The 144179-nt window shown below is 43.0% G+C and overlaps 1 protein-coding gene and 1 pseudogene across 2 annotated transcripts, besides 1 other annotated feature; both read left to right on the forward strand.

Annotated features, from left to right (window-relative positions):
- The first annotated feature begins 27354 nt into the window (after positions 1-27354).
- On the forward strand, positions 27355-107375 carry Cemip2 (cell migration inducing hyaluronidase 2). Of its 2 annotated transcripts, NM_031997.4 has the most exons (25): positions 27355-27801; positions 29186-29267; positions 41653-41995; positions 46342-46482; positions 46882-47443; positions 50877-51046; positions 56374-56562; positions 58284-58453; positions 60782-60991; positions 61226-61431; positions 61566-61635; positions 64446-64574; positions 66938-67026; positions 72803-72934; positions 74105-74140; positions 75055-75210; positions 78815-78992; positions 81042-81257; positions 84433-84641; positions 91056-91238; positions 93635-93854; positions 96952-97050; positions 101240-101394; positions 104674-104777; positions 105170-107375. In NM_031997.4, exons 3-25 carry the CDS (start codon positions 41665-41667, stop codon positions 105364-105366), a joined length of 4152 nt encoding a protein of 1383 aa, NP_114386.3. In that variant the 5' UTR covers positions 27355-27801; positions 29186-29267; positions 41653-41664; the 3' UTR covers positions 105367-107375. The 2 variants fall into 2 exon arrangements, with proteins under 2 accessions (NP_114386.3, NP_001028931.1); NM_001033759.2 differs by lacking the exon at positions 29186-29267.
- Positions 32801-35157: an enhancer, noted in NCBI's record as "VISTA enhancer mm1610". NCBI's record gives its function as "enhancer in: hindbrain (rhombencephalon)[4/5] | midbrain (mesencephalon)[4/5] | forebrain[3/5]" and the evidence as "EXISTENCE:transgenic organism evidence [ECO:0001131][PMID:17130149]".
- Positions 86586-87726, forward strand: Gm18951 (predicted gene, 18951; annotated as a pseudogene).
- Positions 107376-144179: the final 36804 nt, after the last annotated feature.

The raw sequence follows: 144179 nt of genomic DNA on the forward strand, positions 1-144179 counted from the left end.
AATCAACAAACCTGACCACCAATTCTTCATAATTGTGTCTCATAGTAACATGTTTTTATATTTCTTTACATTTCTACTGATGGCCATATGATACTGGTTGCTATTTAAAATCAGTGATGTAAAAATGGCCTTTGATACTGAACCAAGACAATTCCTAATTGATATCACTCTACTTCAGGTGTCACCAGAGCTTAGAGAAGGCCGTGTCATCTTAATGATTCAGACAAGATTTCCCTTTCTCACCTTCAGGCGCCTCACTTAAGGGCAGATGGCCAAGGTTTCTAACAAAGTAGTGATGCTCCTGTCTGTGTCCCTTCCACGAACCACTCTCTTTTTCAATAGGCGCCTCAAAAAACTGATGAGGGTAGCACAAGCCAAGGATCAGGAGCTCATGGTACCAAAAAAAAAAAAAAACCCAAGTTATTTCCTACTGAAAAACAGTAGCTTTAGGGATGATTTCTCTGTAGCCATACTATTGGTTCATGTCAAATGTTTTCACATATTTAAAAGCTGAGCCTTATAGTGGTCTTTTATATGTCATGATGTGATGGTTAGTGCTAATTGGTTACTTGAAAGAATTTACAATCACCTGGGAGATGGCCTTTTAGCATGCCTTTGGGGGATTATCTAGAGAGCACTAATTGAGATGGGAAGACCCCACCTATTGTGGGCAGCAACATTCCCAGGCTAGGATACTGGACTAGGTGTGTTGGTGGCTGAGCAGCAACACGCATCCATTGTTCTGTTTTGATTGTGGACATGATGTGATGACCAGCTGCTTCAAGCTCCTGCCACTGTGACTTCACCAGCACAGAGAGACTGTACCTTAGACCTGTGAGCCAGAATAAGCCCTTTCTCCCTTAAGCTGCTTCTGACAGAGTATTTCATCCCAGGAACAGAAGAGAAGCTGAGACGTATAGCAACCTACATGTGTAATCGTGATGCTAGAACTATGCAACTCCCACTGCTTTTCAGAAAGAAGACTCACCTGGTATGTGCTGGGATCGGGATCTTTAACTGTCCATTTTTTGCCGTTTGGAAATGGATCTGGGAGCGGCCATCTCCATAGCACCAGCTTTTGAACGTACTGTTGTTTACAGAGTAAAGTTAGGTGATGCCATGAGCTGAGTTTTCATGTAAAGCTTTGTGGTTGGCCCTGTATTAAGATTCAACTTTCTGTTTAAAAATCAGACTCTCTGTTCTTCTCCACCAGTATGTCTTCCTAGACCTTTTCTTTTTTTTTTTTAACTGATGTGAACGTATTGGCACAACTACCAAAGTTGACGTTTAATAGCCACTTATTAACTGGTTTTGTAGAGGTGACCTATGGTTAGTTACAAATAAAGAATATTATAAAAAAATGGGGCCTCCATCTTATATTTTTCTTTCATAGTGTCATTATCAAGAAAGACATGAAATAATCCTGTCAGCAGTGGCTGAGGACCACAGTGTTTGGGGACATGAAAAAGTGGGTCCATACTTTTAATAGAGTCACAGCACACAATGAATTGTGTATTTTCTTTGAGGCATCTTATCTTACTTTCATTTCTAAAATATATTATAACTCGGTTTAAAAATGCTCTTTTTATGTGTGTAAAATAATCTAGACCAAAAGCCTGAGCCTCACACACAGTAAAAGGCCTAGAATTCAGGTTACATTTCAAGCACTTGAAACTGGGGCACAGGTTCCTTCTTACTCTTCTTTGTACCCCTGCCAACTTCTTTAAAACATTATATTGAATTTCCTTGGAGCAAGGGAAAACAAAAGGCTTTTATAGTGCCCTGTACTTTTAAATCAATAGCTTCTTTTGCACAGCTCTATTTATTGCGTAATTAAAAAGAAGCACTATTCATGTTGAGGAAAAATTTTATTTTAAAACGCTGAAAAACCTGTGAAGTGCAAAAATTATGACTTTTTTTTAAAAACTTTTCCACAGAGAAGAATAACTGTCAAGTGATTAAGACTTGGTATAAGCAATAATGATTTTAGAGCAAACGTTCTATGCAGAAATCTATGTTTTAGGTTTCCATGAAATGAAAAATATTCTGTAGAGATGGAAATATATCACCATACTTGAAAATTTATTCATGCTCTTTACAAAAGAATCCGACACTGTTGATCATGGATCAGATAGAACTCAGGAGCATATGTTCAAAAAGAGATCTTCCAGGCAATTATGATGATCCGATATACTGATAGCTTGCTCTGCAGTTACCAAGGGATTCAAGCCAATTATGTACCATGTGCATCAAGATAAATATTCCAAGACAAAAAAAGAGCTAAAATATTAGCTAGACTTGCTATATATCAGTTCAAGGTTCAATTGAAACAACCTGCCTTAATGAGTTAGATAGAGAGAAACCAAAGAAAACTCTTCATATCTACGTCAGGTCTCTAAATGCATGACACATACATGCATCTGTGTCCACATACATGTGAACATGCATGTAAACACATCTACGCTACACTTACATACATATGTCGCACAAACATGGAACATGAAGAAATAGTTCATTTAAGAAATTGACAATGACACTTGTAATTTCCTATTTTACTTGTAACTAAACACATGTAATTAACCACATGTGAAAAAATGAATAAAAATCAAAATCAAGGGGTGGGAAAAAAAAAAGCCGGGCGTGGTGCTCATGCCTTTAATCCCAGCACTTGGGAGGCAGAGGCAGGCAAATTTCTGAGTTCAAGGCCAGTCTGGTCTACAGAGTGAGTTCCAGGACAGCTGAGGCTACACAGAGAAACTCTCGTCTAGAAAACAAAACAAATAAATAAATAAATAAATAAATAAATAAATAAATAAAATTTAAAAATCAAGGAGCTGGAAGATGACTCAGTCACTAAGAGCTTCTTGCTTTGGCAGAGGACCTGGATTCAGTTCTAAGCACCCACTTTGTAGCTCACAATCATTTGCAACTCTAGCACCGGGTATTGGTGCCCTCTTTTGGCCTCAGCTGGTACCAGTCATTCATGCACTGGACCATATATGCACGCAAGACACTCAGACACATGAAATAAAAATAAACAAATATATAAATAATAAATAAATAAAAACCTCCAAGTACTAAAATTAAACTGAGGCCCATTTGTAATAATTTCAATAGTTTAAAACACTAGAAAATATTTGTTCACTGTTTCCCATACTTGCTGGCAGCATCCTTCAGAGCTAAGTCTCTGCATCTTACATGTTTATTGCTGTGAATCATTTTACTGAATGGTTGCCAAGTATTTATTAAAGCTTGGTTTAGAAGATCTGAGGGGACCTGTACCTGTTGTGGTGCTAGGAACCAAATCCCGGATACTGTGCATGCTAGACAAGTGTTGAACTGTTACTTCCCAATTTCCAAACACTCTTTTAAACAAACAAACAAACAAACAAACAAACAAACACACACAGACAAATAAGCAAATAAATAGACAAGCGGTCTAAGAGTCATTTAAACATCAAGTGAGCTAATTCTAAAGTTGTTTGTTTTGTTTTGATTGTTTTAAGGCTTGCACATTTTTATTGGTTATTTCATTTATTTACATTCCAATTTCTATCTGTCCTCCTTCTCAGGTTCCCCTCCTAAATCTCCCCATCCCATCCTCCCTCCCCCCTACTTCTATAAGGGTGCTCCCCGACCTACCCACCCATTTCCTCCTCACCGCCCTAGCATTCCCTTATGTTGGGGCACCTAGTCAGCATAGGACCAAGGGCCTCCCCTCCCATTGATGCCAGATAAGGCAATCCTTTGCTATATAAGCAGCTGGAGCCATGGATCCCTCCATGTGTACTCTTCAGTTGATTTTTTTAGTTCCTGAGATTCCACCTCACACCAGTCAGAATGGCTAAGATCAAAAACTCAGATGACAGCAGATGCTGGTGAGGATGTGGAGACAGAGGAACACTCCTCCATTGCTGGTAAGATTGCAAGCTGGTACAACCACTCTGGAACTCAGTCTGGTGGTTCTTCAGAAAATTGGACATAGTACTACCTGAGGACCCAGTTATATCACTCCTGGACATATACCTAAAAGATACTCCAACATATAACAAGGACACTCAGCACATGTTTTAGAAGATTATTTATTTATTTATTTATTTATTTATTTATTATGCATTTGGCCTGTGTGTATGCCTGCATGCCAGTAGAGGGCATTAGATCTTATTACAGATGGTTGTGAGCCACCATGTGGGTGCTGAGAGTTGAATTTAATACCTCTGGAAGAGCATCTCTTAACTGCTGAGCCATAATCTCCAGCCCTAATTCTGAAGTTTTAATATCATCGCAAGTAAAATGTTTTTCCCTGAGAAAAAAGTGAAAGGAAAGGTGTCTCAGTTTCTTTTCATACCGCTGTAGTAAAACACCATAATAAAAGCAAACGAAGAGAGAAGGGCTCATTTTGGCTCACAGTTCTCGGCTGCAGTCTGTGATGACGTGGACGTCGACTGAAGCAGCTGGTCACTTTGCGTTTGCAATCAGAAGGAGGGAGCAATGAAGGCATACGTGCTAGTGCTCAGCTTGCTTCCTGCATTCATGCACTGCCAGTCCTGCCCACAGTTGAGATGAATCTTCCACGTCGATTAATGGAATCAAGGTATTCCTCTGGGGACATTCCCAGAGGCTCTTCTCCAAGCTGGCTGTAGATTGTAGTAAGTTGACAATTAAAAGTAGCCATTACGGGCTGGAGAGATGGCTCAGCGGTTAAGAGCACTGACTGTTCTTCCAAAGGTCCCGAGTTCAAATCCCAGCAACCACATGGTGGCTCAGAACCATCTGTAACGAGATCTGACACCCTCTTCTGGAGTGTCTGAAGACAGCTAGAGTGTACTTATATATAATAAATAAATAAATCTAAAAAATAAAAAGTAGCCATCACAACTCCACCCCTTTGTCAACCTGACACTCAAATACATCACTTTATACCATTATCCCTTTGTCCTGATATCTTACCTGATGCCTTCTCAGGACAAAGAAACCCTTAGGGTTTTGTTGCTGTGAAGAGATAACATGACCAAGGAAACTCTTATAAGGACAGCATTTAACTGGGGCTGACTTACAGTTTCAGAGGCTCAGTCCATTATCATCACGGTGGGAAGCATGGCAATGTGCAGGCAGACATGGTGCTGGAGATGCTGAGAGTTCTACATCTTGATTCATAGGTAGCAGAAAGAGACTGTTCCACACTGGGAAGAACTTGAGCAGAGGAGACCTCAAAGCCTGTCCCCACAGTGACACACTTCCTCTAACAAGGTCACACCTACTTCAACAAGGCCACAAACTACTCCTATAGTGCCACTCCCCATGTGCCAAACATTTGAAAACAGGAGCTTATGAGAGTCAAACCTTTTCATACCACGATAGACACATTTTAGTATAAAAATATAATCAGTCCAATGTTAAGTTATCATAGTTTAATTATAAAGGTTTCCACAGTTGTTAACAGTTCTAACACTGTAACAGTCGAAGGTCTCTTAACTGTGTCAATTAAAAAAAAAAAAAAAAAAAAAGCAACCAAACTTCCAAAGTGCAATGGCACAGAGTAATGATTCCCAGTCTAAATGGAAGAATTTTTGCATAGTGAGAAATGATCAAAGCAAGACAAAACCAAAATTCATCAGGCTAAACAATACAACCGTAGCTCCATGCCTAACATCTGGGGCTTACACTGTAATCAGGGGGGCTTTAAATGCTTGAGCAAGTCTTCCTATTCTGCCCCTTAGCACACACAGACTCTCTTGATCACTACTGCATGCCTGCAGTTCCCCTTGTTGTCTGACCCATGGCCAGGGCATCCTATGGTCTCCAAAGCAACTTGAGCTTCCCTCTCACAGCTCTATTAAATGACTTCTTAGGGTCTCTTTGCAGGGACTCTGACCTTGTCACACATCACCTGGCCTCAGCAGGTCTTCATGATCCCTTATAGGGCTTTTGTCTTGTCACATCCAGTACATCCTTCAGTACTACACTGATGACACTGTCAAGTTCTGCTGCAAGATGGATTTATAACCCGTTTGGCCCCTTTGGACCACAGGTAGATCAGCTCCAAGAAGCTAGGTTTAAAAGAGATTATGTTGTATGTAGCAGTTTTCCAGAATTCTTATTAACTGTGCACATTACATTGGTGGATTGTTGATGAGTATTAAGTACCTTATAATTTAATTGTTAAACCTTTTTTCTCTTTGTTTTTAGAAATTTCTTATATATATGATGAAATATGACCATATTTAACCTCAATTTCTCATTCCCAACTTCCACTATGTGCTCTCTAACATGCCCCCATCCCATTTTTGTGTCTTAAAAAAAATCCACTAAGTGCAATTAGTGCTGCCCTTATGTGCATGGGTATGGACCATGCACTACATCATGAGAAACCTACCAGCAGTGCCATCCTCAAAAAGAAGGAGACTTCTTTCCCCTAGCAACTATCCACTGTTAACAGTGCCTGAGTACGGGTGGGGACTGGGTGAATCTATGCCATCTATGTTATAATTTGAGCTGGCTTGATCTTGTATAGGTCTTGAGCAGGTCACTCCAGCTGCTATGAATTCATTTAGTCATGTTACATCCAGAAGACAGCACTTCACAGTACTCCTCCCACCCTCTGGCTTTTACATTCTTTCTGTCTGTCTCTAATCCAGCTCTTAATGAATTCATTCTTAGACATAGAAAGCAATACTCCCCCTCCAAGGGTTGTGTGTTACTTCAATCCAATGCCTTCACTTAGCATGAAGTATCATTATCAAGTATGAACTGTCATGTATCATACATAAAATGTCTCCATATATTGAAATCATTATATTATGAAATATACATGTACCATGTATGAAATGTTACCATATATTGAAGTGTTCATGAAACATTGTTGTTTCACAGTGTTTTAAAGAGAACTTGACATACCCCAGAACACAGAGTTCGTCTGTGGTGGAGCAAGCTTTGAACACCAAATATTTGTAACTCTCAATTTCAAGTGCCTTTTTCAACTTGTAGTAAAATATTCTAAATCCTTCAAGCAAACTCTTACTGCTATCATAAGTTTCTAACTCTTACCAAACATTTCATTTGTTTGTTTGGTTTGGTTTTTTTTTTGGGGGGGGGGGCACAGTTTCTCTGTGTAGTGCTGCCTGTCCTAGCCCTTGCTCTGTAGACCAGGCTGGCCTTGAATTCCACCTGCCTCTGCCTCCTGAGTGCTGGGATTAAAGGCCAGCACTCACTGGCTTCACCAACCGTCATTACTTGGTCTACACAGTGGCCTTCCTCAGTCATTAGGAAATATTGGGAAGACAGAGACCCATATGTAAATTCCTTATATCAGGAAATACAGAACGATAGAAAACAGTCTAAACTAGGTCCTAGATTAGTGGTTCTCAGTCTTCCTAATGCTGTGACCTTTTAATATAGTACCCCATGCTGTGGTGACCACCCCCAATCATAAAATTATCTTCGATTGCTACTTCATAACTGTAATTCTGCTACTACTATGGGTCATAATGTAAATATCAGATATGCAGGATATCTGATATGCAACACATATGAAAGGTGTCTCTACCTATAGGTTGAGAACCAACATCCTAGATATATAATAAATTCCTCCCTGGGTCATAAGGAAATATAAAGACATAGTCTGGTTCAAGCTCTTGATACTCACCAGTTTCTTCAGAGATATACTGTCCCAGTTTTGCCTGAAGGGAATAAACTTTGGCAGAGTTAGGGCCATCTGTTACCCCATTCCTTCCCATTATCCTATCACTACAGCAACCCACATGCCAACTAGGCAAACTTTTATCAGGAAACTTTCCAAGAAAGTACCGGTAAATTACAGCCTCCATTCCTAGCTCCAAAGTTCTCAGCTGATATTCAGCTTTCCTGTTTCCTGGCATCTTGTTCCATTCCAGAGAGAGAGAGAGACCCCTGTGCTCTCAACATTAATCACCTGGGTTTTCCATGACTTTCCCATTACCCAATCCTCACAGATAAGAACAATGTCAACATTGAATTAATAGTTTTTCTCATTTTTTCTCAGAAGGGAAAGACAGGATTTATGTTTTGTTTTATTTTATTTTATGTGTGTGGTTTATTTATTTATTTATTTTTATTTTTGTACACAGGTTCGAGCATACCATGAATGCCTGGTGCCTGTAGAGGTCAGAAGACGTTGTTTTTGGATCCCCTGGAACTGGAGTTAAGCAGTTTTAAACTACGTTGTAGGGCTCGGGAACTGACCTCAGATGCTGTGCAAGAGCAGCAAACACTCTTAGCCTCTGAGCTCTTGATGTCTATTCTTCAAAGATAGCAGAGTGTTTTCAAAATAAATTGTTCATTACCTCTGAATGGCATTTATGATAGTAGTAATGAAAACACTGATTATCTTATATCTGTGTATGGAGTGAGTCAATCACTGTATTATTTAAGCTTCCAAGAAAGAAATTTTAAGCTTTGATGGGTTACACCACTATATTTTCACAGTACTGGTCAAAGTGGAAACAGACTATCACACAAATCAACTAACAAAAGTACTGTGGTGGTTTGAATAGGTTTTGTCCCCAGAGACTCATGAGTTTGAATGCTTGGCCCACGGGGAGTGGCACTATGAAGAGGTGTTGCCTTGTTGGAGGAAGTATGTCCACTGTGAGGGCAGGTTTGAGGTGTTCTATGCTCAAGCTCTGCCTAGTGTGGAGCACAGTCCCCTTCTGCTGTCTGTGAGTTCAAGATGTAGGAATCTCGGCTTCTTCAGCACCCTGTCTCTCTGCACACTGCCGTGATTCCTACCATGATAGTAATGGACTGAACCTCTGAAACTGTAAGCCAGTCCCAGTTTAATGTCCTTTCTAAGAGTTGCCTTGGTCATGGTGTCTCTTCACAGTGATAAAACCCTGACTGTGACAAGTACAGAACCACAATGTCTTACTTTTTTCTTTTCCTTTTTTTATCCTAATTGTTTTAGAAATGAGCAATGCTGAGAACCCTTGGGACTGGGATATAGCTTAGCAGTATAGTTCTTGACCTGAATGCCTTAAGTAAAACCATAGACCATCCCACAAACAAAGCCTTATTCCTTTTCTTTTCTCTACTCATAGATTTCTTTTTTTTTTTAATTTTTTATTAGGTATTTTCCTCATTTACATTTCCAATGCTATCCCAAAAGTCCCCATACCCACCCCCCACTCCCCTACCCACCCACTCCCCCTTTTTGGAAATGGCATTCCCCTGTACTGGGGCATATAAAGTTTGCAAGTCCAATGGGCCTCTCTTTCCAGTGATGGCCGACTAGGCCATCTTTTGATACATATGCAGCTAGAGACAAGAGCTCCGGGGTACTGGTTAGTTCATATTGTTGTTCCACCTATAGGGTTGCAGTTCCCTTTAGCTCCTTGGGTGCTTTCTCTAGCTCCTCCATTGGGGGCCCTGTGATCCATCCAATAGCTGACTGTGAGCATCCACTTCTGTGTTTGCTAGGCCCCGGCATAGTCTCACAAGAGACAGCTTTATCTGGGTCCTTTCAGCAAAATCTTGCTAGTGTACGCAATGGTGTTACTCATAGATTTCTATGGATAGAAGTAACTATGGGCAGACATAACTATCAGTGAAAGAATCCATTCATAGAAGTATCTGAAAGTGAGCTATGCATCTGTAACCCTAGTACTTGGGAAGACAAGCAGAAGGATTGCTCTGAAGTCAAGGCTAGACAGCGATATATAGGGAGACCCTGTGCTAAGCAAAGAAACAAAACAAACAAACAATAACGATATGGGGAAGCAGCTTAGTAGAATGCTTGCCTACCATCTGAATTAATTTTTCATGGCCATGACACTATAACCAAGGCAACTCATCAAAGCGTTTATTGGGGCTTACAGTTCAAACAGTGAGTCTATAACTACTAGAGACATGTTGGGGACCATGGCAGCAGGCAGACAGGCAGGCATGGTGCTGGAGCAATAGCTGAGAGCTTACATACTTAGCCTCAAGTCGCCAATCACTTTCACAACCACATTTATATAAAATAGATGGCAACTTAAAGCCGTGAGGGTATTTTGGTGATGTGAATGGCTCAGATGTGTAGGGGATTAAGGACAGAAAAGGCATCTGGAGTATGTCCAGGTCTTGTCGCTTGAGGCATGTGATCCTGCAGATGTTATTGTTGGCATTGGTGGTGAGAGGTCCTATGGATTTTGTACTAAGGGAACCATGCTTCAGGGCCCTGGGAATTGGCATGAAGGGCACTTTATCTACAGTAGAGAATCACAACTTGAAAAATGACTTCTTCCACGATACGAGACTTTGACAGAGACAGAACCCTGTCAATGTTTTCCAGACTGTGAAACTTTGTGTTGTGAGCTAATGCATATCAACAAAAATAAAAGGAACACAGCAGTGATTTGCCAAAAATGACATCTGGGTTTGAGCATTAGGAGGGACAGAGGGGACAGGAAATCTGTGTGAGGTGTAGCCCAGCCGCTCAAGGGGACATTGCTTCAGAAATCCTCCCCAACCAGTGAACCCTCTCGGCTGACGAGGGATTCTGCATGACCAGTTGGAACAGGAGAAGAAGCATTGGCTCTGTAAGTGAGGGTGAGCCGGAAACTAATGGTAGTTTGTCTGTGGAGCATTCCGAGGTGGTGAGAGAGGCTGGCCAAGGAAAAGCCTCCCAGGCAGTAGGACTTTCAATTGTGCACCTGGACATCCATTTTGTCTGGAAACACAAGTAGTTTGGGGTTAGAATATATATGAACCCATGGGCAAAATGGCTTGATGAGTTAGCCAGGAGCCTGGAAAGGAAAATGATTTGTGGCTTGGGGTGGAGGCAAGAGGATAGGCTTGAAGAAATATTAAGCTACAGACATGGGAAAGGCATGGAAATCCCACAAGGCAAATTACCTGGATAATTGGCTGGCAGCTAGCCCATGCCATTCCACTGCTGGCATGATGAATGTGTGAATCAAGTAGCCAAGGTAGTTGAAATGAAGGCCACATGGGGAACAAGCTTTATGCATTTGAACTTACTGTGAGTGTCTAGCTGCCAGCAACAGAGAATAGGAGAGGGGGACTGCACAGGACTCCATTTGTCTTGAAGACTACCTGTTTGGTCAGCCATAGACTGATATTCTGAGTATGGATTTTGTTTTCCTTTTCCTGAATTCTGGGCCTATGAAAAGACTCCTCTCTGGGGACTTGGGAAGGGCTCGATTCACTAGCGTGGAACCCATTTGAATCTTTGTACTAGAAAAGGGGAATTGGTTATAGCAAGAGATGTGAGAGTGATGCCTATCATATGCCAGGCCAGCTAGCATCCACAATATCAAAGTGTTGGGATAGTCTATTGAAGGTTCAGCTCGAGGACCAGCTCACAAGCAATACCTGGAAGGGGTAGGACTGCACCCAAGGGTGAGGGCTAACTGCACATGGGCCTTCTGCACCACAGTTGAGAAACTACACGGTGGCCGGGTTGCTCCTGTTACAGATCAGATTTGTTCTGCAGCATTTTTTCCTGCTCTGAGCTCTATTCAAAGCTGGCAGCTTTCGGTGACATAAACGTATGGACCCCAAACATGCTTGTAGGTATGGAGTGTGTAACCTTTGGGACCCAAAGAGGCCCAGGAGGCATTGTACTTCCTTTCACTGGGAGAGATGTAAGATGCAATAATTAATCCTTATTTTGGAACCTTACTCCAGCATATACACCTTACCCTCTGGATTCTTGAAATTTTTTGGATCTAGAAGTTCTGAGTTGAAAGGGTTTCTTCCCCATTCTCTGGAATATATGTCTCTATAGCCTTCAGCATGCTAGTCACCTCACATTCATACAACGTGACCCAATATTATGTTTTATGAGATGTTTAGAAGGTCTGGGTTTCACTGAGCTATGTTACCGCAGAGGGCTATGAGAAACCAGAGCGGTATATCATTATCTATGACATATATAAATTTCAACAAATATTTGGTCTCTGCTTCCTAACTGGGGTACAAAAGGACACATTTACAAAAATCAGTGTTTGCCTATTATGTGCTTGAAACCACATTACTATTCTCTGTCAAAGATACCAGTTTCAGCATAACTGTGTTTAGCCTCCTGAATGGTTAGGTTTGCCTGTCTGCTTCCTGGCACATGACAGCTCCATTGTTCTCTCTCTCTTTTTTAATTGGATTTTTCTTTGGGGCACATATTATAATATAACATCATGTCACACTCCATTTGTTTATTGTTCCATTCCTTCACTTCAGTGAGAAAGCAGGTTCTACAGGGTAGGGCTTTTCCAGTGTTCTTCTTTGTCATGTCTTCAGCTCCTGGAACAAGGCTTGGCATACACTGGGAACTCAATATAGACTTGTTAATAGATGAATGCAGTTTTTATCGTTTGTTTGTTTGTAAGGAATCATGAACTCTTGTCTTTAATTCACCACTTGGAACTATGGTGAATTATTTATGATTGAATGGCTTTGTTATAACTCAAAATACCAATCAGAAAAATATCTTGACTTCCAACTTCTTTCTTCTAATTTTTTTGTTTAACTCTTTGAGACAGGCTCTCAGTATGTAACTAAAGCTGGCCTAGAACTTCAAATCCTCAGCCTTAGCCTCCCAATTGCTGAGATTACAGGTGTGCACCAAACTGTTTTCAATGCCTAGCTACTTTAGTTTTAATTTAGTTTAGTTTTATTTTGCCAGAACACCTTCTGCCAAGAGAATACAAAAATATGATCTTCAAAATTTCTCTGGCCAGTTCTGTCTCTTGGTACCAGCACCAGTCATTTCTTGCTACAGTTTAACCCAGTTTTTTTTTTATTCTTCTCCCACACACTACATTACAGCTGCAGCCCCCCCCCTTCCTCCCATCCCCTCCCCCAGTGCCTCCTGCCACCTCCCCTCTTCCCCAGATCCACTCCTCCATTTCCCTTCAGAAGAGAGCAGGCCTCGCAGGGACATCAAGGAAACATGGCATAACAAGTTATAATAAGACGAGGCACGAGTCCTTACATCAAGGCTGGATGACGCAAGGGAAAGAGTCCCAAAGAGCAGGCAAAAAAAGTCAGAGATAGCCCCCACTTCCACTGTTTGGACTCCCATAGGAACACTAAGCTACACATCTATTATATATAGGCAGAGGACTTAGCTCAGACCATACAGGTTCCATGATTGTTGCTTCAGTCTCTGTGAGCCTCCGTGAACCCTGCTTGACAGATTCTGTGTAATCCAGAATTTCTTAATCCGGAGCTGGTAAGACCCAGTGCCACCTATGGGTAGGTTTGGAAAGTTCTTTTGGAATTAGGCCAGAATAATGTGCTTCTTACTCATTTTGTTTTGAAGAGCTAGATCATAGATTTCTGTAGATTTTTTTTTTAAGAGAGACCTTCTAAAGATAGCACAAATTCCTTAAATGGCCAGGCATGGTGGCTCAAGCCTTTAATTCCAGCACATGGGAGGGAGGAAGAGGTGGAACTCTGTGAGTTCAAGGTCAGCTTGGTCTAATATAGAGTTCAAAACCAGATAGAGTTAAGTAATCAGACCCTGTCTTTAAAAAAAAAAAAAATTCTTAGCCAGATGGTGGAGGTGTATGCCTTTAATTCCAGCACCCAAGAGGCAGCAACAGGTGGATTTCTGAACATGAGGCCAGACTAGTCTACAGAGCAAGTTTTAGGGCAGCCAGGTCCACACAGAAATACCTTGGACCTAGTTTTAATCCCAGTAAAACACATACACACACACACACACACACACACACACACACACACCCCACAACACACATACCACACACCACACATACACACACACACAAACCACCCCCTAGCCCCCCACACCCCACACACAAAAATACCACACACACTCAACTCCCCACACAAAAATGCCACACACACACACACACACATCAGTGTAAATCAATTCTAGTCTTGCCTAGAGGTAATACTGGTGACATTTGCTGTATTTATTTCTCAACTCTACTCCACACCCCCACGGAACCATCTGCACTTGCTTTTCTAAAAATGAGATTCGATTGTGCTTGCTATTTTAGAACCTGGCTTCCCACTTCACATCTCTTGAGTGTCTCACTAAGTATGCATTTACACCGTGTGTCAATGATAACAGAGAACCTGTATGGAGGTTGGGAGGTTGTCCCAACTCTTACAAATAGTGCTGAGTGAGTTGCCTTGTGTAAATGTTCATGAGGACTGCTCTTGTCTAGATACGAGTTTTGTTTTTTGAAATAAACCAAACAATCAACAAACAAACAAACAAACAAACAAAAAACACAAACAGTTGAATGAGATAATTCCTAAGTTTCTCTCTAAGAATCTAGTTATGGCAGAGATCCCGAAATTATCCCTAAATTATAATAAATAGGGGTTTCTCGCTTTTGCATAAATTTATCTTGCATAGATTAGATGAAATACTCATATCTTCAAAAATAACTGAAATGAACAGAAGTAAGCCTCAAACCTTTAGAAATCCCTAAAGATCCACTTGATAGCATGAATTAATACTGAGTCATTTCAGCTGTTATCTTTTGCCTCCCTTCAAGCTGATTCTGTCAGAGAAATTTATTCAATTAATTTTCCTCATTAGCAAAGCTCATCTGAGCTCTCTAGAGGGTGATACTCCTTATACTTCGCAGGTTTCACAGTTCATTTTGTCTTAAAAAAAAAAACAATTAGAGCTTTTCTTACAAAAGAGAAAGGTTGAATTGACAGCAGTCTTGATAATAGACAATCACTTGCTTTTCTGCCTACACTAAGGAACATTATTTAAGACAATGCCTGTGCCCTACACCATTCATGCCATAGAAGACAAAGAAGTTCTGACAAGCTGGTCTACACTAAAGGGAATCAAGGGGCATGATAAAGGTGACACACAAGTCTTGGTTGGATCCTGACTTCTGGACTGGGGACATTGCTGAGGCCATGGATGAAGTCTGAGTGTGGACAGTGTGCTGAATTTGGTAATGTGCTGTATCGTCCCCCTTCCCAGGAAATGCAGGCTGAAGTATTTAGGTACTGAAGGAAATGGCATCTGCCATTTATTTTCCAGGGGTGCAGAGAAAACATATCTAAATGTGCAGAAAAGAGAAAAAGGGAAACGTACAAAGATGTGGCAAAGTGCTGACAACTGATGCATCTGGGTGAGGAATCTCTCACTCCATCCTTAGAAGTCCTGTAGGCTTGAAATGATGTCAAATGAAAAAGAAAACCTGTGCCCACTGGCACAGGCCTGGCAATGCCCTCTGCTCTTAGAAGTTCAAGGTCAAGACCTTTCTGGGCAACTTAGTGAGACTGTCTCACAAAGTGACCATGACTAAATAATGAGGGCTAGGGGCATAATTCAGACATGTCTCTGTGATCTCAGTCAGAGAGCACTTGTCTTGGGTGCACTCCAATAGTGCAAAAATGACAGACAGGGGAGGGGGAGGGGGAGGGGGAGGGGGAGGGGAAGGGGAAGGGGGAGGGGGAGAGGGATGGGGAGAGACCTCAGTATTTTTCCCTAGTGCTACATGATGGGATTGTATCAAAGATATGCCTCTAAAGTATCAATCAAATATGAGATCAGACTTAGTCTTCAAATTATGTCTCATGTATGCCAGATTTTTTATTGAGTAAAAGAGAGTGAAGCAAGAGGTAAAAACACAAAATGAAACAGACAAGGGTGTTCAAGAAAAATACAAAGCGACTTGTAACCGTTTTAAATATGCAGAATTTAACATGTAGAAAACAGTAATATCAACACATATCCATTCACAACCGGGAGGTAGCAACTGTCAGCAAATTGCTACAGATGTTTCATGTACTGTTTTGTGCTGATGTTTTAAAACTAAGGGAATCGGGACATTTGTAACTATGGCACCATGGTCAGTGGATAGATTAACAGTGATCCCTCAATGGTGCCTAATTCTTGGTCCATATTCAAATATTCTCACTTGGCCCCAAATGTCATTCACTGACTGGTTGAAGTCAGGAAGCAATTTACACATTGTCTCTTCCCAGTATTCCTGCAGCCCCTCCCACTCTCTTCCCTCCTTCCTGTCCTTGACAGAGGATAACCTGGAGTGTGTTGAGGCAGTTATCAAGGAAAGAGTCTTTGCCAGATAGGCTAGTTATACTTAACACACTTAATTTAAAACTAAGGATTTTTTTTTTTCCTTAAGAACACAATAAATGGAGTTTCGAATGGTGTTAGCTATCCTCTGGGTCCTCACTGCTCACGTGGGATGATATTGATGACAGTCCTTCCATGCATTCCAGAACGTATATGGCATGTGTGGGCTTATTTTTTTTTTAACTAACACACACACATGCAAATTGGCACAATTATTTTTTTTCTTCGGCAGAACGTCTTAACCAGCAAGAGTCTTGTTGAAAATACTCACCCTTTTCTTCCTGCTTTCCCCTTAAGTCCAAATACCAAATTTGAAGCTGGTGCTAAAACTTTAACAACTTGATCTGTAGCTATGCACTGGGGGAGGTGGGGAAAGGGAGATGGTTCAGCCATTAAAGGCTAGGCTGACAACCAAAATGACCAAGATATGCAATGGGAGTCCATCCTCTTCTGTGGCACACAGACTGCTCAACACGGCTTGACTCCGGAATGAAACAGGCCCTAAGCAGCAACCTGCTGGCTCAAAGAACCAACACCCCCCCCCCCCCCCCCCGCTTGCCCCTCTGCACGTCAGCATCCCTGTTGTGCTCATAGTGTGTAACTCTGTCGATGACAGTGTTATTTCCTGTGTAAATGAAAGTGTGTCAGGGTCCCATGTCACATGGTCACCCCAAGGGTCCCAGTTCATGGCTCTGTCTGAGCAGCATGGTCCAGACAAAATGTCCCACCCCATCCGGCAGGATTCCCCTCCTTGGCCTAAGGCCAAGTCCAGCTTACTCTTGTGCACAGTCTGTCTAGCTTGAATCCCCCAGCCGTTCACACCTTACTTTGACCTCTATGCTTCCTGGAAGGGAAATTGAAGTCAAGGACACCAACATCTGCCTCACGACAGTCAAATGGCCTTCACACTGGAGATCATGTGCGGGGGTTTTTGGTGGGGAGGAGGTGAAGGGCAGGGGTTGTTTTTTCCCCTCTTGTGGTAAAGGAAGTGTAACAGGCCAGACTCCCTAGGTTCACATTGTTGGTGCTAACTACACACTCTGCCAGAGGTAAACCAGATGTTCTATCTTAGGCCTTTCAGTTGTGTACACAGACACACACACACAGACACACACACAGAGACACACACACACAGACACACAAACACACAGACACACACACACACACACAGAGAGAGAGAGAGAGAGAGAGAGAGAGAGAGAGAGAGAGAGAACGAGAACAGCCTGGCTCATTGGCTCATCTTGACAGTATATGCGCCACTATTTATTTATTTGCAGGTTTTATTCTTTATACTTAGTGGGAGTATGAGGCCCCAGTGCAGAAAAAACAAGCAATCACTTCTTAAGGTGAAGATCCTCTAGGCCCTGAAGTTAGGCATTTAATCGTTGTTCAACTCCAAGTTGTGGCTTTTGGTATTGTGTGATTTGGGGGTAGGAGCAGGGTATAGTACCAGGACTATGCTGGGTTCCTTGGTAGATTAATTAAATAGGTTTATTTATTTATTTATTTATTTATTTATTTATTTATTTATTAGTATGTTGTAACCTTGGGGAGCGATTTGCTCTCATTTTGTTGATTTACACAGGGCAACACTGAAGCGTGAAGGAATTGATAACTGTCTAAACCAAAAGAATGGGTTAACGGATGAGTCAGGATTTGAACTCGACTGTCTTAGCCCTCATACATTTGTTCAACAGACAATCAGAGATGGGATTTGTGTTGTCAGTGCTGCGGGAGATATTTAGAAAGCATAGCAAGTGAAGTGAGCTGGATCCAAGCTCTGCATCCCTTGAGCTCTGTGTTGGCGTCACTTCTGCCATCAGCCGCAGAGATCAAGGTTAATTTCTGGTCCTCACAGTGGCTCTTCATACAGTTGAAGGTCCTTTTCCAACTTGTTCTCCTGGGTTTCCTCACAAAGATGGCTGTTTCTCTAACACTGCAGACAACCTAAAGTTGATGAGGAAAGTGAACCATACTTTCTCTGAGTTTCAGTCTATCTGTGAAATGAGGACAGAAGATTAAAAATTTAGTTATTGCCGTATTTGTTAGAGAGAGAGAGTAACCATGTACATGTATTAGTGTGCATAAACGTATTAGCTAATTGCAACTGGTCACTCCTCTTTTCATGATGACTGCCCATTTACTGCTCTGTGAGCTGAGAATCAGTATTCTCATTCGCCAGATAATTAAGTGGTGTACTGGCTAGTTTTGTGTCAACTTGACACAGGCTGGAGTTATCACAGAGAAAGGAGCTTCAGATGGGGAAAATGCCTCCATAAGATCCAGTTGTAAGGCATTTTCTCAATTAGAGATCAAGGGGGAAAGGCCCCTTGAGGATGGGACCATCTCTAGGTTGGTAGTCTTGGGTTCTATAAGAGAGCAAGCTGAGCAAGCCAGGAGAAGCAAGCCAGTAAAGAACATCCCCCCATGGCCTCTGCATCAGCTGCTGCTTTCTGACCTCCTTGAGTTCCAGTCCTGACTGCCTTCGTGATGAACAGCAGTATGGAAGTATAAGCCGAATAAACCCTTTCCTCCCCAACTTGCTTCTTGGTCATGATGTTTGTGCAGGAATAGAAACCCTGACTAAGACAAGTGGAGACATGGGGAGGTTAAGTAGCTCCTACAGAGTCACACAGCTAGTCCTCAGGAGAGCCAAGCCTGGATCTGAGCCACGGGACGATGGGTATTTTGATATTAAGCAGGGCTGAAAAAGAGAGGAGATACCCGTGGGTCAGAAAGAAGAGGTAACCAGGAGTATAAACTTGAGTATGACTTTTGCCAAGTCTCACTACTCTTTTAACGAGTTACTTGCATTTTGAAATCCATTTTCTCAGCTCCTCAGCCTGCCTGGCCTCAGAGGGGGCTTCCTTAAGGCCTCTTTGTGGTATGCAGTCCATCAGCGCCTACTCACTCGAGCTGGTTCTTTGTACCTCACTGTGCAGTTTTGGCAGCAAACATTAGCATTTTTCCCCCAACACATCCATTTGTTGGTTTTCACTGGTTCAAGTTACAACAGGCAAACATCTTTTTTCACTTATGTGTACTTCTCTTGGTATGGTTTAGTTTCTAGCTATTTACCACTTTAAGTCAGTTTGCTAAACAGGCAGAGCATAGTTTCAACTAAAGTCATAAACAAAGGGACACTTCTAAAGCGTTTGTGAATCAACAGGAAGGGTGGGCGATAGAACTGAGACCGTGCTTGCCTGCGTTTAATCCTCAGCACTGCATAGAGAAGAAAACCACAGAGAAAGAGAGCAATGGACAGACAGCAAGCATGAGAGCACGAGGGAACTACAACTGTCTCACTCTACCACTCAGCCACACTCAACCACACAGAACTTCACTCCTAAAGAGCTATGTCTTGAGATCATGGTATCAGTTGTTTCTACTGAAATATAAGCGTATGCTATATACTTACTAATATACGTCGGTGTGTCCATTGAAGGGATAGAACATAGGATTTTTATCTAATGCCTTTGGTAAAATATATTGGCATGACCTCTGTGTAGGATTGTGTGTCAATGACCTTTTCAAAAATTATACTAAATCACTTTGTTTAGGCCAGACTTTCCTAACATAGGTATCCTTGAGAGTCTGGGCCAGTCTTTGCCTCATGGTTTGGGGGAATGTTTAGGACCTTGCCTGGACTATATTCACTAAATGCCAGTAGCAATTTACCCCCAAACCCTTTGAGAGAAAAAAATATATCAAAAGTGCCTCCACATGGTGCCAAATACCTTCTGGGAGACAAGCTCACCTCTAGTTACGATGTACTGGTTGATTTGGGACTAGAACCTTTGCTGGAGATTACATATCTCAGCATGTGGGAGGCTGAGGCAAGGGGATGGAGAGGTTGTGATCAGCCTAGACTACAGAGTGTTAGTTTGTTAATATTATTCAAGCAATTTTTAGCTAGATTTATTGGGGCACAATTTATAAATAAAAATAGTCTATACTGAAAGCATACATGTGATGGTTTGATACACATGGCCTCTGGGCAAGGGCTACCACCATCAGATCCATCAATGCGCCCTTCTTTATACGTAGTAGGTTAGTGATCTTGACTGTCTTTCAAAATAGTCTCATCCTTATTTCTTTTTCAGAGAGAAATATGGAAAAGTAATTTAAAAATTGTGGAATTTAGCTGGAATGGTAATTTTAAACATTTGTTAACTATGATTTTTCAAGTCCAGGTGAGCTTCCAATTCCTAGAGAATTCTTTTTCCACCCAAAGGGCCATGTAACGTTGAGGGGAATCCATTACAACTTTTGCATTTAAATTGGTTTTCAGTAATAACTTTGGGAAACATGGAGAGCGTTTGTATAATATATTTTGAAGTAATTTCAATAGTGACACATTACTGGAAATTATATTTTCCCCTTCTAATTCTCCTGCTTGAAGAGAACACAGGATCTTAACCTTTCTAGGCAGAGTAGATTTACACTTTTTTTTTTCTGGGTGCCTGGAAGGGAGGAAGGAAGGAAGGAAAAAAAAATCCAGGCGATAATATGTGATTTAGGATATTAGTTTTATTTCCAAGTTGAAATTTATGTGCTGGGTCACTCCATTTTTGGTTGCTATGACAAAACACCTGGGCGGCTTATGAAGAAAGAGGCTAGAGTTTTGGAAGCTGATGACAGGCTTGGTGGAGGAGGTATCAGAAGGCAGGAGCTCTTGCTGGAGACCACATGCAAGACAGGAAACCACAGATTTGGAGGTGCTAGTCTTACTTTCTAAAATTTATAATAACCCACTCTTCTTAGGAGCTAACTTCAGAGTCTTGAGAGGAGAGAAGAACTATATGAATCCCCCAACCTAATCTAGATCCTCCCCTTGGCCTCAGCTCTTGTAGGTTCCTTCAAATCTCCCATCACCACCTTGGACAGTGAGCTTTGCACACATGAGCTGTATGTGTGTGTGTGTGTGTGTGTGTGTGTGTGTGTGTGTGTGTGTACACATATGCATCTATACATGTATATATAACTCCCTATTCTTATTCAAATTCATTATTTTATTAGAAATCTCTCAGTATACCGCATATGTACGAGCATACTGAAGAGAGGCCACAGTGCTTATGTCTTTTACTCTTTACAGATACCATAAAATGCATAGCAAAGAGGAATAATGAAGCTGTACGTATCTTAGACACATCTGATAGGAAAATCTTAATCCAAATTAAGCTACAGAAGCAACTTCATTTAGGTCAAACGACCTGAAAGAACTCATAACGATTCTCAAGGGCAGTCCTCAACTGCGGCGGAATGAGAATCAGTGAGAGAGACCCCTTTTCAAATTCTTAGGTCTGGGTGCCAGCTGCGAAGAATAACACATATATAAAAGTGACTGTGTAAGTCATGAATGGGGAAAAAAAAAACCTAGAAGAAAGAAAAGAAACCTAGGAAAATCTGTCATTTACAAAGGTTTTATAGGGGATGGAGAGATGGTTCATCATACAGTAACATGCTTGCTGCACAGCCTGAGGACCCGGCTTTAGATCCTCAGCCTTCATAGGAGGCAGATGTGGTTGTGTGACTGAAACATCAGTGTCAGGAGGGGGAGGTGTGCTGGGACCTGGGGGCTTGCTGGACAGCTAGACTAGTCAATCAGTAACAGGTCCTGTGTTGTAGTAAGTATTAATCTCAATTCAGAGTTTCCACCCCACCTTTCATTACTCAGTGCCCAGATTAAAGACTCACAACTTTTATATTTATAATAAGCCTTTAATGCACTAGAGCTGGGCAGATATCTACCCTCCAATCTATTAGTATCTACTTCCCTTTCAATATAACCCTGAGTTATAACTTGCCATATTCCAACTGGGCTGCTCTTAACTCCAATTGGCCAACCATCATGGCCATGGTTTCATGATTCATCTACCCCCATGGTGTCTTCTCCTCTTTCCACCATCTTCTCTCTTCCTACTTGTGGTCTCTTCTCAGACCCCCAAGTCCAGGAAACAAAACCCAACCTACTTCTCTTCCATCCAGTTGTCACATCTTTTATTCAACCAATGGTTTTAAATTAAGGAGCAAGGTTACATAGCATCGTGAAGATTTCCTTGTCCCTGGGAACAACCAGTATTTAGTACTATAATACATAGCAACAGACCAAACCTCAACAATCCTATTTAAAAAATAAAATGAAGGGTGACAGAGGAAAACCTTCAATATCCTCTTCCAGACTCCAAGTGTGCACATGTGTATACCCCCAGATACACTGATACAGCATGCACGCACGCACACACACACACACACACACACACACACACTACCATTACCATAACAAAATATTTTGTGTGATTTTTTTTTCAGATGTTGCATGAGGTTACCTTTTCCTCAGAGTAGAAAATCCCATTTGTTCATTTGTTTTTAATGATAAAAGAGATTTAATTTAATTTCTATCAATCAAATAGAATTTAGAAATTTGAAATAGAATACATACATGTTTTGTAAAAAGATTGTGTCAGAGTTTTAATTACACCAGGAATTGCTTACATCATAAGTTAAGGCCAATGGCCCACAAGCTCAGCAGGAAGCAAGCAGCCTTCATTAGGAACCAACAAAGTATGAGAGTGTAGTCGGCTGGACACAAGGAAATAAATAAAGAAAAGATGGTCTGTAGACAAGCAGTTACGCCATGGTGGTGAAAGGTCACAGTAACATTCGGTAATGTTATTGCACTCAGTGGATGGGAGAGGGGGTGCTTCTAAGACTGTTAATTAAGGTGTGGTGGGAAATGGCCTCTCAACACCTTTCTCATGAGTCATTTCCACACCCAGGCACTGGCGCTAGCAGGAACAAGTACGACCAGGATGACACAACTCCAAAAAAACGATCACTCTGACCTTCACAGGATGAAAGTTGTGTTCCAAGGAACTAAGTTCTGACAGGCTGGAGGAAAGGGGCAAGAGGCAGAGTGGATGAAAGTCAAGTGGTGGTCTGTCTTTAAGAGGTTTAAAGCTGGACATTGCAAAATGGGAGATAGTGACAGGTCTTGCTGAACAGAACATAGGTGCCCAAATGCTCCCTGTCTCAGCATGAGCTCCCCCCTCCCTTCTTCCCAAGGGCAATTCCAGTTTCCTCTACCTGGCAGGCAGCATCGGCCATCAAGGCCTGTAATCTGAGGTTGTAGAAATGAATAGAGGCTAATCATGACTCCTGGAGTCTTTAGGAGTCCAGTCCACCAACTGTGAGCGCTGGGCAGGATGGGACCAGCTGAGGTGAGACTTACGGGACACCAGAGCCTTTAGATAAGGGGCATAGCACGCATGTGGATGGGTCACTGGCACTGAGGGGAAGCCATAGTTGTCCCTGGGATGGTTCACCAAGAAGGTGACATTTGCTAGTCATCTGGAGAAGAAACAGCAAATAGTCAGGGCTATTAAGTTATGGAAGACAAGGACTGGTGTTTCAGAGACCAGAGAAGCGCTTCTCTCTCTCTCTCTCTCTCTCTCTCTCTCTCTCTCTCTCTCTCTCTCTCTCACACACACACACACACACACACACACACACACACGCACACACAGATGCTAGAAGCTTGAAAAAAATGAAGCATGTTTAGAGGTAAGTGCCACTCTTTAACATTAGACCGTTCTAACTTCGTGTGGGTGGTGTTGGGTAGTGTTTGTTAAAATTTATCTGTGATCTTCACATATGGCCTGGGTTCCAAGAACAGCCAGTTTCTGTGCTTGACTCATAAGAAAAAAAATCACTGTGAAAGTTACCTGACTTAATATTTCAGTTTAGCAAATCATAGGTACCAGTAGCAGAAATGGATGGGAACTTATGAGTGCCACCGTTAAGCTGCTTATAGCGTCACTGTATCTAATTCTCACAATGACTCTGCCAGCTAGGTACTATTCCTATTCCTCTTTAAAAATGCAAAAATGCCACCCAGAGAGGTTGGGTATCTTGTCGAGAGTTATAGTAGTGAGCTGTGGACCTTGGCTCTCATCTAAGCAAGCTGACTCTAAGTCTTAACTCTCAGACAATGGGCTATCCTGCCTGAAGACAATGAAGACAGGGGTGGAGGACATGCTCTGAGCATTGCCTCCATCCCTGATGCTTTGAACATAGTAGTGAGGACATCACATACCATGTAAGTGGGTGGTATTCCCGGAATGGACCAGGTCCAATGGCTGCTACAGAAGAGTGTCCAAACACCTAGCCCTTTAGACCCATTTTGCGGGGCCATGCTAGCCAGAATGCCTCCAGTAGGGTTGGTCGTGGGCATCGGGAACATGCACACTGGTGCTTAGCTTTTCCTTTCCACCTGCTTCTGGACCCCTCCATATACAGGTACCACTTGATTGACAGGCCTAACCAACATCCCACTGCTACTCTGTCTCAGAGCCTGCATCCCTGGGAACCACTATTGGTTCCACTGATGAGGTGTGTGTGTTCCCACACTGTCTCCTTTGCAGCTTTCTTATCAGTTTCTTTTGAATTTTTTCATGTTTGAGATGAACATCCAAAGCAAAGTTTATGAAAATTCTCAAAAGTATTCTATGAAAATATGTGTCCAAACTCCTTGTTTACAGACTTCAGTTTTTAACTGTAGTTTTTAGTTTGTCCTGAAAATGAGTAGAAGAGTTTTGTCTCCCTAATCTTCCCAACTCTCAGCATCCATTTTCCATGGTTTGGTAAGGAATACAGATGGTGGAAGAACTCTTTACAATCAAAATCTCTTTTAAAATACTTTACATGAATCTGTGAGGACTATTTATAGCTACGGAGTAGTTGGCCGCCTCAATTCTAATGTGCTCTTGCAGGAGCTATTTAAACATTCCTGGTTCAGTGTCACATTGGCATAATCACTCCCAGGAGGATTAACATAATATGACTGAACTTCAACCAAAATGCCTGGTGCTTAAAGATACAGAAGAGCCATTTTGTATAAATTTGGCACAAGTCAAAGCGCAGGTTGCCTCAAAGCGCATTGCCACAATCAATAAGCCAAAACAACAAATGGATTCCTGTGTTTCTAGAGGTCTGACATTTGAACTCAGTTACACTAGTGTAGTCAGCTTCTAGGGAGGTTTCTCCCTGGACCCTTCCAACTTCTGGCGGCTGCTTGTCTCCTCGATTTCTGGTTGGTTCATCACTCCAGCCACTGCTTCCCTGGTCATGAACCTTCTACACCTTTGTGTTTTAAATTTCTCTCTGCCTTCTCGTAAGTGTGATTGCAGTTAGGGTTCACCCAGGCAACTCAGAAAAATCTCTCAGTCAAGACTCTTACTCCAATCACATCTCCATACCCAGTAGTTTCCAGGATTAGAAACACCCACACCCACACACCCACATACCCACACACACACACAAACACACATGTTAGGGTGGCCTGCCTCTCTTCTCTTTTAAAAATTATTTTTAGTATTTTATGTGTATAAGTATTTTGCATGCATGTATGTCTGTGTACCTACCATTGAGGTCGGAAGAGGGCATTGGATCCCCTGGAGCTGGAATTAGAGACAGTCATGAGCTGCCCTGTAGGTTTCTGGGAATCAAATCTGGATCCTCTGGAAGAGGAGCCCAAGCCATATCTCCAGCCCCCATCCTCCCTTCTTGAGTTCTAAACATGTCCCATTGAGGCCACCTTAAGAGTCCTTCCTCCTTTGCAGTTTGTCATAGAGAATCATCTGCTCTATTATGTTAAGTCCTCCCCTTTTCTCTTCTAAAGAGGGACTGGGGCTGGAGATGGCAGATGGGTAAGGATTTTGTGACGGCTCAGATGTCTCTGGAGCTTCTCCTTCTGCATCTTTCCAAGGTTTTAGTTAACTGTGGGTTCGGTCCAGAAGCATTGCCAAAATTTACATTTGCAGACTCCTCTGACTCAGTCCATAGAGCTTTGTTGAGGCATTTCCAAGTTTTTTAGGATCTCAGGGGATTCTTATTAGCCCCAGTCTGGAAACATTGGTTCAGTTCTACCAAGTCCTAAACCAAACCTTGGAAATAGGGTATTCCTTTTTCTGTCTGCTGGTGTATCATAGCTACACGGTTGAATTTTTACTGGAAGGGGGAGAAAACAAACAAATAAACAAACAGACAGACAAACAACAGTGAGCCTGAAAAATGAACAATCCTGCCTGTACAGTATTCAATGAAACAGTTCCCCAGAGGCGACACGTCCAACTCCGAATTAAATAGAGGATGATGACTGTCCGGATTTGGCAATCTGGCAGCTGTCATTAGCTCCTGACCTCGTGGTCTGACGGACCAAGCCAGGTCGCGCCCTTTGCTGCAGGAAAGGCTTTTCCTCTGCCAGAGCAACTTCCTCCAGGGGACCGGGTGGTGGCAGGGCTACTCATGCCACCCGGCCAGTATATTCTGCAGTAGGGTGGGCTGAGGATTGGTTTTCAGTGTTGCATCTCCGCCTCCTGCAAGCTTCAGCCACTCTAGAGTAGCGTGGCCAGAAGGCGTGACCAGGCCTAGGTATATTTATTCTGGCCTTAGTGTGAGATGCTGGGGCTGCTCCAAGCTCCTAACCAGAACTGGACAACGGTCTGAAGTCAAGAACACACTGACTCTGCTGAGAGGGCTACGAATCCAGCTTCCTTGTTGGCCAGGTGGGGGCAGTCGAGGCGCCAGGACCCGAGGCTCAGAAAGTTTTGAGTGAGGTGGGGGGCTTGCGGGATATTATTGGGGGAATATACTGCTATGCCGAGTCAGCTTCATTCCGGAGCGATAAAAGATGTCGAACTCAGCTATTGGATGATAAAGGAAGAGAAAAGAGTTCAACCCTGTGTGTGTGTGTCTCAGGGGTGGTGGTGGTGGTGGTGGTGGTGGTGGTGTGTGTGTGTGTGTGGGTGGTGGTGGTGGTGGTGGTGGTGGTGGTGGTGGTGTGTGTGTGTGTGTGTGGGGTGGTGGTGGTGGTGGTAATAGGGGTTCAGCAGCCTGGCTAGACCCGAGAAGATGCAGGTTCAGTTTCGAGTGATGAGGGGTGCAGGCTCAGGTCGACTTTGTCAAGAGGTGACAAAAAAAGCAGTATCAGACTCAGCTGGGATGATGAGGTACACAGACTCAGGTTCAGGCCCGCTGCTTTTCCTGAACTCCCAGGTAGTCATCTGTAGCCGAAGGTCAAGGAGCCGCTGGGAAACCCTGGCCGCCGACGGTGTTGGCGGGCGTCCTTCCTGCTGAAGGCAGCTGGAGGCGCTGAGCCTTCGTCTGCAGCTTGTGGTGGGCGGAGCCTCCGCAGGTCTCGTCCCTCTGACAACAGGCCCCGCCCACCCCGCCTTTGACCCGCCTCCCTAGCTCGGGGCCGCCTGCCCAATCCGCAGCACTCTCGGCCCAGCCGAGCCGGCGCTTGTGTGGCCGGAGGCTGATTAGAGGGACCCTAGCGAGCCGCGGCGCCCGCCGAACCGGGGACCTGCGCGGCTCGGGAACGCGCCCTGCCTGCCGCTATTGTCTCGGAGCCGCACAGGCTCGCGCCGCCCGGACGGCGATTCCCCTCCTCTTCCTCCGGGAGGGAAGGATCCAAGAGCGCCAAGCCGGGCTGGCTGGAGGAGGTGGCCGCGAAGGCGGAGGGAGGAGCGTTACTCCCCGGCCCCGACTGCTTCTCCTCCGGCGTAGGTTGCCGCTGAATTCAGAGCGGCAGCGGGACGCGGGTTCCTGGCCATGGAGAGGAGATCTGCACGCGGGGACTCCAGGAGCTCTGCTCCCGCTCCTGCTCCTCTGGCCATCGCGTAGACACCTGAGTAGACCGACGCCAGGAGGGGGAGGGGAAGGTAAGGCTCCTCTAGTCCCGGGTGCCCAGCCCCGCCTCCTTGGCGGTCCCAAGGGCCCGGAGGGCGCAGACCCGACTTGCGCACCTTGGCGTCCTGGAGGCCTGGCTGTCCCTGTGCTGGCGTTTTTTTGCCGAGAAGCACAACATCCTGTGGGTTCCAGCGTCCGCCTTTGCCGGCGCCTTCCCGCCGGAGTTCTCCCATACATAGCGCCCCGAGACTCAACCTTCTTCCATGAAAAGGGGTCCTTAGGAATAGAGGTTTGATCCCCTTTTCATCCACTTTGTGTTCCCGGGGAGGTTAACAATGGGTCTTTTAAAGTCGGTGTGAACAGCCCTAAAGTTTCTGGAAAGGCTGCGTGGGGGACGCGGACCGCAGTGAAAGATTGATGGAATGTGCATTGTGGAGCCTTGGCGTCTACAAGAGCACGCTTGTGTAAAGTTTGGGGGGGAGTGTGGATCTTTGTCTCCTACTGTTCCCCTGAGTTGGTGTGACCCTGCTCCGTGTGGTAAGGCGCAGTTTCAGAATCTGGGCATCTTTAAAGCTGGGGACCAGTTTTTAGCACAGGACCTCACTCACCACAGTTCCTTGGCAGAGTTGGGAGGTCCTGGCAAAGAATGGGGTTCTCACTGCGAGTACCCTGAGGTGCTTCACGTAATACTACTTACTGCCCTCTAGCAATAAAACCAAGGTCTCTGCTGGGGGGCTGGTGTTTGTCACCAGACCCCCTGTGGAGCAGAAACACTCCCCTTAAATTCTCCGCCGAAGGTTAGGAGAACAGACTTTTGACACATCTCCTTTCTTCTGCAGTTGGGGTTAAAGGTAGAGTGCCTGTCTTTTAGGAACTTCCATCTGCTCCTGAACCACACAGTGTGTTGGACTGACTCCCTTGTGCTGGTGACTAGTCTGATGCTACACAGTTGCACATGTTGAAGGGCTGCAGAAGTCTTAAGGGCTCTTACCAGTAAAAAGAAAATTTAGAGGAAGAGGAGGCAGGAGAAGAGTTTCATCAAAGCTTAAGGGAAGCCTGAATTCCCATTGCAACCAGGCTTATCTGTTGGAAATGGCCACTAAACCCAAATACAAACAAATTATATATATCCCTAAAGATTAAGAAAACTTGACCCATTAGCACTGGTCTGGTCTCCATATCCTACTCTGGTGTGTCCCTTATTGTCTTTCCCTTTGAGTTTGCATTTCTGGGCAAAGCAAAATGTGCACCAGGCATGCTGTTCATTTAGTTAACATGGGACAGCTCGTGATAGTGTCTTCTGCCTTTAAAATAACATTCTTTATTTATGTGTAGGGTGGTGAGTCGGGGCTGGAAATTTATCTCAGACTTTAAGCTCACTCTATCCCATACTGTGTCTGATTTTTGTCCTCACAGAACGGAAAGTTAAGGTTAGACGAGAACTCTGAGCCGTCACCTGTTCTCTGTCAGCCTGTGGATGAGAGTAAGCTGAGGCGTGGTGAGTGTGCATCTCTCTGTGTGTGTGTTAATGTGTGCGCAAGACATTAGCATCTAAATTCTTCTCTGGTCTCCTAGGAAGTTCTGTGTAGTTGGGATAGCGGGTCCATGGCTAATTGTTTGAGGTAGGTCTCCTCTCTTCGTCTAGCCAATAGCCGGGGGATTTCCTGCAGTGTTATAATCACAGGAAAGTTGAGGTGACAGCACCGCAGTTATGCTGTAGGGGATGTAATTAAGCCTGTTGTTACAGATACCAAGAAAATGGGCATAGAGCAGGCTTGTGGACCATTATGAAATCGGAAGGATACCACTTAGTAGCTATGTGTGCTTCTGAAATTGAGATAAATGAGCCATATTTCAGAAAGAAAATCATAATCACTATTGAACGGATCACATCTGAAAATGGCTATACGCTATAAAGTGCTCTGGAGTATTTATTAGTAATGCACCCATCTCTCTATCTGCCATGGACCCATTAACTGAATTCTTAATAAAACCACTCGTGACATGCCAGACATTCTTGGAAGGACTCTCAGCAGTACTCTGTGGCACTTTCTGTCAGCTGGAGAGGGAAGGGAAGGAGTGGCTGCAGTTGGGGAAGCCAGAGGGCGGGAGATCCCTGTGTGTTTCCATTGACAAAGATGAGTAAGACTGCAGCCAAGGAAACGAGTGTTGCTGGGGACCCAAGCAAACTAACAATACTAAGATCTTATCAGCGTGTGAATGGGAGACCCACTGTACCCGGCTTCTTTATGAGGGCGGAGGGAGGGCTCACTGGAGGGTGGGCTGCAGAATCGATTCTGACATTATTTGCTAAATCAGGCAAAATAGAGACTGGAAATTGGCGTAAGAAGTATCATGTTTATTTTTCTTTATTTTATTTTATTTTATTTTATTTTATTTTTTTGAGACAGGGTCTCACTGTGTAGCCAAGGCTGCTCCCACACTGCTAAGCCAGCATGGCTCTCCCTGTTACTGGCCTGCCATTCCACCCAGCAAAACTGAAGGCGGGAAGCCAGGCATGGATTTGAAAGAAGTTGGCTTTGGCTGTTGAAAACAGTCTGCTGCTGGGCTAATTGCTAAGTTTTTTCATCCGTGAGATAAGGTTTAAAATGCTTGATGAATATACTGGAGTCAACTACGTTTCCAACTGATAGGCAAATTACTGAATTAACACTGCCAACCCAAAGGTATTTTATACTGTAGTTTGAAACAAGCTGTAACTAGATATAAATTATAGCTTAGTCAAGCTGGCTTCCGCCATAGATTTCCATTTATTGGCTCTTGTCAGAATGGAAGCAGGTGTGTGGGCCTGTAGACTGCCTGCTGCTCTGTGATACACGGTCCTTGTCAAGGCATCTGCCCCTCCCCCTCAAAGGGAATCTTTTCACTGGCTTTGGCTTGTGACTAGAGGGATGAGCTGTCTGGTACAGGGCATCACTCAAGATGGCCTTGTCTGAGATTCTCTCTCAAGCCAGCTTCCCTTTTACTCTGCTGTCCCAACAAGGTCAACCTAGGAATCGGGTGGGGGTGGGGCATCCGCATCTCTGAGACTATGAAAAGTCGCTCTTACTGTCTCCATTTGTAGAGAGGTATAATTTTCAAATGAGACTGTTGAATGCTCCCTCTCCTAACAGCAGCTGTTGTGGGGTGAAACCTGAAACTGTAAGCGGCCCTCGCTTTAGCTCCCCCACTAGAAATGCACATAAGGTCAGGTGATGTTTTATAAATCTCTGTTGATGGGAATCTAGACTCAGCTATTTAAAGCTATAAAGCTAAACGTGGCTTTGGTGGGTAAGGTGAATGTGAGCCAGGGTGTTGGACACTGCTGTCCATGCTGAGTCCTGCCCTTTAGTTCCGAGGGGTCCTAAAAATACTGATAAAGTGAGGAAGTGGGGACCCTGAGGGGCTCACTAATTAGGTAAGGCCATGTAGTAAATTAATGGCTGAGCAGGGACAAGAACCCCTTTGTCCTTATTTCCAGACGGCGATTTCCCGCTCCTTCCCTATTTACGCGTTTATTCCACTTTGCTTTCCTTGGCAGTTGTTTAGTTTTCACTTGAGCTGAGAAACCCATTGTCCTTAAGTTTAAAAGGCAGACAGACCCATGTCTTTTCATCTCCCATATTTATTGTCCATGATATGGAGCACGTAGTAGGGTGATATTTCTGGGAGATTTCTGTCAAATAAGGAACTCTGGGGGGGAAATGTTAGCCCTACTTGCATTTTCTGGAAACAGGATGCAAACTTGCAATATTGTAGAAGTGCAATTTTTTTTCCCCTAAGAAGCGAGTTCCTGGAAACATGCAGACTTCTTTTTCCCCCTTTCTTTGTGAATCATTGGGATAAAATCATGGAGATACTTTGTGTGTTCTTTGTTTTCTCTTTGCTCCTTTTGAGAAACCTTTAATGCTGGTCGTCGAGAACTATGCTCAGCAAGTATTTTATTGCACTTCTAGACCAGACCAGGCAAGGCACTCGGAGTCAGTTAGATAGATGAGGCATGGAGTCTTTAGTAAAATGCCTCTAGAAAAAAGTAAAACAGACCCAGAAAATGTACTTACTGTCTCCTTACAAATGAGATCTTTGTCCTATGTGACAAATCTGTTTTGACATTATTAGTAGGTTCCCTCTGTAGACAGATTTGTAATAAGACATTCTTTTCACAAGGTGGAAAAATGGACCTTTTTGTATGAGGCAAACCAGGACTGCTATTTACTTAGTGTACACAGTAGGTAAAAGTTAAGTTGTATTTAATAAGAATTCTTGTTGCTGTTTGCTGTTGTTCCCTTGGTTGATGTGGTGTCCCATGGAGCTCAGGCTGGCCTTGAACTTGTAATATAGCCAGGGATGACCTTGAACTCCAGCCCTGCCTCCTTCCTTCTGGCTATGGGAGTTTTATGATAAATAGATGGCTGCTGAGGAGATAGTGTAGTCTTAACCTTACTGTGTTAAACGGTTTTAGCACTGTGTAGAAATGCTGTTGGGATATTATTGCTGCAAAGACTTGCAATTTGAGACAATCTAGATTGAGCCACCAAGAAAGGAGTTGTCCCTGTTGCCTCTGAGTTGGATGAAGGATCTTAAGACACACAACCTACCTCATCACAAATCAGGAGTCTTCTTGGTGGGGTCTGGAGACTGAGCCCCTTGAGTGAACCAGTTATTGATCTAGAAGCTTTTATCTAATTACAGGCTTTCGTTTTGGAGACTGCAAACTTTTACATTATGATGGTTTCAGCTATGGATTCTCTATTGCTACTCTTTCCCGAGGAATAAATAAATAGTTTTGCAAGTTTGATAAGTAGAAAAAAACAAAACAAAACAAAACAAAACAAAACAAAACAAAAAAACCCCACCACCACTACCAAAACCTGCATTCCATTTCAGAAGAAATGAGAAAAAAAAAATCATTGTGATTTGTATGTGTGTGTTATTGTTGATTTTTTTGTTTTTGTTTTGAATGAAAAAGCCAATGCTTTTTTGTTGTTGTTGTTGTTTGTTGTACTATGTACTGCAGTTCCTGGTTGACTCACATTATCTCCCTGCTGCCCTTAGCACTGAACTTAGAGCTTCTTGACTGGAGGGTCATCTGTGTATGGGTGTGCCCTGTGCATGTGTGTGTGTTTGTGTGTATTTTTACTACCATGTCAATATTGACTACGATGTCAATATTGACTGCCATGTCTCAATTCTGAGGCAGAACCCTTGTGTTAAGAGGTGGTGTTGTACACCTTTAATCCCAGGAAAGAGACAGGTGGAATTCGAGGTCACCTGGTCTCCATAGTTAAATTCTAAGCTAGCCAAACTATATAAAAAAGACCCCGTGTCAAAGAACAAACACAAACAAACTGGACTTTGTTCTTGTGTTCTCAGATTAGAAAGTTTCTTGTTGAGGGGAAAGGTGGTAGTATACGTGGGTCCTGGCCCTGTGATTGAATAGCCTAAATCATTTCATCTTGTTCGTCTTTGCTAATCTTTCTTAGTTTGAAAAGTGTCCAGAACATAGTCTTTATTCTGTGAGTCATGGCATTTCAATGTTAGTATATCACTAGATTATGACCTTGTGATATATCTGTGCCTGGTAGTCAAACACTCCTGTTTCAGCCTTTCCCCCAACCTTTGACTTCTCCCCACATAGCTTCCTGGTGCTTTCTCCTTGAGCAACATTTTAAAAGGGTTGTCCCTGGCAGTGTGCAGAGAAGGCAGCCAACCAGTGCAGGCTGCTGGCAGCCCTGCCCTTTCCTGGGTTAATTAAATCAGCCTCCTTCAGGTCAGAGCCCGGCTTTGGGTCTTTCTTTGGAAGGTCAGCTGCAAGGGTATGACAGGCAGGAGCCTCCATTGTGTGCCTCTGCACTGCCATCTGTCACTGTCAGCAGGTTGGAAGCCTCTCTTGTGTCTTTCTAGCCAATGGGGAAAAAGGGTTTGGGGTGGGGGATGGCCTGGAGTCTTGGAAGGGGTTGGGGAGGAGCTTTCTAAGAGACTGCATGAGGGGAGAGGGGTGGGATTGAGGAAGAATTTTGGGGTAAAAAACAGCAGCGGAGGGCCGAGATGCAAATGGCCCTTCCCTCTCTTTGTCTGCTTCTTCAAATTGAGGAGCCTTTCAGGTCTCTCAGGATTCCTGAATGGGGGCAGCTCTCACTCTGCAGAAAGGCACTAGCAGGCCAGTGGGCTTTGTTAGGTAGGAACACGAAACGGAACAGAAATGGGACAGTCCATAAAAGCTGACTGGTTAGCCACCTGCCTGAGGCAGGTGACTCTTTTCTGTGTGCGGCGGCAGCAGAAGGCCCTTCCTTATTCTAAGGGCTCCGATAGACTGCCATCCCCTGTATTTAGGGGATATTTTTTTGTTTTGAGATCTTTTTCTTTGTTTTATTTACAGTTTGGTTATGTGGCAGTGAGCACCAGGGACTGAATCCAGTTTGGTCTGGTCTGGTCTCTTGGTCTGATTCATTCTAGAAGCTCACTCTAGAAGAAAGCCATTCGTAATTGACAGTTCCACAGTCCCCGCCCCCACCCCCCCACCCCCCCAGGCCTGTGGCCACTGCTTCCTTTTGCTTTTATTTCTGCTTGGGCCAGAGAGGTGTTAGCTAGAGTCTTTGCTGCCTCAGCCCCTCAGGCTATATAGCTAGGCAGTGTTTTTCCTAACTCTGATGGATTCCTTTCAGCTCTGATGGGTTTCTTTCAGCTATTGAGGACTTTAGCGTCTGCCACCCACTGCTTCTTGTGGACTTGGTTAGCAGAGTTGAAAGGGAAGCACTCTTCAGAATATTTACTGCCAGCCATATGCCTCCTACAATGTGAAAAGCAGGAAGGAACATAACAATTAATTCAATAATAATTACATACAATAGTAGAAATATTCACTTGACTGGCTTTTGGTCTCAGACATTTGTAAATATCCCAATTTTGGTTTTTGAGAGACAGGGTTTCTCTGTGTAGCCCTGGCTGTCCTGAAACTCACTCTGTAGACCAGGCTGGCCTCGAACTCAGGTCTGCCTGCCTCTGCCTTCCCAGAGCTGGGAGTTAAAGGCCTGTGACACCTCTGCCTGGCTAATCATTCATTTCTTAATCCCTGTCCTTTCCTATGTCGGAGGAAGCTTGCGCTTAGGGCTTCTCTGTTCTTGCCCCCGGGAACATCGGCTTGGGTACATGGTGCTGCGTCATGAAAGTGAAACGGATTCAATGTAGATAAAGTGGTGGCAGTGAAATGTGACAAAGCCAGCCGGTTGCAGGGGATGTGACATCCCCTGATGATGAGACCGAAAGGAAAAAGAGGCTTGGTGTCCTGATGGAGGGTGTGCCCTGTAGCAACAGGGCACATGGACTGGTGTGCTTATTCAAATCTCAGCTCTGAGTGAAAGGGCCTGGTGCTCTCAACCTGCTGTCTGCTCCTGTAGCCATTATATGTACAGACATCGGATTCATGCTGAATTCTGCACAGTGGTTATTTTAGGAAAACACATGTTATATTATAGGAATACAGTGTGTAGTATTCTATTTTTCCCTGAAACACACACACACACACACACACACACACACACACACACACACACACACAAAACTTCCCAACCTCTCTTTGTCCCACAGAAATCTATATATGTTTAAGTACACAATTTACTTGACACTGATCATATTTAAATATATACTTGGAAGTTTGAGGTCTTTAAGGGCCTCAGGTGCTAAGGTTGTTTCTCATTGAGCAGTTTTGTGTGTTCCAGCCCCTACCCATTCTTTAGCAGCAGATACAATCTTATGTAAAGAAGACCTGTGAGACACCTAACATTATCTCTTTAAGCCAAACCAAACTACCAACCTGGAAGTCACTTTTCTATTATTCTCTCTTGGGTCTCTCTAGAGTCTTAATCGACAATTCAAAGCAGCTAGGAGCTAATGGTTTGATTGGGTCAGAAATTCAGATTTATTATATTTTGTATTCTGTGTTTTCATAGCTTGTGTACCCCCTTTTTTTCTGGAATAGTTTACTTTTTATTGCATGTTTTTACTTTTTTAGATATAATAATGATCACATTGTAAAGATTTTCTAAGATCATAACAGGACAGAATGTTAGCTTAGCCAAATTTTAACCAGTTGGACAGAAATTCTTAGAAGCAAACATTGTTGACTATTCCGTTGATTCTTTCAAAAATTATCACCTTGCTAAGAAGCCTTTGATTGGATTATGCTGGTATCTTGGCTGTTTCTACTAGCCTGAATTTGTCATTTAAAAATAGATCCTCATATGAAAGTGTATAAGCAAAACACTCTTACTGAGTGTTCCGTATGATTGGGAGCTGTGTGTGTCTGATGCAGCACAGTGGGGGCTCTGCAGTGGGTGGCGGGGCTGGCTCATTTGGAGAACTGATGCTTCAGAAGAGGACCGAGTGTCCTCCATCACTCTCTGAGTAATAAGCACCTGCGGTGTGCATCTGGCGGCTCCATATGCAGGGGACTCTCCCTCTCATCCGGCCCATCATTTTCTGTCAGAAGTATAGAGGGAAAAGTTTCCCATTATACTGTGTGGTTGAAACCATTATAGCACACTGTGAAAGGGTAAGGTACAGCCAGTTTGCCACCCTCTCTGTAGGATTCCTGCTTACAGATGTGACTCAGCCTCTTTGTCAGAATGCAGGCTAGAACTGTATTGTGTAATAGGATGAGAGTTCAATTCCCAGCACCCACATCTGCCTGAACCTCCAGTTCCAGGGGACCTGATGGCCTCACACAGATGTACAGACAGGCAAAACACCAATGAACATCAAATAAAAATAAAATTGAAAGCTATTGCAGGCATACATGGGAAATTCCTGTGGGAGTGGGTAGGGAGAAAGGGCGTGGAGAAGAGCAGCTTGGCTCGAGAGAGGAGCGATGAGGAGAGAAACCCAGAAATCTGTAGCTTAACAGATTCTTCAGGACTATAACACAAAATTAGACAGATTTTCACCCATTCTGTTTTCCTTCCACTATGTGTGTGTGCATGTGTATATATATAAATACATGTCCTATTATACTTTGAGCACACACACACACACACACACACACACACACACACACACCCCACCTCTCCTAGCATTTATGATGAACTCTTTTGCAGGAATTTGTAGACTACAACAACCACTTATTGAGCACCTACTGTCTATGAGGTCCTGTGAAAACACCAAGGGGAAAGAGATGGATAATTACATAAATTAATCAAAGGATAAGGGTCAAAGCAAGACTCTAAACAGTATAGGAAGAGCAAACACAATGGGAGCTTAGAGGCTCTTGAGTTGGCCTCTTAGACAAGGCAGTTTTCAATTCTTTAAAACCCCAAACCAGTCCTTTTCTAAGCCCCAGCCCTTCTTAAAGGTTAAGACTCACAACTCCCTTTAACATTATCATCATTAGAAGAAAATAATTGCTTTCTGCGATAGCTGGCTGCACATATACCACACACATTAATCTGTGGCTCTTCAGCTGTCTGTATTCCCCAGCCTTGCTGTTATTTGGGGCATGCACATGGCTGTTTCCCAAGAAAAATATTTTATTTAAATTATAGTGAGGTTTTAGGGTTGTATTTTTGGGGGAGGGGGGATGGGTGAGGAGGGACTGAAAATTGAAAAAAAAATTACACATTGCATACTTCTTTGAATGCTTATTTTTCCTAACGTTTATCAGCATTTGTAAGTCAGGCTTTTATAGTCTTAGAAATTGCTTTAGTTATCTGCCTTAAATATTTACTTATATTGCTCATGTAAGTATTCCTAATTATTTGCTTGTTGGTTTATAACCAAGTCTGTTGAGCTAATATTTTTATGTCATCAGGTATATATTCATAAGATAATTGTTTCAGGAGGCTGGGCAAGACGGCTCAGTGTTTTAAGAGCACTGACTACTCTTCCAGGGGACCCAGGTTCAATTCCCAGCACCCATATGGTAGCTCACAACTGTCTGTAACTCCAGGATGTGACATCTTCTCATAGCCATACATGCAGACAAAATACCAGTTGGACATAAAAATAAGTAAATTAAAAAAAAAAAGATAATTGTTTCAAGGGTTTCTGAAATAGTATCAAAGACCCAAAACTGCTTTAAAAACTGTGGAATGCTTTTCTGGTCTCTACACGAACAACTTGGACATTCCCATTGTGGCTGGCTTATGTTTATTCCAAGGGGCAGTGCCATGCCATATCAGTCATTAAAGTATATATAAAATATGGATGAGTCCATTCTTTGTAATCTGATTTTCACTACAAGAGTGACCTTTAAGTACTGACTGGTGATGCCAGCTCACACCATTACAGTGAAACATGAACCCCCGGTAAAACCCAGACGGTGCCTGCTGCTTACACTGAAGCTGGGACACCGGAGGAGACACCAGTGCCCTTCCCTGCTACTGGAGTTCCGGGCTTAAGCAGCTATTGTTGAGAGCTCAGGAGGGAGGCTGAACAACACATTGGCGGTATTTCCTGGGTGAAGGTTATCTTTTCCTCCAAACAAAGGATTTAAAGTGAGTTCGGAAGCCAGATGTCTTGAGGATGCCACCTCTCTTTTGTCTGACCCTCATGGTTTCTGCCACAGCCCTCTAATGACCCACTCTAATGGCGTGAGCGCTGCAGCTTTCTGAATTTGTGACACATCTTTTTTTCATGAATAATTTAAATCTCTAAGTGGCAATTGATTTTTTTTTTTAAAGTAATGTATTCGTAGTGCGGTCTCTAAAGTCAATGTTAAATGTTACATGAAATCTGAAGGAGGCATGTGTCTGTTTTACAATTTTAACGGTTTTCATGCACTGAAAATAAGTTGTTTTTTGTATTGCTTATCCTAAAATATGGTGGAAGTACTATTTTACTTTCAAGGACAGGAACAGTGGCTTGCAGAGTGTGTAGTTTTCAGCCAGGAGTCTAATGGATTCAGGAGGACTCATTTATGGCAGATGCCTTCTAAATTTTCATGTTAAGTTGCCATTTTGTGACATCGAGGACACGTTTGTTATTTCCAATGGATTGGTGACTCCCTGGAGCCTCTCTGCGTCTCAGTTTTCTGTGTGTGGCTACATCTGGTGTGATACATTATCCCCTTCAGTCTGATGAATAATACCAGCCCTTCTCACCCTGAGACAATGAAGCAGACAGATTGCAGCTCAAGGGGCATTCCCCAACCCCCTTCCACAGCTGATCATGACAGTTGTGTCCCCCTCCCAGCGAGGCTGGCCCCAGGAACATCCCCTCTACCCCTTTCTCTGCCAATGGACAGCTTTCCTTTGTCGCACTGCTTGGCTGTGCCCATTGTTTGGGCCTGCTGCTTGGTACACGGGGCAGCTTTCCTCAATAGCACCTTGGATGGTGGTGTTTTTTTCTTTGTCTGAAGTGTAAGCTTCATTTAAATTACGACCTCAAGTTTCATCTAAACAACGGCTTTTATTAACATCAAGCCTCATGGATCTAGTCATTTTGACAGACACACTAACTCAAGACAATGGTCTTTGCCTCATGTAAACTCATGACCAATTCCTGCTTAGACTTTCTCTTCCGTCCCCATTCATTTCCTTGTCATTTGGGTCCTGGAAGTACTTATTTGTGGGCCAGTTTATGTTTAATGGGTTTGCTGATTGTTTAGAGCAATTTGGAAGCTCACTGGACCACTAGATTCTTGTTCTTTATTTTGTAGCAGATGGGGAATTTACTGGGGGGCTATTAGTTAAAGTCAGGTGACCTGGGGTGCTCTGGTTGTTAAGGGAGGGATATAATGGGTGTCACTTTTTTCTGAAACTGTTGAGTGCATCGTAGTTATCAATAGTCACTGTAGTAAGGCATTATGGTGGAGCTAGCCGCCGCCTCCCTCCCTGCCTTCTTTATTCTTTCCCTATTCTCTCTCTACTAAATCAACAGCTTCATTCAAAACTTGTTCTTCCTAGGGCTGGCTATGATGAGCACCAAGAGGAGGAGGGCCTTCATGTGTATCAGTTTTTCTTAGCTCAAAATGAATCACGCATCGGTAGTCCAGTGAACTTATTTATGGGAAATTCCAGAAGTTAACATACTGTCTGAGGCCAGTCGGGTTCTGTTATGCCCTTGCAAACTGTTAAGAGCTCGAATGTTAGTGTAAAAGAATCATTGGAACTTTGACTATTTTAGGATTTAAGAAAAGAAAAAAAATCTTTAGATTCTTTTTTACCTTCATGTTTGGTTGATGTTGATGATGGATGGGAAGACATGGCCTAGTGTAGTTCGTGTTGACTTTGAACTTGCTATGTGGCTGTGGTTAGCACTGGAGTCCTGATCCTCTGGCCTCCACCTTCCAAATGCTGGATTATAGGCACATGTTGAAAGAACCTAGTGGGGAAACCCCCACTCAGCTCCCGATTCGGCGTGCACCCAAGAATCACGAATAGAACACAACACCTTGATGTAACAACACGAGGTATTTTAATGGCGGAGCTCCGGGTCGAAACGTATCTCACACAGGAGACAGTGGATTCGACCACGAGGCTTGGAAGCTAGGGGTTTTTATAGAAAAGGAGTGGGGCTGGGGAGGAATTGGCGCGGTTTCACATGATTGGTCCATTTAAACATCAGCAGCCTGTAACATTTAACTTAGGTCAGAGGGGTGGGAGATAGGGAGGCGATGGGCCTGCCCGGGCATGTCCTGGTCTGTTCTGCTATGTTCTCAGCCCCAGGTTTCAAAGCTCACAAACAAGTCTTTGGGCTATTTGACATACATTACATGAATCACAGGTCTCAAGTTTTATTTCCTTTCAATGTCACCACACCAGGCTAAACATTCATACTGAGTGCATTCAGAGTCTGTATGTAAGTAAGGTTATGGGAAGAAATGGTTAAACTGCTTAACCACGAGATAGCCCCATCCGGGGAATTGAACATCCAGACTTGAATGCCTGTCTGTTGGAACTTCCTAGGGCATCTGTTGGGTTCTCATGGGATACACGGACTTGTAATTTCAGTTTAAAGAGTTTAGGGTTGTGAGGCTCCAAGTGTGGTCACCAGAGTGTGTTTTATAGACACACATTTTTCTTTTCTTTTTGAGATTATAATGTAATACGCCATTTGCCTCTTCCTTTCAAAGTGTGTGTTTTAAATATGTAAATCCAGAGTCCTCTTTGCAGTAGTTGGGCCTGAATCACATAAAAAAGAGTCCAGGGATCTCCATTTCTCTCAGGTTTGTTTTTTTTTTTTTTTAATGCTTATTTTCCATTCTGAAAACCCTGAACAGTTGGCATGAGCAGGTGGCTCCAGGTGCTCTTTAGAGTCCCTTGGGAATGTTAATTTTCCAGCAGCTTTGACCCAGCCTCACCACCCTAACTGAATTGTTCTAGAGCGCAGCCAGGGAGCCCTGGGAGGCTGTAGGATGCGATTATGTGCTCTGCAGTGGAGTGGAGTGGAGAGGCAGTGTCCTTAGAACTAGACAACCTAACACTGAAGGTGGCGGCACCCAGTTAACTGAATCGGGGATGTAATTGACTTGGTATTTTCTGTCAGTGTCAGGCTGAGGTGGGAGTGGAGAAGTGTGCTAATGGTGTGGAGCTGCTGCTCAGGGCACTGAAGAATTCCTGAAAAAGGATGGTGCTGATGGTCATACAACTTTACGAATATAATTAATGTCACTGGATAAAAAAAAAAAAAAAAAGAGATTTATGCTTGTCTTAGCACATTACGTGTTTGAGAGCTGGGGTGTGGCCTAAGGGTAGAGTGTGTGCCTCGAGTATACCAGGTACTTGATCCCCAGCACTGAAAATGTTTTTCAGGGATCATGCCTCTAATCTCAGTATTTGGGAGGCTGAGGCAGGAGCATTGTCATGCTTTTGAGGCTAGACCCTGTCTCAAAACAAAGTCTTAATGCTATTACATTGTACACGTTCAAAACCTTCTTTCCCTTTTCACAGTGACAGGGTATCATGTATGCCGCTGGTTCCAGGGGCCACTCCCCTGCTTTCCTGCAACCTCAAAACGGAAACGGCCACCGCTCACCTGGTTATGTTCCCGGGAAGGTGGTTCCCTTACGTCCCGCGCCTCCTCCAAAGAACCACGCCTCCGCCAAACTGACCTCCAGGAGCCAAGACGCCCCAGCGACCTTTGCTTTCTCCCCCGAGGAGCAGCGGACTCCGAGCGAGAGCCGAAAGCGGAAGAGGCACAAGAACACCTTCATCTGCTTCGCCATAACCAGCTTCTCGTTCTTTGTGGCGCTTGCGGTCATTTTGGGAATATCCTCAAAATACGCTCCAGATGGTATGTGCTCCTGCGTGTGAATGGGAATGAAGTATGTGTGCTGTGCGCACATATGTAGAGAAAGCATAGTCCAAAAGAAGAGCTAGGGGGAGAATGTAGAAAGCACACTTTAAAGAAAAAGGCCTTGGTTGCTGAGCCTGGCTGTAGCTACCTAATGCACAGGTAGGATGAGGTGTGACTGCTTACAAATGACAGCAGTTGTTTGAGGAGTCTGTGGGAAATTGTAAATGAGAAGGCTTGTCTTTCTGTTTTTTTTTTTTTTTTTTTCTTTTTCCCTCCTCCACTGTGTCTCAGGGCTCAAGTCTTTCTTGGAGCATCTCTGTAAATGTTCTTTACAAATCCCCATGGGAGTGCAGGATGGTGCTTGTTGGGAGCTGGGAGTCTTGGATCACAAAAACTTTACTTAGTTATCCATATAGCGATAAAATGGATGCGACTAAAGATCTTGTTTAGTGCTTTGAAACAGGCGTGATAAACAGTACAAAAAAAGTTGTTAATACTTTTGAGCTATGGAATGCATCCTTAAACTTGCCCCCAGGTGTGTGAGTTGATACATTTGTCCAGTCTAACCATTCTGTTCATTGATGAAGACCACGGAGGGACCTTTAATTCCTTAAATGATATTTGCTTATCAAGAAACCAGGCCAGAAACTTAATGATCAATGCTGAGGAGACAATTCAGTTGGTGAGGATCCGAGTTTAGTTCCCACAACCTGTGTGGGGTACATCACGGCCACCAGGAACTCTAGGGGCTCCAACACCCTCTTCTGCTTCCCTTAGACACACCTGCCATGCATTTACAAACAGATCTGAGTAAAAATTTAAAGAAAAGATCTTTAAAAAGAAGACAAAACCCAAACTGCGTGTGGTGGCGTATGCTTTGTAATCCCAGGGCTGGACAGGTGGCACCAGGAGGACTCCTGAGTCTGACTGGGGGCTGACTGACTCTGGGTTGCTGGCTTGTCTCCACACGCATGGGTCCCTCACTCTCCACTCCTCAAACACACACACACACACACACACACACACACACATACATATGCACACACACACACAGAGAGAGACAGACAGAGAGTGAGGGAAGAAGGGAGGAGGGAGGAAGAGAGTAAATATATGTGTGTGTGTGTGTGTGTGTGTGTGTGTGTGTGTGTGTGTGCGCGCGCGTTTATTTTGGAGAAACTTGTTGCCTGTCAGATTCAATATGTTTTCAGCCAACAGTGGCTTCATAGAAGTGCCTATGGAACATTCTAAAACTCACAGTCCCTGGGGCTATGAGGTAGAGGACCGTCTGGTCCATTATTACAAGAGAGTTGAGCACCTCTTTGTCTTTGTCTTTTTTTCACAAAGTCTATGACAGATTTCTGAGTAGACACCTCCGTAACTGGATATAACAGTGAAGCAATTGAGGCCCCTTTGGCCTTTTATAAAACTTTCAAGTACTATTTTATTTTGGTTTTCAGGGTACTTTTAAGGATTTTGTAAATTTTAAAGTCCCGGAGGAAGTAGTTACTGACATTTCTAAGAGTATACACAGGAGAAAGAGAGATGAGCCTTCCCACTTCTTTGTTGACTGAGCCAGTTGGCCACACCATGAATTTATTTGATTTCCCTTACATGGAGGGCTGAATTTCTACTCCCAGTTCCAAACATAATAACCAAGTTCTGATTCACATTTTCCAAATAATCTTCAGGAGAGGGAAGCCAGGCTAATGGGAAACCAGAACTGAAGTCTGCGGCTTTCCTTGGAATTTTCTTAGTCCATCTGAACCACTGGGCTGCAGAGGTGGTTCCTTGAGTTGGTGTTCTTCAGTTTCACTTGTTGGCCATACAAGGGCAAATGATTGCTGGAAGCCTCTCGCGTGCTGAAAGGTTTTATGGTCAGCCTCATGTGGTTTTTGCTGTTATAAATGTGCTTACTCCACAATTGGGCTAGCCTGGAAGATGGGGTTGGCTGAGTTGATTTTTTTTTAAATCAACATCATACATTTTCTGCTCATCATACAGTTTCTCATATAAGTATATTTTATTGGAATTCCTTCCAATAAAAAAATTATATTTATATTTGGGGATGATGGTTCTAATGAAGTATGCTCTCTAGGAATTGATTTCAAGCAATTAAGAGAATACACATAACCATTACAGTGGACTTTGTGTCTCCACAGACTGGAATTCCTTCTCAGTAGCTTGTGACATGGTGGGACACACACTATCTAACGTTATGGAGAATTCCCGCTGTATGTTTATGAAAGAACTGGGAGCTGGAAGAAAAGTTGTTTTATTTTTTTTTGGTAGTACTAGCGAGCAATCCTGGGCTTTATGTTAAGCGAGATTCTGCCAGTGAGGAGCACCATCAGCCCCGAGGATACTGCCTTTAGTATAATAATGATCACTGAATAATGTGAAGAGTTAAAGATTCTTTATGAATCTGGTATGAGAAGAACAATCACATTAAACAGATGCCAAGGCCTTAGTGATACTGATTTAATTCTAGTTGCTCCCACTTCAGAGTGATAACATTAGTGATAATATAAGGTGCTTAAAAACAGGAAGGTGACAACATTGGGGGAACCGGTTCAGAATGCACGTTTAGAATGCTCTTCTATTTACCAGTGTTCTCCTTTCACACAGGCGCCTAAACACTTCTTCTCATTGGCCTAAGCATATGTCACTCATCCCTTAATTTAAATACAGGAGCCTAATTTAAACATAGGCGAAGTGAGTAACAATTGGACCAGGATAGGGGAGATACATATATTTCTTCTATTCTTTTAAAAATAGGTGCTTTTATTATTTTTATGAATATGTGTGTTCGTGTATCTGTGTGAGTGCATGTCACCTGTGTGATCACAGAGACCAGTAGAGGATATTGGATCCTTTGGAACTGTCGTTACAGGCACTTGAGAGCTAGAAGTGGGGTTGGGAACCACACTCAGGTCCTTTGTAAGAGCTCTTATTACTCTTAAGCATTGTTCATTGTTCTGTCTCCAGCCCCATCATTTCTTGTATTCTTATCTCCTCTTCATGCTTCTCTGATTTACATATTGTCATCCTTTGGGCTCTGAGTCTGTGACACTGCCTCAGGAACTCCAGCTTTCTCTTCCTTTGTCCGAGGATACTTGCACCTAAATTAAGGGCCACATAATTTATCACTTAGTTATTTCATACATGATGGCTTCCCCCCCCAAGCTAATTTATAGACTTGAAGGAATATGTCCCATCCACCCCCCTGACCTCCCCTTGTCCCCTGTCCCGTCTATACTTTACAAAAATTCATAGTATCTTTTACAGAGTGTAGAAATGACCTTTGACAAATTTGAGTTATTAGTAGATCAAAAGTGAAGCTGTGATTTTTTTTCCTTTCCCCTATAAGTATTTCCTACCCAAACAGCTGTCATTTTATTCTCTACTATTTGAGAGGCAAGTTACAATTCTGTTAAAGGAAGATTACAAGTAACGGACCTCATTTCTTCATGTGGCACTTCCATGACACTCAGCTTGCTAAGTAACGTTTGTGGTGGCTTCTCTACTCTTCATTTCCTCATCTCTGAAAGACGAGAAGTCATGGCTTGGGCCGCCTCTGCAGTTGTGTTGGGAAAGTGTGCATGTGGTAAAAGAGGTGCTGTGGCCGCCTCCTTCCTGACTCAGTGCATTTAGGAAGGAACTTGTGAATATATAAAGTGCATGTTAGAAATTTCTACAATTTCCATTAGTCAAAATGTTGAGAGAGAGAGAGACAGAGACAGAGACAAAGGGAGAGAGAAAGAGAGACCGGCAGACAGACAGAGATGAGAGACAGAAGGGGTAGGGATGGGAATCAAACCCAGGACCTCAGGCATGACAAAGCTAGTACTATACCAGTGAGCTACATTGCCAGCCTATTATTTTCTTCTTTAAAAATTCTTTATAGTGTGGTTCCAAGAGAAACTGATAATTACTGTTGTGTATTTCCAAAGTGGGTAGTCAGGGGAACTTCATTTTTATCTTGTGAAGTTTGACCTGAACTAGGTGCTGGTGATTTAATTTTTTTTTGCTAATATTTATTTTCAATTTTAGAATATTTAAAAAATATTTTAATATTTAAAATATTTAACGTCTGATATAATTAATATTTAATATAAATATTAAATATATTCAGTATGTTTATTTTAAAGAATGTTGAAGTAAAAAATTGATACCTCTTGTGTTTGGGAAGGGGCGCCATTCCCGGTGCAGGAAGTCCCTGTCTGTGCGCCTTCCATGCAGATCTATGTTCTGGGACAGGGCTTCTTGGACGTGGCTGGTCTCCTGGTTCTCTTGCACTTCGTTCATTGGCTTGTGTTCTATATCTGGGCTGTGCTGTTTTGTAGAGAATTGTCCAGATCAAAACCCTCGTCTCAGGAACTGGGATCCAGGACAAGATTCTGCGAAGCACATTGTTATCAAGGAGGGGGATTTGTTCCGCCTGACCTCAGATGCAACAGTGGACTCTATAGTCATTCAGGATGGAGGTAGGTAGCAGTCCCTGTCTGTGGGTGCCACATGGATGCTCTGTAATGTGGGGGGCATTGCTGTTCCCCATGTAGAGTATCTGTAGTATGCTTAAGAAAGACATAGACAAAGAAAGGGGTGTCTATTCTTTTCTCATTGCTGGGATTCAGTGCTTTACTGAAAGGAGCACTTTATTTTGATCAGAGTTCCAGAGGGATCAGTCCACAATGGCAGAGGAAGCATGGAGACTGGTGTGTCTTCCTCTGAGGGGCTTGCAGCTGGGCACATCATGGGGACAGCCAGGAAGCAGCTGGGATTGGAACCAGGGGGCCTGTCACCCTGATGGACCATCCCCAGGGACCCACATCTGCTAGCTAGAACACAGTTCCAAAGGTTTAAGGAGTTGTTGTTCCTTGCAGGACTGCTTGTGTTTGGGGATGATAAAGATGGATCCAAGAATATAACTTTGAGGACTCGATACATCCTGATCCAGGATGGTGGGGCGCTTCATATTGGAGCAGAAAAATGCCGCTATAGATCCAAAGCGACAATTACCTTGTATGGCAAGTCAGATGAACGTGAAAGTATGCCAATATTTGGCAAGAAGTTTATTGGCGTGGAGGCTGGCGGGACACTGGAGTTACACGGGGCACAGAGGACATCATGGACGATGCTGGCGAGGACTCTGCATTCTTCAGGCTTGCCCTTTGGGTCTTATGCCTTCGAGAAGGACTTTTCCCGGGGCCTTAATGTGAGGGTCATTGATCAAGACACAGCCAGAGTTTTAGAAAACGAGAAGTTCGATACCCACGAGTACCACAATGAGAGCAGGAGGCTGCAGGAGTTTTTGAGAGCTCAGGAGCCCGGCCGGATTGTGGCTATTGCTGTTGGAGACTCAGCAGTCAAGAGCCTGTTACAGGGAACAATCCAGATGATCCAGGATCGGTTGGGGAGTAAACTGATCCAAGGTCTGGGCTACAGGTAGGTAGACCTTGTTCTTCACCTCCCAGCTCTGTGTTAGAGCCTGTATCCTGTGACTGCAGAGGTGGTGAACCAAGAACCACAGGCAGCCGATGCTGTTTTAGCCAGCTTCATGACCACCCCACTAAAGGTCTTTTACATTGGTGCATCAGATAGCCTCTTGTCTGAACCCTGGGTCTAACTACTAGATGTACACAGAACATCTTGGCTTGGGTTGATGAAGCCCGTTGTGAATTGTCTCTAAAGCTAGGGGAAAGCACAGAGATGCCGTTCTGCAAAAGAATGGGCAGAGTGAAGATAACTTTCGTCTGAAGAGCCTTCCTCTCACCATTATCTTCTGAGCATAATGAACTAGAACATTACTGAAGGCTAGGCTAATGGAGCCCGCTGAGGAGCTGAAAGGTTAGGGCAGTGTGCCATGGAAAGCCTGTCATAAAAGCCCTGAGGGGTAGGCTTGCATGGGTTTCCTTTTTCCTTTTGGAATCTCTAGCGTGCTAATTCCATTGGAATCCTTTACATGGTAGTTTGATTCCACTTGCTTTATTGGCTCAGGTCTGTTGAATTCTGGCACAGGAGAGGCAGCCAAAAGTTGGAGAGCTAAGCTAATTGTTCTTACAGAAGTCACTTCTGCTTCTAGTTTCTCTGCTAATCAGCCTTGATTTCCTAATGCTGTCTGCAGGCTGAGGGACGTTCCTGGCTCACCATTTAATTAAAACAAACAAACAAACAAAGAAATGAAAGTTCCTGCCTCACCATTTAATTAAAACAAACAAAATAAAACAGAAGAAAGGAAGACGAAAATAGAAACCCAACATTGTAATTCTGGCGAATATTCCCAGAATCACTGAGAAATGTCTGTCATAACAGAACAAAACTTTACTGCACACTGAAATGACACACTAAGATTTTCCTTTGGGGCACAATATTATATATAAACATTCCTGAAGATAATGTTAGTGAAGAAAAGAAGTATATTATGATCTTGGATTGCCATTTATTTTTATGTCAAAATTCAAGAAGAGAAAGCAACAGCCAAAAACCGACATGGGGAAATAAGAGGCAGGCATCCCCGAGACAAGAGGCCTACAGGGACTTGAGGACTGTGCTGTATCGGTAGCAAAGATACACACAGGATGCCACGAGTGAGCGAGGGTGCCCACAGAGGCCAGAAGAGGGTGTCAGATCCCATGGAACTAGGTACTGAGCCACCTCACTTAGGTGCAGGGGCCTGAAAACGTGTCCTCTGGAAGAGCAGCCAGTGCTATTAACCTCTCAGCCCTTAACTGGCTGCCCCAACCCATCTCTCCTTACCAACTCTTACAGGTTCTAGTGCTGTTCAGTACACCGTAGGCTGGGAAGCAAGCCTTCGATGCGTGGGCCTTTGTGGGGACATTGTGAGCATCTCCTTGGTTTCTAAATTCTCTTCAAAATATCACCACCCAGTTACTGGAGACGTTAGAGGAGTGTTCACTGGCCCCTCACATTATCTCCAGTGCTCATACACAGTCACCCTTTGAGGACTGTTCGGGTGCATTGAAATTTCTTGCAAGTGGAGGCTGGAAGTGGGAGTGTTCTTGACATGTTAATAGAACAGGACATTGTTTCATAGTTGCTGAGGCAGCTGTGGTCAGTAAAGGGGCCTCTGACCGTCTTCCTGTCCTCTCTACTGGGAGATAATGGTTGAGGCACTCTGTTTGATCCTTTCTGCTGCATCAAGGGATATAAACAGCCCTGACTGGTTCTCAGCCTCTAATCCTCACAGGGGCAGCTGCGAGACTTGGAAGGCTGTATGGAGGCTTGCTTTAGTGAACTTTTATCTCTGAGCATCAAGCCATCTGTCTGGCAGAGATTATGTTTAGTGTTTTTCCACCCCCCAGAGTAGGAAGTTCACATTTTTCTTTTCATGTTTTGAACCAAGAGGCTTAAGGCAAATTTCCTGGCTTTTTGTTGCTATATTTTTTTCTTTGACTAACTTTGGATACAAGCTTGGACAAGTCCATTGGGTATTTGTTATTGTAGAAGTCAGATGATATTTTAAAACACATTGCTTTCTGCAGGTAAGTGTTTGTAAAATTGAAAATCTGTTGGAATGTAATTCTGTGGCTTTAAGGATATTTAGAAACTTGTAAGTGAGTGATTTTTTTTCAACCTTGCCAAGTACACAGACATTAAAAACTGCTAATGTCTGTGGTCTTAGATTGGGTTTTCAAAGGGTAGAACCCCAGTCAGAAGCATGGTAATTACTACTGCAAATTGTGATTTCTAAATTAGAGGTGTGTGTGTCTATGTAGTATGTGTGTCTGTGTTATGTGTATGTGTGTGCTTGTTTGTGTGTGTATGTATGTGTGTGCGCTTGTGTGTTTGTGTGTGTGTGTGTGTGTGTGTGTGTGTGTGTGTGTAGGCCCTTAGAAAACCTTTAGTGTCTCCCTCAATTGTTCTCCATCTCATCTTTTTTTGGGACAGCATCTTCCATTGAACCTGGAGCTCATAGATTTGCCTAAGCTACCTAGCCAGTAAGCTCTAGTGATCTGCCCATTGTCTGCTGCTCGACACCAGCATCACAGTTGTGTGCCGCTGGACTGTGCCTTTATGCTGGGAATCTGTCCTCAGGTCTTTATAATTGTCCAAATCTCGCCCTCCCCCTAAACCTTAAGGGTTCTCATAGTATGCTTAGTAGCATCATTTAGCATCACTGGAGAATGTGCTAGACATGCAGAAGTTTGATCCTCCGATTCCCAAGCTGTGGTGGCAAGGGAGTGGGGAAGAGGTCTGGTTTAACAGTTCTTCCCTCCAGTCTTTCTGGTGCTAAGGTTTGAGAGCCACCGTTCAGCTCAGTGCTGAGTTATCTACCTGCACATTCAGGTATAGAATGAGTTCTTCTAGTTTTCAGGCTGTGAGTTCTATCCCTAGTAATACAATGAAAGCAACCAAACAAATGGAGAACCTAGGTGTGATGACAGTCCCAGCAGCGTGGCTCCAGAGGCAAGAGGGTCAGGAATGTAAGGTCATACTCTCAACGACGTAATGCGTTCAGGGCTAGCCTGGGTTGCCCAAGATCCCCTCTCAACCACAACCACCAGACCCTATACCAGACCCTACAAGAGAGCACATGACAGCCATTGTAAGGGACACAAGGATTTATAACTAGATTGGCCTATGTTCGTGTGTGTGTCTAGGAAGTCCATGACTAACGGAAACCATAGTTGTCACTGTCTCGCCTGTGAGAAAGCTGGAAAATCAAGTTTCTGAAAGCCAGGTGTATTTGCTTCTGTGCGGTCAGCTACTTTAGCAAAAGCTTAGGAGTGCAGCCTCATGGGAAAAGTGAAAGATGAAATACAGATGTTCAACACCAGCCTCCCACCATATTCGCGTCTGGGGTTTGGGTCATTTCTATGACAAATGACCAGCTGTGCTTGCTGTTTCTTCCTTATAGGCAAGCTTGGGCCTTAGTTGGTGTCATCGATGGTGGAAGTTCTTCCTGCAATGAATCTGTGAGAAACTATGAAAACCATAGCACTGGGGGGAAGGCCCTGGCTCAAGGAGAATTCTACACCCTGGACGGTCAGAAGTTCTCTGTGACAGCCTACAGTGAATGGAGTCAAGGTAGGCCAAGGTTGTTTAAACCCTGTGAGACACGTGGAAGTACTGTGACAAGTGGTTGTGTGGTTTCACTCTGCCCAAACGTCAGTTTGTCTGTCTCGGTGGATTTGTCAGCTAGTTGAAGTTGAAACTGATTTCCCTACTATACTTAAGTCTTGTAGACTCAAGAAGTCTAGACGAGCTACTGATCTATTTTAGTTGACACAGTGATACTTGGACTGTGTGCTCAACCCTGAGTCGTAATGTTTAATTAAGTAGGATGCTGGGCGGTCTTGGTTACCAGCTTGATACAGTCACCTGTCTTCGGGGCATTCGGGAGGGTGAGGGGTTAGCTCACAAGGTTAACTGAGGTGGGAAGACCTACCCACTGTGGGCGGCACCTTCCCTGTCCAGAATAGAAGGGAAAAGGTAAACTGAGGCCAGGATTCATCCCTCTCTCCTTTCTGCTTGTGGGCACAGTGTGGCCAGCTGTCCCAAGCTCCTGCTGCCTTGTGTTCCCCACCATGATAGACTGTACCCTCAACCTATGATGGGGGGGAAAATCCCTTTCCTTAGGGTATTTTATTATAGCAATAGAAAAGTAATTTACACAAGTAATAGAAATGGTTTCTTTTTTGCCATTGACCAGCAGAGCTGATCTGCATGGTGTGCAGTGGCTTAGCATGATGGTATGCTTAGACTCTCACGGGAGGCGTGACAGCAAATGCTGCCTTCGGCCACATGCAGAGGGAAAATAATCCCCTACCTTGTTACTTCGTTGTGACTCATGTCATCATGCAGCCATGTCCCAATAATCTACCTAACTGTTTCTTATGGACAAATGGGAAATACAAAAACAATATAAAATAAAACTTAATTTTAGCCATATTATTCAGAGATTTCTTTTCAGCTTACAATATTATCGGATTTTAACATTTGACCTTTCTATTTTTTGACCCGGTTTCCTAAGTCAGTTATTTTTAGAAACAAAGCGATTTGTTTCTATTGTGTGTGTATGTGTGTGAATGCTGATGTGTGTATGTGTACCACATGTGTGCCTAGTGCTTGAGAAGGCCAGAGAGGGCATCAGATCCGCTGGGACTAGAGTTACAGGTGGTTGTGAGCCTCCATGAGGGTGCTGGAAACTGAGCCCAGGCTTTATATAAATCAACAAGTGCTTTTAACTGCTGAGCCATCTCTCAAGCTCCTAAAACAGGTATCTTAATTCTTTAATCTCTCCGTCCGTTTGTCTGTCTGTCTGTCTGTCTCTCTGTTTCTCTCTCTTTCATTTAGCATTGTGTCCCTGTATGTGCAGAAGAGTTAGTTTTCCTACCATGTGGGACCCAGGGATCAAACTCAGGTTATCAGCTTTGATGGCGAGTGCCTTTTTCCTTCTAAGCTGTCTTTCTAGCCCCTGAGTCTTTAAATTTTCTTCAGTATAAGTTTTTATTGTAATGCAATCCTAACAAATATTTGTTTTTCTTTAAGTAGACTCTCACTCTGTAGCCCAGGCTTGCCTGTAACTCATTGTGTAGCCCTGGCTGCTCTGATTTATTTGACTAGTGCTTAGCATTGGGTATTCAAGGAGTGTCTGACTCTGGGATTTCTTAATTTACCTATTTGTTGCCAGGGCTTCCCCGCCCCCCCCCATGAGTTGTGGGTCGGCTCCTTCCTATTTATGTTTGTTCAGCAACTGTCTTTTCCAAGCAAGTCTGATACCCACATTAATGTGATCTGAGCAAAATTAAGGGCTTTCCTGCATCTGCAGTTACCCAGGACTGCTCATCAGTGTAGCAAACCAATTGTTTGTTAATTTGGATTGTTGACAGAATGCCTGGGATGCCACCCTGGTTCTTTTACTTCCTCTTTGATCATAGGCTTCGATTCACTTCCTAAACCTCAGTCTTCTCATCTGAAGATTGAGGACAAGAAGAGAAGCGCTACGTAGGGCATGTCACATTGATCAACAATGTATCAAATGTGTCACACCTATCAACAATGTATCAACTGTGTCACATGTATCAACAATGTATCAAATGTGTCACACGTATCAACAATGTATCAAATGTGAGGTTTTCAGTGTAGTCGTGTATGTAGACACTGATGATAGGCTAATGCTGCACAAACATGATTTGGGTTATAAAAAGTCTTGTGTATGGTTGTGATTAAACACAATGTTCTTCTTTAAAACAAATCAGAGAGGGGCTGGAGAGATGGCTCAGTGATGAAAGCACTGGTGCTTTTCCAGAGGACCCTGGCTCAGTTCCCGGCACCCACATGGCAAGGTACAACTGTCCGTAACTCCGGTTCCAGAGGATCTGGTGCTCTCTCTGACCTGTGTGGGCACTGCATGCCTACGTCACATAGTCAGACCTGCAGGCAGAACACCCATACACATGAAATAAAGATAAGTAAAATATCAAAAACCAAAACCCAAGGAAAAGGAATCTCTGAGGTGTGACAGGAAGGTTCCGTGTATCGTTTCTAAGCAGCTTGGGAGGCAAAGGAGAGGAAGCGATGTCTGTGATGGATGGAGAAGCTGGCCAAGCCCTGCTTCCGGCTCCCATAGCCCCGACAGGCACAGGTGCTCAGCCCAGGCCCTCGCTGCAGTTTGGTCCAGAGTGTGTTCAATGGTCCTGTCTCCAGGAAAGTTCCAGGCTGGAGTCGACGACAGCTGGGCTTTGAGTCAGCTTTTCCTGTGTGAGAGAGGACCACTCACACTGGCTGCTCCCTTCTGGAAGAGGGGAACCCCTGCCTTCTGCCATGGGCTTCCTGCTTCCTGGAAGGGGTGGGAATTCTCAGCTGGAAGCAGGAGACTGAACTTCCTCCTTTTCTTACTTGAGTGAAAGGCGTCAGGAGATTATCGAAGTAAGCAGGAATTTCTCCTAAACCTAGAAAAAAAAAAACTGAGAAGTTATTAAACTCTAAAACAGTCCCAAGGCCTTTCTGACTTTTTTTTTTTTTTTTTTTTTTGAGAAATAAATTCTAGTGTCCTTTCAAATCAAAATTTACTTATTTAGTATCATATCTTGGGATAAAAGTGTTAAAATTTAGTGTGAAAAAAATTGAATATCTTCTCATTGCTCCCTTTTACGGAGTGTTATATGTTTATAAAACCTCAGATTTAGGGTAGTGATTTTTTTGGTCTAGGATTTCTGATGACCTTTGTTCTTAAATTGCCTGCTTCTGTTTTTTTGGAAGGAGGTTTACAATTTCACTGTAAACAATCAAAATATGTTTTAAACAAAAAATCTATTCTAGTTACTGGAGTTATTTATGGTAGTAAGTATGACTCCAAGAAACATACTGAGACTATACATAAAGCTTACTTTTATGTGTGGATGTGTTTGCATATGTGCATACACGTGCATTCTGTGCAGAAAAGACACAGGCAGGACACCCTAGTCTCCAGGAGCAGACTCCATGACTTGGCCAGGTTAGGTTTTACCTGGCAATTGACCAAGTCTGTGAGTCATCCATGTTACTCCTGCTCTTTACCCACCCACATGTTCCGTCTGTTTACCTTCCCAGCCCAAGTAGATGTATTCTTCTCTTCAGTTGAGTCAGCGGCATCTTGGGAAGTAGGATGGTGCTGGAGAAGGATTTATTCCACACAGATCTTTCAAGAGGAGGGCTTCCCATGTCTGCTACTTTTGTAAAGCTGTCTTCTGTTCTCTTCACATTTCCCTGACATCAGCTTTTTTGTTGCTGACTTCTTTTAGCCACAAATACTGTGGGAACAGTATGTATTTCAACCCTGATTCAAATGCAAAAAAAACCCAAAAGTGTAAGCCAGAGAGAAGCTGGATTATTGATCCAGTTCTCATGCTGATTACGAACCAGCCGTGACTGTCACAGGCGATATTTGAGAGACCACCTGCCTTCGTCACTTTTTTACTGTTACGATGATAAAACGCTGTGGCAAGGCAACTTATAAAAGTGAAGCACTTACTCTGGGGTTCCCTGTTTCAGAGGGTTAGATAGAGCCCATGACCATCATGGTGGGCAGGCAGGCAGGCTGGAGCAGGAGCTGAGAGCTCCCATCTTGATATAACCCCAAGGCAGAGAGAGTTAACTGGTCATAGCATAGGCTTTTGAACCCTCAAAGTCTGTGACACATCTCCACACCTAATCCTTCCCAAACAGTTCCACCGACTAGGATAGGAACCGAGTAGTCAGATGTGGGAGCACACAGGGGCCATTCGCCTTCAAACCACTCTACCACCCATCAGCAGTCAGAACTTTTCGTAATTTATAACACATCAGCCCCCAAGGAGCTAAGGTAGACAGATCACAGTCATGCACAGAGCATCAAAATGGTTAATTATCCACTCAGCAGACACCAGTCACCTGCACCGTGAAGAAGAGAAGTGGAATACACAAGGGGTAGGTAGGATGCTGCTGCCTTCGTTGTTAACCCTTGCAAGGGTGAGGAAGGTATAAATCCTTCCAGCCTTTGCGCGGGCCCAGAGCGGAGGTTACTTACTTCCAGCAAGGATGCTGTGGAGGGTCTCTAAAGACTTCTTGTGACCTCGGATTGAGGTGCTGGGGGGAATAAATCCAGGCACTGTCATGTGTTAGGGTGGTGTTCTACCCACTGAGCTTTCCCCCCAACAGTCTCTCATTTTATAAACACATGGTCATTTGTTAACAAGAGCGGAAACGCACCCCAAGTAAAGAGCACAAACGTTTGCCCTTCCACTGTGTGGAACCGAGAGAGAAGAGGGAAGGTGGCATGCACGAGAAGGCCAGCTCGTAGTGAGTTTGCTGGTGCCTCCACCTTGCTCCTTCCAGTCTCCAGAACTCTGAAAAATAGATTTCCATTATTTATAAATTCAAAGAGGAAATGAATAAGGCATGCACAGAGGCACAGGGATGAGGCACTGGACTTTCATTCCTGGTACAGAAATGGTCGGTGCACCAAAGTCCTGTCACTTCTGATGACTCGGGCCAAATAAAGCCACTGGACATTTCTTTCAAACCTGTTCTGTGTCTGGTTACTTCTGTTCAAGTGTGACGTGTTCCTGGCACACGTGAATATGGGGAAGGGCACGGTTTTTGAGTTTTTCGACTGAGAAGAGGATGCCCACACTGCGAATCTTCAGAATTCTAAGGAATAGTTCACTGATGTTACAATTTGTATCGTGAATGGCCTCTCTTTCTTTAGGGGCCAGAATCCCTATTTTATCATTTTTATCATTCAGAGACCACTGACCAGCACGTGGCTGGCGTTAGGAAAAGAATTTCCGAGTGGAATTTATTTTAGCATTTGCTTTGTACATCAGGTAATGTGCACGTATAGTTGATGTACGGAAACCCTCGTGTTCATGCCTGCTCGTTTGTTTGTGCAGGAATCTCCCTCTCAGGCTTCCGGGTGGACATTGCGGATGGAGTGAAGCTTCACCTGTTGGACGACGTCAGCACTTGGGAAGCTGGAGACCGAATTGTGGTGGCCAGCACCGACTATTCCATGTACCAAGCAGAGGAGCTAACTCTTCTCCGCTGCCCCGAGTGCAGCCGTTCTCAGGTCAAAGTCAAAGGTAGAGGACTCCTCACTGACCTTGGGAAACACGCTTTTCTTGGCATCTGTTTCCTGTCGTCTTTTCTCCCATCACCCCGTGTCAGTGTGGATACTACTGACGGTCTTAGTGGTGAGGGCGCCAATCGCTAGATTCCAGGGGTGGCGCAGAGAATGCCACCCTTACACGCAGCGATTGTGCCACTGCTGCGCTGTAGCAGGTAAAGACGAGGACCAGGCAAACTGGTTTCCTAAAATCCATTCTAGATTTTGACTAATTTTTTACTGTCAGATAATAGTAAACTGGCCTAACAACTAATCTTTTAATATTAGTCTTTCATAAGTAAAGTATTTTTTGAGTTCCTACTTGCTTAGCTAAAAAAAAAAAAAAAAAAGGAATCTTTAGTCATATAGAACTTTTTCATTAGGCTTTATCTCCTACTGTAATGGTGAATTATACAGTTTTTGCAAGAGAGCAGTTCACAAAGACATTCTTACTAGGAGCTATGAGGGAATGAGTTCTGCCAGGTTCTCATTTCTACTCCTATACCTGTTACATCGGTCCTGTCCAAAGCCGCCTGGGACAGGTTTGGCTTGTGGGCTTCGGCACACATTATGTGTTTTCTGGCTTCTTCGCACGTATACTGTGCCGCTAAGAATCAAAAACTACCGACAGTCTTCAAAAAGTACTTGCTTGTTTTGAGGAAAGAACCTTGAAGCTTGAAATTTTTGTGTTTTAGTTAAGTGGAATGCTGAGTTTACAGTTGGCATTTGCTTTCCCTCTATGTATTATTCAGTTTTCCAGTTTTCTTTCTTTTGATAATCCCCGGCACCTGCCAAAAAATAAGAGGAAAATCCCGAGTTACAATGATACCATACCATCCATCAGTATTGTCTGTGGAAAGTCCCTCTCTTCTTCCTGAGTTTAAGAGAAAAACATCAGAGGGAGAAAACAAACTTCCTTTAAATTGCTTATAAACTTCCAGGAAAGGTAGATATTTAAAAGACAGTAAGTAGTAACCCGGTGGTGGTGGCCCACACCTTTAATCCCAGCACTGGGGAGGCAGAGGCAGGCGGATCTCTGTGAGTTCACGGTCAGTCTGCTTACAGAGTGAGTTTCAGTGCACCCAGGACTCCACAGAGAAAACCCTGTCTTGAAAAATAAACATACACACACACACACACACACACACACACACACACACACACTTAAACAGACACACACACACGCACGCACACATGCACACAAACAACAACAAAATGACAGTCAGTAGGAAGGAAAAGATGGGCTTTCCATCGATTGGTGTGCAGATGTTGATCACTTAGTGTGGAGTAGAAGCTCAAAGTGACACACCGTAGCAGGAGCTGCAACAGCGATTGTTTCTAAGACCCCTGGCATCTGGCTCTTCCTGCGTCCTTGAGGTGGCTGCAGGATGATGGCAGGAAGTAGGGAAAAAGTGTGAGACCGGTCCCAGATCTTTAGTCCTAACTACTGAGGGATGCTGCAGAGGGCAGAGCAAGGTCTCTGACCCCGCCTGGGGATGAGAGCAGCAGCCTGAGGTTCAGGCTTTGGGTAGGCAGTTGGAATAGACTGTCTTCAAGATCCCTGCTTCTGGGAGGCTGTCATCCTGAGGTGTTAGAGGTGTTAGGTAATGCGTGGAGCTTGCTGAATGAGGAAGAACGCCCTTTGGCATGGGGTTTTCCTTTATTTGTTCTCACATTGTCCTTTATCCGCATCACCAGAGATCCCCCAGTACCTGCACGTCGGTGAGATCATAGACGGGATAGACATGAGAGCTGAGGTTGGACTTCTCACCCGCAACATTGTGATCCAAGGAGAGATGGAGGATTCATGCTATGCAGAAAATCACTGCCAGTTCTTCGATTATGACACCTTTGGGGGACACGTCATGGTGGGTAAAAGGATTTGATGGCTTCTCTGAAACCTCATTGGAAATAGTTAAGGTGCTGAGGAACTTTGGAGTGGTGGAATTAGGCAGGGTGAGATAAAAAAGAAGACGTACATTTAGCTAAACTAAAAGATAGCCAGGTGTAATGGTATATATCTATAATCCAAGCATTTGGGAGGCTGAACCTAGAGAATCAAGGAGTTCAAGGCTAACTTTGACTACTATATTAGGCTGGGCTATGTGAGGCCCTGTCTTTCACACACACACACACACACACACACACACACACACACACACACACACACAAATAAATAAGAAGTAAGTTGTGCCTGGACTGTAGTTCATTCACTTATGAATTATTCTGTGAACAATTATTAACTCACTGTAGTGGAAAGAGCCCAGTCGCACAGAGCACCACGAAGAGCTTGATAGCCATGCCCGCCACTTCTCTGGAGCTCTGGGCTTCTTAAGAACCTGATATTACAGCCGGGCGTGGTGGCACATGCCTTTAATCCCAGCACTCGGGAGGCAGAGGCAGGCGGATTTCTGAGTTCAAGGCCAACCTGGTTTACAAAGTAAGTTCCAGGACAGCCAGGGCTACACAGAGAAACCCTGTCTGGAAAAATCAAACAAAAAAACAAAACAAAATAAAACAACAAAAAAGAACTTGATATTACTAAAGCATAGACAGTACTAATATGCACAGTCCAAATCTGGTCCTGTAAAAATTACTGTGTGCAGAATTCTATTCCTTAAAATGACAAACACTCACCATGCAGTAGGCTGTACTCTGTATCCGGTTATTGGGTCTGGTCTGCAGACTGTCTGAGATCCCTTTCTGTGTTGGGTGATCTTTGCATATTCGCTTCTGAATCGCTGGCTTCAGAAATGCTGAGCCAGCATCCCTGCATTATTTTCAATTATATGATTGAAAAATCCAGTGTTTGAAGTACCGAGAGCGCTTCAACTTTGTATCATAGGGGATTTTTTTTTTCCCCCTGTAGGGGAATTTTTAAAGAGAGTTTCCACAAACTAAACACTGGTAAAGAGTTAGAAGTAAGTAGCTATCTAGCTGTGGTGGAGGATATAAAGATGAAAGAAGACTCTCAATGACCAAAATATAGCCAGCCTCTGCTCTGATTTATTAATTATCCTGGCTTCATGGTGGTTCAAAAGTAGTGTGCATTGAGAAGTCACCTTCTACTAAAGTTAGGATTTTGGTCTTTTTCGCTGTGGATGATGGCCTGTGGTTATGGGCTAAAGTGTATCCTTGGATTCTGATAGTTTCAGTTCAGCAGTGACTTTATAATGCTGTAGCCTTGTTTACATTGTTGAGTCTTGCCCAGTTTCAGCAAAAACATAGCCAGGTGTAGTGGCACATACCTGTCGTCCCAGGACTTGCAATGCTGAGGAAGGTGGGTTCCTGTAAGGACGACCATGAGGCCAGCCTGAGCTACATAGTGACTACCAGGCCAGGCCAGGTTGCACGGCAAGGCTTTCTTGGAGAAACGGAAAGGAAACGAACCCAACTCTACCCCGTAGCTCCTGTCCTCTCCTGTCGTTCCCCCTCCGGGAAATCCAGTTTGTGATTTTCCTGATCTCATTTTTACTTCTGATTAGAAGTTAGTCCCATGGCTCTTTGAAACAAGTACCTATATAAAGAATTATTTCCTGTTATTTTTCCTGTTTTCATAGCTGGGAATCCAACTGGGGGGCCTCACACAAGCCAACCAAACAGCACTGCTGAGTTACATCTCTAGCCCCCAAAGTGCTTCATTGTTAAGTGAGGCTCTGGTAAAAGACAAAGGAGGAGATGTTATTATTTTATTGATACATTTGTGTAGGAGTGTATGATGTTTGTGTGGGGCTGCGGGTACACTTGTGTGTATGTGTGTGTGTGTGTGTGTGTGTGTGTGTTGTGTGTGTGTTTGTGTGTGTGTGTGTGTTGCATATGTGCAGGGGCAGAAGACATCCCTCAGGAGTTGTCCACCTATGTGTCCTATGCTCAAGCTGGGTCTCATTGAGACCTAGGACTCAGAGGTTAGGCTAGACCATGGCCATCAGGCCCCATGAGTCTGCCTGTGTCTGCCTTCTCAGTTCAGGGATCACAGACCCTTACCTCCCTCCCTTATCTCTTTACACAGGGATGGACACAGGGATGAACACAGGGATGGAGATTGGGCTCAGATCCTTATATCTGCACGGCAGACATTTTACCAACTTGACCCCCAAACCGTCATACTTTCTCCATGGATACCTTCTGTTTAAATGCTACATGTGCCCCCTCCTTGCTTCTTTCCTGCCCTGAAAAGGATTCATTTTGTCTTGCAGATAGAGAAGAATTTTACTTCAGTCCATCTTTCTTATGTGGAATTGAAACACATGGGCCAGCAGCATATGGGCCGGTATCCTGTGCATTTTCACCTGTGTGGAGATGTAGATTCTAAAGGAGGGTACAGCCAGCCAGCGTCTGTGGATGGCCTGTCTGTTCATCACAGCTTTTCAAGGTGCATCACCGTGCACGGGACCAGTGGCTTGCTAGTAAGTAGCCTCACCTTGTGTTGACATGCAGCAGTTTTCATTGAAGTGTTTGCTCTCCTTGATGCTCGTGACTGACCACATGCCATTTTGTAGCCTTCTCTTACCAAAGATATCCTTTTCCTTTCTGTAGAAGCCCAGTCTTTTTAAAATCACCTAAATTATCTTATAATCACTTATCCCGGAAACCCCAAGTGGCCTTGTGTCTAGTGACTTTATGCCCCTACATTTCTGCAGATCAAAGACACCATTGGCTTCGACACACTAGGTCATTGCTTCTTTTTGGAAGATGGTGTTGAACAGCGAAATATTTTGTATCATAACTTGGGGCTTCTTACCAAGCCGGGCACTCTCCTCCCAACGGACAGGAACAGCTCCATGTGCACCGTCATGCGTGATGGAGTGTTTGGAAACTACGTCCCTGTGCCTACCACAGACTGCATGTGAGTAATTAGTGGACAGGGTATTGTGTGGTGGTCAAGGCCTTAGGCTATTTGGAAAGTTCTTGCTGGGGAGATTTTAACAGACAGGGGTTTTGTGAAGAATGTTTTAAGTCACCCTCAACAATGTCTTGCAGGGCTGTTTCAACTTTCTGGATTGCCCACCCCAACAACCACCTGATCAATAACGCAGCTGCAGGCTCACAGGTAAATCACACTGTTTTGGTTCTCTTCGCACTTGCGACAGCTCTGGCTTATCCAGGTATGATGTCCTAGATGCTCGCAAACCCAGGCTCGATCCTGTTTTCTGGTTCTGTCTCATTGAGAGCAGGAGGTAATTGAGATGATTCTTGCCTTCCTTCTAAGTCCTGGCTGGTTAGGAGCTATGGATCTAGAGACAGGCAGCAAACGCAGGAACAGAGGTGAGCAGTCTCCAGGATAATGGCATCCCCGAGATGGAGTGGTGGACAGGCAGCACGTCACTTCCACCTTTCCATGGCTTTGTGGAAATCCGTCAGCGTGTAGAATACTGTGTCACTCTGGCCAGGGAACACATCTTTTTGCAGGAATTAGTTACATTTAGGGACATCTTGATAAAGCAGGCTGAAACCTCAGCTGTGATTTGTTTAAGGCAGACAAATAATAGGCTCATACACACGCAGGAGAATGATTTCCAAGAGAACCAAATATTATTTTTAAATGGTAAAGATTGTCCATGGGGTAATTTATCCTTACCGTTAAGTGTAGTTCAAAATTACTGATTTATATAAATGAATTTTTAATGACATCATCTAGATTGTAACTGGGCTGAAAAATTACAGTGCCGGTCTCTGAACATGCAGTAACTTAAAATAGTTACTGTTTGTAACGTATGTACACATCACGGTCATTTGCTCTGTTAATGTGGAACATCATTTCTGAGAAATAAGTAAGAGGCGACCTGCCTTGAGTAAACCAGGAACAGGCATCACGGTGTAGCCGCTGAACCGACACCAGCGATTGTCCTTACACATGAAGGATTCCACGTTTGAAGATTGCCGTTTGACTGGGCAGGCACTGGACAGTGGGTGATTTAGATTTTTCAGTTATTGGCTCCAAGGAGCTTGTGTGGGTTTGTTCTCACCGTTTCTTACTGGAAAGTTAGGCTGTCAGAACACTACTTCCTCCTAGCTTTGCTAGGAGCTAGGACCACAGAGGAGAACAGATGCAAACAGTCCCTAAAAGCCTGGGGCAAAGCTGTGAGAAGTCCTCCGATCTTGAGCAAGAATACTGAATATGTCTCGTGCCTGGTCATTCTTGAAGTTGTCTCTCTAGAAAAACGGCTTCAGTAAAGCCAGCATTTGGCAGGGGTTCTACCAGAGCCGACGAAGCCATTTCGTCACACCTCGACACTGCCTTTCATAAAGCTGCCGTTACCTGTTTAGACAGGACGGAGCCTAACAGCAGACAGCTGCCGTGCGCCTCTACGCCCTCATCCCCCAAGGCCTCGGCATCTTTGGAAGCCTGGCTCTGCCCTCTCTTTGCAGGGATGTGTTCTCAAGCCCTTTCTTCATGTTTCCTTTTGCTGTCTGAATTGCATCCAAAATGTTGAGGTGGCCAATGGTTTTTTCAAAACAGTTTATTTTTATTAAGACCCATTCGTAAACTCTGATCATGGAAAAATGTTGACATTACAGTCATTTGGGTGTGTAGTTATGTATACCTCTCACACTTCATGTCTCCTCTGTGTCCCTAAAGGGCTTTAGTAACAACTAACAGGATACTACATATGTTTTTCTTTAATGATCTTTCCCCCCACTACATTGTGAGATACTTTACAATAGTCTTATTACACATGAGTATATAGTAAATGAAGATATGCTGAATTCATACCAATGTATCTTTTTATACTATATATTTAAGTTTAAAAGCTGCCTTGTCTATGTTCTAGAGTGTGTTGTCCTTCACAGAGCTAATTATTAATTCAGTTACAAATAAAAAATAAGACTGAGTTAAGAACTTTTATTTCTGCTTTCATGTCTCACTTTTTAATGTCAGAAACTTCTAAGCTGTTCTGCTCCTGTTAGGGCCAGTAGTCCTGCAGTGGAGCAGACAGGGTCCACTCTGAGAGACAGCACCCTGATTCATACATGTGGCGTCCCCCGCACCCCGCCTCCCTTTGGCACAAGCTTGCCCGAGAACAGGAAGGGCATTGGAGTTGTTTGAAAGAAGCCAGTGAGCTCTGTCTGCCAGCAGACAGTTGTTTAATAGACATGACTCATCTATTGATCAGGTTCAGAGGTAAACATGAAAAACCACATTGCTTAAGGGCTGTGCCGTCCTGGTCATACAGAAGGCAAGCAGGGCTCTCCTCTGCATAACATTTCAGACTTCATAGTGATGGGAAAGTTCAGCTTGGGTATTTGCCAACTATGTCTTTTGTCCCATCCTGCAGGCAAAATCTTATTTGTTTTGAAACACAACCAGATATAACCGCTCGGGGAGGTTATATAATGTGGGCAACTTTTTGCATTCAGTTCCGAACCTCCAACAATGAAAAACATTTGTTGCAGCTTAGGAGGGTGTTTCACATGGAGGCCTCATAAAAACTGAGGCTTTACATATATGGAAGGTCAATGTTGCATATTTTCTCTCATATTCAGAATCTGGATATAATATAAACATATGTATATATGACATAAAAGTTGCAGGAGGGGACTCCAAGGAGTTGGAAAGAGGGAGTCTATTATGGGAGGAAGGAAGGTGGGACAAGGAATGGAAACGGGGAAGACAAATGTGTGTCTGTGTAGATAATATCCAACCAGAGGAGAACTGTTTATGGGGGAGATGGGGAAGAGGAGGAGCTTGGAGGTGGGCCAGAGGTATCCGATAGAATGGATGTGAGCGAGGCATATATATGTGTGTGTATGTATATATATGTATATACATATAAATGTCATAATGAAGCCCACTTTTTTGTACATAAATTTTTCTTTTTTTAAATAATGTTTTTAATGGCCTTTCCTTTTCATTTGTAGGATGCTGGAATATGGTATTTATTCCACAAGGAACCAACTGGGGAGTCCAGTGGGCTGCAGCTCCTGGAGAAGCCAGAACTCACTCCGCTGGGGATATTTTATAACAACAGGGTTCATTCAAATTTTAAGGTAGGCCTCTGAATTGAAGTGCGTGTTTCCACAGGGTGGATTTCGCTTCCACGATCCCTTCGTCCTCTTGGTGCAGCAGTGACAGAGTAGCAATTTATAATGAGCAGATCTTCACCTGGCTCAGGGTTCTGGTGGCCGGTTCTTCAGATCTTCAGCCCACATCTGTCAAGGGCCGGTATAGTCACAGCATCCCAAGGCAGTGTATGCACTTGCATGTGTGATCTGTTTAAATCTCTCGTAGGCTTGATGGTCAGTCCTCACCTTCTCTCTTGTCCTTGCTGCCCACCCGCCCACCTGCCTGCCTTCCTTTTCTGCCCTCCTTCCCGTCTTCAGTGTCAAGTTTCCAGGATTGTGCCTGTTACAGGACACATATCTGGGACTTAGGGCTTTTCTTCCTTCTTCACTTACCTGCTTCTCTCCACAGTGCTGGCTGAGTGTCCTTTGGCCATTTACTGCTACCACTAAGTATTTCAGTGGTGAAATACTATTTAAGAACATTATACTTAATTTAGGTCACATAAAGGCCCTTCAGAACCTCCAGTTTCTGTGATGTTTGCTACTCCTCCTCCCTTCCATCATGATGAGTATCCATGGTCCATTTCCTGTTCTTAAGTCACTTCAGTCTCTTTATTGTATATGGATCATTAAATCCTTTCCCGTGATCTGACTCAAATCAGACTCCAGCTACCATATCTATGGATGATCGTTAAAGGGCAGAGTGTTGGAGTTAGAGTGATGATTTAGTCGGCAAGGTGCTTGTGCAAGCAGGAGCACCTGAGCAGGCAGCTGTGTGTACTACTGTGGCTGTGTGCACCTGTGGCTGTGTGCACCTGTGGCTGTGTGCACCTGTGGCTGTGTGCACCTGTGGCTGTGCACCTGTTGCTGTGTGTACCTGTGGCTGTGTGCACCTGTGGCTGTGTGCCCCTGTGGTTGTGGGCACCACTGTGGCTGTGTGCCTGTGGCTGTGTGCACCTGTGGCTGTGTGCACCGCTGTGGCTGTGTTCACTTGTAACCATAGAGCAGGTGCAGGCAGAGTCAGGAATGGCCGGTGCTTGCTGGCTACCAGCCTAGTTCCAGGTTCAGGGAGAGACACTGTCTCAAAAGAATATGGTGAGGGTGATAGACAAGATAGCTGGTGCTCTGCTCTGACCTTTGTAATTGTGCGTACAGATTCATTCTCCCCCGCACCCCCCACACAATGTGCATATACAGCATTTGAATCTAAGTGTTACAAGAAACTGAATTCCTTGAACTGAGACAAGAAAAACCTGCTGTTATTGCTGTGAGCTGAGTAATTGACTAAGACTAATATTTAGAAAGTAGCATCTCAAAGGGAAAAAAAATCTTTAATTTTTCAAAATTATATTTGTGATGTGGAAACTATCTCTAATTAATTCTTGGTGTCATGTGCCCTGACAACACACTCACTTATCTCACTAATTGTAAGAGTATTAAATCTGAGGGTATAATTAGGTTTTAATTTGTTAAATTTGGGAACGATTATACGGAATATTTTATAACCAAAGGAAATTGAACCTTTGGAGTCGTAAAAAGAAGCATGCTATGTCGGGATCAATCATCATGCACGTGTGCACTTAGACCAGCCCCTGTGGCTTTGCATGCAAGGCTTGCTGAATCTTCACCTAGCCCAGGTCAGCTACCATGTTGAGATGGCTGTTTACAGGGTTATACCTTAGTGTTTTATGAATGCATTAAAACATTCAAAATGGAAATCCTTGCCTGATTTCTCCATTTCTATTTCAGCGAATTCAACAACTAGTTCATTCCGTGTTTGACCTAATCAAGGCTATCTAAGCTTCTTTTCTTGGCCCCAGAGAGCTCATCAGTTACACTGAGCTGTCACCTCTCTGCTTGGGAGGGACCTGGGTCATTTCATTTTCCTCCTGAATGACGGATGGCGTTTCTCCGTTCCTCCCTGCCTCGAGAATTTTGGCATCATGTAGTCTGACGTCCTCTCCCAGCCCCGAGGAAGCTGCATCTAGGTCTCATTTTGCCAGGGAATGAATATGTGTGTGTCTGTATATATGTATGTATATATATATATGTATGTATATATATATGTGTGTGTGTGTGTGTATATATATATATATATATATATATATATATTTTGGCTAATCACCATGTAAAACATTAAGTGTACACTAAATGGTTGTTGAATGGCCAGATGGATAAGCTAAAAATATCACTTTTCATGGCCCCTTTGCTCCCCTGCCACTGTTTCCCCCCAGCCCCCCATTTCCAGGTCTGGGTGAAATGAGAAGCCGAGATGTATTCTCCCAGCTCCTTATGCATGTGGATGTACCTTCGGATCCATTTTCACTTTAGCCCCTTGTGTATTTCAGGCTGGTTTATTTGTGGACAAAGGTGTCAAAACGACCAACGCCAGTGCATCTGACCCAAGGGAGTACCTCTGCCTGGATAACAGTGCAAGGTAGGGTCTGTTTTCTCCTCATTGTACACCTAGGCTTAACCTTCAGGGGGAGATCATTTGCATTCGAGCACCTGGGGTGCTTTTTGATGGCAGCATATGTAGATGAAGTTTTGTAAGCTCACATAAAGGCATTTATCTTTCTGAAATGCCGAGGAAGTTGATGGCTTCCTTGTTCCTCTTTCACAGTGGAGATGGTTGTGAGAGCGAGTTACAGAGAGAAACAGAAAGAGAAAGGGTAACAACGGTTTCAGATTTGAGAACAAAGACTCACTCCCTGAAAAACAAGTCATTCCCCGAAACCTAAGCGTATAGAATTACAGTGAACGCGCAGATGTGGTAGAGCACTGGGTTTTGTTTCAAGGGAATGATCCCAGATTAAGCTGGCTCTAGTTCTCCTTGGTAGCCTCAGGTTAACCTCCTGGCGGGCTGGGTTACTCTCCCATGTAACCACATAACGTGTTTGGAATGTGGGCCAGTGTTACGGCGCTCTCTCTTTCTCTCTCTCTTTCTCAGCCAAAGTACACAAAGCATCTCAGGTGCATAGAAAGTGTTCTGGTCAATGTTGCAACCTGAAGTCACACTCAGTAGCAACCAGGAACATACTGTTTTTCTGTACTTCACGTTTATTGACTGGATCATGAAGTTGAAAGGAGATACATTGCAAAGGCTTTTGCTAGATGTAGGAAAGACACATGACCGGCCCAGTTGTTAAGGGAATAAAGCAGGAGCCAGACTAAAGGTGGCTGGATCGGATCTAATGTGCAAGGCAGGACTCGCCTTACACTGTTGAGAGATGAGGTTAGGAGAAGCCGGACAAAGCCCACATAGTGAATTGTGCACAGGACCCCGAAGGTCAAGTTAAGCATGAAACCTTCGAGAGCAGTGAGCAGTGATCAGGGAACATTTAAGGCCCCAAGGTGATGAACCTGGGATGCCAAAAAAATGGGCCAAAACTTAAGGAGGACCACTTAGATGAGAATAAAATTATGAAGCAAGAATATTGGATGTCCTACTTTGCTTCCTGTTGCTGTGATGAAAAACGCCATGTAATAAAAAGCAACTTGGGGAGGAGAGGGCCTATTTCAACTCACAGGCTACATCCTAACTGAGGGAGGCAGTGGCAGGGGCTCACAGCAGGATTCTGATGCAGAGACCCTGTGGGGATGCTATTGCTTACTGGATCTCTCCCTTGCTTTCTACCTGCCTAGGGATAGTGCTACCCACAGTAGGCTGGGCCCTCCTGTTTCATTTAGCAATCAAGAACATGCCCCACAGACAAGCCAATGGACTAGTCTGATCTAGAAAATTTCTCAGTTGAGGTTACTTGTTTCTAGTTGACTCTACTTTATATCAAGTATATCAAGTTAGCACTAAATAAAATTAGCATATTGGCCTAATCTCCCCGCCCTCCCCGCCAAAAAAAACAAACAAACAAACAAACAAAAAAAACCCCTACAAAGTTGCTATTGGAAAGTTGCCCGTGTATTTTTTATTATGTTTGTTATGAGACTAGACTCAAGATGGAATTCAGTCTGGTCTAGAACTCACAGGGCCTGCCTGCCTCTGCATCCAAGTGTTGGGATTACTGGAAGGAGCTACCAAATCTGGTCACACCTGCTTTTAAAAAGGTTTTTTATAGTTGGTAGTTTCAATGAGTTCGTGCCAGAAAAACTGTTAAACAGTTGGCTTCTTTTTCTGCCTTGAAAGAACTTATCTAAGCCTGCTGGCTGAGCTGGCTCAGGGCTTGCGTCACAAGTGTGAGATGTCAGTGCAACCTCCCTACAAGGCAGGCGAGGTGCCAGGAGAGGTAAGGGGAGTCCTGGGATTGCTGAACAGAGTCCAGCTGAATCATGCAGCACCGGGTCCACTGAGAGACCCTGTCATGAAACTAATGTGAGTCGTGAGTGAGGAAACCAGCTGACAGGAGCATCCTGCCTCCACACATGTTTGTTCCCTCATGTTTGTATGCATGTATGCAAAGGCCACGCTATGTACTTTATATGTTTGTATATAGTATGTACATGGATGGAGGAATAAGTATATTAAGAGGCTGTGGACATTGTAACTGGACTCCTCATTATGGCTTCAGAAGTTTGTTACTAGATAAACCTGTACGTATTATGAAAATGGTAATTATTCCTTCATACTCTGAGTTCTCTTACCAGTTTTCAAATGCAGACATACTAAGGAACTAGACTCCATTAGTAAGCTGTAACCTCAGAGCTAATTATAGAAGGGGAATGACTAGATAGTTGGCAGCTGTATGTATGTGTGGAGCAGTGTGCAGACTATGTCCACGTGTGTTCATGCAACCCAGACATGAGTAAAAATGACAGGACACAAATGAGTAATAAATAAATCAGGCTGTGAGCTGAACACCGGGCTCCTGGGATCTAGCAGATACACTCATCCCGTTCCTCAGAGAGGAAGCTGACTCACCAATTATCAGAGTCCTCAAGATGGGAAACAGTGGGAATTTGAAGATTGGGAAACTTCATTAGAAGTTGGGGAATTTCATAAAGAAGTTTTTAAAAGGGGTAGGGTGAGGCATGGTAGCCAATCAGTGCATTATAACTAATTAGTACATTCAAATCAGGGGAGGTGATTGTATTAGTTATTTTTGTCATTGCTATGACCAAATATTTTACAGGAAGCAACTGGAGAGGGGGGAGGGTTTTTTTTTTTGTTTATACTTTGAGAAGGGATATCACGGCAGGGAAGGAAGGCTCAGTGAGTGGCCAGGTTGTGAGGCAGCTGAGCACAGAGAATCCACAGTTATCAGTCAGAGGGAGAGGAACACTGGTGTTGGCTGACTCTTTCACAGACTGGTGCCACTTGCATTTAGGGTGGGCCATCCTACCTCAGTTTACCCAGTCTGGAAATTTCCTCACAGACATGCCTAGGGATGTCTCTCTATAGTGATTTAAATCCCACTAAGTTGTCAGCAGTATTAACAACCGAGAGACTGGAGAGATGGCTTAACCATTAGGAGCGCTTGCAGCTCTCGGAGGACAGGAGTTTTGTTCACAGCCTAGGTTGGGTGGCTCACAACCACCTGTACCTCCAGCATCTAGCCTCTATGGGCACTTGTTTTGTGTATATATATACACAGAGACACAGGACCACACATACACTTAAATAAAAATAAAATAAATCTTAAAGAAATTAACCATCATGATGTTTTGTCTATATGTGTGTTAGTGTACCACCTTCATAACCCAAAAGAGGTTATCAGATCCCCTTGAACTGGAGTTATAGATGGTTGTGAGCCATCATGTGGGGGTTGGGAATTGAACCCAGGTCCTCTGGAAGAATAGACAGTGCTTTTAACCACTGAGCCATCTTGCTAGCCCCTAACTGCATTTTCTAAATACCAGTGAAAAAGCTGAAATTGAGGACCCAGCTTTGGTGTAAATGATCAGTCATTGGGCTATATAGAGATGCTCAGAAGAGATGAGGGGGCTGCAGCAGGGGGTCACATGTTGCATTATAATATCTGTGTGTCTTTATTTAGAGTAGTGGTTCTCAGCCTGTGGGTCATGACCCCTTTGGTGAGGTGGGGGTCACATAGCTGATACTCTACATATCAGATATTTACATTAAAATTTATAACAGTAACAAAATTACAGTTGTGAAGTAGCAGTGAAATAATTTTATGGTTGTGGGTCAGCACAACATGAGGAACTGCATTAAAATGCCGCAGCAGAAGGAAGGTTGGGGATCCCGCTAATTTAGAACATTACAGAGCTCCTTCCCGTGGCTCTCCTTGTTTGACTTGCTGTAACAACTTTGTGCAAGGCTTTTTACCTCTTCAGTCTGAGCTAGTTAGGGCACTGGGCTTGGGTAGACATCATCCTCTTCATCCCTGATGCTCCCATTCCAGTCTGTGCCATCAGCATCTATCAGAAACCCACAAGGAGCCTCCCTTCTAGTCCATTCAGCAAATGTCATCCTGGGATATGCTGGGAGGGGTGGGAGGTTGGTGGATAGCGGAGATCGGATCACACGGTTTCCTGCTTTTGCTGACCTCCCATGCTTATTGAGCCAAGGGGCATGTGTGTGCCTTGGACCTGTTCCATTTCCCTCCTTCTCACCTCACTTCTTGTTCTCCAGTGACTTGCTTGGTACAGAGTGTAGTGCTTGATATAGAATGTGCAGCTCACAGGCCTGAGGCCCCCCGGGCTGGGTTCTCATTTTACAAAGATACTTCTCTCATGGCGGCTAGTTTGAGCACTGGGCTCACAGCATCGTACAAAGGATCCTTAATGTGTTATTGAAAAACTCAGTGCAATGAATTGATTTTTGAAACTCTTAGTTATCATTTTTAAAAATTTGGCTCTTTATCTTTTCTCCTGTCTTTGTGGGGTCGAGTTATCATGTGACCAGTTTTTTACTTTTTCACCAAGGTCCTTATAAATGTTAAATGAAGAATGTGAGAAATTCTGTCTTTGTAATAAATAATTTAGTTAGTCTTTTCAGGTTTAGGCATTTCCAAGCTATCTACTGAACTTAGATTCGTCTCTCTAGCTAAAAACATCGAAACAGCATATAATTCAACAACATAATTCGTATAGATTTATGTTGAAATATATGGTTAATTTTCATAGTGAATTTATATTAGGAATATGTAACAAGAATTGGAGAAGATGCATTGAAGTACCTGGTATACATATGGTTATCTTTCTGTGTGCCTGTTTTTACAGAAGCCTTCTGCACTCTTGACTTTTTTCTCCATTAATTAATTAATTAATTTACTTTACATCCTAATCCCAGTCCCCCCTCACCCCCCACAGAGCCTCTTCCCACCTTCCCTTTACCCCTGAGAAGGGGGAGGCCCCCCTGGGTACCAATCCACCCCGGTACCTCAAATTACTGCAGGACTAGGCACAACCTCTCCCACTGAGGCCAGACAAGGCAGCACAGCTAGGGGAACAGGATCCACAGGCAAGGAACAGAGTTAGAGTATGCCCCCACTCCAGTTATGGGTGGACCAACATGAAGACCAAGCTGCATTTCTGCTGCATATGTGTATATATGTGGGTGTGTGTGGGGGGTGCGGGACCCAGCTTGTCCATGTTCTTTGGTTGTTGGTTCAGTCTCTGAGAGCTCTCAAGAGTTCAGGTTAGTTGACTCTATTGGTCTTCCTGTAGAGTCCTTAACCTCTTTGGGTCCCTCGATCCTTTCCCCCAACTCTTTTACAAGACCTCGTGAGCTCCATCTAAAGTTTCACTGTGGGTCTCAGCATCTGTCTTGGTCAGTTGCTGGGTGGAGCCTCTCAGAGGACAGTTATGGTAGGGTCCTGTCTCTGCTGGCTGTGCCTCAGGTAGACCTACTCTATACATTGACTTTTTAAGAATACACAAAAGGATTTTTTTCCTGGAAATTTACATGTAAATAAATGTAATTGTTTTGAGTATGTGAACTATAACTAATTAAATTATATCTTAATTTTTTTGATTTGTTTATGTTGGCCCAACTTGAATCTTTCCTCTTGACCATAGCATGTATATACATAGATAGTTTCTATTTCTTTTGCTAATTTCAGTTCTTTTTTTTTTTTTTTTTTTAAAGATTTATTATATGTAAGTACACTGTAGTTGTCTTCAGATACACCAGAAGAGGGCATCAGATCTCATTTCGGGTGGTTGTGAGCCACCATGTGGTTGCTGGGATTTGAACTTCGGACTTTCGGAAGAGCAGTCAGGTGCCCTTACCCACTGAGCCATCTCACCAGCCCTAGTTTCAGTTCTTAACAGAGTACTTTTGTATCCCACAGGTTTCGGCCCCATCAGGATGCAGACCCTGAGAAGCCACGCGTTGCAGCCATCATCGACAGGCTCATTGCTTTTAAGAACAATGACAACGGAGCCTGGGTCAGAGGAGGAGATATTATTGTTCAGAATTCAGCGTGAGTGTCATCTACAGAGATAATAATCTGCCGACACTGCTGGCTATTTTTAAGTTTTTTATTTTTAGATTTTTGAAGACAGGGCCTGAGGTGTCCCAGGCTGGCCTTGAACTTGATGTGTAACAAGACCTTGAACAGATCTTTATAAGTATTGTCAGCAGTGAGGGCCACCACAACCAGTTGGATTTTTTTTTTTAACTGAGTAGAACGAAGATACAGTTGTAGTCTCTGGAATTACTTTATTAGTATTAACGGACTGGATGGGCTCTGAGGATGAACGTTACTGCAGAGGTTTGGATCTCTCTTATTCTGGAGCTTTTGATGGAAATGAACTTGTCTAGTGACCTGAGAGGCCTTCTGTAGGTCGACCAGAAAGCCAGAATTTAGCCTTTTTCTAACCAAACACTGTTTATGCCAGAGGGCTAAATAGAGACTTTGAAACTGCCTCAGGGTTTTGATTTTTATTGTTGTTCTTTTTGGAAACACTGTAAAGTTTGTCCTGTCTTCTTTCCACTCCTCTCAAAATGAAAGTTGTCTAATTCTGTCTTAATACGCCTGCCGACTTGTGTGTTACTGGAGGCAGGAAGCATCTTGCTTGTTTTTTTTCCACTTGAATGATTTTAAGAGAGAGGCCTGTTGCATTCTGAGTTCAGTTTTACTGTTCAAAGGTCTAGCAAAAAAAGTTTTGATTTTTCTCTGACCATGTTCACCCCCAAATTTAACGTTGTATTAAATCTGTAGGGAAGGCATACCTCTCAGACTGAGAAGTTGTGAAGCAAAGAGTATGATATAATTCTTTCTAAAAATAAAGATTAAAAACACATTTTAGCTAGTACCTTTATATGGTAAGTTCCAGATACTATTCAAATACCTGCAATTGTTTAGTATATTTAATTCTCTCGAGAATCATATAAGAAATGTATCATTATTTCAATCTATGGATGAGAAAACTGAGGTGAAGGGCCTGAGAACCAGGTCACAGTTGGCAATGTCAGTATTTGAACTTGGCACTTTCATGGAGATGGTACTTTGTTGACGGGAGGTTGGACTGCTGTGTGGTTGCAGAGTTGAGCATCAGGAATCCGGGATTTCATGGTCACACACCGAGGGACTTGCCTCTCCCATGTTTCCTGATCACTTAGACAAATTCTCACCTTTTCCCTCTTACAGATTTGCAGATAACGGAAAGGGGCTGACCTTTGCCAGGTTTGTAACGGCTTTAATTTGATTATTTTAAAGCTTTAAGGTAAAACCATCCTTAGTATTTTTGCCTGTGTGTTTTGGAATGGGGGTGGGGAGTTATTAACCCAGAGAGGTTTTATAATTTATTAGCATAAAAAAATTAATAGAAAGACAAAAAAAAAAAAAAAGATCCACACTCTTCTTGGTACCACTAGAGGGCCAAAACACACACATTTTAAAAAACAGACTAATTGCATTTATGCCAAAGTTGTAGATGAATTTAGCTGAAATTCCACAGAAGGGTAGGGTAGTCATTAACTGTGCCTAGAAGAAAACTCTTGAACTTTGGGCTAAAGGTCTTTAAATATAAAGGATGAAAGAAGATAAATGGGTGAAGATCAAAAATTCTAAACTCTGCTCTCAGATTTAACTTACAAAGAAGATAAGCTTTGAGAACTAAACCCCTGTGTGTGTGTGTGTGTGGGGGGGGTGGTCTCTGAGCTTTTTGAGTATTTTCCCACATTGCTGGGGGTCAAATGAGTCCACACTGCCTGTGTACTCTGTGGCTGACCTGCGCCTCTAGACTTTTATGTAACTCGCTTTTTCTGTAGACAATGATTATTCTACTGGCCACATTACACAAGCTTGTCACTTAATTGCTGTATCCTGGGCAAATCCATCGTTGCTTGAGGCTAATCAGCTGTTGCTAATAAATTAAAACTCTAGCATTTATATGTAATTTTCAAATTACTCACTAATTTATAAGAGGACTTTTCATAGCATAAAAGCAATTTCTGAGGGTTTTATAATATATATCAGAAAAAAGATATTAGCTTAAGTTTTTATGGTTTAGCTTTTTAAATTACAGCTTCACTTCTTTTGGGGGGGGGGTTGTTTAAACTTCCCGGACAATGTAACCATTCTTCTCTTTTCTCCAGTGATGGGAGCTTCCCAAGCGATGAAGGGTCCAGTCAGGAGGTGACAGAGTCCCTCTTTGTCGGGGAGAGTAGGAATTACGGCTTTCAAGGTGGCCAAAACAAGTACATGGGCACAGGGGGAATCGATCAGAAGCCTCGGACGCTACCCAGGAACAGGTGAGTTGGACTTGGGCAGTGGGGAATTAAACAGCGAGACAGTCTTTTCTGTAATGAGCCTGGATGCATTGCCTCACTTTGGCTCTTTCCCGTCTGGGTACCAGCACTCACTGTTACCGTTATTATCAGTGTCTTATTATCCTCATGGGATATTAGAACATTAATAATTATCCATGTCATAGGTTTTATTACCAGTTTTGTGAAGGAGTTGTTCTTGTTTCTTATCCCTTACATAAGACCTATTATATAAGTGGATTCTCCCCACCCCCCTTAATGTGTTTTCTTTCCTGAGACATAGAAAGTTGCCAAACCATAAACTATGACATTAGGTCAGTTTCCTGCAATCCATGATGCTGGGTTTTCAGAAATAGCCACTGGAAAAGGGAAATTACCTCTGAAAAGAGCCTTAGAAAATGAGAGTTGGTGGATGCCAAAGCCGCCACAGAGCCCAGCCGAGGCCATGTAATTAGATGTGTCTGAGATGGTGAGGGGGTTGGGGGAAAATGGGCAGGTGTTCTTCATTACAATCAGAATCCTTCTCTCTCTCTCTCTCTCTCTCTCTCTCTCTCTCTCTCTGTGTGTGTGTGTGTTTGTTTGTGAACTGTTTTTTTTTTTGAAAATAGATTCTTCTCCCGTACAGTACATCCCAACCATAGTATCCCCTCCCTCCCCTCCTCCGTGCTCCCCTCTGCTCCTCCATGCTCCCCTTCCCCTCCCCTCTCCCCCAGATCCACTCCATCTCCACTTCCTCTTTAGAAAGGAGCAGGTCTCCAAGAGATGACAGCCAGACAGGACATAACAAGATGCAGTAAGACAGTATGGAAGCCTCCTGTCGAGGCTGGACAAGGCAACCCAAAGGGAGGAGAAGAGTCTAGAGAGCAGGCCAAAGAGTTAGAGGTACACCCGCTCCCACTGTTAGGAAGTCGTTCCTCCTGCTTTTCTGAGGGGTTCCCTGACGTCCCAGGGGAGCGACCCGATGGAGACCTCCACTTTAGACTCTGTATGTCTCTAGCTTTGGGTCTATGCACCCATTTCTAACTGCCAGAGGAAAACTGACGATGACCAGACCAGGTATTGACCTATAAGCATAGCAGAGTACCATTAGGGATCATTTCATTGATCCTTCCCTCCCCTCCGACAGTTGTGTTCAGTTCCACCCTGGGTCCCTGAGCTGAGTCTCTGGTTCCTGGCTAGCCAGGCAGTGTACGGCATGGATTCCCTCTTGAGAAGTAGGTCTCACGTTAACTAAACAACTTTCTCTTCCTATACTTTCTCCCTCCATCCCTCCTGACAACTCCCAACTTCCCATTCCTGTCTCTACCCACCCCCAGCCACCCGAAAAATCTATTCTCTTTCCCCTTCTCAGGAAGACCCATGTGTCCCCTAAAGTCCCCCTCTTTACCTGCCCTTACTGAGTCTGTGGACTGTAGCTAATCTTGATTTACTAGTAAATAGCCATATTTGTCTTTCTGGGTCTGGACCCATTTGCCTGCAAATTTCATGATGTTATTATTATTATTTTTTTAAACCTCTGAGCAGTACTTCATTGTGTAGATGTACCACAATTTCTTTACCCATTCGTCAGTTGTGGGACACCTAGGCTGTTTCTAGTTTTCTGACTTTTATGAATAAAGCTGCTGTGAACATATCTGAGCAAGTGTCCTTGGGATAGGATGGAGTGTCCTTTGGGTATATGCCCAAGAGTGGTCTTAGGTGTATTTATTCTCAGTGTGCTGAGGAACTGCCCTATTGACCATCAGAGTTCTTAAAGTAGCATTTGGATGAGAGCCACCGTTAAAGCTAGTTAACCCAGCACCCATGTCCGAGGTTTGGAGCTATCTTTATTACATGTGTGGGAAAACCAGGTAGAGAATAATCTCAGGGGAATTCTCAGGACCTCAGTTCCAAGGTAACGCCCACTGTGACCCATGGAGAGTCATCTTATTGTGGGAATGCTCCCTCTGGGTGTGCGTCAGGATGAGGCAGGGGAGCAGGACAGACAGACCGTCGGTTTTCCTGGTGTCCTGTGCTGGATCCCTGAAGTAGCGAGCACACCATACTGTGTAGCTTTCGCGTTGAATCACGAGTACTGCTAGAAAACGAACTTCCTGTTGTGTATGCTGTGATGCTGAAGCCTGAGCCCAAACCCGCGGACGGACGTTTGAGGCGCGTGCTCTGTGTGCCTAAATGTATCCCCAGCCATGCTTAAGAATCTCCCGTCACTAACGTTTATCAAATGCTCGCCTAGGCCTGTTCTCCGTAGCTCACCTTCACTTGACCCTCTCAAAATGCAGGCAGGTCCGTCCTGCAAGCTCCTGCTTTATAAATGAGAGTTTGTTAAGTAAGGGAGGTGGGATTTGAACCCACTGAGTTTGGCTTCAGCTCTGCCTGCTTCCTGATTATGCTGTAACTGTGCATTTTACAGAAACGCAGGTTGTCAGCCTTAGGGGCCGTAGTGAGGCTCTGAGCAGCATATTTCTGGGTTTTGTTTTTGTTTTATAAATTTTGACAGCTAGTTTTATTTCAAAAATGCTTTTTGTATCTTCGCTAAGGAAGATTAAAGAAACAACAAAAACTCGCCCCTGAATTCATGAGCTCAGGTTTTATTTGACTGTGTTTATAGTCTCGTCTGGTTTATGTTAGAGTCTTATTGGTTTATGTGCCCAGAGTCTATGTATAAAGTATAGTTTTAATCAGACAGTTCATTTTTCTTGCTAGTCTAAACATTTTTGTTGTCAAACTCTGCCAAGGTGCGGGTCAGCTGCTCTTAGAAATCCTCCGAATTACCCTTAATAAACACTTTAAAAGCTTTAATAGATGAAGAAACCTATTAAATAGGTGAAGAAATCCAAGGAATTTGCAGTATTATATATTATGGCTTAAATAAAGTTGCTTTACTGCAATGAAGCCACAGATTAAAACATTTCTTTTATCCGTTAATTCTGGCTAGTGATTAGGAGGATAAGAAAGGAAGAACGACACACTGAAAATTTTAATTCAGCAGTCTGACAGTCCAGACCCCAGGCTTTCACATCTTCATGAACTTTTAGGTTTTGCCTTTTTACTTTTGTTCTGTGGCTGGACAGGAGAACTTCTCTGCTCATGAATTTATCTTTTAGAACAGAATCACAATGAGTTACCAAATAAAACCTCTTCCTCCCATATCCCCATCTCCTCCTCCTCCTTCCTTCTCTTCCTCTTTGTCCTCAATTTTTTATTTTATTTTTTTGCGGTATCCGGGATCTTGGTCACGTGAGGCAAACACTGAGCTACATCGCCAGCGCTGAACAAAGCATCACTGCTGAGTTGATTCAGGGAAATTCAAGTCAGTTCTTTAGAGAGACCTCTGCAGTGCTCAGATCAGTAGGTCTCTCCTGACCCAGTCTGCTGTAGCTTATTGTTTCTAGAGCACTAATTACCTGCAATTTTTTAAAGTCTCTCCTAAGATCTTGTATTTTCACGACATTAGGGCTCGTCTCTCGCTTACCACTGTGTCTTGAGATTTTATTTGCTGCTTACTGGAGACTCAGCAGTATTCAAAGACCATAAATGTTATGAAAGAGACAGGCCCGCATTTATTAAACATTATCTTGTATTTTTATAGGACATTCCCAATCCGAGGCTTTCAGATTTACGATGGGCCTATTCATCTCACAAAGAGTACTTTCAAAAAGTATGTGCCAACTCCAGACAGGTACAGCAGTGCAATTGGCTTCCTCATGAAGAATTCCTGGCAGACAACACCCAGGAATAACGTTTCCCTTGTGAAGTTTGGTCCACAGGTAAGCATGTTCTCATGGCTCCTCCACAGGGACTGGGGCGAGGGAAGGCAGTCACACCTTCCCAAGGACAAGGTGCCAATAAAGGATGTGCCCTGAGTCTGAATGACAGGAAGAAAAGTGTGGTAGTAGCCATTCTTCACTCTCACACACTGGATCCCACTGGGTCCAGGTGGAAACACAAGTCTGTGACTCGGACTGTTTTGTGACATGAGATGATGTCTTCAACAGGATAATGACTTAGAGTGGAGCTATGGGGAGATTGGCCAGATTCACAGGAATAAGATGGCTCATGAGATTTGGGACAGTGAGTAATAAGCTGGACAGTAAACCCGTCAACACTAAGAGGTTTGGTTTCTTCCAAGTGATACGTGTTTCTGTGGCTTATAAGGACAAAAAGTTGATCTGAGGAGGCATACTGGGGCAATGTGGAAGAAATTGGGTTTGGAAAGAAGACTCTAAAGAAGACTTAGAATTTGTATTTTGTATTTATGTTGCAGTTGCCCCCAGAATAGTTTTCTTAGCCATTTCACTGTTACCCACAATCCATAGGACATTCTTCATTACCCACAATCCACCGGACAGTATTCCAGAACCTCCAACCTTCTCCATCTTGCTGGTTCCCCGATAGCTGTGGCATGAGAGAGTCTGAGCCTCCAGCTCTCTGACTCACACACAGCCAAAACTAGAACAAAACTCACTGTTTTCTCCCCACATCCACACGAAACTCAGAGCGGCTTGGTTTAAAGTAGGGCTTGAGATGGGTTTTTCAAAAGCCATAGCATAAGAGAATCCGTAGCGATCTCATCCGTCCTCGCTATGGTGAGGATGCCGTGGGAACAGTTTGTGAAAGCAAGAGATAAAGCAACGGTGGGACCGGGAACCTAGAGCCACTCAACTCCACGCAATGCTGTTTCCCTTTGAGGGGCTTATCCTTTAGATGTGCTGTTGATGCACAAGCATCCCTGGGCGACGAGTGCAGAGTGTTTACAAGTGCTTTTGTGTGCCTTGAAAAGTGTTAGTGGCTTTCTCCTAACAGGAAATAGAAATAAAAGTAGAAATGAAAAGAAAGTCTAAATAGAAAGCTCCCCTCCCTTTCTTCCCCCTAGCTGGATGCTATATGTTTAGTGAAGGATTTGTTTCAACTTTACCTGCTGTTCTAGGGATTTAGACCAGGGCCTTGCATACTCTGGCCAGAGTTCCACTAACTGAGCTACATCCCCAGCCTCCTAGGAAAGGCTGTGCAGTAAATGCCTGACACAGAAGTTACGGAGCCAGGCATGTTTTATCTTCAGATGAGATGTGACAACACTTGTTTTCCAGCATAGTCAAGTGAGTTCAGCAGAACTTGGCCATCTTAAGCCGCATCAACACTGTGTGTCGGTTTTGGACTGTACTGATTTTTTTTGGCTGGGTACGAGTGATATATAAAGCTAAGTAAATCATCTAGCATGAAGTAAAATGATTACTGGAATAGTTTGAATAGATTTTTATTTAGTTCAGGTTTGATGTGCATACAGGGAAACGCACAGAATCTTACATGTGGGTTTTATTTATTTATTTCATTTTTTTGAGACAGGGTTTTTGTGTATGTAAGCCCTGGCCATCCTGGAATTTGGTTCCTAGACCAGGCTGGCCTAGAACTCACAGAGATTTGCCTGCCTCTGCCTGACAAGTGCTGGGATTAATAGGTGTGTGCGTCCAAGCCCGGCTGCATATGGAGTTAATAATAATAGTTTTCCAAACACTATGGCTGGTTCTGCTTTACTCCTCCCCCAGCTTATCATTTAGTGGAAAGAAAAAAAGAATATAAATATATTAATATAAAAATGAAGTTGTAGTTTAATGCTGCCCAGTTGGGCTTTAGAAATGTTTTTTGCTCAAGGGTGTCGCTTTGTAGCGCTCAGATCAGCTACCATGGTTGACATCATGACGTGTAACTTCCGTGCCTCAGCAGGAAAGCTGTAGTACAACCCTGGGGCTCTGTGGCAGGTGCTATGTGAGCCTGTAGGAGCCTCATTCTGTAATGGTTCTGGTCTTCTCCATTGCCAGGTCTCTCTGAACGTCTTCTTTGGAAAGCCTGGCCCCTGGTTTGAGGATTGTGAGCTGGACGGCGATAAGAACTCCATCTTCCATGACATTGATGGCTCTGTGACAGGATACAAGGACACCTATGTGGGAAGGATGGACAACTACCTGATCCGCCATCCAAACTGTGTCAATGTTACTAAGTGGAATGCAGTGATCTGTAGCGGGACCTACGCCCAGGTAGGCAGGGCAGGTGGTCCAGGCCCTCAGCTCCTGGTGACAGCAGGGTGACTTGGGGGAGGGGAGGGTCCCAAGCACAGTATTTATAGAGGACGGGAGGAAAGCAAGTGGCCATGGAAGAGAAAGGGAGAATGTTTTACTAAAATCTCCCTGAAACCAGTTAAATCAAAGAAGCAAACCAGCAGTGGAACTTAGTGATACAACCAAGACAAGAGAAGTCACATTCCCTTTTTTGAGTCAAGGTTTCCCCATGCAGTCCAGGCTGACTTGGAATTTGTGGCAGTCCTCCTGGCTCTGCCTCCACTTCCTGTGGCCTGCGACAGATAGGTAGGTCTGATGTTTCTTGACCCTTAGGGTTTTCTTACCGCAGTTCAAGTGTGTTCCCTTAAGGGAGTTTTACCCTCTGCTTCCACGGTCCTTATCTCTGTGACATCTGACTTTGAGATAGAATATTAGCAAGTGACCCAGAAAGAATGAGTTTCCAAGGAAGGAACCTGAGGTTTGGAAATAAATAGACAAGAAGGAATCCAGGGAAATCCGAATTATATTATGATAGTAGGAAGGAACCTGAGGTTTGGAAATAAATAGACAAGAAGGAATCCAGGGAAATCCGAATTATATTACGATAGTCTGCGGAGATATGAAAGGGATAGCACAGATAGATGGGGAAATACGTCTTTGAAATCATTAAGCTAGTATGTATTTGAGCAGAGGAGAGGCTCATTTGTAAAGTATGCATAGTTAGGAGCATAGGCTCTGGAGTCAGACTGCCTGGATTCTGTTATGTGCTGAAGTGTGAGGTGGGCAAATTAAAAGGTATTCGGTGGCCTTGCATAATAGGACAGTGAGAGGACAGGATACTCCATGGTACACATTTAGCGTGGGGTCTGGCTGCTGCTGGGGAACCTGCTGCCATTTGAAGAAGCAGGGCTGTAAGTTCCAAAGCTGGTTTTAACAGGGAGAGGATGGAGGAAGATCTTACGGAGCTGAGGCTTCAATTATCCAGAAATTTGGAGGAGGAGGAGGAGGCAGAATCTTTAGCCCCATATTTAGGGCAGTAAAAGTGAGGGGTTTAATAACAGACTGCTAGGCTAGGCGTGGTGGTGCATGGCTGCGATTTCAGCATTCAAGAGGCCAATGCAGATAGAGCCCCACTTCATGGTTAAATTGGGCTACATAGTAAGACAGTAGCTCAAGAAGAAAAATCAGAGGGGAACAAAGAATAAAGGAAGGGGTTGATCTGAGCACCAGGAAGGAAATTGGAGGAAGAACAAGGAATACTCTTAAGTCACACTGGCTTGCAATAGCCGATACCAGATGCCTCTTTTATTGTGCGGTTTCGCCACTGACCTTGCCTTAGCAGCCAAGCGTACGTGTTTGTGGGTTCCTGCCTCGGTGCTTCTCCAAGTACGCCGTGTCTGATGTGGTTTTCCTTCTCTTAGCCTTCTGTAGCTGGCATTCCTTACAACAGAATTCTTCATCATTCTTCTGACTTTGAAATGATTGTAAAAGACATTGTTACTCTTAAATTAAGGGAAAAAAATGTCTCAGCTTGCTCTCTGTAGACAAGAAAAAGCATGAGGAAGGATGGAGACTGGACAGCGTTTCCTGTTTATTTTATTAGTGTCTTTGTTGTGGGAATTCTCATTCCTCTGAACAGATGGGGAAAAGAACAGTCATAGAGGAAGGAGCAGGTCGTGGAAGGGTCAAGACGTGGACGGAGAGTTACCTACAGCATCACAAGAATGGGGCTTTAAAGTGGGATCCCTGTCTTTCATTTTGTTCTTACTCAGAATTGCCCCTGGTCCACATTGAATGTCCCTATCAGTACTTAGACTCTTCAGATGCTGTAAAATTAAAGCCAGAACAAAAATAAGGAACCTCAACTCTTTTTTTAGTAGCTGCTGTTTTTATTATTTTTTTGCTATCTGTGTGTCTGTGTACGTGTGTGTATGTGTGTGTATGTGTGCATATATATGTGTGTGTGTGTGTTTGTATATGTTTGTGTATATGTGTGATTGCATGTGTGTATATGTATGTGTGCGTGCCAGACTATGACTGAAGATTGTGAATGTTCACTAATGAAGATGTTATATGTCTATAAAGTATGTGGTATATGGTTATAATAAGTTCATAATTTTCATAAGTTCTAGTTTTTAACTAAATACTAATATGTTCTCATTTATACCTCCGTCAGCCTTTTGACTCTTTGGGTTGGTAATGCTATTTGAAATAGGAAACTAGTCATGCCCTTTTAGGAAGCAGGGTAATAATTTATATCTGCTTCAAGCTGAGGGAAGGCTTGAGTCATTTATGCTTCCTGGGAGACTCTAGGAGTGTGAGAATCATGGGTCAGGAAATCTTTCCTGAAGATTTGAAGTTTGGGGAGAAGCCCGGACGCATAGCTCTTTGCTTTTCTTTAGGAGTGAATATGGTGTGCACTTGTGGCAGAAGGGGGAAGAAAGAGGAGGCCAAGACAGAATCCTCATGTTTGTTTCCAGCATGAACAAGGCTGTAGCTTTGGCTGGATACTGATCTGTTTTAGGAAATTGTTCAGAGCCTGGGCTGTGGAGGATGCCTTGGTGGAAGGCTTTAGTGTGGCCTGGACCTCGGTTCAAATGCTACTGGAAAAAATTCAGGACTTTCCAGTTTATCTAAATTTAACATGTTTTTCCAGATGCTGTAGAGAGCTTTTTTTTAACTGTTATTTTTGAAGAGGTGAAAAATGACTTCTTGGGCAAATGGCGGTCATGCAGGAGGAATGCCAGCCAGAGTTCTCAGATATGAATTTTCCATCCCGTGGATCAGAGGGAAGTCTTAGATTCGCCTGGAATGTATCAGTTTTCCCCTGTGTTTGCTGATTTGTGAGCTCTTGAGATGGAGGGGTTTCTCTGACAAGCCACAGAAGTGCTCTATTCTGATGAATAAGCTGGTCTGTGGTGGTGGAAGTGATGATGTTGGCTAGCAGAGTGAGGGTCTGGTTTTAGCCATGTCTAGCTTAAGCAGGCTGCGTCGTAAGCATGGCTTACACGACTTGGCCACTGCTAATTTGGTCTGGCACTTAGCACAGAATCTCTCTCTTCAAAATTGAGAGGCCTTCGATGTATACTGGTAAGTTCTTGGAGCAGTTTAATCTTTTACTCACTTCCTTTCAATTCTTCTCTTTGTCTTAAAGGTGTATGTTCAGACCTGGAACACTCCGAATCTTAGCATGATCATCACACGGGATGAATACCCATCCCACCCAATGGTGCTTCGGGGTATCAACCAGAGGGCCATCTCTCCACAGTACCAGCCTGTTGTCATGCTGGAGAAGGGCTACACCATCCACTGGAATGGTCCAGCGCCACGAACCACTTTCTTGTACCTCGTGAACTTCAACAAGTAATGCTTTTTTTTCTTTCTGTCCTTGCAAGCAGTTGAACAGGCATTCACACCAGAGGGGGAAAAATAACATAACGTCAAGCCATTTCATGCCCTTTCCTCTTGTGGAAAAGCTGTCTAGGCTGTGTAGATGGAAGTGTGATTGTGCATATTGATTATGGAAATCAATTTGGCTTTTTAATTGGTTTCCTTTTCTCCATCATCAGGGTGTTGTGTATGGAAAGGCTGTCCCTCAGTGCAGTCTTCTTTGCTTTGTTCTTTGTCTTCTGAGGTAGTTGGGATCCAGGACCTCAAGCATGTTAGCAAGAGTTTTTACTCTTTAAGCCATGTCATCTGCTCAAAAGATAGGTTTTAATACCATCTGCTGAGTGCTGCAGTTTCTAAAGGCTGGCCCCAGTTTTATGTGGTCTTCTGAGTAAGCTTGTGGAAAATTGAATTAAATTAAAAGGCTGGCTTTTTTTCCCCCTCTTTTCTTTCACTGCCTGTCCCCTTGCAATCCCCCCTTCCCTGCCCCCAACACCAGAGGGGAAGAGGAACAACGCAACCTTGCTATATAGTTCACAGTGGCCTTGGAGTTGTGACAGTCCTTGTGCCACAGCTTCACAAGTGCTGGGATTATGGTATGAATCCTAATAGCTGACAAAACTGAAAGAATTTTGACTCCAAGCAGAGACTGGACAGAAGAAGGTGACATGATAGCTTGGTAATGGCTGCTAGGGCAGGGGGAAGGAGTGGTGGGTGTGAATACCAGGTATTTCCTACGCCTGCCTTGAAGCAGACAGTCTGTTCTATTTAAGTATGTCTGTAATAATCTGAGTCCCTAAACTGTGTAGGTGTTACACTAAGGAGAAGAAATCAAAGCACCTTTCCTTCTAGTAGGTTTACCAAGCCCTGATGTGGATTCTCTCGTCCTCTCGTTCCCTGTCTACTGTCAGTAATCTATCCATTGTATGAGTCTGGTCTGCCTCCCTGAATGCTGTCTGTCTGTCTGTCTCTGTGTCTGCATCTGTGTCTGTGTCCTTAACAAAGGGCTTCACTCTTATTGTTGAACGGCATAGAAAGCATCACATGGGGAGGGGATGAAGGACACTTTACAGAAGTGTTCGAGTTTCACAAGGAATGACGCTTTCCTGACTCATTAAGTCCAGCTGTCCCAAATAACAGACTACTGCAAGCATTTATGGTGGACATTTGTTTTATAAGGTTGCTTTCAACCTATTATTTATTTTCAACATTTATTACCATGAACTAAATACATACTCTGGGTCAGAACAAGGGAGAGTACATAATTTAAGGTTACAACTATGTATTAGCTTAGTTTGTCTTGCGAGCGCTGAACTGGCCAGCAGTAACGACGCTGCAACAGGATCCTTCTGCACACGTTTATTGGGAGAGCTTGATTGCAGAGTCGAAGAGACCCTGAGCCCAGAACTGGTGCTGCTTATATAGGCCTAGGAGAGGAGTGTCTCACACCCGGATTGGTTATGCACTAAGCCTCATTTGCATGTTCCTCATCTGATTGGCTACTCTCTCTCTCTCTCTCTCTCTCTCTCTCTCTCTGTACCTCACAGAGCCTCATTATCATACCTCATTTGCATGTCTCACATCTGATTGGTTATACTCTCAAAGCCTCATTATCATGCCTGGGCCAGGCAGTGTCTTTGCAAAAAACTTTACTGCATATGTACACATTGGTTGTTTGTCCAAACTTATGCGTGGTGGCCAGCAGTAGTCAGTGCCACTCTGCAATGGCACATGTGGCTTCCCACAGTTTGTAGAAGCTTGGATAGAAAAATCCAAGGAAGGTTGATTGTGTATTGTCCTCTTAAAGGTAGGTTGATCAGGCAGGCTGAGTACATAGTCCCATAGAAGCCTTCAGCCTTAAGTGACCTCAATTCTTAACTTGGCCGTGAGGTTCAGCCAAAGTTCCAGTCTCACTAAGGATCAAGTCAGGATTCTTGGTCCAGAGAGAATGGCCCTGGTAAGATGGAGCCTGCAGCCTTGAGATCAGGAGTAACTGGAATGAGACTGTGGACAGCTTTGATGACATGAATCTCTCAGAATCCCTCTTATGTGGATTTATGCCTAAGGTTTTGAGAAGCCCTCTGCCATCCAGAGGGAAGCCATTCTTCATTGTGTCAAGGGGGTCTGAGTGGATTTCTGAAGCCCAGTCTAGGGTTGGGAAAACAGCTAATTTGCCATATCATTCTTCAGCAGATTGACCTAGATCCAGGGGCCATTCAGTGCCTTGGTTCTGGCCCTAACTCATGAGTTGGCTCAGCATTAGGAGACTGCATGGGTGCCTCTTGTCTTGCACATTTGGTGGTGGTGGGGGCACCAATGTGCATGCTCAGGTGCAGAAACTGCAGATTGAAGCTCCCCGATATCATCCTGAGTCCCCCTGGCCAGGTGTACAAGCTTAACTGGAGATACCCCCAAGTACAACAAGGTGTTTGTACTGGATGAAGCTGATGAAATGTTAAGCTGTGGGGTCAAGGACCACATCTATGGTATATTCTAAAAGCTCAGCAGTATCAGGTAGTATTGTCGTCCTCTACAATGCCTTCTGATGTCCTCAAGGTCACTGAGAAGTTCAGATTCTTGTCAAGAAGGAAGAAGAATTGACCCTGGAGGGCATCTGCCAATATATATCAATGTGGAGCAGGAGGAATGGAAACTTGTCACACTATGACTTCTATGAAACACTACCACCCAGGCAGTCATCTTTATCAATACCAGAAGGAAGGTGGATTGCTCATTGAGAAGATGCATGCCTGGGAGTTCATGGGTTCTGCCATGGATGGAGATATGGACCAAAAGGCACAAGACGTGACCATGAGAGAGTTCTAGTCTAGTTCATGAAGAGTATTAATTACTACTGACCTACTGACCAGAAGCTATCAATTCTGACTATCTCACTAACAGGGCAAGCTATATCCACAGAATTGTTTCTGGTGGTACGTTTTACCATAAGGGGATGGCTACTAACATGGTGACAACAGAAGACAGGAAGACCCTTGAAGGCATTGAGACCCTCTACTGCACCTCCATTGAAGAGATGCCCCTCAGGGTTGCGGACATCATTTGAGTGGCTGTCCTGCCTGTCCCTAGCTAGGGTTCAGTCCTGGGGGAGCCGAAAACATCTGGAGTGGGGAGGGAAAGGAGCCAAGGGATGAACGCTTGTTTTTCTTTTTCTCTCTATGAATAAATGTCACTTTCTCAGGGAAAAAAAAATTCAGTCTCTTAGAGCATTAGAATGTAAGAGAGATTTTTCATAATAATGTCTCGCCATACTGAACTAACCAGTTGTCTGTCCCCATAATGTCACATTCAATCCAGGGCTGCATGTTTTACTAATTTATTCGTTTACTGTGTGTCAATTGATATAAAGATGAATGAGTGGGGAAAATAGTGAGTAAATAGATTACCTGTCTCCTTTCCTCCCCCTCCTCCTCTCCCTCCTCCTCCTCTTCCTCTTCCCCCTCTTCTTCTTCCCCCTTTTCCTCTTCCCCCTCTTCTTCTTCCTCTTCCTCCTCCCCCTTCCTCTTCCCCCTCTTCCTCCTCCTCTTCCTCCTCCCCCTCTACCTCTTCCTCCTCCTCTTCCTCCTCCTCTTCCTCTTCCCCCTCTTCCTCTTCTTCCTCTTCCTCCTCCTCTTCCTCCTCCTCTTCTTCCTCCTCTTCCTCCTCCTCCTTTTCCTCTTCCTCTTCTTCCTCCTCCTCTTCCTCCTCCTCTTCCTCCTCCTCTTCTTCCTCCTCTTCCTCCTCCTCCTTTTCCTCTTCCTCTTCTTCCTCCTCCTCTTCCTCTTCCCCTCTTCCTCCTCCTCTTCCTTCTCATTTTTCAAGTGGACATTAGATAAAAATACTAATCCCATATTCTGGCTAGGAAAGTAGAGCCAGGACAGAGTGAGGAGTTGTTATCCTCACTCTGTATCAGTCTTGTTCAAAGACCAGAGTGGAGAAAGGGCCTCTTCGGCTCAGAATGGTAGATTTGGTGAATAGGATTTGGGGAACATCAGAGAAAGGGAAAACTTTAGACTAGAAAGGTGTGTGTGTGTGTGTGTGTGTGTGTGTGTGTGTGTGTGTGTGTGTGAGATCTTCCCTCCATGTCTCTGGGGAGCTGGTGTGAGGATACCTTGCAAATATTAAACTCTGTAGACATTCACATCCATGATGTTTGCACGTAATTCACATTTAAACACCTCTGCATTCTTTGATCATCTGATTACTTTCCATGTTAAGGCATTGTAAATAGTTGTTACAAAACGGTGGCAAGGGAAAAGTATATATTTTCAGAACAGTTATACTGTTTTTTTTTTTTTTTTTTTTTTTTTTTTAATCAGAGTTAGTTGGCTCTGATTTTGTGGAAGGCTCAGGGTAAAATAGTCTGGAATTGTGCGGTAGCCAGCTCATGGGATTCCATGCAGTTGTTCAAACCTATACCTGAAAATTGATTGCCTTGTTTATTTTTTTTGGTCATGAAGCTTTGACTTGTTGGGATTTGCTTAGTAAGCAGTTGAAATAAAGAGAGGGCTGGGATTTGCAGTATAGCTCACTTATCACAATGGTGGATGCCCTTCCTGTGGGTGGTCCAAATGAACCATTGGGTGTTTTTTTTGTTTTTTTTTTTTTTCTAACTTTGTTGTTTGCCTGTGTTCAACTGATGTCACCCAGCCCCAAACACCTGGCACTCTCTCCTTATGCTGACCCTTCTCTTTTCATCCCATTGTGGCAAACTCTCATTTCTGGCTCCCTAATGTCATTCGGATATTTCCAGTCCTGCCTTCATAGGTTATGGCTGAATGTGGGCTACCGACATCTTTGCCCAGATCCTCACAGCAGCCCCTCGCTTGGTCTCCCCACCTTCGGTCCTTTGTTCACATAGTGTTTCTGGTAAGATTTCTTCAGGCCTAGCCTGATGTTCCCAGTGAGTCAGAGAAGCCAGTGAGAAAAGAACAATAGGGGTCTGGGGAGAAGTGCAGAAGAGTAGACAGTGTTCCTGGTCCTGTAAGTTATATTGAGTTGAATCAGGGGTTTGAGGTGAGGTATTCCAGTGACATGATGGGCAGGTTCTAGAAAGTACAATGCAAACATTTCATTCAATTCTGAATTTAAAAAAAAAAGGAAAAAAATAAAAGAAAAGGAAAAAGGGTGAGCCCAGAGTTTGAAAAATCAACATGAGCGTGAAATAAAGTCATCTTTTCCTAGCCTAATTAGCTGAAAGTTCATAAAAATTATATGATGGGCAGAGGCAAGAGGAAGAGATGAATAATTTTTCTGAATTTAGTGTAATTATAGAGCGGTCATAGCGCTACTTCTGCAAATAACACTTTAAACCTGTAAATGCTGTACTTATTAAGTAAAGTGAGGAAAATTCAGACAAGAAGAAAATGGAGATAATCCTAACCCCGACTAAAGCAAGGCACACAAGCACCATGGTTGCCATTCCCTTCACCCGCAGGTTTTTCTGAGCTCTGGATAGCCTGTAGCTGTTTAAACAACCACGAACTTTGAGGTTTTCCAACCTCGTCTGCTGTTACTGACAATACTTCGTAAGACACTTTGCTTTGAAAACTTTTTGTCTGCATTCCTCTTTACTCCTTAGTGAGACTATTTGGTAAAATGTATGAACCATTGCTAAATTCTCACTCCATATTAAAGCTCTTTAGAATGATGGAGAAAGGTTGTGACGTGGCCAGTGGTGGTGTGCTGGCTGCACAGCCTTGGGTATATAGTTAGTGCACTGCACTGTCCAAGCCAAAATGCTTAAAATGACTTAGGGCATATTTATATTATCACAATAAGAAAAAGTCATAAAGGAAAAATACTCAAACAAGGAAAATATTTTAATTTTTTTAAAAGAAATAATTCTACATCTAAGGACACTCAAGAAGAATATTATAGTAGTTTGATAGTATGGATAAATGGCATATACCTTCATTTTTCTCATTTGTGCAATTGGAAAATCACTTAACTGCAGTTTTAAAAGACATTTGTGTGCACGTGTGTATGTGCAAGAGTGTGTGTGTGTGTGTGTGTGTGTGTGTGTGTGTGCGCGTGTGTGTATGTTCAAACATTCTCTCAAATGGTTTTCCTAGCTGGCAAATACTCAGGATGTTAATGGTTTCATGTTAGTGTCCCCATATCCAACTTGAACTTTCTCTGTTGAGAGCATATGTTACCTAATTTTAATTCACAAATAAATTCCAACTACTCTTGGAACCAAGTTTTGGTGTTCATATTTTTGTTAGATCATATTTCTCTTGTATACACATTGGTAAAGGATATTTGGAGACTAAAGAAGTGTATTAGGCTCGGGACTCAAAAGGCAGAGAGAAACCATTGTGTATGTTTTGTATGCTGCAGTGTTCAAAAGATAACAGCTCAAGTGTGAATCTTTTTCTCTCTCTTTTAAAGGGATGACTGGATCCGGGTTGGCCTCTGTTACCCAGCCAACACGAGCTTTCAGGTTACCGTTGGCTTTCTGCAGCGGCAGAACGGCTCATTATCTAGAATTGAGGACTATGAGCCTGCGCGGTCGATGGAGGAACTGCAGAAGAAGCCGTCTGAGAGAAAATTCTATTTTGACTCTGGCACAGGGTAATTCATGGAAGCAGTGAATGGGAACCAATGCTCTTCTTCTTTAAGGATGCAATTGCTGGCTCTCTAGCATAGCTTAGAACCCTGGGATGCTGATGTGTTCAGTGGGGCGCTGGTGTGGACATTTCTGCACATCACTATTAGGGGTTAGGAGCAAAGTTCAAATGACCAGTTTTGTAGCTGGCAGTAGGACTCAAGTGAAGATATTTGCTGTTTACTTATTAAGGCAATTTCGGGGAAGAGATTATCACGGTCAAGAGCCATCTCTAGGCCCAACCGAAAGTAAGAATGAATAATTTGTTCTTCCACAACAACTCTGTGATAGTTATTTATATAAGATAGTGATTGTATTTCACTGAAATCCCATTCCCACCTTCTAACCTAAAGTTACTTCTCAAGCTGACCATGAGTTTTTAGACATCACTGTGTAACCATGGCATATTTGCTTCCAACTTTCTCTAGGCTGCGTGCGTCTTCCCACTTTTTAATTCTTATCCTGCTCTCCTGGGGTCCTGGTGGCTTTGTCTGCTTTTGTCCAGTTACAGTCTCTCAGCCTGTGGGCTATGGTAGGCTTGATCTCCTCTTCTCTCCAGCAAGTAGCATGCTCCTTCTGACCCTGTCCTAGGCCAACAGTCTACTATCTAGGTATAAAGACACCAAAGAAGATGGGGTTCATTTCTCGGGTAAATTTACAGTCCCTGAAGCAAGGTATTATTAGACAGCGAAAAGCTTAAATGCTGTAAGTCCGACAGTGGTGTAGTTACTGTGCCTTAGTGGGTAACTAACAGGTTTTTACCTAGAGTAACCAGGGACATCCTGGAAGGAGAGCCACGCTAGCTAATTCTTGGGCAATTGGGGGAAGGTAGAGACAGCTGGGTGCGGAGTCTCAGGCAGAGGAAACTCCACAGTTGCATGGAGGCATGAGCTAACATCGGCATGGCATGCGTGGGAAAGACAAGGTTCGGAGTGGGAAGAAATTCGAGCTAGGTTGCTCGGGGGAAGAAAGCTCGGGGTTCATTTGTTAATTATCTGGTTAACCTCTGTTGGGGAAGCAACTCATTTGCCCTCTGGTACCCTCTTCCCCAACAGCCAGCGTGGTCATCTTCAGAGTTTCCAAGTTTCAATCTCTAATTAAATATAAATAGTCTTAAATGGACCTTAATTTTGTTAGTGACAGAATTTCCACATTCAGTGGAATTTTCACAAAAATTAATGGGACAGCCAAATTTGAAAGGGCGTTCCAGTGGCCACAAAATAGTGATTACGCATATGCAAAGATGGGACATTATTTTCTGGTTTGGGTATTTAAAAAACAATCCAGTTTCTGAAGACCTATTTCTTTTTAATTCTATTCATTTTGACAATTTAAATTATATATTAAAAGGCTCTTGCCTATTTAGCAATTTAACTCTGTTATTCTTTAACTATTTGTGCTAAAATTACTAGATGTTGGGACAGTCACCAATTTTCTTAACTTTTGGAGGTTGGGGGAAAAATAGGATATCATTTTGAACTCTGGCTGGCCTGGAACTTTCTCTGTGTAGACAAGGCTACCTTTGAACTCACAGAGACCTACCTGTCCTGCCTCCTGAGTGCTGGAATTAAAGGCATGCTTTGTTTCTTCTTTGAGAATTTTGTACTGTCCACTTCTATTGTATTCTTGCCTTTTTCAGTTGTAACTTTTCCTTGTCAATTGACCTCATCTTAGAATGTGACCTCTTGGTTTTTGGTAATCAGTCACATTTTATCAAGTCCTTTGAATCTTGCTAGACTTCTCTGGTTTGGAAACACTAGGTTTTCCGATAACACCACAGCATGTCTTAACTTGGGTTTTCTCTTCGTCTCAGTAGGGAGACTATAATTGAGGACTGGTGAAACTGTTCCCTTAGCCTGGTTTTGGTCCTATAGAGAAGGACAGACCACAGGCCCATGTGCTCTTGGCAAGCTTAGCCTTTGTTAAATAAGCTACAGTGGCTGTTATATTATTCCTGTTCCCACAGTGTTTTATGAGCAATAACTACAAAGGGAACAGCCGATATTAATGCCCTATAGTCTAAGCTCAATATAAATACAGTTTTCAAGGAGGTTTTGAGACAAGCTAAATTCCATCCTCTCAGATGATCTCTTGAACTAATTTAAACAAGAAATCAACCCTGATGTCTTTCAGGACAGCTGAATGAAACCATCAGCATACTCCCCAAGGTAGTCATGAATTTGACTTGTTGCACTAGGGGGATGAAGAGGAAAGCGAGACACTTTATTAGCTTTGCAATTTATCTTTCTTTTAAGGAAGAGTTACTTTATTGGCGAAATATCCCCTTGGCCATGAATCAAGTTGAGAAATGTTACGCTTCTGAGAGGAACTAACATCAGTTGGCTTGGTTTCTATTTTACAGGTTATTGTTTCTGTATCTCAGAGCCCACAGCCACAGAGATGGCCACAGTTACTGTTCATCTCAGGGATGTGAAAGAGTCAAGATTCAGGCAGCAACAGACTCCAAAGATATCAGTAACTGCATGGCCAAAGCGTACCCGCAGTATTACAAGAAGCCCTCGGCGGTCAAGCGCATGCCGGCCATGCTCACGGGGCTCTGTCAAGGCTGTGGAACCCACCAGGTAAGCAGAGAAGAGGAGGCGGGTCTTTGGGAAAGTCAGAGATTCTTGTCTTGGTAGCAGGAGCACATGGCTTTGAAACATCTATCCATGCTGACACCTCTTGAATTTGGGTTTGTTATAGAATGTGTTGCTCATAAGAAGCAGAGCAGTCCCCATTTGTAGCAAAAGTATCTTTTCTCTTGATTAATTTACCGTGATGATGAGTTGATTATAGATTATTGCGCTGATTAAAATTATTTATTTAGAATCCTGTTCCTATAGTACTGTTGGGTTTATATGTCTAAAAGTATTCTGAAACCGTTTTGCTTATTCATGTATGTATTGAATGGGTTTTGGAGATATACGGTCTCTTCAAGTGAAGGAAGGCCTTGAACTTACAGTACAGCTTAGGATGACCTGAACTCCTGCTCTTTCTGCCTCTTTCTCACAAGTGCTGAGATTATAGGCACATATGCCTCCATGCCCCATAATTCCTTGTTTTATTAGTAGTGTGAAATTCCAGCTCATGTCAGAACTTGTTTCCTTCTCTTAAGGCATAAGGCCACACTATTTTGAAGCCTATGCTATTATATTTTTTTCTAACTGAAAATGCAGACTGACTTTAGTTAGAAGTAAAAATGCTTCTCTTGATATGCTCTTGCTTAGAAGATACCCTAGTTAGCTTGGGAAAAATGGCAGTTGAAGCAAATTGCTAGAATTGCACACAGATGGGGTCCCAAGGAAAGTCCGACCAGTTCCAAGGGAAAACGAAATGGAGAACTAATAACGACCTGACACACTTAATATAGAAACAAATATAGGTGAAGGAAGACATGGTTCCGACGCTGTGCTTCTGGGCCAGCTTCCCCTGGGAGCCTGTGTGTCACTGGAAATTCCTGCTCTACTGCAACGCTACTGAGTTAGTGCTCCAGCCCGAGCCCAGCAACCTCCACAGCCTAGAGGATGCTGATGCCGTGCGCATCGAGCACACACCACACCAAAAAAGAGAGCTGGAATCTCAGTGGTAGAGTATGTATTGTGGAATAGTATATGTTTAGCATATTCAAGGCCCTACATTCTGGCCAAAGCATGACATAGAAAATAAAAATTTATATGAGCCAGGTAAGACCCTTATCTACACACATGCACACACATTGCAGGTACTCTTCATGCACACAGGGCTTGGCATTTGTTGGCAGGCTTCCGGGAGAACAAAGATCATTAACAAATATGAGAAAGTGAGGTGGTGACAGTAAATTGCCAATAAAAACCCTGCTGGGTGTCAATTTCAAAGCCAGCCTGGGCTATAGAGACCCATGCAGTATTTTTGCCTTTAGGTAATATTTCGGGACACTGAATTCTCTAGCCCAGTGTTCAGTATGTCCTTCCTTATTAAATAGACTTGATAACTTTTCAAAATAACTTGATCATCACTGGTGTCCTGTCCTCCCCCCCAGTGGCTTCCTTTAGTCTTAGTTGCTATTTCATAGACAAATAGAAGAATTCATTTTGAGAATATTGATGCCAGATGTGGTGATATATGCCCATAACTGTAAATACTTGAAAACTGAGGCAAGAGGATTTCAAGTTAAGGCCAGCCTGGGTGGCTGACAGTAGAGAGCCCTCATCTCAGAAAGAAAACAGGAAGACAGAAGCATCGGTGCAGGCTGGCAGTACAGCTGCCGTGCATTTGAAGAGTTTGGGAGCATCGTGTTTACTTGGAAATTTGAGAAAAGTGTTTGTATCTCAGAGCCAAACACATGTGTATTAGAAGTCATTAGAAAAAGTCACAGAACTCTGCCTCAAATTAAGACTCAAAAGAAATACCCAACTTCCAAATGTCGCTTGGTGAAACTGTTGGTGGTGGTTTATCCGGACCATCTGCTGGTCCTCTGCCTGGGAATTGTGAATGAGTCAGGTTGGTCAGGGTGGTGGATCTTAAGGGCCAGCAGGAGTGAATTGGAGGAGTGAAAGGGAAAGGAGAAGGTGGAAGGGACAGCAGCAGAGGAAGCAGGGAGGCAGGAAAGAACAGGAAGTGCTGCTGGGAAGTGGAGGACCACTCGGACTGTTACAGGTGATGGAACAGAGGGAAATGGGAGCCTGCGTGTAATGATTGGCTGTTTGAGAGGCGGAGACCTGGCCCTGTTCAGGACACTAGAAGTCGGTTAACAGTATAGCCCTCCTTATGTAGAGACTTTCCTTGGTCCTAGATCAATGAACCTCATTTCAGGATAATTGCTCTGACAAAGAGCTCTTAAAAAGACATGCTCCAGGGCTGGAGAGATGGCTCAGAGGTTAAGAGTACTGACTGCTCTTCCAGAGGTCCGGAGTTCGATTCCCAGCAACCACATGGTGGCTCACAACCATCTATAGTGGGATCTGATGTGTGTCAGAAGACAGAAGACACACCTCTTCTGGTGTGTCTGAAGACAGCTACAGTGTACTCATAAATGAAATGAATACTTAAAAAAATAAGACATGCTTCAGGACTGAAGAGATGGCTCGGCTGTTAAGAGCACTTGCTGTTCTTGCAAAAGATAGGAGTTTGGTTCCTAGTACTGTTTTGAGGGTAGCTTGGTTCACAACAACCGATAGCTCCTCCTCCAGGGGATTTGATGCTTTCTCTAAGCCTCCATGGACACCTGTCCATTTGAACATACATATACATGTATACACACACAAACTGCATACATAGGCAGGGAGAGACAAATATAAATAAATACATAAAAATTAAAAATAAATACATTTTTAAAAAGAGGTATACCTGAGTTTCCATGAAATAGTTACAATAGTTTATACTGAGCACATATTACTGAGTTAATTCTATTGACTTGACTGTGTGTGGGAGTGCATTCTAAGCATGTGATGGACCACTGAGCTAGACATATCCCCCCAGCCCCATCGATTCCATGAACAAGGTTACATTTGCTTAAAACTGTGAGTTTTCCAAAAACCAAGAAGCATGCATACACAACCTATATTACATGAATGAGACAGAATTCCAGGTCATGAAGTAGGTGTAAAAAGTTCAGATAAAGGAATGGTCACTTGGTATGTTTTCAGTGACCTGTGGGCATGGATACAGTTGCCTTCAAAGTTGCAATGTGTTCTTGTCTAGATGGTGTTTACCAGTGACCCTCACAAAAGCTACCTCCCTGTACGATTCCAGTCACCTGGGAAAGCAGAAATTCAGCGAGGAGATCCATCCATTATTTCCGTAAGTACAGTCTGGTGTGGCCCCAGTCTTTTGGGGGCTGCTGTAAGAGAAATTGCCACAGTTTAGAAGTGACAGAAACCTACTGCTCACAGTTTTAGAGCCGGGAAATCCTAGGTCAAGGCAGTATTAGAAGTAATGTCTAGGGAGGGCTGGTTTGCTGGCTCTTCGGTTGTCTTCTCTGTGTCCCATCCTCTCTTGGTTGTAGTTTGGAAGACTCATTCATAAGGACTTCCCCCCTCATTCCGCAAATGCTCAGTCTACCTCCTAATGCCTTCACATTGGGGGCTAGAGTCTCAAGGTAGGAATTTGTAGGCGCACAGATATCGAACCATAGTGTTGCTTCTTAGCCTTTTGGCCAGGTACAGACCACACACCTGTGTACTGCTGTGACTTCTGGCTTTGATCTTTAATCCTAGTGACATACATTACTTCTGGGACCAGTCACAGGTTTGTCACCCCCTTTGATTTACTGGTGAAACTGAGGTAGAAATACCTAAGGAGGTATTAAGGAATGGTTGTATTTAAAGGTTTCTGTTTTGTTTTCTTGTTTTTCAAGTGGATTGTTATTAATTATTTTAGGTTAATGTTAAGCAACGAATAAGATAGTCACAAATCCAAGTATATGTGGACAGAATTAGGTTTATATCTGCCCATTTTTTAAGGTAATAAGATATATGTAACATGAAATTTCCCATCTTATCCAGTCTTATGCCCAGTTATATGAAGTATATTCATAATGGGTTACTGTCAGCTACCACCTAGCTCTGATTTCCACAGTCGTGACCAACAGTTGCCCGGCTTCTCTTTGCGCATCTATCTCTAGAACTTTCACATTGTGATCCAACTCTGAGGTCTTGGCATGGTGTTAGTCCCTTCTGAAAGCTTCTTTCTCCCTCCATTCATTGACGCGTGTGGGGTGTGTGTGTGTTTGCAGGGGGGTGGGGTGCCTTTTGCAAGTGCAGTTCGAATTGCTGAGAATCTAGATTCTCTTGTCTTCCATGAAATGTAAATATTCTGATATTGATAAATAGTGGATCACGTATAGTTTTTCACATATAAGATTCCGTTCGATGGGTAGACAAGATGGTTCAGTGGCTCAGCCCTTGCCCCTCCTGCTCAACTACTTGAGTTCAATCCCTGGGACTCTCATAGTGGAAACAGGAAACTGACTCCTGTAAGTTGTTCTCTGACGACCTGTCCACACACCCGGACCTCACACACACACACGTACACATATGCACACACACGAGATAAAATGTAATTAAAAGAGAAAATACTACTATAGCAGAACTATTTCCTGAGTTACAGCAATTTAAACAGAGCTAAGCAAATCTTTTTGTCTTTTCGTGAGCTAATTCATGGGTTGGAAATAGTTCCGGAAGGACAGGCATAGTGAGGAGAGCCTGTGCAACCCTTGTTAGCTGTCAGTGCCGTGTGATTTCCTCTAAATAGACAGAGGCAGTGTGTGGCTAGTATGTAGTCGTTTTTGTTTTGTTTCTTCTTTTGCTGAGAAGACAGTATTTGGTAATTCTGGCTTTCCTCTTTATTCTGAAGTCAAGATTTTCATAAGTAGCTCAGGCTGTTCTGGATCCTTCTGCCTTTTGTTTGGAGTGCTGAGGTAACAGGCATGTGCCTTCATGCCCCCATTGGCATTTCTCCTCTTGAGAAGATCCCAGGTTGTGACTTAGGGAAAAGTTTTATGAAACTGTGTGGTAACCCTGCCAGCAGAAGGGAGAGCAAGGTCAACATTACCACTGGAGGCCTCGTGGGCCTTCTCTTACCAAAGCTGGAGCCTCAACGGCCATAGAACAGAGTATCAGGATAGGAGCCAACATTAGGTGACTTTAAGTAGAGTGTTAATTACTTTTCTGTTGCTGCAAAGAGATACCATGGCCAAAGCAATTTATAGGAGAGATTATTGGGGCTCAGCCCATGGTTTCAGAGGGTGAGGCCATGACCATCATGGCAGGGAGCATGGCAGGAGGCAGGCAGCCATGGAGTGGTGGTAGCTGAGAGCACACATCTGGAGGCAACAATCAAAAGGAAGAGCTAACTGGTAACGCCACAGGCTTTTAAAATCTCAAGCCTACCCCATGTGACACACCTCCTCCATCAACTCTGCATCCCCTAACCCCTATCAAAGAATTCTGCCGACTGGGGACCAAGCATTCAACTAGATGAGACCATCGAGGCCACTGTCAATCAAACTGCCATATGGAGATAGGGAGGGGGGAATTTGTGTCTTAGATGTCAGAGTGAGCACAGGAAAGAAGGCAAGAGAGTGAGAGCGTGTGCTGGAGGGCAGAGGGAACAAACTGTAAAAGAGAGTGCACAGCCCAAGACAAAAGAGAGTTGTGTTTTGGCTCCTACAGTGGGAGGTTTTTTTTGTTTTTGTTTTTTTCAATTCTGTGGCTTTCTAACTTATAAATTTCTTATTAAGTGTAAAATTGGAAGGAAACAGACAAGTTAGCATTCTTGTTGTAAGTAAGCCTGAAGGTGGTTTTGTGAGATATGTTTAGGGATTTAGTGTTAGTAGGGTGCTAACATGGTAAACAAGGCCATATACATTCTGACCACAAGTACTTGTGGCTTGTTTCCTTTAACTTCTTTAAGATATCTTTAAGGAAGACAAGTGCCGTCTTAGTGGGCAAATTTGATTTATCGGTTGTCTTGCAGTGTCTTGCTTCTCAGCCAGGTTCCAGCGTGAGGGTGTCTTTCTCTTCCCGTGTTTCCTCTGCTCCACGCCATTCTCTTTTTGCCGCAGTAGCTTAGAGCTTAAGCATCAGTACAAGTCCCACTTTGCCGTTTTGATGTCAGAAGAGACATTTGTATTTGTAGGAGAAAGAATGCATTCAGTGGATTTGGTCTTCTGGACTAGATGCCGATGGGGCCTTCCATGGGTTATGTGGGGTGGGTGGCAGCACCTGAGATCTGACTTCCAGACCTCAGTGATGTCCTAAGTGTTCATGCTGAGATCTGGACACTTCCGAGTTACCCTCGAAGCTGAGGGGGCTGCCCTCTCTTGCTTAGAGAATGTTATCTGGCCAGCAGGGACTCCCTTCCCCACCGCCCAGGATCGGCCAGCAGAGCCTCTTAACCTTTTCCCATCCTTAGCTTCCTTTCTGCAAAGGAATTTTTATAAAAATGTGGGGATATAAATATGCAAACTACCTACACAAATCAAACAGACAAACCATAAAGAAATCTATTTCAGGAGAATTCATTGGTCTGCATGTCATTTTACTAAGTATTGTCAAAGAATAAAGGGAATTTGAACAGTGAGCTGGATTTCTTTGTCCATATCCACAAAAAGAATTAAATTTTGGCTGTATCTCTGATACTTTAAGATACAGAGCATCTTTCTTGGTTTTTTTTTTTTTTTTTTTTTTTTGGAGTTTATACATATTTTGACATTATTAATCACCAATGCTGAGAATTCTATCTCACATAAATAAACACATAGTACAAAATGTCAAAAGGATTTTTAAGGTCATTTAAGAAATTATTGGGAATTCTGTCCTAACCCCAGGCCAAAATTTACTGTGTGATTTTTTTTTTTTTCAATGAAACACGAGTCAGCATCTTAAACAAATTTTTAAAAATCAAACATTCTAACACAGTACATTCCAGTTGGTACTTAGACGCACAAGAAAGACGGTAGGAAAAGAGGAAGGGTTTTGTTTTCCATAATTCAGCCGTTCTTTTTCTACCTGAGCAAAAGACTTTGTGCACTGAACACACTGCAGGCAGCAGGGTGCAGTCTCCTTGACTCAGCTGGGGTGTCCGAAGCATCATTTGCTGGGCTATTGGTGTTAGCATGCACAGTGAACGTACACGTGCTGTGTGCTTAGAATCAAAGCTCTGGTAAAGTCACGTGACGCAACGAGGCTGAGCACAGCCAGAAATACCCTGGGTGCATTATGTGTTTTATGTTTTACATGGAGTTTTGGGTTTTATGCACGCAGACCCTTTCAGTCATGGCACTCTACATGGGGTTATGGTCTACAGTTGAAGAAACCGAGATCCAGAGGAACTCGGGAGCCACTGTAGACATTTCAGGGAGACAGTGTCCACCAAACTCAATAGGGTAACTCGAATCCTGGGTTTAGAAGGAGCTTGAGAGAATTCGACCCTCCTGGGGATGTTTCTGAAATGGAGATGACACCGTGCGGCCTTTTCGTATCCTCAGGTCAATGGTACTGACTTTACCTTCCGGAGTGCGGGTGCCCTCCTCCTCATTGTGGATGCCTGCAGTGTGCCCTTCCGGGTGAAGGAAAAGCGGATGTTCCTTTCTGCAGACGTCAGTCACATGGAAGAATATTTCAAGGCTAGCATCCCCCCAAGGTAGGCCAAGCTTGCCCTGCACCAGAGAAGAACTACCTCAAGATATGACTCCTTGCTACCATGGCACATGCTTACTTCTGAGCTCTGCTTACTCCATGAGCACTCCAGGCTCCCTGAGATATCCCTTCCCACCTCAGGCTGATCCCTGGGCCATTGGCAGATCCCGGATGCTAGATTTTTTTTTTTTAAAGATTTATTTATTTTATGTATATGAGTACATTGTAACTGTCTTCAGACACACCAGAAGAGGGCATCAGATCTCATTATGGAAGGTTGTGAGCCACCATGTGGTTGCTGGGATTTGAACTCAGGACCTTCGGAACAGCAGTCAGTGCTCTTAACCGCTGAGCCATCTCTTCAGCCCCCGGATGCTAGATTTTGTGACTGATAGGAAGGCTCCTGGGAAGAGAAAAATTTCATTGCTCAGCTCTTACTAATGCTTCTTTTACCAACCTACTTCCCACCCAACTGGCAGGGTCTGATTTTGTTGTTGTTGTTGTCCAGACCAGGCAGGAGGACAAGGAGAGGAATTTCCAGACCCTTGCTGCTTTGTGGTGGATGTTAAGTGCAGCTTTTAAGGTTAACATTTCCTGTTTCCTGTATAGTGAGCCTCACCTGGCTTTCTAGTCATTTCCATTGATCTGATGCTATATGTAGCCTGCAGAACTACCTACCTCCTAATAAGGCCTATACAGTCTTTGGATTATTTTGACATAAACTCTGTGTGCACGTGTTCATGCCATTTGTGTGTATGCATGTATGTGGGGGTTGGTGGGGGTCTGGTGTGTGTGGAGGGGGTCATTCGTCAGTAATCTTCCCTCAGTAGCCACAGAAGTGTGATTTGAGTTTTCCCTGTAGATACCCAAATCTGCAGATGCCCGTGTCCCTTGCTTAAGATGGTGTAATATTTGCATATAATCATGATCATCTCTCTATATAATGGTAAGACCCACATAGATGCCATTTAAATACTTGCTATATTGTATTGTTTGGGGACAGTGATAAGGGAAGACGTCTGTTTATACTCAGAACACGTGCAGACCCCACCCCCCTTTTCATTATGCTTACTCTGTATATATATGATGGAATGTGGGCCCGTGCATGCCAAGGTGCACGCAGAGATGAGAGAATATCTTGCAGGACTGTTTTTCTCTGTCTACCATGTGGGTTCTGGGAATTGACGTCAGGCTATCGGGCGTGGCACGGCAGGCAGCTTCGCCCACTGCACCGTTCGGGTGGTGCTTGGTGCTTTTTCATGAATAGTTCTGATGAGCCGCCCGTTAAATTTATGTGTGCAGACCCCGTGGATAAGAGGAGCAACTGTAGGTCTGTCTCATGGTTCAGATAGTTTTAGAGAATTCCTTTCTGAGGTTTCTGAGCTCTTTAAAGATTCTTCTCAATGTTTAAAAACCTATCTACTCACTTTTCTTCAAATAACCTAGGATGTAAATCTTACCGTAAATATTAGAAAACACAATTTTGCAAGGCACCCTGTACACCGAAGATTTAAAAACCTCTACCCAAGGAGAGGCTTTTTAGAGTAAGCTCTTCTCCCTCTGGCTGCTGGCTATATTGCTCTTTTTTTTTTAAAGATGTATCTATTTATTGTATGTCTATGAGTACACTGTTACAGTCTTCAGACATACTAGAAGAGGGCATCAGACCCCATTACAGATGGTTGTGAGCCACCATGTGGTTGCTGGGAATTGAACTCAGGATCCCTGGAAGAACAGTCAGTGCTCTTAACTGGTGAGCCATCTCTCCAGCCCCGGCTATATGGCTCTTTAGTCTTCATTCTGAAGCTTGTGTGTTGGACCCTAGGATTGCTGTGTATGTATACTGCATTGTAACAGTGTTGAGAAGTTATAGGGCAGGAACCAGGGGTACAGGAACATGTTTATAATGTTTATAATCTCAGCAGAGACAGAGGGTCACTGTAAGGTCTACCTAGCAAGTTCCAGCCAGACAGGCTTTCAAAATGAGGCCCTTTCTCAAAAGCAAAGAAACAGAAGTTATGTTATAGCATGGGTGTATATGTGAGTGTTAAGGACTTTTCCAGATAAGCTGGATAATTCCATCCTATGAAGAAGTTGAGATCTGCAGGGCTGCTGTGGCTAGTCCTCTGTAGTTATTCTGAGTCTAGTCACCACTGCTTTAGGAAGACTGCAACCAAGAGCCCACAGCCTCACCCCAGTCTTCAGCACGTGTCAAATCCCACATGAAGGATTTGCATTGCTAAAGGAATCACAGCCAGAGTTCAAAAGAGGGATTCTTTTTCTGAATGGAAATCAACACTATAAGATGCCCCTAACTAAAGTAAATTATGAAGGTCGCACATTTTTCTATAACAGGGAGTAAACAGTGTGCTTTCCTGTTGTACTTGGCAGCTGGTACTGCAGTCCACTTCCAAGAGTGCTGTTTTTTTTTTTTTTTTTAAAGAAATTATACCAATACAATAAGCTTGTTGGTCAGATACTAAAATAAACCTTGGAGCCATAGAGTCTCTACCAGCAAAGAAAGCAGGAATCCACAAACAGCTCTTAAGTATTGTGTTGATTTATTGTACAGTGAAGATGACAATTTTTTTTTTAAATTTTACTATTTTTCATATGTACGTGTGTGCCTGGTGCCTTCAGAGACCAGAAGAGGGCATCAGATACATTAGAGCTGGAGTTGCAAGTGGTTGTGAGCTGCCAAGTAGGTGCTGGATATCAAACCCTGGTCCTCTGGTCCAGGGACAGCAACTGCTCTCAACTGCTGAGCCTTCTCAGTAGCCCTAAAGATGGCAATTAAAACAAAGAAACAAATAAAAACAAGTTTTAAACCATCGAGAGCATCGTAATTTGTTGTTATTTATTTGTTACTGTTATGGTAGCTCTGGGAAGTCTAGGGCCCCTCTCTATGCTAGACCAACACTGTACTGGTCGGCACCCCCGCTTTTATCTTTCCATTTTGAGTTCCTGTTCACCTATTCATCATAGAGGTGTTGACACAGATAGCAGTAGAGCACCCAAGAGAAACTGAGACCACTCTCCACTGAGTACACTAACCCTGGAAGGCTGGCTTCCAGCCTGCCCTCATGCCTACGTGACTCTTGTGGGTTTCCCTGTGTTATCACCCTTCCAAGAACATGAGAAGTAGTTCCCTTTGCAGCAGGGAATTGGGACTTGTGTCGGGCTGAAAGGCATCTCTCTGTTTTCCTTTCCAAATTTGCCTTTATCTGGTATGCCATGCTGTGTGACCCGCCTCCGTGCTGATTGTCTAACTTGGACCCCACAGGTCAATCGTTCTGTTGAGCACAAGAGGAGAAATTAAGCAGCTGAATATCTCGGATTCATTAGCAGTTCTGGGACTGGCCAAGCCAGCACATCTGTACAGCAAAGGTTTGTATTGGCAGTATCCTGGGATGACCCTATGATGCTGCAGTGAATGTATCTTTTTGGTGGTGTTTGTGTGCTAGACTATTCTCATGAGCTCTGCCCGCAGTGAGCATTGTAAAAATTGTTTCTTGATAAAGGACTGTGTCAAAGAAAGTGTGTTGGGATATGGCTTGTCATTTGGGAGGCAGGAGTTCATTGTTGATGTAAGGAAGTGCAGGTGTGCAGGTGTTTTTTTTTTTTTAAATCTATATCTGTATTTATAATTATATATATATATACACACATATAAATATAAAAAATCCTGTCTTTGTTTTGTTCAACTCTGACTCATTTCCCTCGTTATCTTGTAGGAAATAGCTATACACTTTAACTTTTCTCTCCCTCTCTTTTTATAGGTAGTGTCGTATTTTTGGGATTCAGCGGAAACTTCGCACCGTCATGGACGAAGCTGTTCACCAGTCCCGATGAGCAGGGCCTCGGAGTGCTTGAGCAGTTTCTCCCGTTGCAGATGGAGGAATATGGGTGCTCCCGGACCGGCAGTGTCCACAGAAGAGACCTTGACCTGTTACAGCAGGCTTTGAAAGTGCTTTAGAGACTTGGTTGTAATTTAAGTGCTGGGAAAGAAAAAAAAAATGTGAACTAACTTATTTAATTTATGGCATTTTAAGACAACACTGTTAACCCGATGGAACCATTTTCCTGTTTGATAGAAAAGGGAGAGAAGGAATCCAAGCAGTTACCTGAGTGTCAGCTTGCAGGCCTTGGCACTGTGCAGGTGGTAGAGCCCTTTTGTCTTCCTGAGGCTGCTGCGTTCAGAGAGCAGTTGGTCTCGTGGCCCTTGCTTTGACAAGCACATCGGGGGTGCTTTGCTTTTTGTATAGTGGGGTGCAGGGAGTCCAAGGGCTCCTTGAACTTGCTCCTTCGAGGACTGGCTGCTCTAGCATTTCAGATACTTGAAGTCCAATGCTCAGTCCTGCGCTAACTCCAGTCGCTGCCCTGTTCAGTGATGTCTGGGGCTCATTTCTGTACAGCCCACGAGGGTTTTATGTGATGCTAGATATGGTTTTAAGTGGCAACTCAGGCCCAGCACATGTCCTTTTTGCCTGGTCATGTGCTCTTTTTATTCACTTGTATACTGATTACTTTTGAGGGTTCACCTTTCAAAGAGGGAACCTTATTGGGACAAAAGGGCTTTTGAAATTTTTTAGATCTGTAACCATTGAGGAAAAAAAAAGAAAGAAAGAAACAACAACATAAACCTATTACTTGCATCCAGGTGGAACTTTTTCTGCAGCTTTAATCCTTAACCTGTCTTGACCTTTAAAACGCAGAGCGGAACTGAATTAATTTTCTTTAAAAGCAGCAAGCCACTTCCTAAACTGTAAAACTCTTGTCATTTGAACTTGCAAAAGAAAGCCAGGTGTGGTGGTGCACGCCTTTGATCACAGCACTCCAGGAGCAGGTGGATCTCTGAGAGTTTGAGGCTAGCCTGGTCTACGTAGTGATCCAGGACAGCCAGGGCTACGTAGAGAAACCCTGTCTCAAAAGAAACAAAACAAAACAAAACAAAACAAAATCACTCTGTCAACAAAAGCTAACTTGCAAAAGGGAAACCTGTCCTTGGTTTTGGTCTTGTACCTGTGCTTTGTTGTCTTGTTGTGTGGATTTTTTTTTTTTCCAAGCGGCTCTGCTCATTGTCCTACCAGAAAATCCCAGAGAGTTTCCCGCTTGCTCCTCCATAAATATTGTATTCAAGGAAAGAAAGGAGATGCCTTCTTAGGGTGGAATCATGGAGGCAATGGACATGATCTTCTTTGTAGCCTTTAAAAGAGGGAGTCTCTTAGTGAATGTAGCTTTCAAAGACAAGAAGAAAGGACTCTGGGTCTCCCAGTGCTGCTTCTACTGGCCCTTTCTTCAGCCAGTGGGGACACATGTGGCAAAGGATGCTGGCTCTGCAGCCAAGAGGGAAGATGGCATCAGAATGCTGCTGTGCTGCCCAAAGGCGGGTGGCTGAATAGCCAGGCTGACGGTAGCAATTGAGTGCAGAAAAGTTCATCTTCCTCCGTGGAGGGCCGAGGCTGATGCCTGTATGTTGTGTCCAGGAGACATTCTAGGACAGCTCTGTGACTTGTGTAACTTTACAGAACATGCTACCTCAAAGTGCTGTGACAAACCATTTGGACTGTAGTGCTCACAGGATGGGCACGTGTCTTAATCAAAGTTTGGTTACTTGTTTATCCGGGTTTTTTGGATGTGGGGTTTTTTGTTTGTATTTTTTTTTCTTTTTCTTTCATTCTTTTTTTTTTTCTTTTTTTTTTGTACAGTGAGATCTTACCTATTAAATATATTTAGTGGGTCATGGTTCCTGAAGGTGAGTGAATTGATTGTGTGTGCAGATGTGTGTGTGTTATGACTTAAATATATTTGTTTTGTGCTGTTTTAGAGTTCCTTTTTTATATATATTTGGAGAAAGTATGCAAGTTTCAAGGCACTCAGTGTTTCTGATTTTTATGTACTAATAATTAGGGCCTAAGTTAAATAAATAAAAACGTGTGTGCATGTATTTTATGTATGTGTATTTGTGAATCTCTGTAATTGCTGAGGTCTCAGATTCTAGCTTTAAAGAAGTTAGTGGCAGTAGGAAAGGTTGACCATTCACACAGCAGATTTGTAAGGCAGAGTTAAAAGGGAATAAGTTTTACGATGAGGGGGAGACCAGGTTTCATTGCATGTTGGATTCACCTGCAGGGTCTAAAAAACCCAGCGGTCTGAATCCCACTGGCTTCTCTCAGATTAGAGTTCATTGATTTTGGGTGTAGCTGGGACATGTGATATCTTTTTTTTTCATTTTAATTTTTTATTAATTTAAGTTTAAGCTCCTTGGGTGATTCCAACATGCAGCCATGTTGGAAACACTGTACGTACAACCCCACTGTTCAGCTTTCATCTGAAAAAATTGTTGTGATTAAAAAACACCTGCACGTGTCTGTATGTTCTTTTGAGACCTCCCTACATTGATCACAGGATTCTCAGTCTTAAAGTATCTTACTGCCGGTACTTTTTAAAAGGCTTTTTCAAATGTACCTTTCTATCTGCGGTCTTTGCTTTTTAGGCACACAGGCAAATGCCCAGGTTTCACTGCATTCTCTTTGTGCTGAGAAAATGTGTTCCAAGGTAATTTACAACTGGGCGGGGGCGCATTTTCTCTCAGGTGAGGGACTTGGCTGGGTTCCCGAAATATGATGGGTTTCCACTCATCAACTGACTAAAGAGAACTATAGTGGCTTTCAGATGTCAACTGATGCCTGTTTTCTGTCTTTGACGGGAGGTCCTGCCTTTGAGTGGCTACCCGAGCTGGTGCTTCGTAGATTATTTTGAAAGGTGACGACTTCAAGTCTGAGAAGATGAAAGACAGGTGCACGGCCTCAAGGCAGATAATTCTCAAGCTTCCTCCAAGCTGATGTTTACAGTCTGGGGTGGAGACAGGCTCAGGGTTCCTCTGTTTGCCAAGTGTACCACATCCTTCTTATATCTTAATACCATTAAGCAGGTTGCTCTTTGTGGAGGAGGGGAGGCCATGGAAGAGATGGACAAGGGCTGAGTGCTCCTGGTAACGGGGTGAAGTAGTGTTTGGAGTAGCCCAGTAGAGAGGAATTCCAGACGAAGGCATGCACTTAACCCAGTGCTCGTTCCCTTCTGGCAGATAAGTGCTCAGGTCCCACTGAGAATACTTATTAGCTCCATTCTGCAGAATTGGACTTCATCCTCTAAATTCTTTCTATTTATTGTTTTGAGGTGAGCTCTTACTTTGTAGCCCAGGCTAGCTTCTTGCTCAAGATCGTCCCTCTTCAGCCTCCCAAGTACTGTGATAGCAGTAGTTTCAACACCCAGCTTCTTTCTCGGGCCTTGTTCAAACCAGACCTCTGGAATTCTTGATGAGGGTTCAAGTACTTACTTAGGCATATTTAATGACATGGAAGAATTCTAGGGTGAAGACCTCTAATAGGGTAACAGATATGACAATAATATTATTATTATTAGGGTAGTAATATTAACAATAATAATATTATTGTTAATGCGATAACAGATTGTAATGGTACTGTCAGTTTGACTTGGTGATGAGCCACATTAGGTTGCTACACATAAGATTGGGCACTCTGGGCTGAAGTTAGTCTGTGTCCTCTCTCCTTATTAGCCCCTCCCCCCTCTCTCTTTCCCTCCCTCCCTCCCTCCCCCCCTCTCTCTTTCCCTCCCTCTTTCCCTCCCCCCTCTCTCCCTCCCTCCCTCCCTCCCTCCCTTCTTCCCTCCCTCTCTCCCTCTCCCCTTTCACTCTCCCTCTTCCCTCTATCACTCTCCCTCTTCCCTCTATCACTCTCCCGCCTGTTTCCCTCTTTCCATCTTTTCCTTTCTCCCTCCATCCTGGGGGTGAATACAGGCCTTACACATGCTGCACAGATGCTCTACATGTGAGTCTAGACCCCAAGTATTTCAACCTTCAAATGTCCTGGAGAGGCCAGCCCAGGTTCCTTCTTCACAAGTGATGTTACTCCCAGTTTGCTGGGTGGGTGATTCAAGCCATTCAGAAACGAAGGTTCGAAGGTTCTTTCACTTCCCTTTAGCTTCAGTGTGAAGAAGCTAGCTGATTAAAGGCGCTCCCCTGGGGCCTGCTGGGCGCTTTATTGTTAGATGGTATAAGGAGACTCACCTTCTGAATGAGCAACTGTGCCCCAGAAGAGCTCCAAAAACATTAGCTACATGATGAAAATGCTTTAGCTGAAAATACGATGAAGGTTGGGGAGTATGCATGGATGATTTAAAAAAAAATTCCTTAATAGACAAAATGATTGTCTTATATAAAGGTCACCCCCAGAAAAGGTCAGGAGCTATGATCATGGTTTTATGATCAAAGTTAACAAACTGAACTGATGAATTTTTGCTTTCTTATTTTCTAGTTTTTTCCAATGTATGTTGTGAAGTTTTGATATACCCATGTATCCATTAAGTAAGACTATACCTACTCCTTGAAGATTCATCATTCATTATGGTGAATACATTCAAACTTCTCATTACTTTGAGGTCTTTAATACATTATTGTCGGTGGAGAAGTGAGTTCTGTTGTGTGCCTTGGTAATGTTGAAGGACCCTTTGGCCCACCAGGACCCCAGAATCCCACTCTTAAATCCTTTCCTGAAAAAGTTGGCTGAGCCTTGATCTTGGGGGAAAGGCCCACTGGTCGAGTTCCTTGTCTTGTTTGTGGAATGTGTCAACATTTGGAGAACTTAAAAAATATATAATGAAAAAAACAAAAAAAAAAAAACTGTAGCAGTCACGTGAGCCACTTGACCGCACAGGCTCTGCCCTTCGCCCACCCCACGGGCATCTCCAGTAGGTGGAACTGGCCTTGAAATTGCAGCACAGGCTCTCCAGGTGCTGCTTAGGAAGGCTGCAGTGTGAAAGCCCCATAGGACCCAGTAATGCACTCATTTCTTCTCCACACTTCCTCCAGTAGGAACACACCCCGCTGCACTTGGAGTACGGTGAGTGCATTCATAGCTTACTGGCTCAATCTTTCACCATTGTCTCCCCCTCCATCCCCCACCCCCTACCCCAAATTTGCTTTGATAGATTACTGCTAGGCAGGTTTGATGGCCATCAGGGTCTCTGTGGCAATTACTGAGGCAAACTTTTGTATGAAGCCCAGGATCAGGTTTCCCCTTTCCCTTAATGATTTCCGCAATTCTCACTGTTAACATTATTCCTTTGGCTACGGTTATTTCCTACTTAGAACTCTTAGGCATCCTTTGGATTTTGCAAAAAAAAAAAAATTTGTAGTTTTTGTAAGAACTAGAAATAAAAATACACATTAGCTATGATTAGACCACACGATGACAGCATAGGTGTCTTGGCTTTGGAAATAGAATTATTTTGTGTGTATCACTGCTCCTTTAATACAGATGTGTTGTCTTAAGGTGGACGAATGGTTAGAGACAAGCATTTGCTTTGTAAGCCCATGCCTTTCCCTACATGACCTTCATGGAAGTTGGCAGGAGGTGATTGCACGGACTTGGGGATAAGGACATTGGTCTTGCCGAGGAAAGAGTGAGATCTTGGGTGGGCATGCTCAGTTTCTCTTGGATCGGCTCATCAGCACCTACTTACTGGGGGAAGAACCCAGGCTTCTGAAGGAGGGCAAGTCTCAGAAGGTAAGGAGAATCAGCAACTCCCAACATGGGCAAGAGAAGAAAGTGCTGATGGAAAAGAAGGCCCATGAAAAGAGAAATCTTGTTGATTTAATATATATGTATATATACATATAAATATATATATGTAGACATACTTTTTAAATAAAATATTTTATATAAAAATACATATATACACACAGACACATATATACAATACTGTGTGTGTGTATATATATAAACATACACATACATCTATGTGTATGTATATGTATACTTCTGAAGACCGCTTAAGGAAGACAGCTCTTAGCAGTTATAGGCTGGAGGCAGTGAAATGCTTGGTAGTTATTTGGTATAGGTATGATGGGTATTTTGATGAGCACCTTAGGTCTGATGCCACTAAAGGCATTTAGTGGTGTTACTGGGAGCAGCTTCCTACCTCCAATCCTCAGCTTTCTCTCTTGTCAAGCAGTACTATAAACACGTGTAATTGAATGAAAGTGGCCTTGACTCACAAACAGCTGGCAATCTGAAACACCTGGTGGGTTTCACATCCTTATACATTCTTTAGTATTTTCTAACAGTTAATGGACTAGGAACTTGATTTTTAAACACATTTCCAAGATGGCGGAGGGCACACTGAGACTGCCCTGTGCTGCTTAGTCTCTGCCTTTGTTTTACTTGTTTCTGGACAGCAGCACATGGAGTTAGGCAGAACCTGCTTAGGGAACCGGTTTGAACACCCACAGGCAGGAGGATTGCATTTATGCTGGTGGTTGTGAGGGTACCACAGCTCAGTAACCCAGCTGTTACAAACCAGAATTCTGAAATGTGGAAATGACTACAGTGAAAGTATGCGGCCACACCCATTTTACGGTTGGGCTGTATAGCATTCTGCTCTTGCTATTCATGTGAGGGGAAACTTGAGTCCAGCTAACAGTTTGTCACTTCCAACCCCTTTTACCATGAAGCAGGTTCTCAACTTGTGGGTCCCAACCCCTTTAGGGTCAAACAGTCCTTTCACAGGGTTTGCCTAAGACCATTGGAAATACAGATATTTACACTACGATTCATAACAGAAGCAAAATTATAGTTATGAAGTAGCAAGGGAAATAGTTTTATGGTTGGTTATTACTACAACATGAGGGACTGTATTAAAGGGTTGCAGTATTAGGAAAGTTGAGAGCCACACAACAATTCTTGGCTAATAATCTCACTCCCTACTCAAGAGGAAAAACCGCTAGCACACAGCAGATTGGTTTTGAGATAGGTTTTATGTAATAAGCTGAAGTTGAATTGCAGACTTGGGAAGGCATACTGTTGGCAACAAACCTTTCCATGTTTCTACCCATTTGTGTGATCACCCATTACACCAACACCTCTTGCCCTCTGCTCAAGGTTCCAAGGTTGTGTGTGTGTGTGTGTGTGTGTGTGTGTGTGTATGTGTGTGTTATTGGCAAGACTGAATTCCCAGGCCTCTTGTAACTCCTCATCCTGTTTATGAGTTCCCTGTTCAACACTCAGGATTTTTAGTCCTTGCTAACCTAATTTCGAGGCAGGTTCCGTGTCTCAAATTCATTCTCTTTGGGCAGTAATTCCATTTAAATGTCTGCTACAATACCTACAGTGCTAAAAAGAACGCGTACCTGAAAGTTTTAATTATCTAACTCTGGCTGATTTGTAAGGCAATTTTACCCTCCCACGTACTGACCTAAATGTGAAAGTGCAGCCATCTCAGTGTGGAGAGAATTATAAACGGAGAAGAGCCACAACTTACAGAATGAGTCACTGAGTCATTGAGTCAACCCCAGCAACAGGATGTGAGCACTTGGCTTTGAAAGGAGTCCTTTCTGTTGATCAGGCGTGTTGTGAATAATAGCTGATTTTCCTCCTGTTTTAGGTAATGTTCCAAAAACACAGACCAGTGACACTATCAGGCTCTGAAGGGTACACCCCTTTTGAATTTGAGCCCAAGGATTTAGCCACAAGCAAGCGTATTTACCTGGTTATATTTCTGGAAGTCTTTGTTTGTAGTGTCTTGTGTTTCTGCAGGTCACCTTATTTCAATAGCTAAAAGGAAGAGATTTGGTAATTATAGCTTTCCCCTGTTGCAGCTCCATATTGGAAACACACACATCCAAGTACGGGAAATGCTACACGAGCAAGATGAGACTGGACAGGAGCAGGGACTTCCTGTGCAGTTTACCCATGGGTGGGGAGAGATCAGTTACAAACATGAAATGATCCCAGAGGAGGGGTTGCTGTACTGATGATCTGTGATTTCTATCTCTTGTGAATTCCTTCGAACAAGTTGCTTTTAATTCAATTAATGATGTAGTATATAAAAAAGCCGAGTCCAAAATCTCTGGATAACTATGTTAGTCATCTTTTTTTCCTTAGGAAGATAAATATCTCCTGGGAATTTATTATAATTAAATGTTTAATAAATTTGGATCTATATTATTTATATTTTTTAGGTTGATTCTTTACACATTCTGATTACAAATCAAGAATCATTTCCCCAAAATAGCAGATCTGTTGGAATCTAGATCTTTAGCCTTCTGGAGTAGATAGTCATCTTCTAAGTCATCCCTTCAATACATATGTTCTTGTTTCTACATGATGGAAATGACACAGGATTATTTGCTTTTATTTGGTCACTTTGGGAAACACAGAGTGAGCTAACTGAAGATTTAAAAGATAGTGTGTATATGTGTGTATGCATGTGTATGTGTGTGTAATGTGTGTGTGTGTTAGGATGTATGTGTGTGTGGTATGGTGTGTATGTGGTGGGGTGTATGTGTGTGTATGTTTGTGTGGTATGGTGTGTGTGTGTGTGTGTGGTGTGTGCTGGGGTAGAGATCAGTAGACAGCTTCCATATTGTTTTTCTCCTCTCGCCTTTTTTGAGAAAGGATTTCTTTGCTGTTGGAAATCGTGGTATGTACTCCAAGCTACTTGGTCTGCAAGGTTCCAGGGACTATCCTGTCTCTGCCTCCCATCTCATTCTAGAAGCATTAAAATTGAAGACTTCAGTCCACTCAGTTTAACGTGGGTTCTGGGGACCCAAACTCTGGTCTCTATCCTTCCACAGCAAGTGCTTTGCCCATAGAGCCCTCTCCCCAGCCCAATAATAATATTGGAAGTAAAGAATGATTAAAAGAACAGTGAACGACTCTTAGCTATTGCTGGGGAGAGGGAGTTTGTTCCAAAGGGTCAGGTCCCACTTGTCCCCAAAGAAATAGAGGGGCTAGAGACATGGCTTAGGTTACGGCCACTTGCTGCTCTTGCAGAGCACCCAGATTGGGTTCCCAGCACCCACATGACTTGTGACAGTGAGTAGAGGAGGACGCACAGATGCTGAAGCACCAACTGCCGGCATTCTGACACCCTCTTCCTGGCTACAGGCACCCGCCCTGGGGTGCACATGCTCACATGCACACACATTGCTAAAAATAACAATATATCTTGCAAAAAGCAAATGAAGGTAAACCTCAGGACAGGATTGAAATCAACAAGGAACACAAGGTTTAAGGGCTCAGGCAGTCACGGGCATGAACATTAGGTTTTAGATAGAGAAAGAACTGGGCTGTGGGAGGCATTCCTTAGCTTGGTTAAGGTGTGGTCTGGTTGAGCGTTATCTCAGTTCTAGGTTTGAATGGTAGTTGGAAGAAATCATTGCTTGTGGGCCAAGCCGGTGTACATGAGACCTTTCCTCTGGCACAGGGCTGAGCAGTCTGCAAGCATTTGCTGTTCCTGGAATCCAAGGCCAGTAAAGGTTTAGGACAGAGACTGGAGACCTTCAGATAACTTTTGTATGTCTGGGCAAGGACATTGTAAAAGATGCCTGTAATGTACACCCTCATTACTTTTATCTCCTCCCTTTCTTCTGGAAGGGAATGAGATATGTAAGATATATCAGTTTGGATGGAGACTCGTGGGGTGACTGATGTGGCTCTGTAGGGTTATGCAAGAATATGACTCAGTCTTAAGACATCAGAGAGAGAGAGAGATAAATGAAGATAAGGATGAAAGGATAGTACCATGCTTTTTGTCACCCAGGGGGGCCCCAGAGAGTCAGTCCTTCTTAGCAAAAGCAGTTTCTAAGTAGTTGTTATTTTTACTTTTAAATTAGCAAGTGGGAGGAGGCAGTGGACTAATTGCTTAATTTCTGAGTTTGTTGAGTGTGACAGGAGTCTTTCAAGAGCAAATTCTGCCTCCTGTGATCACCACCCTTGTGTGTTTGTGTGTTGATCATATGTCTATAATTTACTTCTTGTTCCAATATCATTAGCCTGTTGAGGAATACAGAAGTCATGATATACTGGTGTGTGGGGGAGATAGAGTCCTGTTGCAAGGGCAGAGTCAGGTCTGTTGTTAATTACTATGGTGAAGTTAGCTGTTCAGATATACCCACCCACTTAGTGTGAGGTTCTAAGTTTAGAGTGAAGGCTGGTTTAGCCTCTTTGATTAGATTTCTATGAGTCAAGTCATCTTGAAATGAGCTGTTGAATAGGGGGTGTTAAATTGCCAGGCACCACATAAAAGAAAGTGGGCTGCTAAGGGGAGCAATCTTTGTATTCTAGAATACTTTCCTCTGGACTCTTAGTGCATTATGTTTTCCAGTGCCTGGGACAACGTTTCTTTCATGGATGTGGTATGTGCATGTGTATGTATGCTTGCATGTGTGTGGGTGCACATACATGTATGTGCTCATGTGTATGGCAGAGGTAGATGTCAGGTGAAATAATCTGTATTCTAGAAGGATTGTATTAGCATCTTGGGTTAAAACTCATAGGTATGGAGCCGGGCGTGGTGGCGCATGCCTTTAATCCCAGCACTTGAGAGGCAGAGGCAGGCCAGCCTGGTCTACAAAGTGAGTTGCAGGACAGCCAGAGCTATACAGAGAAACTCTGCCTCGAAAAACCAAAACCAAAACCAAAACCAAAACCAAAACCAAAACCAAAACCAAAACCAAAACCAAAACCAAAACAAAACTCATAGGTATGATTACACAAGCAACTTATCTAGTAAAAGTTTCACAGCTCCTTCAGATGTAACGAGGACAACATTGCAAATGAGTGGATATTGGTTCAGTAAATGACGTAAGAACAACTGGATTCTTACAAATGAATCCTTATCTCAAACCTCAAAGGAAAATAGCCTTCATATAGAGTAAATTCAGGACCATCAACTCTCTAGGAGATAATACAGGAGAATATCACTGGGACATTAAAACAGAGGAGGACATTTTCAAATACTTCAAAATCAAATCAGAGGAGACATGACTCAGGCATTGAGAGAGTGTACTGCTCTGATAGAAGACTGGAGTTCAATTCCTGGTACCCTTCGGAGGCTTGAAATAACCTGTAACTCCAGCTCCCAGGGGATCCAGTGCCCTGTTTGGCCTCCATGGGCAATGCATTCACATATCCACACACAAACATAAATAAAAATAAATTTCATATAAAACAAATAATCAATTATACACAAGGTAGTTCTGCTACGGTCCAGTCTGCCTCCGCTTATCGGTGCTCCTACAATAAAATACAATGCACCAAGGTAACTTAAAAGGAAGAGGCGCTTATTTCTCACAGCTCTGAGATTGGGAAGTCTGAGGTCAAAAGATTCAGTGTGAGGATCCACATCAGAGCACACAGACAGCAGCTCCTCACTGCATCCTCACATGCAGGAAGGCACAGGGCAGCTCCCAGACTCCTTGGATAGCACTCCAGTTGGGATTCCAGGCTGGTGGTGCCAGCACATCGATGTGTGTAGTTCTGAGAATGGAACCCAGAGCCTCACACACGCTCAACCTCCTGCCTGTATTGGCTGCCCCATTATTTATGTTTTATGGACTTTCACTTGTATATATTTTTATAGTAACTTGTCAGGCTTTCCTTTGAGTTATTTTTCTTTTTTAATTATCTTCTCATGACTTTGACTGTTTGTTGTTATTCTGTAGAATGTTCCTCACAAACATCTGATGGTTTTCAAGTTGTTCCCCACTGGGTTGGAGGCGGGAAGAAGTAAATGCCAGTCTCATCATGTGGCAAAGTGTATCTATTGTTAACATGACATCCTGATGCTGTCAACTCGGGCCAGCTAGTGGTGGACATCCTGTCAGCTCTCAAGGGCAGCACTACTGTTTAGGCAACCCGTTTTCCTCTCCTGTGCTTAAGTCTTTGGAAGGAAATCACTGTGTGCAACCCATACCAATCTACTTCATAAGAGAAAAAATTTATCTTAAAAGAATAATGAAAAAATAAAAGAATAATGATTTGTCTCAGGTCAGAGTTAATCATAATCCAAGGTATGATTTGGGCCATAGGGGAGTAACTTAATCCATAATGATGTAATTTAAATCTTAATTTGAAAATCATTACAATTCAAAAACTTTTACTACATTTAATTTTACATATAATTTAGATGTCAAATTAAGGCAGTGAATGTATTGAATTTAAAAAAAATCACTTTTCTGTCTCAACAACCCTTCTATTGCTCAGTCTAGGGTTTAGATTTATTATCTATGATATTTTTTAATATTAACTTAGATTCTCCCCTTTTCACAGAGCTGACCTCAGAATGAGCAAAGGAAACACTGCTCACATTAGAAAGTAGGACAGAACCACTACCAAGTAGTAATGAGGAGATGCAGCTCCATGAGAACCAGAACATTTTATGCAAGGCCTTTCCAGAGCATCTGCCATCTGGACAGGAAGTTCTCACAGTCTTGAGAATGTAATAAGAAAAAGATCCACGGCCAGCTGGTGTGTCTTCTAGGGATCTCGCTCTCTTGAATCCTTGGAGCAGGCACCATGCTTAGATGCTGTACCACATGGTAGCATCTGCAAGGGTCTGGGGTCTAGTTATTCACATCCCAGACAGATGGATAGGTGGCTAAGATTATCATTGAACTGGGTCCTCAATCAGGGACCCTGGATGCTGATGCTTGAGAATAGCATGCCACCTCGCTATGAGGACTACTCACTCTTGTGTAGGAATGGGCATGATCGCAGGGCGAAGTAACCGAGTAGAGGAACGATGACCAAAAGGAGTAGAGATAATGGCAGAGCTAGTTATGGTTCAAGAGAAACTGAAAACAAAACACTCCACAATAACAGGGCAGTCATGAGGTAGGAGTGTGGAGCAATTTACAGCATGCTAAAGGCCTTGCCCTTTTCAGTAAAGAGGAGATGTGATTAATTTGACTCAGCCAGTTTATTATAAATCTAAGAGTATATCCTAAAAATAAAATCAGTTGCATAATTTTTATATTTGGAAAAAAAGGTTAAGAAATCAATCTGTCTAATGTACAATAGCATCAGAAACAAGAAAAGAAGATAATAAAATACTAAGAGGGTATTAATAATTATGGAAATAGACAAGGGTTAGATTAATTTCTTTCTTATTGGATATTTTATTTATTTACATTTCAGATGTTATCCTTTACCCTGGTTTTCCCTCCAGAAACTCCCTACTCCCATTCTCCCTCTCCCTGCTTCTATGAGGGTTCTCACCCACCCACCCACCCACTTCCACCTTCCTGCCCTGGCATTCCCCTATACTGGGGCATCAAGCCTTCACAAGACCAAGGACCTCTCCTCCCATTGATGTCCAAAAAGGCCATCCTCTGCTACGTATGTAGCTGTAGACATGGGTCCCTCCATGTGTACTCCTTGGTTGGTGGTTTAGTCTCTGGGAGCTCTGGGAGGTCTGTTTGGTTGATGTTGTTGTTCTTTCTATGGTTTGTAAACCCCTTCAGCTCATTCAGTCCTTTCTCTAACTCCTCCATTGGGGACCCTGTGCTCAGTCCAATGGTTGGCTGCAAGCATCCACCTTTGTATTTGTCAGGCTCTGGCAGAACCTCTCAGGAGACAGCTTTATCAGGCTCTTGTCAGTAAGCACTTCTTGGCATCTGCAATAGTGTTTGGGCTTGGTGTCTGTATATGGAATGGATTCCCCAGATGGGGCAGTCTCTGGATGACCTTTCCTTCGGTCTCTGCTCCACACTTGGTCTCTGTATTTCATCCTGTGAGTATTTTGTTCCCCCTTCTAAGAAGGACTGAAACATCTACACTTTGGTCTTCCTTCTTCTTGAGCTTCCTTCTTGAATAAATTGTATTTTGGATATTCTGAGCATCTGGACTAATATCCACTTATAAGTGAGTGCCTACCATGTGTGTTCTTTTGTGATTGGGTTACCTCACTCAGGATGATATTTTATAGTTCCATCCATTTGTCTAAGAATTTCATGAAGTCATCGTTTTTAATAGCTGAGTAGTGTTCCATTGTGTTAATGTACCACATTTTCTGTATCCATTCCTCTGTTGAAGGACATCTGGGTTCTCTCCAGCTTCTGGATACTATAAATAAGGCTGTTATGAACTAGTGGAGCATGTGTCCTTATTACATGTTGGAGCATCTTTTGGGTATATGCCCAGAAGCGATATTGCGGGATCCTCAGGTAGTACCATGTCCAATTTTCTGAAGAACTGCCAAACTGATTTCCAGAGTGATTGTACCAGCTTGCAATCCCACCAGCAATGGAGGAGTGTTCCTCTTTCTCCACATCCTAGGATCTCAGGGTTGCTTTGATGTGCATTTCCCTGATGACTAAGAATGTTGAACATTTTTTTTTTTTAGTTACTTCTCAGCCATTCAGTATTCCTCAGTTCAGAATTCTTTGTTTACCTCTGTACCCCATTTTTAATAGGGTTATTTAGTTCTCTGGAGCCTAACTTCTTGAGTTCTTTGTATATCTTGGATATTAGCTCTCTATCAGATGTAGGATTGGTAAAGATCTTTTCTCAAGGCTCTTCCCCACTTTCTCTTCTATTAGTTTCAGTGTATCTGGTTTTATGTGGAGGTCCTTGATCCACTTGGACTTGAACTTTGTACAAGGAGATAAGAATGGTTCGATTTGCATTCTTCTACATGCTGACCTCCAGTTGAACCAGCACCATTTCTTAGGCTACAAAAGCCCCTGATGGTATTGAGAAGTAAAATATTGTTTGTGTTCCTTCTATCCATAAAATTATATAGAATGATTCAACACAGCATACAAACAACAAATACTGATACAACAATATTAAATGATACTAATTTTAATAGGATTCTTAGAGAATATAAAGAGTAACTTGTCAATAGGAGAATGCATCAGACACAGATGCACTTTGTAACTCCATTGATGGAGTCAGATGAAGGAAGTTTACTGTGATGGATCTTGAATATAGAAAGGAGAACTCTTACTTTCCAGTGGCTCAGTCATCAATTTATTTACATGCATGCCACATAAATCCCTATGATTGCTTTTTCATTTTTTTTCTTCTTGTCTCAGACTTTAGCTTTACTCTGGATTACATCCTTGGGTAATTGTCACAGTACCGTGGACTCCCATAGTACCCCATTTTCCCTGCAGTGACATCTGTAACCCTGTCTCTTGTCTCTCTCCTCCATGTGCTTCCTAGGATGCGGGGCTGTGCAGGGCCCCTCACTGCAGCATAATGGCAGGCAGTTGGTGTGCTTTGGAGATAATCCATCCCAGAAGGACTGAGTTACATAAAATGTTGTGTGCACACAGATGGCGGGATTAATACTATGGAGGGAAATGTCTTCAAAGAGGAAGCAACCTCTAAGAAAAAAAATGGGTGAACGAGGAAGAACTGTTTTTCAGGCAGAAGGAATGTAAGCTGGAAGGGCGTGGCTTGGCAGGGTAGGGTTTGCCTTCATCTTTTTGTTAGTCTGTTGAGGATTTCGCACAGTGTGTTTTGATCATTCTTACCTCTCTCCCCTACTCCTCTTATATCCACTCCCCCATTCTCTTATATTTTTGGTTGTGAGCCTAGCCTTTAATGGCCATCTCTCCAGTCCCCACAACGCCATTCTTTACCCACCCAATTTTGTGTCCTGGTTTTCTGTTTTTAAAACCCATCAAGTAGTTTTTGCTGCTTTTATATTCTTGGATGAGTGGCCTTTTGAGGAAGCATGGTCTCCTGTCCTGGGTCCATGCCCTGGAAGAAAACTGGCTTTCCCTCTCCCCACAGCTATCAATCCCCAGTGATTCTTCACCTGGGTAGGGCTTTGTGGCTACCTCCCATTTCTATGTTGAATTTTAACTGGCTTGAGCTTGTGCAGTTCTTGTGTGCACTGTCACAGTTGCTATGAACTCATAGGTACAACTACCTTGCTATGTCCAGAAGACACTGTTCCCTTGTGGTCATGTCTACAGGAAGAGCCTGTAGTCATGTGGCTATTGCAATCCTTCCACCCTTTCTTCTGCAACGACCCATGAGACTTAGAGGGAGCAGGTATGATACAGAGTTTAGATTTGGAATGAGCGTTCCAAAGTCTGTTCTCTGCACCTTGACCACTTGTGGGTCTCTGTGTTGCTTATCAAATACTGCAAAAGGAAGTGTCTACACCATGGGTATAATGCTCAGTCCTGAGGGAACATTTTGCTTAGTAAAATCTAGTGTAGCTAGAGTTCCTGTGGCCGTGAAGGAGGAGAAAATGAAGCTGAAGGTAGAGATTTGGGGCCATTAGAGGAGGCCTAGAATGATATGTTCAGTGTAAACTTTAATCTGCAGACAGGAATACCCACTTATTTACTTAAACACAGGGTACATTGGAACTATTCATAGTGTATTCTCAGCTTCTTCTGCTTCTTTGTTTTTGAGACACTGTCTTATGTAGCCCGCACGGGCCTAGAACTCACTATAGAGCTAGAGACGACTCTGAACTCTTGATCCTCCTGCTTTCATTTGCCAAGTGCTGGGATTACAGATGTGTGCCGCCATTATCCTTTCCATTAGGCGAGCGAGCCTGATCAGCGGTACCTATTTTTCATTTGGCGCGTGAGTACCTTTTTTCTTCATGTTCCTGGGCTTGCTGGTTGCAAGGCAGCATACCATTACTTGTCTTGCTAGATGAACACATATGTGCTTTCCAGGCTCCTTTTAGGTGGATCATGAAGCTTAACTTTTGAGGCTAATGTTTATGAATATACATGAGTGTTTGTATGTATAGTGAATGAGGGCCTTTGGGATACAGACCTAAATAAATTTTCTTATTTCCATGCCCCAGTTTCAAACTTGGAAGGATGGGAGATGAAATTTCTGTTAGTCATTCCTAATTGACAGCATCACTTACTCTGTGAGCTCCTGACTAAGGAGAACATATCTTTAAAAGAAAGTCTATTTGGATGACATTTGAGGAATGATACTCAAGCTTGACCTCTAACCTTCACGTGCATGTGGACACGCATACACACACATCTACACTCACGAGTGTACCCATGTATACATGAAAACATACTCATTTGTCCTATGATTTGAACAGCTTGAGGAGTAGTCCTAACTGGGTGACAGGGAATGATGAAATGATATTCCTATGTAGCTGCCCATACAGAAAAGCTGGGATCAAGTTAGCCACATGCTCTGATACAGACACATGAGCAGCAGCCAGGATACTCAGCACATGTATTTCATACATCTGAATGGAGTGGTTGACTTTGTTGGATTTCAGCTCAATGAGGGGGTGGGTTTAGCTAATGTTGGTAGGAAGTCTCTATTGGGAAACAGTCTCAGGGTATAAACACTGGGGAGGAAGAAGCTGCAGCTGATATTTTCTGTGCACACTGTCAACATCCACATATCTCCAGGGAAAGACTGCCATTTCCTTGAGCCTGACCTAGGAAAGAATTTGCCAGATCGTCCAGGGGAATACCTTGACATTCCCATGGGTCTGAAATACTGGAGTTCTTGCCATGGCCATGCCCTTGTGAATAATATCCATTCACCCAGGACTTCACGCACCTCTCCCCCAACTCCCATCCATGATAAGAGTAAAATGAAATAAAATAGATATTTCAAACAAAAATATATGAAATGAAGAATTACTATTATTTTTTGAGACAGGCTCTTGACAGACTTGCCTGGAACTTGTGATCCTTCTGACATACCACTATCATACCAAACTGATTTTTTTTTTAAATCAACACGCTTGGTTGGTGATGTAGCTCACTTGCTTAGCATGTACAAGGCTCTGAGTTTGATCCATATACCACACAAATCAGGCACAGTGACATGTTTATGTTTTTTAGCTCTCCTGGAGGTAGAAATGTAGTAAGCAGAAGTTAAAGAGCACACTAGGCTAATGAGTTCATGGGCAAACTGGGTTATATAAGACCCTGGATGAAAAACAAAACCAACCAACCAACCAACCAACCAACCAAACAAACAAACAAACAAACAAAAAGCCAAACCAAATCTCTAGCCAAACAAACTAAAATAGGCTCAAAATCAGGAATAAAAAAATAATTACAACTGAAACCATGGGAATTTCAAAGGACTATTAAGATTTATCATATATGCGAACATATTGGTAAGCCTAGAAGGAATGACATGGTAAAGTTGAGGGATAAGAATTAGGAAATCTCTGCCAACCAACAAGCAGGAATGTGATTAAAATAAGCAATAAGAAGTCTCCCAGTGAAGCAGAGCTCAGGGTCTGGTAGAGTGACTACTAAATTCTTTCAAAGATGTTGGAAGAACTGAACCTTTTTAAACTAGTTCCAAAAATTGAGAACAAGAGAATTCTTCCAAAATCATTTCACAAGGCTGGGTAGCCTTCTTCCTCTCCATAAACCCAGACAAGAACATAGTAAATGAAAAACAAAAAAGCCACAGGCTACATACCTGATTAACATGGATGCAAAAAATAAAATGTTTAACATATGTGAGCACACTGGGCCAGTGGGAAGGCCCAGCAGGTAAGGCATTACTGCCGAGCCCAAGTTTAATCTCTGGAACCCATAGAGTAGTAGGAGCGAACCAATCCCCTAAAGCTGCCCTCTGACCTCCACATGCACTCCACACCCCTGTCACAAAATAAATGTAACAAAGAATTGAAAACGTTTGAGGGAACTGCCCTTGGTGGCACACTGAATGACCATTCTCCATGCCATCTGGAGTTCATGCATGAGGCAAGGATTTTTTTTATTAGATATTTTCTTTATATACATTTCAAATGCTATCCCAAAAGTTCCCTATACCCTCCCTCCACCCTGCTCCTCTACCCACCCACTCCCACTTCTTGGTCCTGGCATTCCCCTGTACTGGGGCATATAAAGTTTGCAATACCAAGGGGCCTCTCTTCCCAGTGATGGCAGACTAAGCCATCTTCTGCTACATATGCAGCTATAGACACAAGCTCTGGGGGTACTGGTTAGTTCATATTGTTGTTTTACCTATAGGGTTGCAGACCCCTTCAGCTCCTTGGGTGCTTTCTCTAGATTCTCCATTGGGGGTCCTGTGTTCCATCTTATAGATGACTGTGAGCATCCACTTCTGTATTGAGGCAAGGATTTTCAACATGTGATATGCCATATCAGCACCATGACATGATTATTTGATATATTAAGAAAAATATTCGATAAAATGTAACATCCCTTCATGTTAAAGATTCAACTTGTTAGGTATAGAAGGAATATATAGGAATATATTTCAATATAATAAAAGGCAACATATGTCAGACTCATACTTAATATCATATTGAACAGGAAAAACTGAAGCTTTCGGCTGAGATATGGAACAAAACAAGGTTGCCACTTTCACCACTTTTATGTTAAAAGGATGAGTGTCCTGGCTAGAGTCATTAGCTAAGTTAAATCAAGGGCGTCAGATATGAAAGTAGGGGGTCAAATTGTCCTTATTTGTAGATGACATGATCATAGATATAGAAAACTTAGATTACATAAAAAACTATTGGGACTAGTAAATGAATTCTGTGGGTTGTTGAAAGTTGTGGGATACAAAGTCAGCTCATAAAATCTCCTTCCTTAAGGCTAGAGAGATAGCCCAACAGTTAAGAGCCCCTGCTGTTCTTCCAGAGGACTGGAGTTCAGATCCCAGCAGCAGCACCAGGCAGCCTATAGCTCCCGTTCCAGAGGATCTGACCCCTCTTTTGGGATGTTGGGGGTATCTGTATTCATATAGATACGACATACACATATAAATAGAAAAAGATAAAATTAGAAATACTTTGTTATTGTTCAGTATAGAAAAGCCACTATCTGAAAAGCAATCAGGAAATTAATCTTACTTAAAATAAGTACAAAAATTTTAATTGAGAATAATGTGACCGACAATGTAAATGATTAGTACATAGAGAACTATAAAATAGAACTCTAGCATGCTCAAGGCTCTGTTTCTGTGTGCTTACACAAAAATTAAATCAAACTTAATACTTGGGAGAGAAATAAAATAGTACATAAATAAATGAAAAGATTATTTTCTATGCTCATAGATTAGAAAAATAAATATTATTAAAATGTCCATACTGTCCAAAATGATCTACAGGTTTTATGTGATCCCTATCAAACACCAATAATGCTCTCCCCAGAAACAGAAAAAACGGTGTTAAAATTCATGTGAAACTAAAGACTCCCCCAACCCCTGAAATATCTCGAACAAAAATAACAAAGCTGGAGAATCACTTTATCTGACTTGAAAATATATCACAAAGCTGTGGGAGAACAACCAGTGTGGTACTGGCCTTCACAGACAGCCTCACAGAATTGAGCATAGCACACAGAAATCAGTCCGTCCACTTATATGTGATCAGCTCTCAAGCAAAGTACCAAGAATTAAAGCTGAAGAAAGGGCAGGCTCTCCAACAAATGGTTCCAGGGAGAATTGGATCTTTTCTTGTAAAAGGAAAGTAAAATAGATCCTAGAAACTTAACTTCCCAGAAAAACACAACAGCCACTCCTGGGGTAGAGATTTTACAAGACCAAAGGAACTCTTTGATTATGGGAAGTTACAGTGTTATAGACCAGAGCCAAATGATCTTGAACTATTTTAGTCCCCCTAAGATCTAATCATTAACCACACCCTTGTCTGAACCAACATCCTTGTGACTGTGAAAACCTTTAAAATCAATTCTCTCAAGAGCACCAGCTTTTCACCACGGCAAAAGCTCAGAATGTGATCAGGCATAATGCCTGGGATCTACAGCACTTGCTCAACTTGTTCATAATCAATGTATTTGGTCAGAGTGATTGATGACTTATTTTCTTCTGTAACAAATAAAATTTCCAGTTGATATTTGCTACAAGGCTGAGGAGCAATACGTCCAAGAAGATATCATGTAATCATGTCCACAGTGAAACATGTTTCCTGGTGCAATCTGTGACTCCTAAGCCATTGTCCCTCATATTTGGCTTATGAATAAACTAGCATTATTCTCTTTGAAGCAAGAACTCCATTTTGTATTGATAACCTCGACCTCTCAACACTCCCCCCCCCACATGTGTGTGTGTGCACAAAATGGACTGAAAATTTGCATGTAAGACTTACAATAATGAAATTAGTAGAAATTGAAAAACACTTCACACTCTTCACACTACTATTTTTCTTATGGAAGAACTCAAAAGCACAGGCAACAACAGCAAAAAATGGATGCATTGAGTTATGTTAAACTAAAAAGCTTTTGCACAAATAAGGAACATAATTAATAGAATGAAGATAAAACTTACAGAATGGGAGAGAAATATTTACAACCTAAGTCTCTGGCAAGCAATTAATGTCTAGAATATAAGGAATTTACTGACATAAACAGCAAGTAATGCAATTAAAACACAGGCAAAGGACTTGAGTGGACATCAAATGAATACACATAGCCAACAAGTACATATAAGAGGCACATCATTGATACAAATTAAAACCACAATGAGAACCCAATTATTTCACCTCAATTAAGATGATGAGCACAAAAATAAGACCTAAAATAGTGAGTGCTGGCATGTGTATGGAGAAATAGGAATGTTTATTTATATGCTCTTACTAGGAATGTAAGTTGGTATGGCCATTATGGAGTTTCCTCAAACATTACAAGTAGACCTAGCTTGTGATCTAGAAGTCTCACCATGAACATCTATTCAAAGGAAATAAAGGTATCTGTACTCCTATGTTTATTGTTGCACTGTTGACAGTAGCCAAGATAGGAATCAAAGTAAATATCCACCATTGTATAAATTTATGAGGAAAATACACCACTGCACATCCCCAGTAGACAACTTCTCAGTCATAAAAGAATGATCTTCTATCTTTCGTACCAATGTGAGTGATTCTGGAAGACATTATATAAAATGACACAAACCAGGTACTGAAAAACTGATACTGCCTGATCTCACTGTGTGTCAGATTATACAGCTGTAATCAGAGAAGCATAGAATAGACTAGTAGTCACTATAGGCTGGGAAGGCAGGACAGGGATGACTATGAGAGGGAAGTCAATGAAGAGAAACTTATAGCCAGATAGGAAACACTGATGTGAATGCTTTGTAGCTCAATAGGATAAATACCACAGTTAATAATAGTGTGGTGTTTATCTCAAAACAACTAGAGCATCCAGCATGCCCTAACACAAAGAAGTGATGAACATTGATGTGACGGATGTGTTAAATATGATGACTTGGTCATTGCCTGTTCTGTACATGTTACAAAGTATCACATAACACTTCATAAATACATGTAATACTCTGTCAATGAAACAACCAAACATAGTCAACAGAAAATATGTGTGCACAGAGAGGACCATTTTAAATGTAAGGCTGAATCAAGGCAAAGATGATAGGAAGATAAGTAAAAGCTTTCTGGGTTATCAGAAGCAAACCAAATAAAAACCAGTGTTTAGATGTCAGAAAGGAGAGGGGCTCCATATGAGTCTTCAGCGATGTCTAATGCTGATGAGATGGCCAACAGAATTAAAATTCAACAGAGGTCAGAAGATTCCAATATGGCTTCCCTACTGTGATCTATTCACAGAAAAGGCAGTTTTGAGAGGGTGGTGAGAACAGGAGCAAGATTTAAATTTTGTTTTCCAGAAGTTCTTACCAGCTTCCTACAGAGGAGGTTAGGGTTTTGACAGCAGGAATTTTTGAGTGTGAATGCAACTGGTAAAGTTTGTGGGACAGGTGAGGGTTTGCCCAAAGGAGAGAATCTGAGGTCTAGGTGGTGGGTACAGGTGGCAATATTAGCTATATTTAGTCTTCCCTCCAGCCCAGTGTTACTTCCAGCATTCTCTTTAGAGCTGACTTATTGGATATAATTCTTTTAGCTTGTTTATATCATAGGGATGTTTCTATCTCCATCTACTATGATAGATAGTTTTGCTGGGTATTGTATTGTAGGTTGGCTTCCATGATCTTTTAGAATTGGAAGTACATTGCTACAGGCTCTTCTAGCTTTTAAAGTTCATTGAGAAGCCAGCTGTAGTTTTGATGGGTTTTCCTTTATATATGACTTAGGTTTTATTTTTCTGTCTTGTAATATACTTTCTTTGTTATGTATCTTTGGTATTTTAACTATAATATACCATGGAGAGTTTTTTTCTGGTTCTTTGTTCTGTGTTCTTCATGTATCTCTATGGGCATGTTTTTCCTTACTCTGGGACAGTTTCTTTCTATGATTTTGTTGAGGAGCTGGTCTCTGTGATTGAACTGAATTTCTTCTCTTTCATCTATACCTATAATTTGAAGAATTGGTCTTTTCATCATCTCACAGAGTTTTCAAAGGTTCCATTAATGCATTTATTTTGACTGGCCCAATTTTTCTACTTTATTTCTAACCCGTGCTTACTCTGGTCCATATTAATATTTAATATAGTTTTTGTTTTTGCTATGTGTCCTTGGCATAAAGACTTCTTGTTTTTTGTTGTATGTCTAATTTTAGTCTGCCTTAGAATGGATCAGTGCAGGGCCCACATGGCTGTAGCTAGGCCAAATAAAGCTCACACATAAGCTGTTTGATTGGACATTGGCCAATCAAAGCCAGTGTTAAGTATTTGAACTCCAGTGTGTGGAGGTGGAGATGGCAGAGACGGCAGATGGGAGGAGGGAGGAGAAACTTATAACTTTAATTTTTTTCAAATGCCTATTTTTAATGATGGTTCTTAAAACTTTAACCTCTCTTGTAGCCCACCATTCACCAGAGGTAGTGGAAAAGAAAGGATGTGGGGGGTGGTGGTGGTGAAAGTGGACCTGTTTAGAAAGGTTCTTTGGGGCAACTCCCATCTGTGGTGTCTGGAAATCTGCAGTTCATTTCACAGGTTAGCAGCAGCAGCTCAGTCCACTTGCACATACTTCACGGGTCAAATCAGCAGCAGCGGTGGCCTGACCTCTCAGGAACAACCAGGCCTCAACCTCAGCACAAGTCAGCAGGAGGGACTTGGGCCAACAGGAGCACCAGAAAACATTCTTGGCTATGTCTGTTTCAATGAAGGAAAGATCAGCGAAGACACAGGACCCATAAGTGTTGCACAGCTAGCTCTATAAGCAAGCCAAGCTCAGCCTCCATTACTGTCCGTCGAGTCCTATTTATGCTCCCTCCAAACATCACATGTCCACTATGTGTTTTGCCTCAGCACATGCGTCTGTCTCAGCTGTCATCTCTCTGCCAATCAGCCTGAGTCCACAGAAGCAGTAAGAAACTGTAGCACACCACCAGAAGTTCTCTCTACAGAGTCCCTACAAATGTAGCTCAACTACACAATGTAAGGCAGACCATATATGCATGCCATTATTGAAGAATCCTTCATCATGTGTTCTTTCACATGCTTGCTTTAGCAGAACATCCTTTCTCCTGTGTCTGCTTCAGCTAAATGTTCCTTCACTTGTTTGCCCAAGCAAAACACCATCCAAATGACTTTCCAAAGAACCCTTAAGTTTCCACTTCAGGAACTCACCAGGCAAAGACAGTTCTTGAGCTATGGACCTGGAGCTATGTCTGCAGATATGGAGCTGGTGGTGTGGTATGATGCCTTGGCTTGCAATAGGCAGCTATTATTTATATACCTCAATCACAAAATTTGTGCACATGTTTCTTAGTTCACGTGAAGCTCCTGGCTGTTATGAGGTGCATTGCTTCTTTCTTTCTACCACACTTACTTTTCTGCTCATTGCCAGTATCTTCTGCTACATACACTGGACTATTCTCTACCCCACCCCACCCCACCCCACCCCACCCCAGATCACATTTACCCTACACTACCCTGTTTCTGTGACTTTCTACATATTCAAAACCTTTTGATTGAATGTCAGAGCATATTGAAATATTTTCAGAAACACCTAAGCAACAGTTAATGTCAATACCATAGACCTAGTTTGAAAAGACTTTAAAGTGATGTTGAACTTCATTGTGACCAGGTAAGAAGATGGGTGCAGAGGCTCCTCCATCTTGTTTTCTTGCTGGGGCCATGTCTGGGTTAACTATAATTTGATCTCCTTGATGGAGAATTCCAGGGAAAATGATCCAATTTTATTCTAGGAACCCAAGGTCGGATGTCCTAGGTAACTTAGCTTCTGTTAAACTACCTGTTTCTGTAGAACCTCCAGCTTTTTCTCAGAGTCTGTTAAATTGCTTGCTTCTGTGATGTACCCTCTCCAGCTGCCAAGTGAAATACCAAGATATGGTTTTTACCTTTAAAACCCCTGGACTCTGGACTCCTAGGGCTCTGCCTAGGTCCCTGAACACTTGGGTATAGTCTCAGCTGGCTGGAATAGAGTCCCATTTGACTAGGAACTGGGTCTGAGTGGTTATTTTCTGATGCCATCATATGAGTAGCTATGGCTCAATATAGTCTACACATACTAACAGCGGCAACTTTCTTTTTTTTTTTTTTTTTTTTTTTTTTTTAAAACAGCTTCTTTTTTTTTTTTTTTTTTTTTAATTTATTTATTATTATATGTAAGTACACTGTAGCTGTCTTCAGACACACCAGAAGAGGGAGTCAGATCTTGTTAAAGGTGGTTGTGAGCCACCATGTGGTTGCTGGGATTTGAACTCTGGACCTTCGGAAGAGCAGTCGGGTGCTCTTACCCGCTGAGCCATCTCACCAGCCCGGCAACTTTCTCAATCATGTCTTGATGACAGAGACTGTAAAATGCAATCATGATTCTAAAATGTAACTGGAGATGTTAAAATCTCCGAATAACAAGAAACCATGAATATCTTATGAAACTTAATTTTTATATACATGTGGTCATTGAAATTTATAACCTTCAATCACTGTGACAAACAAGCTTTCCCAAGTTATTCTCTGTTGTGAAGGGGGAAAAAATGAAACCCAGGGTCAAGCAAGCATACTGGGATTGCCTGTAAGTAAAACCTTGTGCTTAGAAGATGTGGCTGTAAATGCCAGTCATGCGTTCTTTTCTCTTCACATTCCTGAGGGCAAACCCTTGTCCTGTCTCCACTCTGCCTTCCATCAGTCACACCTCTTTCTCTTCCCGTCAGTCACTTTGCTTTGTTATTGTCTCTTGTTGTATCGAGGTTGGTTTGTTCCACGGAAATAACAAATGCCTGGATTTCCTGCTTCCCAGAGCTCTGGGGTGAGTTAAGTGTACAGATGTTTATTCCTGGTGACAATCCCTGTTGGCAGGTCATGCAGTGCTTTTGTTTGAGGGCTGGCTTTGCTCCAAGATGCTAGCTGAAGTGGGAATCCTAAGAATTCACTTTCATTTAGATCAGACAATTGAACCAATGGAAGAATGCTTGCCCACTTCTCTCGGCTCCTATATGCCTTAGAACCAAATTTTGTTTGTGCAATCTGCGAGTGATTTTTTTTTTCCCTTCTCATCTGCCAAAGGGTAGGGAGTGGAAGATAATTGCTCAAGGGAAAGCTCTTTGTTCATTGTCTCTGATCTATTTCATAGGAAAATTTCCATAGGAATTCTAGGAAGAGAAACAAGCTGAGGGAGAGAGTGACATTTGAGCTGTTGAGTGTTGGCTGGTTCTGTGGCTAGCCGGGTAGCCAATGAGTGTTCCTAGCCATTGAGTGTTCCTGTCTCCGGTTCTGTGGCTAGCAGCACAGCCAAACCTAAGGAATGTGGGCAGTCTTTGAATTGGAGCTCCATGTCTGGCCACAATGCTAATAGTTCCTCAAGGGATACTTGGTATTTGCTGCTAGGGGCCTCCACTGGCTTTTTTTCTTAGACACAGGCAAACTCTTGAGACCCATTCAAAAGGGTTGCAGTAAGGAAGGATGGTAGAAAGGAGGTAAACATGACTCAGTTTCCCTTTCCTGACAGTCACCTCCCCTTTGTCAGATGTTGCCTAGTGTCAGTGACCTCTTCTTGGGGTTCTCTCTTTCCAGATAGGGAGGGGCATATACCTGGGAAGCCGATATCAGGAAGCTGTGGTCTAGAGAGCTGGCATAGGGAGCAGGGATAGAAATAGACGCTTAGGTGATGTGAACAAAGCCCAAGTAGCTTACAGGAATCAAGAGGACCTGGAAAAACCCCTAAGGCCTGAAGCCTTTGTTTGGAAAGTTTTGCAGCATAGAGGCTGGCCAGGTCTCAAGAAAGCTTTTCCACCAGAGTTTCAAAACAAAATACTGAGGGGGGAAAAAAAAGAAAAAAGAAACCTAGAATAAACAGAAAGCATCTCTCTTTCCTTTTTGTTGGCCAAGTTGTAAGTTCAGCGAGAGGCCTGGTGAGCTGGATATGGAGAGGAGATGTAGTCCACCTCAGAGTAACTGGAGAACCTCGTCTTGCACCACATCCACATTGTAGCACTGCTTTATTAACTAGGTACACTCTCTCAGACCCTTGACCTTCCTGTGAACTATGTAGTCTTGCATATGCCTAGAACAGTTCTTGTTTTTCTATAAGTTTCCCTTTCTTTTGTTAAGTATAGAAAAAATATAGATTTATTATGAATATTATTTTGTCAGTTAAATAATTTATATTATTTATTTTTACCTTTTTTTTAAAGCAAGTCACCCTCCCCCTCTTCCTGACTACCATCAAGGCTATGATGGATGGGTCCTAATGCTGATCCAAGTTAAACCCCCCACCCTTTTTTTTTTTTTTTTTTTTTTTTTTTTGGCCTGGTGGCAAGTAGAGCCACAATGGGTGGATAAACAGAGATCTTTTCTTGGTGTTTCTCTTTCCACTTTCCCCACATTTTCTCTAACACTTAGGTGGTGGTGGGTGGTGGGTAGTGGGTGGTGGATGGCGGGTGGTGGGTGGTGGGTGGGTTGGGGTGGCACAGAAAAGCAGCCTGAATTGAGAACACTCTCAGGTTTTGACAGGCTTTCTCTGTCACTGTTTATAGCTCACTCCTGATTGGTCCCATTCACGATCTCATTTGAATACTGGGACAGGCTCTGTGTAAACATAGTGCTCATTGGATTTTTGCTAGTCTAGCTCCCAGGTCTCATGCATGGCTGGTTCCCAGACCCTCCTGTCCTCATTAGGAGGGAGAAGCCTGAAGATAAGACCTCACAGTCAGGTTTGGGCTGGAGTTGGGTCCTCAGTTCTGGCTAGGGACTTTGTTCCTAGAAGCTCTTGGGAGAAGGAAGACATGTCTTGAGATAAACCCAGCACACACAAGGAAACCCACTCTTGATTCCATCGCTCCTGCTTCCCAGGCAGAGTGTTTGTTCCTGCCTTCAGGGGTCTCTAGTCCCAATTTGAGAGCCTTGGCCTTTGAGATCTGTTACATAAGCAGCAAGTAGGGAGCTCTTCCAGGCCTGCCAATGATGGGAGGTGTGCTGCTCCCGCTGCTATTTGTGGGTGGCCTACTCTTTAGAGACTGGCTCTGCACGGGACTGTTCATGATTGACATCCCATAACATTTACTAACAACTCTCTCAGTTGGGCAGTGGATGCCTGCTGAGACCCAACGGTTGTAACAATGCCAACCTCTCCTGACTGGCTGGCATCCTGCTTCTTGGAACATGCAGTGTTCCACTCTCCCATTTAAGCTGTCCCTCCTGGCAAATAAAAGATGCCCTTGCTGCCTCTTTGCTGCCTGCCGGAAAGAAGGCAGGTCAAGATTCTGAGATGGAGTCAACTGTTTCCATAGAGCCACATTGGCTAGCTTCAAACTTACTATACAGTCCAGGCTGGCTTTGAACTCATAATTACTCTGCTTTACCGTCCCAAGTGAAAGGATTACAGATGTGTCCCACTGGGCTTGGATCAAGAATTGATATGATTTTGCTATTTATTTAACATCTGTTTCCCCCCCCCCCCCCCGCCATGTTCAACAGAAGACATTTACCACAGAAACACCTTTAGAAACATTGCTAAATAGAATCCCTCTTTGTTTCTTGTACCATTTACAAAATATTAGCAGTGCCAAACGTATTATGGTGAGAAGGGCTATGAGCCCCTCTCAAGGAACATGGCGAAAGTAAACATCAGGTACTTACATCCATCAACCATGGCACATATGCTGTGAGTTCTCTAATAGTTCTTTACATTTTATTCAAAGTACTTTACATTGATCGCATATAGTATGTCAATATTGCTCATTAACAGTGGTACTTTCAGGATACTGTTCAGTATGGGTTATGAAGAGATTGCACAGAAAATGTCAGTATTTTGTTTTGTCTTCCCTGGTTACTATGTATCTGCTATGTCTGAGTCTATAATGTCTCTCACAGGCTCCTGTGTTTGTATACTTGGCCCCTTGCTAGTGGTACTCTTTGGGAATGGTGGGCCTAGTTGTTAGAACTAGGTCACTAGGGCTGGGCCTTTGAAGCTTTTCTCTGGTTCAGGTTCTGGTCTGCTTTTTCTGATTCTTGGTTTGTGCCATATGGGCAACCATGGCCTTCTGTTCCTGTCGCTGTGAACAGAGATGTTGCTGTTGCTATGAGCACCCTGCTGTGGCTGACTGAAATCCCTCTAAAACTGTGACCTGAGATAAACATCTCCTGCTAGAAGCTATTTCTGTGAGGTATTTGCTTACAATAGCAAAAATGATGGCTAATATAACAGTCTTCATCTTATGGTCTCATTCCTGGCCTTACACCTTTTGTGGTTATCGCATAGGTCTTTGATAGCCTACCACACCTCTTGCAACTCTCGTTTTCTTAAAAAAGTTCTCTTGACATATCCCCCAAACCCAAACTATGTCCATCAAAAAGGTTCTTTGTTTCTGCTACAGAGCTCTTAACTTCCAGTATTTTCCTTTCATTCTCAGACCTCCTGTCTTTGTTCACATTAACCATCCATTCTTGCATGCTTTAAAATCTTTTTTTTTTCTTTTTAAAACCTTTTACATATTACTCTTTGGCCATACCTATGTGTTCTCGGTGACTCTGAAGCATGGCAGACATTAAGCAGAATTCCTGTAGAATTACTCAGTGTCTACCTACCTAAACAAAAAGTCCTCTTTCCTAGCCAATGAAAAAACCCCATGCTACTCCACCTTCCCTGACATCCTCATCTAGAATGTTGCATTGTGTGTAAAGGGAAGGAGCAGAGAATGTTATCAATGGTGAATTAAACATCGCAGCATCTGGGGACCATGAGGCTCTTATTTTTGTTCCTTTGCTTCCCAATGCTTGCTTATCATTAATGGGTCTTTTGTTAAAGGCAGTGACTTTTGCTTATGTTCGTTTGGACCTTTCTTCCTAGAGTCTTGATGTTTGCATCATTGTTATCTGGGTTCAGAGCTCAGGGTTTGTAGTTCCTTCCTGTCAGCAGCTTGAAGCAATGATTTTGCTGTGCTCTGGCATCTGGGGCAGATATGAAGTCTGTTGTTTGTCTAATGAGCACTTGTTAACAGGGATTCCGTCTTCGTCTGTGTGGCTCTGAGACTTTTTCCCTTTGTGCAAAGTTACCATCTCCTCCACTTGTACATTTCTTTCTGCCTACCTTTTTCACTTTTGTGTCCTTTTAAGTGTGCAGATTTATGAATCTTTTTAAACTCTGTGAGGTTTGGGGTGTTATTTTTGGTGAATGGTGCCTTCGTCTGCTTTGTTCCCTACCTTTTGAGCATCCTGATGAATGCATCTGGATGTCTGCATCTTGTCTTGTCTACATTGTACTTTCCCATGCCTGCCTCTTTTATCTTTTGCCTCTTACGTTGCCTCTTCTCCATTTTTGGAAAATTCTAACTTAGTAGTTCCAAACATTCTTTTTGTCTTTGTCTCTTTGAGTTGGTCCAGAATATTGTGTATTTTAATATCCGGTCAGAAGCAGCAGTTTAAGAGAAGAGGGGGCAAATTTCTACGTGGGACAAGAAGAATCTGGAAATAGATAATTATACGTTGGGACTCTGGAGGAGATTTTTGATGATCACGAAAGGGGAGGTGAAAAGGTTGCAGTTTCATTAGCTGCTTTTAGACTATGTTGGGGAGATGTGTCCTTGGTCTCCAGAGGAAGGCACCTTGGTTTTTGTGCTTGAGAGGAAACAGAAGAAAGATTTAGGAGTCTGAATTTATTCCAATTTTTGCTTTAGACCTCCTGTGGAGTCTTGTATATAATTCCATAGATCCTTGGCCATTTCTTCACCAAACGGCCAGCTGTCAATTTGGATCCTGAGGGAGTCTGGCCTTATAGGTCATGCCCCCTGGATAATAAAGAGGCCAGAAACAAATTAATTTATCCTTTGAGAGCTTACAAACAAATCTATATAGCCACTTTAAAGACATGAAGAATATTGCCGGCCATAGAACAAAAATAAATACATAGATAAATAAGTAAATAAATATTGTTACTGAAATTTACCAGGTCCCAAAAGAATTGTGCCCAGACCTTGTGGCCCAGCTCTTACAAGCATTCCTGAAAGATGCATGTTACATGGGGAGGGCTGTAGTGTTTTTTAGTTTTTCCAGTTTTTGAGCAGAATGACCTGAATAACCCAGGCTAGAGGCTACAGTATTTTGTTTCTTCTCTATCCAGTTAGGTTCCAAAGACAATGCAGAGCTACCACTGGACGAGAAGTCAGGACCATCAGGGCATTTAAGAAATAAGAAACGGGAAGATGGAGGGCACAGATAGAGATCTGAGTGAATGTGTGCTGTTGGCATGAGCACTGCCATGTCCTGGATCCCAATGCCTTAGACTGGGAATGGCAGAACCTTCTCCAGGTCAGGCTCAAAACACTGGCAAAGCCTTCCTCTGGTCCACATATGGATTTTTATTTTATTTTAATTAATTATTTTATTTATTTACATTTCAAATGTTTCCCCTCCATAACCCCCCTTCCATCCCTCTCCCATTTGCCTCTAAGAGGGTGCTCCCCCACCCACCCACCCACTCCCACTTCACCCCTCTAGCATCCCCTTTCTCTGGGGTATCAAGCCTCCACAGGACCAAGCATTTGGGAGCCACAAACAAACCCATGTATGCTCTTTGGTTGGTCGTTTAGTCCCTGGGAACTCTGAAGGGTCTGGTTAGCTGATACTGTTTTTGTTCCTATGGCATTTTAATCCCCTTCAGCTCCTTCAGTCCTTCCCCTAACTCTTCCATTGGGGTCACTAGGCTCAGTCCAATGATTGGCTGTGAGTTTTTGCATCTGTCTTAATCAGGTGCTGGCAGAGCCTCTCAGAGAACAGCCATGCCAGGCTCCTGTCTGAAAGCACATCTTGGCATTAGCAATAGTGTCAGGGTTTGATGTCTGTAGATTGGATGGATCCCAAGGTGGGGCGGTCTCTGGATGGCCTTTCCTTCAGTCTCTGCTCCATTTTTTTTTGTCCCTTTTGACAGGAACAATTCTGAATTAAAAACTTTGAGATGGGTAGGTGACTCTATCCCTCAATTAGGGGGCCATGTCTACCTACTGGAGGTGGTTTCTTCAGATTCTATTTCCCCACTGTTGAGCATTTCAGCTAATGTCATCCCCACTGGGTTCTGGGAGCCTCTCACATCCCTGGTGTCTGGGACTTTCTAGGGGTTCCCCCTGTTCCTCACTCTCATTGCTGCATATTTCTATTCATTCTCCTGGCCCTCTGGGCTTCTCTCCTGTCTCCTGAATACCTGATTCTCATCCCCCTTTTCCTCCCCCTCCCCACTCCTCCCCACTCCTCCCCACTCCTCCCCACTCCTCCCCACTCCTCCCAGGTTCTTCCCTTCTTCTTCCTCCCAGGATTATTTTGTTTCCCCTTCTTAGTGGGATTGAAGCATCCACACTTTGGCCTTTCTTCTTGTTAAGCTTCATATGGTCTGTGAGCTGTATTGTGCGTATTCTGAACTTTTTGACTAATATCCACTTATCAGTGAGTACATAGCATGCATGTCCTTTGGGTCTGGGTTACCTCACTCAGGATGATATTTTCTAGTTCCATCAAAATGGCAACCTACGATTGGAAAAAGATCTTTATTAACCCTACATCTGATAGCTGGCTAATATCCAAAATATACAAAGAACTCAAGAAGTTAGAAAACTAAATAGCCCAATTTAAAAATGGGGTACAGAGCTAAACATGAAATCTCAACAGAGGGATCTCAAATGGCTGAGAAGCACCTAAAGAAATGTTTAACATCCTTAGTCATCAGGGAAATGCAAATCAAAACGACTCTGAGATTCCACCTTAAACAAACAAGAATGGCTAAGTTCAAAAACTCAGCAGATGCTGGTCAGGATGTAGAGGAAGAGGAACACTCTTCCATTGCTGGTGGTATTGCAAGCTAATATAACTACTTTTGAAATCAATCTGGAGGTTCCTCAGAAAATTGGAAAGAGTCCTACTTAAAGACCCAGCTATACCACTCTTGGGCATATACCCAAAAGAGGCTCCACCATATCACAAGGACAATGCTCCACTATGTTCATAGCAGCCTTACTTATAATAGTCAGAAGCTGGAAACAACCAAGATGTCCCTCAATGGAAGAATGGATACAGAAAATATGGTTCATTTACACAATTGAATACTACTACAGCCACATGTGGATGTTAAGAATAGTTGATCTTTATCTTAAATTAGTGCATGCAGAAACAGCCAATCACACCTTCTTCCTTCTCCATGACTGCAATCTGAAAGTGCCCATCTACTGAGACCTCCCACTTACGTTAGCTAACTCATCTTCCATCTTTTCCTCTATTCAGCTATATACAACAATCCCACCTTCTCACTTAGCAGTACATAACAAATGAGTTGGGTTTGGGGGTTTCTGCAGAAGTGTAACTCCATCAGAGTGAACAGCCAACTTGGTCCCAGCTTTTCTGTACACGTGTCTGTACATCTGTCATTTCTTAGTTCTTTCCTGTCCCCAGTAAGGTCAAGTCTGAAGCCATGTAAGTCACAGCTAGGAATCAAACCCAGAGGCTTGTATATACCAAACAAGCCCCGAATCACCAAGCTTCATCCTCCTTTCTCAAAGAACAACTTTATAACACTTTCTCTCTCTTGCAGACAGTCTGGCCAGAATCTTTCATTTGTTCACAAAGCCCCCAAGGGACAAAGAGTTTTGTTGATTCCTAGTTTCTAGTTGCATGTATGAGATGGGCAGTTATTACCCCATTCAAATAAGCAAAAGACTAAGTAAAATGAAAGCTAATAAATCCTCTTAGGTCCATCAAAGAAATGAGGTCCCTGGGCCAACTGCTGCCTCTGATATGGAAGATACAGATGGGGGATTACAGAGAATAACACTTTTCAAGAATAGACATCAGTGAGCAGCAGCCACCAAGGAGGAGGTTAGGGAAGTCAGAAATGTAGTCGACAGGCTGCTTTGTGGTAGACGTGTCTGGGAGTTAAAATTCCTAGAGGCATGCATCTGTGTTGCAACCAAACACTTTTGCTAGTGTTTGCTCCAGGAAAAGTTTCCTTGCAATGGAGCAATTCTGAAACATGCCAGAATGTGCTGTTCTGCTCCAGTATTGCCTGTAAAACAGATGAGTTAGTCTGGGGCAGGAGGCATGGCTCAACAGATAATGGATTCCCACACAAGCAGGAATGCCCAGGTTCAAATCTCCAAAGTCAGCATAAAAGCAAAGTTTAAGGATTTCACAGATCCTTACATTTTTAAAAGTACACAAACAAAAAGGAAAAGGGTAATGAGAAATGTACAAGTGGAGGAGATGGTAACTTTGCACAAAGGGAAAAAGTCTCAGAGCCACATAGACGAAGACGGAATCCCTGTTAACAAGTGCTCATTAGACAAACAACAGACTTCATATCTGCTCCAGATGCCAGAGCACAGCAAAGTCATTGCTTCAAGCTGCTGACAGGAAGGAACTGCACACCCTGAGCTCTGAACCCAGATAACAATGATTCAAACACCAAGACTCTAGGAAGAAAGGTCCAAAGGAACATAAGCAAAAGTCACTGCCTTTAACAAAAGACCCATTAATGATAAGCAAGCATTGGGAAGCAAAAGAACAAAACAAGAGCCCAGTGGTCCCCAGATGCTGGGATGTTTAATTCACCATTTATCAATTCATTGCTCCTTCCATCATTCCCTGCTCCTTCCCATTACACACAATGCAACATTCTAGATGAGGATGTCAGGGAAGGTGGAGTGGCGTGGGGTCTTTCTATTGGCTAGGAAAGAGGACTTTTAGTTTAGGTAAGTAGACACTGAGTAATTCTACGGGGATTCTGCTCAAACTCTGTCATGCTTCAGAGTCACTGAGAACACATGGGTGTGGACTTACCCTAAGAATGCTTGAGTCTTTAGGTTCAGAAAAGCTTCATAGAATCCAAATATTGACAGTTCCCAAAGAGGCCAGTACTGTTGCTCTGAAGTCTACACTCAGAGATCCAATCTACTCCCTCTGTCAGGAAATCCATGTAACTAAGCATCAGGCCAGAAAGCTAAGAGTGAACATTAGAGAATAAAACCAGGGGATAGAAAGACGACTCAGTTGTTAAGACCGTTGTCCCACAGGACCTGGGTTCAATTTCCATCTCCCTCATGGTAGCTCGGAATTGTCTGTAACCTCGGTTCCAGGGAATATGATGGCCTCTTCTTGTGTCTGTAGGTATCGCACACACACACACACACACACACACACACACACACACACACACACACACACACGTGGTGTGCAAAAATACATTCAAAGCAACACATACACATAAAAACAAATATTTAATGTACAAAACGACATATGACTTTCAAATCAAGGGAGAAAAGAATATCTGTATATAAATTGTACCTTACGTGAGAGAAAAGCGTGATGGGGATAAGGTAGGAGTCCCACACAGAAGCACTGAGGAGGAGCCTGCTGAAGCTCCTGTGGGGAGTAGTCCACAATCTCTAGTAAGGATGGGGGCATGCTTTGTATCATATCATGGTAAAGACATCTGTTTTCTTTATCCAGCATCCCGGACCCACTTCTGAGGAAGCCATAGAAAACTGTTCACTCAGGTTTATCTATGAATGTCCACAGCATTGCTTATGATTAGGGGAAAAATGCATTAATCTGCTTGTAAACCAAGCAGTGAATTTAATCCAGGACATTCACTCAAAATACTATTAATTGAAAAGAAAAGTAATTTGACTAGGGTCCATGTATAGTTTCTTTAATGTTCTATATCATATAAGATCACTCACTGAAAATGACACACACACACACACACACACACACACACACACACACACACACACACATACACAAAGTGTGTGTGTGTGTTTGAAGGAATCACTTTTCTCTCTCCACCATGTGAGTCCCTGGGATGGATCTAAGGCAGTCAGTCAGACCTGGATTGTCTTTACTTACTGGAGAATTTTACAGGTCTGACTCCTAATACAAAGAATCAATTTAATTAAAGCTATAATTGAAACTATAAACCACCTATCTTAACTATACTTACTATAAGGGCTGAAGAGATGGCTCAGCAGTTGAAAGCACTGGCTGCCCATCCAGAAGACCCAGGCTTAACTCCTACCACACCCACAGCAGCTCCCAACTGTCCTTAACCTCATTTCCAGGGGATCTGCCACCCTCACACTGATGTATATGCAGGCAAAATGCCAGTGTGCAGAAAATAAAAATTGTTTATAAAGGAGACTTAATATAATCTTCTCTTGAAATGGTATTTAATATGAAACTTTAGTGGCATCTTGGCAGACATGACTTTGATAGTCAGGGTTAGGGTTAGATCTGATCTATTGTTTAACTGAGGAAAACATGCACAAGGTCAGAGGATATTTACATTCCTGTTATCATGACTTTAAAATTAATTTATACTTCTTTTGTGTGTTGTTGTCATCACAGAATTATCTCTATAAGTCTGTTTATTTAAAATACAAAGACATTTCTTATCACTGAAAGCATTCTTTTTTTTTATTTTGTTTTCTTTTTCTTTAATTTTGGCATATTTACATACATACTTAGGCTGTCTTGAGGACACTACTCAAGTCCACATACAATTCATTTATTCTTCATGTATACATCGTAAACATACCCAGTAAATACTTTTATACAATATTCTTAACAATTTTGTTGAAAGCATTCTTTTAATGCTAATGACTTGTAAAGCTTGTAATGTGTACTTTAGGAAACACTCAAATTACTGAGCGAGCGAGTGAGCGAGCGAGTGAGCGAGAGAGAGAGAGAGAGAGAGAGAGAGAGAGAGAGAGATTTACCTGGAAAAATTAACAGTGGTATCTGCTCTGTTTTTGCTTCAACCAGAAAATAAAAACTGTTCTCTGAAATTAGGAATGTATAACTTGAGAAAATCAGTGGCTCTATTACTGAAATTAGGAATGTAGAACAAGAAAAATCAGTGAATCTACTAGTAACCTAAAAACTATAATGACTATACTAATTTTCCAGGAATGTGTGATAATATGATGAGATAGCCCAAATTATAATGTAAAACACAAATTATAGACTATGTGCAATAAGATCGTGTTTATTTAAACGATGGACCCAATGAACACCATCCTGAAGCTATTCCATACATGACTCTTTTGCCAGAAACTGAATTGTCAAGTGAATATAAATGTCTATTATGCATAATATAGCTTAGTGATAGGTTATGAAACGCAAATGATGCCAATACTGATGATATTAGGAGAAAGGACTGTGCTTTGATGGTATGTGACAAACTTTTGAAAAACACAGGATCTGATGGTGATAGGATGCAAGTGTTGTTAGTTGGATTTAAGATGGGTACTGAGATTTTCAGAAGGTCATTAGAGCCTTACAGGTTATGGGAGATGCATAATGAATCTGTAAAACTATATTCACTTCTCATATATACTAGTTGTATATTATTATTATTATTATCCAGTTCTTCATAGCAGACCCTCTCCTTATTTCCCACCCCAAATCCACTCCTATGGCATCATACAAATGCTGTGCTACCATATGAAACACGGGGATGTCACAGTGATAGCAGTGAGTTAGTGGCATATGGCTGCCCCAGAAATATCCCAATACTTCTAGTGACTTCTTGTTTGTGCCTGATGATCCCACAAACCATGACCAATCCGCTGATGCTCCTTCAAAAACACCTAAAATAGTCAGCTGATGTTATAAAATAGAGATGAATAGGCGTTCCTTTCCAAAGCCAAGACTTCACCCAGTTGACAGCAGACTTTATTCACAGCTGCCTTTACGTGTTTACTAGACATAAAAATATACAGTCATGGAATCACTGAGGCTGCTGTTTGATAAATAACTGAGTAATAGCTAAATTAGTCTGTCAATTTAGACCTTGATACATCATTTTACTCTCAACTCATCTTCTGGAATCTGGTAGATTCTTACCATTCCCTTGGGTTTCTATAAAGCAGTGGCCTTCGGTCCACTTCATCCAGCAATCTGTGTTCCCGATTCTCCTTTTCTTCCCTTTCTCAGAGCATCCTTTCTCAGGGATGCCCTCTGACTTCCACGTCTTCATTTTCACAAATATCTTTTTATCTTCCTTGGTATATAATTACAAGAGATAATCTATGTGAACGGAAGCCACTCTTCACGATCTGCCATCCTCCAAGTTTCACTTCATCTTCCCCTCTCATAACTGTTCAAACTCGATTCTGTTGTTACAAGAAGAGTCTTTAAAATAAAGAAAGTATTTTCCTGTAAATGGAAAAATTGTAATGGATTCTACCTGAACCCGGGACAGCCAGCTCTCATAGGTAGTAAATACATTTTGAATGTACAAATACATATGACTTTTGTTTTTGTAGTGCCAGGGATTGAACCCAAGCCTCATGGATGAAAGGCAAATAGTCTACCACTGTTCTCCATTTGCCAGCCCTCAGACCAAACATTTCCAAACAATGCAAGATATTTTGAAAGTCAATAAGTGGCGCTTTACATATGAAATAGTGAAATTTGTTTGTTCCACATTTTCCTTTTGTGTGATTGTCTTCCACTGCTTCCAACCAGTTGCAGATGCAAGTCAAGGTCAACTGAAGTGCAACTGAGGTAAGCGCACAGCATGAGAAGACATTTAATAGGAAACAAAGGCAAGAGAGTGCTTAGAAATGGAGAAATGCTGCAGAAGGCAGAGGACAGAAGAGTCTGCG

The sequence above is a fragment of the Mus musculus genome, chromosome 19, assembly GCF_000001635.26.
Source record: "Mus musculus strain C57BL/6J chromosome 19, GRCm38.p6 C57BL/6J".
NCBI lineage: Eukaryota > Metazoa > Chordata > Mammalia > Rodentia > Muridae > Mus > Mus musculus.

Coding starts and splice junctions, on each gene's coding strand:
- Cemip2 (NM_031997.4), top strand. CDS start 41,665: ATGTATGCCGCTGGTTCCAGGGGCCACTCCCCTGCTTTCCTGCAACCT. Junction 47,444..50,876: donor ATCCAAGGTCTGGGCTACAG/GTAGGTAGACCT, acceptor TCTTCCTTATAG/GCAAGCTTGGGCCTTAGTTG. Junction 67,027..72,802: donor TGCCTGGATAACAGTGCAAG/GTAGGGTCTGTT, acceptor TGTATCCCACAG/GTTTCGGCCCCATCAGGATG.